The sequence below is a fragment of the Crocodylus siamensis genome, chromosome 6 (genome assembly GCF_052110815.1).
Source record: "Crocodylus siamensis isolate JL-2025a chromosome 6, ASM5211081v1, whole genome shotgun sequence".
In the NCBI taxonomy this organism is placed as follows: Eukaryota; Metazoa; Chordata; order Crocodylia; family Crocodylidae; genus Crocodylus; species Crocodylus siamensis.
The window spans coordinates 36608724-36752902 of NC_143400.1; the positions used below are offsets into that span (position 1 = coordinate 36608724).

General features: G+C 43.9%; 1 protein-coding gene across 1 annotated transcript; it reads left to right on the top strand.

Annotated features, from left to right (window-relative positions):
* Positions 1-18892: 18892 nt before the first annotated feature.
* Positions 18893-91000, top strand: KCNU1 (potassium calcium-activated channel subfamily U member 1). Its single transcript, XM_090053910.1, is given in 28 exon segments — positions 18893-19063; positions 21627-21746; positions 22606-22667; positions 25252-25342; positions 26287-26398; positions 27025-27100; positions 27960-28035; positions 28912-29082; positions 30395-30486; positions 31914-32024; positions 33650-33755; positions 34839-34921; positions 35449-35518; positions 35955-36110; positions 38386-38498; positions 38621-38689; positions 41489-41575; positions 41701-41801; positions 46832-46931; positions 61389-61488; positions 67508-67732; positions 68252-68429; positions 76789-76866; positions 81633-81775; positions 87101-87295; positions 88648-88760; positions 89611-89723; positions 90936-91000. Coding segments are annotated over 28 exon segments (3177 nt in total).
* The last annotated feature ends 53179 nt before the right edge of the window (positions 91001-144179 follow it).

The window sequence follows — 144179 nt, forward strand, 5'->3', positions numbered from 1 at the left end:
TAGGGTGAGTTTTCGGCTGGAAGCATAGTGTTGTGGTTTAGTCCATGTCTAGATAATGTAATCTGCAATATATGGGGTCACTGAAGTGCTTTATGGAGGTTGGTTTGTAGGATTACTTGGTAACAATCTCTCCCATGATATATCAATGCCAACAGTCTCAGCCATTGGACTTGTTAAAGAATCTGCAGCATTTTTCACAGCCACAAAGTTGTCATCCCTTTTAGAAAGGGCTGCAGTGCTGGAAGTTTTAAATGCCAATTGCAGGGTATAGTCCACTGAATATCACTGAGTCTGTGTGTTACTAAAAAAAAAAAAAACAACCCCAAAACAAAAACAAAAAAACCCCCACTCCATTCATGAAGGTCAGATGGACTCCTAAACCTCCAGGACCCTAACTGTCCTCTGCTTATACTGGTTTTACATGAGGTTTGCTTGAACCCCAAGTTGCATTAAAACTCTTTTGTGATGCTCTTGGACTGCAACCATCACCCTACTGAAGTCACCAAGAGCTTTGCCACTGACCTGAGTGGTTCCCATGGTTTTTCCTCAGACTTGTAAAGGGGACCATACAGTTAATAACAATATTAAAAAGTGGCATTAGTGTTGCTGCCGCTGTCAATCTGCACCGGTAGCAGAAGTTATTTCCGACTATTTGCTGTGCACGGGGAGCCATGGCATACATGTGATCCATCATTTGGTACAACTGAGGTTTGCATGCAATATGGAAAAGAGCAAGTATGTACACTGCATGGTGGAAAATACAGGGGAATAGAGAAGGCTGTGTTCTGGAGTGTGTTTGGTGTTAGCTTTCTATAGAGAATTTTTTTTTTTTTTTAAATCTGAACTTCTTATAAAGTGTATCTTTGGGTCCTGATGAAAGTTACTTGCCAAACTGCACAGGGAAAGAGGCTGGTGCACTTTCCTGACTGGTGCTACACAAATCTCAGATGAGAGGCCTACAACACAATTTTATAAGAATATTCATACACAAAATGCATGCATCAGAAACTGATGTTCCATAGTGCAAAGAAACAGATGCAACTTGGGTCACTTTCAATGACAAATTTGGAAGCAATCTCTAGAGGGCTTTGGGTGGAGCCTTATATGACCTACATCACAGAATGCAGGCATCGGATCAATATTGGCATGATCACACGTGCTTATCATCCTCTTATCAATGTGTTACACATTTACCATCGTTCTGATGGTCTGCAAGTCACAGGAAGGGAAACTGGAGACCCCCGAGCTTTCCCTGCGACTCAGCTAGAGTTGGCCTTGCAATTCTTGAAGAACTAGACTGATACAGGTATATACACCTTTGGCCTAGGGAGCTCACCAGTCATGGTCAGTAAAATGTGTATATAATGGTTCTAGATGAAGCAGATGCATTCTATAAAGAGTCCTGTTGGTATACAAAACATGTGTAGGTACAATATAGGTTTCTTGTACTATTATCTGTCAGGTTTTTAATAACATAGCCACAAGCATGGTATCTGAGGATCACCTAGACCCATCAAATCAAATGCGTGCGGAAGCGACATCTGTATAAAGCAGCCGGAACATAGTTTAAAAGTCAAATCTCACAGGCATAGGATTTTGTTTTGTTTTTTGATGCCATATCCTTATGCCATCTAGAGAGGATAACAAAAAAGCAGCCTGAGCATCTAATTAGATTTAGGAGTTAGGCTTTTGGTCCTAGTTGAAATGAGAAGCACAGATGGAGGTGCAGCTATTATCTTAATAAAAACAACCAGTTCCTTTTTAAATCTGTAATATCCCCAAGCCATTTAGTCTGTGCTTAGTATGTATGGCACTGAAGAAGGTCTAGGCTCTGGAGTACCTTGGTATCAGGATTTAGTTTCATAGTTTGTTTCATAGTTGGTCGGGTCAGAAGGGACTTGAACAGATCATCGAGTCTGACCCCCTGCCATGGCAGGAAAGAGTACTGGGGTCAAACGACCCCAGCAAGGTGTTCATCCAGCCTCCTCCTAAAGACCCCCAGGGTAGGAGCCAGCACCACTTCTCTTGGAAGCTGGTTCCAGCTCCTAGCCGCCCTGACCGTGAAGTCGCGCCTCCTGATGTCTAGCCTGAATCTCCCCTCTGCCAGCTTGTGACCATTATTCCTGGTCACTCCTGGCGGTGCTCGGGGGAACAGGGACTCCCCCAATGCCTGCTGGTCCCCCCTGACTAGTTTGTAACAGATCACTAGATCCCCCCCATAACCTTCTGTTATGGAGGCTGAACAGGTTCAGGTCCTGTCGCCTCTCCTCATAGGGCCTGCCCTGCTGCCCCCTGATCATGCGAGTGGTCCTCTGGCCCCTCTCCATGTTGTCCACATCCCTAGTAGTTCCCTGGCTGTACTGGTTTTATAACCAGGCCCTGATCCTGCAAACAGCTTTGCTTCAACAGAACTGTGTACCCACATGCAGTGCTGCTGACTGAATTATTTTTGTGAGTACTACCTTTGCTCATTGTGTGCCTCAAATTATAGGAGCTTGAGAAACTGCAGAAAAATTAAATGGCTTGCTACCTATTCTTCTGCCTTAACCAGACCTGCAAATCCTGCTCCTATTATGACAAGCTTGTGCTTACAATAGGGGACTGACAGGCAAGATCTCTGGACTCTGTTGGAGACCTGCGCTGTTTCCGACTAGACAATTCAGTCCCACGTACCACAGTTTGCTTCTGGGTACAGTGAAATAGCAAAGTGTTGCAAAGTTTAGTTTTTAATACCTAACTGAGCAACTCTTTTTGCTAATGGAGAACACTTGCATGTGGAGCCCTTAGTGGCTTCATTAATATAACTGGTACAAGTAATTGCTTACCAACATGGGTAGAGATTGAACTATCAGGACTTTATCTGTTTAGAGGTATCTAAAAATATTTTTGATATAACATGTACTTATCCTAAGCCTTTACAAAGTGCTTTGAGAGATCCTTTTACCAAGGGCCTTGAAAGGGGGGAGGTATTTTCATTAGAAATGGTATTCAGATGAATCTTGTTTGCTGGAATTGCACTGTTGTAGGGTTTCAAGGTCTACATATGTATTTCCTTGTCCCATTCGCACCCTGCCGCATGTGGGATTTCATCAGTATTCCTGCTTAGAAGAGCTAGTATCAATATGGTTCTCATTCTCTAGGCTTAAAAATCTCCCTTTCCACCGCTGACAGCTTTATGCAAGCAGCTGTAAAGTTTTTTCCAGTGCTCATTCTGTCTGCACCAGTGAACCCACATCTCCCTCTCCAGAAAGATGGATAGTGGGCTATTTTTATATTTTGAGCCAGATTTATGTATGCCTCAGAACTGTATGAAACCAGTCACGTAATAAATACATGTAACAACGACTGTAAGAAATATGGCAAATATTTTCTGAACCCCCTCCCTGTATAATACTAATAGTTCAGATTTTAAAGTTAATTTTGCAGTTGATATTAATTCCACAAATGAAGGCACAAAATAACTTCTTTCAAATGAAATGTATATACATGCATATGCATGTACACCCATGTGTAGAAGAATCTATATCTACATTCATACTTAAGTGTGTGCACATATGTACACTTTCTCGTGTACACAAATGTGTGTATGCATACACATGTAAATACACAAACATATACCTATGCATACATTTATACATTGATACAAATTGATTTTCTGAGCTTTTTCTCCCTTTCAGTCTCTCTTTCATACAAGGTGTTTGTGGAGAAAGCATTCAGCAAATATCTTACTTTTCAAAACCAGTTTAAAATGCTGTCAAGAACTGTAGCAGTGGTGCCAAATAGAAAGAGAGAAGATTGGCTCAACAATGCAGAAAAGAAAAGTTTCTCTTTCTCTTCCACTGTTCATCAGAAAAGGCTGAACTGCAGAGTATCACTTTTCTTGAATAGAAGTGACAGAATATAAATCGGTCTTAATATTGCCAGTCCTCCTATGTGCATGCACATGAGGCCATGTGCATGCACACACGCATGAGGCATAGCAGCTTCTCTCCTTTGCCTACATTTGGCATGCTCCAGAGCTGCCTGCTTTGTCTAGTGATTCTGAATAATAGACGACGCTGAGGCATGTATATGAAACCTGGATTAATGTGTGAGATGGAATCAGCATTTTGTAGGTACTAGGTAAATTTCTAGGGGAATCAAGCCTAAAAACCTCCCTCCGAGAGAGAATGGGTATCCAAGTTAACCATAATATGTTTATGGTGCATTCCTTCTTTAGGATTTTTTTAAAATTATTTGATAAACAAAATGTTGATAGAAGTCATCTGCTTGGCACTTTTGAGACCCCTAAAGATGATGGTATTAAACTTAGCAGTGGCACAAGGACGGTGTGGGTCACTGCAACTTGGCTCTAGATGGCACAGCTCGGAAGGCAAGGAGGCATTTCATTCTGTTTGCTCAGCCATACCTTTCTCTTGCATTTTCAGCTGACAGCAAAGCCCAAGGAAAAGGTATGATAAAGATGGGTATGACAACCGCAGGTGGTTAAAAGAAAAAGATGAGCAGGAGGTGAAGGACAGGTAAGCAGTGGCAAGCTTTCGGATGACTTAATAAATAAACATTTCAACAACCCTGTAGGTACTGTTGAGAGATTTGCAGGCATTATCCTGAAAGTGGACATGGAAGAGGGATTTGAAAGAGCATATCGTGTAGGGACACAATGGTTTTTTGGAGGGGGCTTCTCCTATTCCTTGTGGGTAGCCTGGATATAAAGCATGGCAGGGTCTTAAGGAAAACTGGACCAATTTGAGTGGAGTGATCTCCAGTTGTCATCACAGGCTCTTATTAGCTGAGATGAGGCATGGTAGCTCTGAAACATCCTGTAGTTAGTCCCCAGAACTAGTTGGATACCAAACTAGATGGAAAAATTAGGGGAGGAAGAAAGGACAAAACACATTTCTCCATTTTTTGAACAACTCTTCTGTAGCTTGATTTCAGGAGAGGTTTGTGAGTGTCCAAAGATGAGAAGCTTTTGGGCAAGCTTCTAGGATACAAGATGTACACTAAAAGAATAATTATCTTCAAAGTTCCCTGAAAACCAGAGTTTAAGGTGTTTAATGATTAAAAATCTGATGTCCTTGAATATAAAAGTCAGATAAAGGAACAGCCAGGGACCCTAATGCAGCTGAAATGATAAACATAAAGGGAGCAATAATGAGTCAGCCTGAGGTGATTATATTCTCTAATTAGAACACATGTATCATTTAGGCATGTTAATCTTTGTCTGTCTAATGTGGTTTGGTTAGACTAACCTACATCCAGTGTAAGCTTCCTCGATCATGGCTACAAAACACGTAGCTGGAAGAATCGTCCATTCCTCCAAACAACTCTCCTCTGAATGAAAGCCGGCACTCTCGGTGGCATAATGGATGGGATTTGTAAAGGACTTAAACAATTTAGCATCCCAGCTCCCATTTGAAATTCTATGAGCCAGGCTCTTAACAGCATAAGTCTCCTTGGAAAATTCCCACCAGGATCTCAGGAGCAGGAAAAGGGGGCTTGATTAAAATATAAGCACTGACCCAACACTTCATCCCAAACATCCAGCTGAACTTGATGAAAAACTTGAGGTTTTGTTGGGAGGGGTTTTTTTTGTTTTTTTTTAAAAGCGTTTCAGGTCACTCTTGGTAAACCATAAAGCTCGGACCACAGCTGTGCTGTAATCCATGAGACTGTATGCCCATACACTAGTATGGGTAAGGATATGCTGTACTATAACCTTACACTAGTGGAGAGATTGGCACTTAGAATTCAACCACCAGTCTAAACTTTGTAAGAAGTTGATGCAATGTTGCTAATTGAATTAGCAGCATCTATTGGACCCATTGAGTTTTGCCATCTTGCTCCTAGCAGGAAGGACTGGGTAGGCTGTAGTACTGCAAAGAGGCACCTGGAGTTTACAGTAGACCATAAGCTGAATATGAACTACTAGTGTGCTCTTCGTACAAGAGTTGGCCCTTTTTGCAGTAACATGAATGTCACTTGCAAATGGCGGGAAGCAATTCTTCTACTTGGTTCAGAACCAGTGAGGCCTCACCTGTAGTATGATGTCTAGTTTTGGGCCCCATACTTCAAGGAGGATGTGGACAAATTAGAAAGCATCCAGCTCAGGGCAGCAAAAATAAATCGGGGGGGGGCCCTGGGAGATGAGAGTTATGAAGAAAGGCTGAAAGAGCTGGGGTTACTTACTTGGAAGAAGCAAATCCTCCCCCCCACCCCAAGTCTTTTCTAACTGCTCTTCAGGTATTTGAAGACTGTTGTAGAGAAGATGGAGAAGGCCTGTTCTGTATGACCACAGGGGACTGGACTAGGAGCAACTGCAGGAGGAAGAATTTAAATTGGAGATTAAAATTGGCTGACTATGAGGGTGATCGAGCATTGGAAGAGGCCACTTAGAGAAGTTTATAGAATTTCTATTCCTGGAGCAAGTTGGATGGACAAGTGGCTGGGATGGTTTAGTTGGGAGTGATCTGCAGATCCAGATGACAGAACAGGAACAGTGGTCTCCAGTTGCAGCAAGGGGAGTTGAGGTTAGATATTAGGCAGAATTTTCTCACTAGGGGGGTAGTAAAATGCCGGAACAGGTTACCCAGAGAGGTGGTGGAAGGAGGTTTTCAAAACCCGGCTAGACAAAGCTGTGCTAGGATGATCTAGTTGAGGGTGGTCCTGGTTTGAGCAGGGGGTTGGACTAGATTGACCTCCTGAGGTCCCTGCCAAACCTCATTTTCTATGATTCCATCTTGACTTGAGCAGGGGGGCTAGATTAAATGACCCTGTGAAGTCTTTCAGCCCTGCTCAATCAATCCTGTAAGAGTGAATATCAGGCTCCAGTGTGTAAAAGGCAGGGCACTTTTGTTGGCATTCTTACATGAATCACTTTAGGGTCAGGTAAAGACATTACACTTTTACCCTTATACGTGATTGGAAACTGGTCTGTACCCATAACATAACAGAAGTTCAGTACCTGCAGACTGGTTTAAAAATGGCATAACCCAGTCTAAGGTTTCCTCCCTGCACCAAAGGGTGAATGTGTGTTTTGTTTGCTAGTAATCTAAATTATGCCACTTGCAGAAAGCTTGAATCGATTCTGCCTTGGGCTTTTTGAATATCTGTACCTAGGCTTGATAATAAAGCATTAGATAAAATAGTAGCATACCCCTTTGCACTAAAAGGGTGATACTGTGGATTTCTTGGGATAATGATTGCTTGATTGGACTTAATACCTCAGGAGGCCCTTTCCAGTTCTGTATTCCTGTACTCTTGATCATTCTTTTAATCCCTGTAGCTTCAAGGCCTTTTTACTTGAACTGCTCACCTACTTGGTTTGGAAAGGCCAGAGACTGGCTTGGGAAACTGAATGGGGATCCTGCTAATCATATTCAGTAACCCTCCAGGATACTTAGGACTTTAATTTGAATACTGGGGGAGTCTGGCATTTAACAGCACTCCTGTCAATATTACTCATCCTGTCCCTCCCCCCACCCCTTTCTTTAATGGCATTTGTTCAGTTAACTCTGATTGCTGAGAGGCTTCAATAGAAGCCAATTTGTTCTCATCTCTTTTGAGCAGTTAAATGCACATGCAAATGAATTTTCAGGAACTTTTTAAACACAGAGGGATATTGAGGGCTATGCAGCCAGTGCTGGTTTCATTCCTGCTTGCAGGACCCTTCTTCCTCTTCTTCCCGAACAGATAATTGGGTCTTATCTGCCAAGAGCTTCATCAGCATAATGATCATAATGATTGCTATAATAGGTCTTTGACAGAGTTTGAACTTTCAGCACCAAAGCTCAAGCGATAGGAAAGTATGCTAAAGGGGTAAGACTGTTACCTAGCTGCAGTAGTAGGATGCTGCCCTCTATGTGAATTAGCCATGCAAGGCACAGTACAATGCTTACTTTCCATAGTCGTCTTGCATCAGGACCCTGCTCTAAGCTTGCTTCGGATGTGCAGAAGAAGCAAAGGTTGATACAGAACTCTTCTGGAGCTGGGTGAGGGCCACAGTTTCAGAAATCTGGCTAAAGCAAAAAAAAATTGAAGCCATAATGAATAGCCTAAGATGATTCTTTGTCACTCAATGGTACCTTAATCATAAAAATGACAGTGATATTAAAATATAAATATTTCTTTACCTATGTGTTCCTGGACTGCACATATGTGAGACTCCACACATGCATGTCTGTGAAGGCAAAGTTGGTAGGGTCTAAATGAAGGCTAGATAAGTCAGGAGAAAAGAGAGTCCTTCATGGAGAGCTCCCCAGGTATAATTTTTCAGCTTCAACACCATTTAAATTAGTATCATAGGATGTGTGGCATGTAATCACAGTGCTGAGCTTCATTTGGGTCCTCACATCTCTGCCCCCCAGGCTACAGATACAGGCTGGTGTACCTTCAGGGCTTTAGGATAGCATACAACTCCTCTGGCGCTAATCTTATGACAGCCAGGAGTTGCCAGGGTACAGATACTCAGCGATCAGCCCTTCTTCCTGGAAAGCCTACACGCAGGAACGCTGCTGTGCAGATGTCACAGAAACATCATTAGCTTGAATGAGAGAGGTACGGGCAATCTCAACACAACCTTTCTTCTGGCTCTAATGTTAAAAGGGGAGTCTGCAATTACGGTGGGCAGCTTAATGCACAGATGGGCACCTTGATTCTGAGCCAAGCCACATGTATACAGCCTGAGGACCAGAAATTAGGACCTTTGGCTCCAGAAATGCAGGTCCAGAGAGAAAGGAAAATGTTTCTGCTTGAATCCTGCTGTTAAAAGTAGAGGGAGGCCGAAGGCTATATGCTAGAACCCCATAAGACTCTCTGGCCATTGCTCTGATGTATTGCACATACTTTTCCTAGCTTTCAGAGATGCTGTGCACCTGCTCACAAAGCAGTGCATCTCCCAGTCCAGTCTCTTTTTGAGAGCTCTTTGTGATGCTGTCTGCAAAGCTGCACTAATTATGTGCTGTGGCTGCTGTTGTCCTTTAGGCACTCTGTCTCCTCTTATCCCAGTATATTTTTTGTACCCTCATTAAACTTAAGAGGCCCTATCAGATAAAGCAAGATTTCCAAATCAGTGTGATTGAAACAATCAAGCATGTTGCATAAGGTGGTTAAAACCCTTCATTAGCCTCGAGTATCCCTTAGTAATGAATGCAGAAGATGAGGGAGCTTTGAAGATGAATTGAGAGGATATCTTCAAGGCCAAAGACAGTTGCGTTGAGTTTAGGTATATACAGATGTTACATTTAGATTGACCTAAACAGAGTTAGGCTGATCTAAATGGCCTATCCTGCAGGCATTCAGAGGGCTTAAATCTCTCAGAATAAGGCACACCCATCTAAGTTCACTTGAGGAGATGCATTCACTTGAATCAAGTCCAGGTTAATCTGATCTAAGAAAGGTTTAACCTGATCTTGCAAACATCTGTAAGTATTCTCGGTGCAACCCCTGGGCTAGAAAGTCCAGGCCATTGTCCCTAATCCCACACTCCCAACCCTGACTGGGCTGTTTTTAGTCCTCAACCTCCCATTCACAGCTGAGCAATGCCCCCCAAAGACTTGACAGTCTGCCAGCATCCCTGTGGACCTGCTTACCCCATCCTCTCCCCGCTCTTCCCCTATCCTGCCCACCCCTCTCCCAACCCAAGTGATTTACACCAGTTTCCCCGCATGGCCCTCAGGAAAGGCAAGCAGCTGGATGCACCACTCCTAATTTATCTTTATGCATCTTAAAGTTAGCTGCTTAAATGTAGACCAAGTACAACAAACTCCAAGTTGCAGGGTATGCAACTTTAGGATGCACATAGTGGGAGGGAGCTAGAAACGCAAAAGTGAAAGCACGACAAACAGATGGTCCTGAGACGGTCCATTAAAAACACTGGATAATTAAGCACTGGCTGAGGTGGAGGAGGTACTGCCTTCTCAGTGCGCATGTCTACACGTGCTATTAACATGAAGCAATAAACTCTGGTGCGTGTTGCCCCGGAGTTTATTGCTCATGGGTGTGCCATTTGAATGTGCACCTGGGATCGCAGCATTTTGAGCCAGGTGAGAGCAGCCCTGGCTGGTAGGGGGCTAACTTACCAGCCCAGGACTACTCCCCACCAGCAAAACGAGCTGGGAAGGGACTGGCTAGGGCTCAAGGGAGCTCCAGTGCAGGACTAGTTGGCAGGCAGCCCCCGCACTGAAGCACCCTTGTGCCCCAGGCAGTCATGGCAGCATCTTCCCATGCGCTGATATGGAGCAAAGTATTGCATTTACAAGCATTATCCTGCAGCAGGGTGAATTAGTTTACTTCATCCTAATAGCACCACACGTGTAGTGTGTTGTGTAGCCATGCCCAGTAAAGTGCAAGACTGAGATGTTCACCCCATGTTCTGACAGGAGTGCACATGGACATTTTTGCATAATTTCTGGGGATGGCTGACTGCATTCTTCCAAGGAAAACAGAAGGCTGACTTTTTCAGAGCTGTCATGGGAAGCTGAACACGATCACATTGGGAGCTGGGGACCACCATGAAGTGTTGAAAAGCTCTTGCGGCTTGCCAGTAGTCTCCTACCTCACACAGCAAGTCCCTCCAAGGCATGGTCAAGTAGGATAGAAAGCAGGTCCTGATCTGAGGCTACACCCTCTAGAAAAGACACTGATTAGCTGCTAGCTATGAAATGCACTTGACCCATTCGGATTCCTGCCAGTAGGCTGCAAGCAGCAGTTCCTGTACATGCATACCCAATCCACAATAGCATTTCTCGACTGGAAACTCTTTGTGTACAGAGGCACCTGTGTTTCCTCTGCAGATGCAGCAGTTTGGCACACTATTTTGGCTGGTGCCTGTAAAGCTGCTAAGGGACCCGGTTCCAGCAGAGAGGAAGCACCACAGCAACATGAGGGATTATTATTACCATAAAAAGAAAATGAGAAATGGCCTGGTTCATAAAGTAAAAAATATATGGCAAGGTATATTCTCTGCATGAGAACATTTGATGTTTCTGTTACATCAAAAAAGTTTCTCATGTTAGGCAAAATAATGGCCTTTTTAAAGAGATATTAGTGGGTTATTTTCCTTTTGCTGCAAGTGGCATTAAGATGAGAGACCCTGGCTATTGTGTGATCAATTTGGTTAATGATTATTAGAGGAGCAGGTGATTTCTATTAAAGGGAAGTGACAGACTGTCTATTAGATATAGATGCATGTTTATTAAATTGGAAGCCTGGAGCAAGCAGCCTGCCTCATTTGCTTCCAAATTCAAGGCTGATCCATTTTATTTTGCACCTGGAAGGTTCATAGCATGGTTAGAGCAGAAACCATTTGCCATGCAGGGATAGGAAGAACGATGCACCAGTTCACTGATGTTTCTTCTGACAGAAGAGGCAAGGGGGCTGGGGAAACTCAGCCCAACCCAGGAGTTGCCCACTTCATTTTCTAGCATCTTAACTGCAGGGATCTGGAATTAGGAGGGAGTAAAGAAGGTTTGAGGATTTTATCTTTCTGCTAAATCCTCTGTCCCAGTAGCCCAGATATGTCCTAAGCTAACAGGAGCATAGGAGTTATTTGGTCAAGCCAGTCGGTATCCCGTGCCCCTAAGCCAGCATCGGCTGCTTTGGAGGCGGCTGCAAACTCTTTCTTAACAATGCATAATTACAGAACAGCTTGCCCACACAAAACATTTCTTTGCAGCTCCTAATAGTTAGTACTAGGCTTATGCCCTGAGGCAGCTGAGTTTGCCTATTTTCTTTATTCTGTCTAATAAAAGGCTGACTTTCTCAATACCAAGATGTGGAATCCTAACCCACTGGGCAATTTTCCTTCTTTCTCTTGTTAAGCTCCTCACTTTCAGGAATACACGGTAGCAGTGGACTAGTCCTCTGAGTTAGACAGCCACAACGTATCCTGAAGGCCTGACTGAAGGAGTTAAATCTTCTCTGCTTAGCTGTATTGATTTAGATGCTAACATGATGGAGACTACCAAGGATCTACATAAAGTTTTTTCCACTAGCTCCCTTGCCTAGCAAGGGAGAAGAAGGTATTCATGCTCCTCCTATGATTTGCAGAGCTCCAGCATGAGGTTAAAAATATATATATATTCAGTCCAGGTAACAAACTGAATTTTCCTTTTTCCTCCAGAATTGTAGGGAAGGACAAGCCAAAGTTGTAGTGTTTTTTGTTTCGTGACTCCTCTGAAGTTGTCTCCGATAGTGAGTTATATACTGTGTGATATCTACTGTATGCCTCCTTTAGAAATACAGTATTGTGATGTACTTGTGTGTGATGTGTGCATATACCAGTGCCATCCCCACGGGGGGAGTAAGGTGTCTCTTCAGTAATGCAAGAAACATGGAGCTTGCTCTCCTGCTTGCAAGTAGTAAAATCGACCTGGTTGGCCTAGTGGAGACATGGTGGGATGAAACATTTGACTGGGCAGTAGACATAGAGGGCTATAGTTTGTTTAGAAGAGCTAGGAAGGGGAAAAAAGGTGGGAGGGGGTTGTGCTCTATGTTAGGGAACAGTATACCAGTTCTGCCTTCCAAATGGGACCAGAGGAAGGCTTAACTGAGACCCTGTGGGTCAAACTTCAAGGAGGGTGAGGGGAGAGGGATCTGGTGGTAGCAGTTTACTACAGGCCACCACATCAGGAGGAGGAGCTGGATCTGGGATTCTCCAGTCAGCTGGGGCAGGCCGTCCATGCAAAGGATGTTGTGGTCATGGAGGATATGAATTACCCTGACATCAACTGGGAGGAGCAGTTGGCCAGGTCTAGCCACTCACGAAGGTTCCTGACATGTGTCCAGGGCCTACACCTCATGCAGGAGGTACTCGTCCCCACTAGGGAAAACACCATACTGGATCTGGTGTTAGTCTCTGGGGGCAACCGGGTAGGGGAGGTGCTAGTACAAGGGAGGCTAGGGGACAGTGATCATGAAATGATCCAGTTTGCTATTCAGAGGAAGGTGGGGAGGGTAACTAGCACAGCACAAATGCTTGACTTTAGGAAAGTCAACTTCGCTGTGCACAGGGCAGTAGTCAGGGAAGCACTCGGAGCACAGGGGGTAGCTAGTACGGGGGTCCAGGAAAGGTCCTTCCTCAAGGAGGCTATCCTTGGGGCACAGCAGGACGCAATTCCTCTGCGTAGGAAGGCGGGAAAAGGATCCAAGAAACCTTCGTGGCTGAGCACGGATATCCAGGCCGGCCTGAGGGCGAAGGAAAAAGCATACTGGTGGTGGAAGCAGGGGGCAGGGACAAAGGAGGAGTACACCTCCCTGCCCCGAGCTTGTAGGGATTTGGTAAGGGAGGCTAAAGCAGCGCTGGAGCTTAGATTAGCTTTTGGGATTAAGGATAACAAAAAGTCCTTCTTCAAGTATATAGGTAGCAAGAAGAAGTCTCGGGGTAACATTGGACCCCTACGGGGCAGGGCAGGGCAGCTGGTGACGGACGCGCGAGAGAAGGCAGAACTCTTCAACAAGTTATTTTCCTCCGTGTTCCTGTCTGCTGACAATGGGGTGCTCTCGGGTGACAGCATAGAGAGGCCCGGGAAGGATGCGAGTCCCCCGACTGTTAGTTCAGACCTAGTTAAGGATTAGCTGGAGGGCCTAGATGTGTCCAAGTTGACGGGCCCGGATGACCTTCATCTGCAGGTGCTGAGGGAATTGGCTGGTGTCATTGCAGAGCCATTGGCTCGGCTGTTCGAGGACTCCTGGTGCTCGGGCCAAGTCCCTGAGGACTGGAAAAGGGCCAGTGTGGTCCCTATTCACAAGAAGGGGAGGAAGGAGGAGCCTGGCAACTACAGGCCAGTCAGCCTCACTTCTATCCTGGGGAAGGTCTTTTGAAAAAATGATCAAGGGCCACATTTGTGAGAGTCCTTCAGGGGAAATGATGTTGAGAGGTAACCAGCATGGGTTCATGCCAGGATGATCCTGCCTGACTAACCTGGTCTCCTTCTGTGACAAGGTAACAAAGAGCTTAGATGTGAAGGAGGAAGTCAATGTCATCTTCTTGGACTTCCAGAAGGCCTTTGACACAGTGTCTCACCCAATGCTGGCGGACAAGCCGAGGGACTGAGGCATTGCCGAATGCACGGTCACACAGGTGGCCAACTGGCTCCAGGGGTGCGCCAGAGGGTGGTGGTGGACGGGTCGATGTCGACCTGGGAGGGTGTGGGCAGCGGAGTCCCCCAGGGCTCGGTCCCGGGACCGGTGCTGTTCAACATCTTCATTAGCGACCTGGACGAGGGTGTGGAGAGCACCCTGTTCAAGTTCGCTGATGGCACCAAGCTGTGGGGTAAAGTGAATACACCGGCAGTCAGGGACCACGTCCAGACAGACCTGGCTGGGTTGGAGAAGTGGGCGGAGCTGAACAGGATGCGGCTCAACAAGGACAAGTGCAGGGTGCTGCACCTGGGGAGAGGGAACCAGCATTATGGTTATCGGTTAGGGGCTGCCCCTCTCAGCAGCACAGGGGCAGAGAGGGATCTTGGAGTCAGGATTGACTCCAGGATGAATATGAGTCGCCAATGCGACGAAGCAATAGGCAGAGCCAACCGCACCCTGTCCTGCATCAACAGGGGCATCACTAACAGGTCCAGAGAGGTCTTGCTCCCCCTCTATGCGGCGCTGGTCAGGCCGCAGCTGGAGTCCTCTGTCCAGTGCTGGGCGCCGCACTTCAAGAGGGACATGGGGAACCTGGAGAGGGTCCAGAGGAGGCCACTCGTATGGTTGAGGGTCTCCGTGGCCAGCCCTAGGAGGAGAGGCTGAAGGACCTGAATCTCTTCCATCTCTGCAAGAGGAGACTGAGGGGGGATCTTGTGGCTGCCTACAACCTTATCAGGGGCCAGCAGCAGGGACTCGGGGTAAGTCTGTTCCCCAGGGCCCCCCTTGGGGTCACCAGGAACAATGGCCACAAGCTGAGGGAGGAGAGGTTTAAGTTAGATATTAGGAAGAATTACTTCACAGTAAGGGTGGCCAGAGCCTGGAATAGGCTTCCCAGAGAGGTGGTGCTCTCACCTTCCCAGGAGATGTTCAAGAGGAGACTGGATAGGCACCTGGCTGGGGTCTTATGACCTCTGCCACCCCCAGTGCTCCTTCCTGCCCATGGCAGGGGGTTGGACTCGATCTGCTTAGGTCCCTTCCAACTCGTTGATTCTGTGATATTTGGGATAAATAGGAAGTGCTAGTGTGTGTGCGCCATACAGGTGGTTGCTAATGGTGATTAACTTTTAATTCTGTGTGTTTGAAGCAGGGAGAACTGAGGGGCTTTTTATAGATACATTTATGGGGTATTAAGGAATGAGTTCCTATGATTCCTTTGTAACTATTAAACCGACAGTCTGGGGGACTATATATTGTTGCATAATGCTACCTGTCATGTCTGATTTAGCAACACAGAGTGAAGTCCACCTGACCATGAAAAGTGTTAGAACCAGGGACTGCAGATGTTTGATCCTCACTTTCCCAACGACTCCCCAGGCAGCCTGGCTTAACTCTCTCCCTTAGTTTTCCTTTCTGCAAAACATGGCCTGTGCTGAGCAGAACATGGTTAAAGGACATATGTACATGTTTCTGTAGTGTTTTGTGCTGAACGTGGGCAGCACATAGAGTTCCCCTCCCATACATGTAATCCTGAGCATGCACAGCAGTGAGGCATAAACCACAATTTATTCAGATGAAATAAAATAAGACAAAAGTCTGCTTCTGGTGAACTCCCCGTTCTGGTTTCGGTCTGCCGTTGCAGAGACGGAGGAGTGCACGTATCACTTTCCTCCTGCAGGTCTGTCCTCTCGCTGAGTGGTTGTGATTTGTGAGTGACCCTCTCCTGCTCTGGGGACCCTTAGACTGAGAAATGAGCTGGAGCTGTTTGCTAGCCCTTGTCCAGGCTCGCCTCAAAGACATGCATGTGCTACCACCTAGAGGCGCAACGAATTTATGGCTGCACTACCTCTCAGAAACTTCAAGAGAGATTTTTGGAAGAAAGAAAGAGGCTAGTACCATTGTAGACCCCTGGATTATAAAGATGTAGACATCCCCTCTGTACTGAAATTTTGGTTCCTCTAGGATGGGAGAGAGAGAATACGACCTATCTCTGTTTTACAGATGAGGAGCTAAAGCATGTGTGATTAACTGCCTTAACCAGCATTACACAGCAAGTCTGTGCTGAAGGTAGGAACCAAACCCAGAGGAACGGAGTCCGAACCTGGGACCTTAAGCTGAACGCTGGTCTTCCCCTGAATGTCCTGAAAGGGTTTCTGCTGATGTTCCTTGAGATTTCTGATTTGCATCATGGGGTGAAATGCAGAGGATGTGCACAGTGAACCTTGTCCACTTGTTGGCTCTATTCTAGAGGTATGTTTGGAGAGTTCTGGTGATGATGGGTTCCCTGTCTGGTTATTTCAAGAAGCCCATAACTTCAGGCAATCTCTCTCTGCTTACTCGCTGCAATCCACCACCTCCATACTCCTTACAGAAAAGCCAGACGTGGAGAGAGGTTGTGAGTACACAGCAAAAGTCGTCATGGGTGAGCAAAGCACAGCGATGGCAGGAAAAGCTGGTGAAAAGTCGCCCTGCTTAGGGGAATAGTTCTTTTTTTTTTTTTCTGTCTCTCTCTGGAAACTTATTTAAAAAATTTTCAGCTTCAGCTTGAGCATTCTGGAGTCTCATATAGGGAATTGATTGTAATTGTGGTGTATCGGTCTTGGTGAAAACACAAATAACATTCTGCCAGATGACAAACTGTCCACAATCTTGTCTTCGCTATTCAAAATGTATCCCATCCGTTCCAATCATTCACAGTCCCCTCTGACACTCAGATGGGAGGAGGGTGGGTATTAAATAATGACTGTATTTAAAGGCCACAATAATACATTCTCTGCCCGCCAGCCGAAGATTTGCTGGGCTGTTATTTCCCCACTCGGTTTTCATGGGCATGCGTTTCCCCCATTCAGGCAAAATCACCACTTCCACTCTCAGCTGTCCTGATTGCATGAAGAAGAGTCTGATTGCATTATTCATCTGCAGGGTTCATAAAAGATTTAAAAAACTCTTGAAGACCTAAAGCTTTTGATGAAATTATGTTTCAATAGAGGGTGGGGGAAAAAAACACCAACCCAGTTAGCTGGTTTCGTTTCATCCCATAACTACCTCAGCAGCTGCAGATGGGGTGGCTGGGCCTGAATGGGAGGAGGTGCTTGTTTTTTTTCATGAAGCAGGCTGTTGCAGATATAGCTATTGTGCTGCCGCTTTTCCTTTGTTCTCCCCTCTGGCCAGGGCCCCACTAGGACACCAGCAGCTCCAAAATCTTTCTTACAATGAAATCCAATGGCAGGACTAGCTAATTTCCAAGGTTATGCTGCCACCTGTCAACAGAAAGGCAGAATGCTGCCTTGTCCCAAATCGCTCCTTCCCTCTTGCTATTCTTTCCTAGGGCGCTGTGAAATCTGAATTTCAGTGACATCAAAAGAAAACTTGGGGTTTTATCTTCTTCAGCTGGCTTGATGAAGACATTTGATGCCTTCAGCCTATGGCAGTGTTTACCACCTGAAACCTTATCACCCCCTCTAGTTCTAAATGAAAAATGTCACGTTCTTCACATTTCCTTTTGAACTACATATGGACCCAACCTAAAACTGCTCTCAATCCCCCAACCCCATCACCTTTAGGTGCTCAGAAATTGAAACCAATCTGCACTTGCCTCTTGATTTCATTCATCCAGGTTGTAGCCATATGGGTCTAGAGTCAGAAGGAATCCAAACTTGTGGAAGCGGTGATATCTTTTTATTAGACCAACTAGATATTTGCAACCAGTTTATTTTATTTGCAAACTTTTGGGCGTGCGCACACGCTTCATCAGGCATAGGATAGAGTAAAGATTGTAAAAGTTGTCCTAGATAGAAATGCAAATTTGTATTTCATATATTTCTACTCTTCTGTGAAATATGAAACATCATAACATGAAAGACATATACTTCTACATCCTGCTTGCCACCAGACAACTTCAAGGTCAAAAGACTTTTTCAACCTTTCTCTGTGCCTAACTGGGACAAAATGAACTATTCCAAACAGGAGACTTTCCCACACCTTCAGTTTTCCTGCAAAATATGACTTTTCATTTCTGCCTAGGAGAACTTTTACAATCTCTGCTCTCTCCTATGCCTGACGAAGGGTGTGTGTGTCCAAAAGCTTGCAAATAAATAAAATAAATTGTTTGCAAATACCTAGTTGGTCTAATAAAAGATGTCACCTCTTCCACAAGTTTTGATTCCTCTTGTCTTCATGTTCTTCCTCTGATTTTCCTAAATGCTGAAGCTGAAATCAGGGCCCTGTTGTGCAAGGTGCTGTACAAAGTGCCCTGAGAGGCTGTACTTGTCCTAAAGATAAGTAGATAAGCTGAACAAGGAGTAGAAGAAAGACAGAATTACTATCCACATTTTTAGAGGGGTATCTAAGGCTCAGAAAGCTCAAGTGATTCAAATTCATATGTAAAAAGCTGTGTAAGAGCCAGCAATTGAACCAAGCTCTCTTAAAACCTAATCTGATTGCTTAACTACAAAATGATCATTTCTGTCAGTCATAAGAATAATAATACAATATCAGAATCTATGGAAGAAGAACTGCTTGAAAAGTTTTCAGTGGAGGATTTACTAGTTCATAAAGCTCACAGCAGCATAGAAAGTTATTAAGAGAACCGCTTGATTCACAACCCATATTCTAATTACTTCCTGTTATGAGGGAGTTTGGATCCAGGTCCTGTTTTTACATTGCTGCCTGTCCTTTCTTTCTCATCCCAATGACCTCACAGTGCTGAGAGTTGATGGTGACATCATAATGACATCACAAAAGCATTAGGTACGTTAGAACATTGTAGCTGAGCAGTGGAGGTAGTCGAGGAAGAAAAGGAAGGAAAAGGCAAATGCCTTATAAACGTTTGAATGGGCCCGAGACCAGCTCTACACAGAATGTCCGGTTGCCTTTTATCATATCCTCTCTGTCAGTTTTTGTGGGAGGCCTGGTGGTCATAATAGCTGCCAGGATAGCCAAAAAAGTATACATTTTCATCTCGGAATATACTCGAAGGAGAAAGGTAATACCAAGTCTTCTTGAAGAAGCTTACACTTAAGTGCTAAATGGGGAAAACAGAAATCTTGAAAGTTTGCAGCCTTTTAAAAATTGGCTTCAGAAGAACAAAGACTACTTGTAATTATGCTCTGAACAAGAAAGTCTGTCTCTGACTAGATCCTTTTCTGTACTGTGCTGAGCACAGCGTGTGTTCAGAGCATATGTATTATGTATTGTGAGGGAGGGTATTGTGTTTGGGATTGCTGTCAAATCACAGGTGAGGAGGTGGAGGGTGATTTTTGTCAACATATGTTTCAAGGCACAAAATATATTGAAGTTTGCCCCTCCTACACACTAAAGAATATTCCCATACAGACAATGAGAATGCCCACACACATGCACACCTCCAAATACCCACAAACATACTCATGCACAAGTTGTATTCCCCTTTTCATGAATATATACAATTATCCATACACATGCACATTCACATTTACACTCGCATGCTTAAACCCAAACTCAGTATGATGGCATATATCCAGTACACACAAACATGCCTATAATGTCTGTCTCCCATACAAATATATAAACACCAGGTCAGATTTTCAAAGGAGCTCGGGGCAACTGTGTCATTCTGAGTACATTTCAGCTCTTAACTTTTTTAGACTCCTTTAGAAAACCTTCGTCTTGCATGCACAGACGCAGTTGCTCATTATTCACACAGTCACTCAAAATTCATTAACATTATGATGCTTGAAAAGCTTTTTGTTCATATTACACACCCAGGTTGCTTAATGACCTGATACCAAAAGAATTCAAATGTCTCCAGGTCATCTTCCTTAAATCATATCAAGCTCCCTCCCGCTGCTGTGGCATGCCACATCCTCCCATCACTTGCAGGAGGGGGTTTGATGTTATCACCCACTCACCTGGGTTGCGTAGGTGGAAAATGAGGGGAACACCTGTGCTGCTGGCAACCTAGTAGGCATCTCTGTTTGCCAGAGAATTAAATTAATTTCTGATCATCTGGCATCTTTTTGGCTGCTGCAGCAGAGATGGGGTTTGGTTCCTCCTTGTTGGCTCACTGGCTGCCAGTAGCACTTGGGGAACTTGGAGGAGAGAAGACATAGGGCTTGGTTTGATGTATGCTGTAAGGTACAGAGAGCTGAACTGCCAGAAGTGGATAAAAAAGGAAAGGAAATTCATGGACAATCCAGTCTAAAATGCAGGTGTCTGAATATTGTGCTTGGCAGGGGAACGTGCTTACTGATCTCTACCCACAGCATAAACCTTCATTATTTGCTTTAGCGGTTAATAGCTGTATCCACAGGACAAGAAGGGTGCAAACTGATGTTGCCAGGACATTTCTTATCCCACTGCTGGGATGCTGGGTTCACATACAAGAGGAAAAGAAGGGTGAATTCTTTAGGCCATCTTCAGACAAAGCCTGAGAAGTGGCATGTCCCAGGACACGCATGAGAGTATAGCTTAGAGATGGCCCAGAGGCCACAGGCAGGATCCTTTCCTGCTGTGAGTGGGAGCAGCATCCAAACAGGAGTCCTGCAACTTCACTCCAAATGCATTTAGCTCTCGGCATTTTTCTTCAGCCTAATGAGGCCGTTACATCAGGGTTGTTGGAATAAAATATTCATGAGAAGCTAGACTTCACCCTTTCTGTGTCAGACAGTTGCTCCAGCTAGTCCTGTGTCCCACCTCCAAGTAACCCTTACATGATGCCTTAGAGGAAGGCAAACAAAACCACTAAGAAACATAAAGGATCTGATCAGATTCATGGTACTTTGCATGAGGACAAAATGGCCTCTTTTCCTGGGAGACAACCATCTGATGCCTGGGATTGTGAAGTTTGTTTATCCCAGCATCATTGATTTAACTTGCACAGTTCTTGCAGCTTATTGATGGTGACAAAGCTTTGTGGCCTCTGTAGGAAAAAATGCCTTTTCTGTTTTCACTTTGGGCTGCTGTCACGTGTGTGTACATGGGTGTGTGTGTGCAGACGTTGTACTAAAATTGTTTGCATTTGTGGATGCCTGCATCTGTGTTTACGTACATACGAACAATTATGGGTATTTGTTGGATTATGCATGTTTGTGTATACATATGCACGTTTGTGTTCACCATGTGTGTGCATACCTGTGAATATTGGGGTGTGTGCCTACACTTACACACTGTATACTTGTCTGTGTGTACTTGTGGGTTTGTGTCTGTTTGTTTTTTGTGAAATCTTTTTTTTTCATCAGACTTCAACCACCTATTAAGAAAGTCCATTGTAAAGTTGTGGTTTCTACATGGCAGAGCAAAATGTGGTGGTAATGTGCAAGCAAGTACATGTAAAATCTGCATCTAGACCGTTCCAGTATGGTAAAGCTCAGTCTGGTTCCTGCCACGTCAGTCGAGGCAAGTCTCCCTTTTGCCTCGCTCATGAGACCTGCGGCCTATGGACCAAACCAGCGCTCTGTTTTGTCTGGCTGTGCTAATGTGGTGGGTGTATGACTTTAAAAGTCCTGTGAAGCAGTGCAACCTCAAGCAGGTCTAGGATCCCAATCTATTTGCATCTGTCCTAGGGAAAGAATAAAAAAGATGCTCACCAGCTGTACCGAAAGAAACAAAGTTCAATCCTCTGGAAAGGAGCTTTCCATGAGAGGGTGCAGATGATGCTATCCGCTCAAACTTTTGTGGGGAGAGTTCTGGTAAGTGATTGCTTGACACAAGCTTCCTACCCCGCAGGGCAGGATGAGGCATAGCTATCCAAGGACCCCTTAGCCTGGGGGTGGTGGGCAAAATGCCACCCAGGGGCCAGATGCAGCACACCAGGCCATTCTGTCTGGCCCATGGGGCCCCTAAAAATTTAGAAAATGTTTTTATCTGCCCCTGGCTGCCTATCATGTGGCCTTTGATGGCTTGCTAAAACTCAGTAAGTGACCCACTGTCCAAAATAATTGCCCATCCCTGCCATAGCTGGTCTTTTGAGGTTCTCACAGGCAAATCAAAACCCAAGTTTTGTGCACAAAGCTAAAGCAGCATCACTTTTGCAGCTCATACAACACAATTCACAGAGTGTCCTCCAATCACCTGGTAATACAGACTAGCTTGGGAGGAAGATGTGGAGCCTCCATATGCAGAGGGAGTGTAAAATGAAATGGCAGAAATGCATAAATGGGTGTTTATCTTGCTGGGATCCTTTGTCCCTAGCTGACTTCCTGCCCCTGGTGATCTTTGAGGTCCCTTCCAGCCCCAACGTCTATGAAATCTATGATAAACCCTGCTCCCTCCATATCTGGGTGGAGTCACAGGTTAGAAAGGCACAGTCTTTTGTGGATAATCAGAGGGACTCGATCCCCAGAGCTTGTTTGGTGCTTAACACTTGACTGAAACTGCCAGCAGTGGAGTCGATCATGATGGCAGTTCTCTTCCTTCCTTCCTCAATTCTCTCCTCCAAGTTGCAAACAAACAACGTGTGCAGGACACTAAGTGTGCTTTTGGATCTAAGCTAGTATCGAACAGGCAAGCAGACCTTTGTGACAGCCTCCTCCTTAACTTGTCTTTTAGGTGATACTGGTGTTCCTAATGAGCATTGGATCCCTCATTATCTACATTATCAACTGTGCCTCGTAAGTGGAATGCAGATGTTTTTATCCAAAGTGTTCTTTGCTTCCTCTTACAGAGGAAGAAGTTGGGGGGAAAATGCAAACAATTCAAAGTCAATTTTAGATGCGTCTTTCCAGTTTCATGTATAACAACATTTTGCTGTTTAGCTTGCAAAATCCAGCTGTGTTCATTCTGCTGCTTAGGTCAGCCATAGCAATAGAGGATATGGCTGATTATTTTATTGATGATGCAGTCAGCAGAATTGGTTCCTGCACAGATTCGTTTGGAATATCTAAGAAATGTCAGTCCCTCTGTGCTTCCACAAAAAACAAGTTAACATTTTAGGAAGGAAGAGTCTGTTTTTATGTGTAGCTCCTGCTTGGAGGAAAGTCATAATAAATAGGAAATTTTGGTGGTATCTCATGGTATGCTCTGGCATAGGAAAGTAGGCAGCAATTGCTATCCTGTTTGATATAGGCATACCTCGTTTTATTGCGCTTCACTTTATTGCGCTTCGCAGATATTGCGGTTTTTTACAAATTGAAGGTTTGTGGCAACCCTGCCTCGAGCAAGTCTATCAGCGCCATTTTTCCAACAGCATTTGCTCACTTCGCATTTTTAGCAATAAAGTATTTTTTTAATTAAGATATGTACATTTTTTTTTAGACATAATGCTATTGCACACTTAATAGACTACAGTATAGTGTAAACATAACTTTTATATGCACTGGGAAACCAAAAAATTTGTGTGACTCGCTTTGTTGCAATATTCGCTTTATTGCAGTGGTCTGGAACCGAACCCGCAATATCTCCAAGGTATGCCTGTATATACTATTGAAAATGGACAGTGACAAGATGGTTTGAGCTAACAGTGCCCAACATAAGGCAGTCATTTCATTTCATTTCATAGTGTGCCTGTAATTACATAGTTGTTACACTATAGTTGTTCCACTGCAACTGTTACAGTTTTTGCTTTATGTTGCCTTTAGCCAAGGGAAGCAGAAAGTTAACATTTAATATAGTTAGCACTTCCTAACTCTTTTGATTTCATGGGTACGGCACAGATTTTTATATTTAAGGAACATTGTATTTACACTGCAATCACTCACTCATTTAGTTAACCTTCCAGTTATTTAAATTTAGTAATAATTACAGACATTAAAAGCAGAACTTCGGTGTAATTACACTATAATTGCAATATAACTACATTTACTGATTATATAGTGTAATGGAAAAAGAAAACATCCTCAGAGCATTTTTTTTGCTGTACTTATTCAAGTTTCCTTAAACTATATTTCTTTTCCTTTCCTGTTCGTGGATTTAGATGCTCAAACTCACAAGTGCTCAGCAGCAAAATGAGGACCAAACTTGAAAAGTGCATTTTGGCACTTAAATGAGAACTGGTGGCTGAAGCCTGGCAGCTCCCACTGTGACATTTATATAGTTAAATTTTTAATGGAGCTCAGCACCTGCTGTACACCCAGCCACTGAGCTTTCTTTAAATCTGGCCACCTATTCTTGGTGGGAATTAAGGTCTTTTGGAAAACCTAGCCCTTGGTAAACAACTTGACTGAAATAAAATAACTAGACTGAGTACTAAAGCATGGCATGGCCCCTATCAATCTGCACTTGAATGCATATATTGTAGAGGAAGTGCCCAGGGGTAAAAAGATATTAATATGTAAAACCTTTTGATCGATTTAATATGCCACGGCATTGTTTCTCAGCATTTTATTTTGACTGGTGCATAACATCAGAAAAATAAAATGGAATGTTAAAACAAAATAAATAAAATATAAAAGCCCTGGAACAATCTGAAGTGAATTCAATCAGCAGGGGCAAACCTCAGAAGCAGAATTATACATCAAGTGCAATCCGATATTGTGTTTAATCCCAAGACATTAGAAAGCTGCCAAACAGCTCAGAGTAGCTTCAGAGGGAAAAGAGTTTCTTTTCAAGGCATAAACAAGCAGTTAAGATTATTTATGTACTCTTCACTCCATGAATAGCATTACACCCTCCAGGTTAAACTCAGTGTTTATGCTGTTTGACTTAGAGGGCAAGATTAACTGGCCAGATCTCTCCACCCAAAAATTCCCCGACCATGGGGGAGGCTTCATTTGGCTTTCAGATGCACGGCCAGCTCCTACATCGCCCCTCACTGCCAGCCAGATCCAGGTAGCATGCCAGTGATTGGGGTGTGAGAATTTAGCCTTTAATTTAATGCCCCACTGAAGTCTTGCCATTCTTTTCAGCGCAGCCAAGGTTTCACCCTGTTTGATTAAATACTGTGTATGAAATCGTCATTTTCAATTAATTTAAACAACATGTAAAGGGATCTGAATCTTGTAACTAACTCAGCAATGTTAATGGAAATGCGATATTGTTTATACACCCTCACTCTCTGAGTAAGCAGAGATTTAAGTTGCTTGATAAAATGCAGTCCTTTACCCATAGTGTGGGGGAAATTTCACATCCAAAATAAAACCTGATCCACTAAAGCTCTTAGGTGTTTTTCTTGTAGCTGCAATGGGTTTTGGATCAGGGCTTAACTGTTTAAAGCACCCTGGGAGTTCGTGCAAATAACAGTGACCTTTCCTCCCTTAGACCTATAGAATACTTCAGCTCGTTCCCAGATGAAACCCTTCCTGTAGATATGGGCTTCAACACCTTCTTCCTCTTCTATTTTGGATTACGGGTAAGGGCATTGTGCATTAAAGGTCAGTTGTAATAATTGGCCTGAATGTTGCATATTTCCACCTAGTTTTGTACCGTCAACACCTTCAAATTATTTTGCAGCTCTCATCAGGAATCATACATTCCCCTGCACTAATCCTCAAAACATTTAATCAGTTAGCTAGATTTCCCTTCTCTGCTCCCTTGCATGGCGTGGATCACAGTGTACCATCTGCTGAAATACTGTTAACTGCATTGATGCAAATTGTCTTTTCATCTTACATTTTGACACTGGAATTTTGTCCAAGTCTATAGAAAGGGAGATTTTCCTTATGACCTATTTGGGTTGCGATTGCCAGCCTCTGGATTTTTTAGTCCGTTGTCTTCTGGGATGTGGTAGCGTAGTTGTAGCTGCCGTAAAAAAATAAAAGACCATACAGGGAGACATGCAGATAAATGAGAATGAAGAGAAAAAGAGGGAGACATCAGTACTACACCTGTGAGACAATGGACCAAATTCCCCCTTCTTGTAACTGCATTCTCCACTGAAGTCGGCGCAGGTCAGCTAATTGTCACAAAGTGCATTACTTTGAAAGAAAACAAATTATTAAATGAGTACCCACAAGAGCAAAGGTTGGGCTGGGTGCTAGAGTGGTGGCTTCTGGGACATGAATTTGACACCGACTCTGGGCGTGTGAAGTCCACTTCCAAGCTGTAAATGGGCACATGGTCATTCAGGCTGGGAAGTCAAAGGCATTACTAGCCCCATTGTTCCCTGGTACATCATTCATTAGCTATCAAGAGTGGTGTGCCTCGGCTACACTAGCTTGACACAGGCTTTTTGGCCCTAGTGGGTCTCTGACTCAGAGAGGGAGTTCATAAAAAGGGCTGCGCTCTCCTTTCTGCTCTGATATGACCCACTTTTATGCCATTCTCATGCTGTCTGGCTTTCTATATGGCCTGTAGTTCTTGGCAGCTGACGACAAGCTGAAATTCTGGCTGGAGCTGAACTCCATTGTGGATTTCTTCACTATTCCTCCAGTCTGTGCCTCCTATTATTTGAAGAGGAACTGGCTTGGTAAGTTTGAGATCAGAATACAGTTTCCCATCACATTTATTTCATTTCTTATTTCAAAGCCTCTTATGTTTTCCTGTAGAGAGATGGAGGTTTTGTCCTCCATCTTGACTTCTCTTTTGTGAATGGGATCAGAACTAGGCCTGGTTGGAAAAAAATTCCCCACCTTGTCAGAGATTTGGATCAAGGCCTGTACAACCCTTCCTTCCACTCCGCTCTATCGATCTGCTTAACTTTTAATACTGTGCTTCACTGAGCATCTGAGCAGCTATATGAAATGTTACTCACTTGAGGAGTTCAGTGAAAAGAACACAGTGCTTCCAGTAAGAGTGCTTCTGTACCATCTGGGGTTAAGTCCATATGGCCTGGGTGTCACTTGAGCTTCATTTAGGCATTCAAGATGGAGCTTAAGGAACCTAATTCCTTATCTTTTTTCATAACACAAGCCTCTTCTGAGGCCTTAAGTGGAACTCAAGAGACGACTATGCTTGTGAGTAGCAGTGAATTTCACCGTCTGTAGCCAGTTGGATATGGCATCCGCTGTAGATGGAAATAGAAGTGCACACATGCACAAGATCTTGTTGTTAGATGGGTCCTTTCTCTGATTTCTTCCTTTTTTGATCCTATAGGTTTTCGATTTTTGCGAGCACTCAGGTTGCTAGAACTTCCCAAAATATTGCAGTTTCTGAAGATCACCAAGACCAGGTAAGCCAAAGTTCAATCACATGTCATCTACTCCCAGTTCCTATATTTTGGCTGGCTTAGCAGTTGGACCAAAATCATGAATGACAGCTCACGAAGTGGGAGCCTTTCCCCATGAGTGTTTCATTTTTGTTTGGTGGGTACAAGTGCCTGGGTGGACATCCAAGCCTGTGTCTTGGTTCATTAAACCTTCTGAGGCTGAATCATCACTCATTCACCACGCTGCCACTTTTCTAAAACACTGTATAGTTATTAAGCATGGTGCTGCTGATGCATCAGGCCTATAGAGCGAATGGTACCCAAATACAAATTATGGTACAAATAATTTTGTAGCAGTGCGGCTTGTCTTGTTTGGGAAATTATTTTATAATATTATCTGGGAAATGGCCAGTTACTGGGACCTTTTCTCCCCCACTACACACAAAGCAACTCTCACTAGTATCAGCAAGAGGGAACTGTGCATTTACAGAAAATCAGAGCCTCAATGAATAAGCAGCTGGGACCCCCATTAAATGATAGGGAAGATGAGTTATGAACAGAGGGCCTGATTCAGTGCAGGGACACTGATGTACACAATGGTCCAGGTGCTTTAATTAGTGTGACTGTTGGAACCTCACTAATTTAAAGCATGCCCCACCCCCCCACCACCTACCAGAGTATGTCTATAAACACCCTATGATAGTAGGAGGCTGGACTCAGTGACCTATGAAGTCCCTTAAAGTCATACACAGTATGTTTCTGTGTCATACTACACCTGATAGGACAGTATTTTGACTTGAATAAGTGACTTCGGGGTCATGCAGGAAGCTGTAATTTTTACATAGCTCATTCTCATACATGTTTTTTCCCCTCCTATCCCCAGTAATTCAATCAAGCTGGTCAAACTGTTAGCTGTATTTCTCAGCACCTGGCTCACATCTGCAGGGTTTATTCACCTGGTACGTACAATCAGCTACACATTTTCTAGGGACCACGAGTCAGTACTAAGACAGATGCTTTGAGGGTACATTTAGCAGCCTTTCACTTGGGAAAGGTAGAAAGGGAGTACTGTTTAAGTGCAAAGCCTGCTATAAAATTGCCTTCAGTGAAAAATGGGACAAAAGGGGGAAGGTGTTTTCTCTTAGCTGTAGCAGCCCCAAGGAAAATGTATACAGGTTCAGAAATTAATGGAGAAGGGCATAGGCTATCTAAGGTTCAGAGCCTATTTATAGTCAGGATATTGTCACTATCTGCATTATTATAGCAACATCATCTTAAGTGCCTGATGTAGATGTACTGCACCTGGGAAGTGGACACTGGTCCAACTTAACTTGCATATGTTACCAGACTAAAATGTACTGGTATAAGCTCCATTTTAAATTGGTGTTGTATAGGGTCATTTGTGTTTTACACCAGGTTAGCTACATTGATGTAGCTACAATTGTGCTTGTTTATTATACATAAATCTGGCTTCAGACCATAACTTCTGGCAAAGAGGCTTCACACCCTTGTTCGGGTAACAGAAGGAGGTGGTTGAGAACCCGGGTATATATTTGTGAGTTGGAACATGGCACCTGATGAATCTTCTAGCTGGTTTGTCAGCAGTGAAGGAGTACTGTAACTCCTGCTGGGCAATAAGCAGCAGGTCCATTACCAAAAGTATGACTGTTTCATCCCTGAGAGAACCAAAGTTGCATGGATCAGCAACAGAAGTGGTACTCCACCAGAACTTTCCAAGATGCACCCTTTCACGCTGGACCTAAATGTATTATTAATGGCAGATGACCTTATCTGAATTCTCCCTACTCTTTCTGTCTCAATTTTTTTCCTGCTAGGTGGAGAATTCTGGAGATCCTTGGATCAATTATGACAATTCTCAGTTCCTGAGCTATTTTGATTGTTTGTACTTGATAATGGCAACTATGTCAACTGTTGGCTATGGAGATGTTGTAGCTAAAACTTGCCTTGGTCGTGTTTCCATGATTTTCTTCATCATTGGCGGGTTGGTAAGAAATGCTTCTCTCCTTTCTGTGTCTGACCACTTCTCTGGAATTAAATGATTTGGGTGCCGGTACTCGTATTCAGGGGTGAGCTGTGAACGATGATGGCCTGAGCGGCTTTTATGACCAAACTAGATCTTAGAGGGTTGATCTTAGCACAATGCAAAAAGTATTTGGCTATAAGCTGATGCAGACATTTTTTTTTAGCAAATATTTACTACCACCACCACCAAAAATTCAATGAAGAAACCTCAGGCTTTGGAACAGAGACTCAGTGGGTGCATCTACACATGCATGAACATGTTTTAGTTGATGTGCATTAACTAAATCTAGTACCTCTATTGCAAAGTACTAGGAAAATGTGTATAAGCTTTCCTTAATGCACATTAACTAAAGAGCATGGTGTTTAAGGGCTCCTACACATGCATGGCGCCTGCTCCGATGCTCTGGAAATTTAGCAATTAATCGAGTCTGCTGGAATATGGAAATTGATGCACTCCAGCAGCGTGTCACATGTGTCAGCGTTGTCACGCAGCTCCGCACTGAAAAAATGGCAGTAGGGCTCTTTGAAATAAAACGTATCCAATGAGCTTTAGTTCAAAGCACCTGCCACCATTTTTTCAGCACTGGGATGCACGGTGATGCTGATGCATGTGACGTGCCGGTACTTTCAATTAGCGCAACTCACCAATTAAAAGCACCTGGCGCTGCATCCCAACACACACAAAAATGCCTTAAGTGACACTTGAATCTACATTAAAATCAGCTAATGTGTATTAAAGTGCATGTGTAGACCGGGCCAGCTTTAACTAACTGGAACTGGGGGAAAAAATGTTATCTGCCCACTACATTGTACTCAGCCACTGGCTCTGACCATTTTAATAGATTTTATCTTCACAACACTGAGGTCAGGAAAGTTTTTTATCCCCTTTTTACAGACAGACAGTCGATACAAAGGAAAGATTTGCTCAGAGTCCCTGATGTAGCTTCGGAGAAGTTGGAACTGAATTAAATTATCCTCCCAATATATTCCCATAGGATGACTTTCCCCTTCTTACAGGGATGCTTTCGCTTGGTTTTAAAGCTGTTAACATTGGCCAAGGTTGGAGCCTGGATACTGGTGTGGCTGGATCCCTGGGGCTAATGCATTGATTGCACTATCCGTATAGCACACTATTATACAGCGTGCATTTCACCACTTGGTACTGGTGGGGTTAGGAAGCAAATCTGAGGCTGCCATGGCTCCTAATGCTGAAATTTAGCATGGGTGGAAAAGGCAAAGGTGTCTGTAAGTATTTTGTATTTCATGACACTTTAGGTCCTGTTTGCAAATTTCATCCCTGAAATTGCAGATGTTGTTGGAAGCAACAAAAAATATGAAGGGTCCTACAAGGTGGTAAAAGGAAGAAAGTAAGTGTGACTGTTTTTATTGTCTTTGAAAAACAAATATTAGTTTAGTAGACAGGAGGCACCTCTACATATGCACTTAACTCCGGATTAGACTAACTGCGGAGTTAAGCGACACTGTCTACACATGCAACACTATTCAGCGGCAGTAAACTAATTAACACATCTGTAAGATAGTACTCCCCAACAGTACTGTCAGAGACATGACGACTTACGGAAGGGTAATTAACTGCAATTAAACACACATGTAGACGCCGACTGCAAGCATAAATTGTGTATAGTTGGCCCACCCAGCAGGGAACCAGACTGCTGCCTGCTACCTATCCACATGGCTCTGCATTTTCAGCACTCTTGTGCTCCAGCCAGCCCCTCTGTCACCCAGCGCTGCCATTTGGAGCCTGGGGCTGATCCCTTTCATGCTCCTGGCCCTGGTGTAAACTGCTGGCTGAAATTGCTGCTGTCCTGGGTGCATGTATAGTTGCTATGCCTGGGAGTAACTTACTCCAGCTCAAAATGCTCCAGAATTTATTGCTTTGAATTAATTGCACATGTAAATGCAGCCAGGGTGTAGGAAATGAAGAAACAAGGAGTAAAATAATCCTCAAAGAAGAGCTTGAACGAAATCCAAAAACTTTCTGTCTGTCAAACATGGTCCTTATCACCACATCTACCTCTAGCAGTTAACAGCTAGATAAATTAGAGCTAAGTCAGATGAAACAAGAAAACCACTCTCAGATTGAAACATGCTTTGCTAACATACTCTTCACTGCTTCATCTCTTTTCAATAGAACTGGTTGAAGTTTTTTGATCTTCTAGCCAGTGGATCTTGTTACACCTATGCGTGTTAGATTAACTAGCCCTCTGATACCTGGTATCTTCTTTCTGCAATTAACTCTCCTCTCAAACTTCTTTTATCCTAGTCCCTCCTAAATTATTCCCCCCCCCCCTTCTTACATCTAAACCATTTAAATAGCACCCTTGGGACTTTTAGTTCAAGTGCCCCCACTGCCATTTCAAAGAGTGGGGATGCTGATACAAGAGACTCAGGAGGCTGCTGGAATGGGGAATTCACTAGGCTCCAACACACTTGATTAATTGAGTCTTCTCCAACGTGCTGTAATTACAGCGTGTTGGAGCAGCCTTCATGCTCATGTACAGGCACTCCTTTTGTTTGCAAAATAAATCTTTCCATGGGCAGGATCATGATATATGGAATCACAGTCACAGTTACAGACACAAATTGGTTCCAAACCTTTGCTGTACATGACTGGGACCGCAGCCTGCCTAGAAGTTTGTACAGTATTCAGAGACATCTAAAGACTGATTAATGTACTACAAGTGAATATATCATTATAGGAGGTGCCATGTTTGTAGCGAACACTGTACAGGTTCCAAATATGACAGATGGCTCTCTGAATCTCTTTCTGCAGATATATTGTTGTCTGTGGTAATATCACTCTGGAGAGTGTGACTGCTTTCCTGCGAGACTTCCTGCCCCAGGACACGGGAGATATTTGCACTGAGATACTCTTTCTGGGAGAGTAAGTATCTCTGTATCTCAAAGACATGTCATATACACGTCCCGATCATGCTAGAAGGTTTAATTGCCAGGTGGATTGTGCTAAGGGAAGTCATACTTTATAACTAATTAATGGGAGATATGATAAAATAGGAGTCAGCTGAGGCCTTCCCACCTGGGGAAGTTCTGTGATGAAATGTTTTCTGTTATTGTTGTCTAAAGGAAATAAAATGACTCTCCTTTTTGATTCATATTTTAGACTTGCTCTGCCTGAGATTGCTTTACTTTGGCAGGACTCAGAATAGGCTGTCGGGTAGCTGTTGGTATTCTCAATTTTTCATGCATCTTTATATTTGTAGGCAAAAGTGTTTTCTTCCAGTTGCTCATAACTCATTTAGTCATATTGGGGTATGAAAAGGAAGGAGAATGGAACCATGCTGGTAGAGCTGAAGTCATGTTAGGCATTTCAGATGCATTATCCCCACAAATATCATCTTCTGTTTGGCTAAGGTCATGGAACAGGTTTCTAAAAGAAGAACCTTCAGAGGTGGAAAACTAAGTGGGAAGATGATTTTATTTTGGCAAGAGGTGTTGGAGAGATCAGTGGTGAGCCAATGATGGAGACAACACTTGTAAGAAGTTACTGGATTGGAGAAGCTGTAGGAATGAGACACAAAAATGATTCAAGGACTGCAAAATAATGCTTTAAATTGATAATTCAGTCTAAGTACCTTGTCAGATAAAAGATTAAGAATTGATTTGATTATAGTGCATAACTAACTCCATGGGGGCAATATACCAGGTAGTAAAGTCCTTTTTAATCTGGCAGAGAGAGGCATAACAAGAAGCAATGGCTGGAATTTAAAGCCAGGCGAATTCAAATGAAAAGGAAGGCACACATTGTTAACTTTGAGGGAGATTAATAATCCTACCAAGAAAACTACCAAGGGAAGTGGTAGATTCTCCATCTATTGCTGTCTTCAACTCTTAGTTAAAAAAAAAACTCCTATGGAAAATATTTTAGTCAAACATAATTTATTGTGCTCAGTAACAAATAACGTGACGATATTCTATGGCGTAGCACCTATGGAAGCTTCGAATGGATGTTTTAGAAGGTATTTCTCACCTTAAAGTCTATGAGTTTATGAGATGGGCAAAACACATTTTCATTTGGAATACTGGTTTTAAAAAAAAAAGTCTATCTGAGAAGTAAAAATATAGCAACTAGGTTTAAGAAGAGGAAGATAGGTGAAGTGTTGTATGGCGTGAAGAGAAATGATTCCAACGTCTTGCAAAGGGTGGGATTAGTCCCTGGCTTTCTATTTCACATGCTTTAGCACAAGGGGGCTAGGGTTGGTCTGTGCTCATTTTAGTAGAAAGGCTCATTTAAAAATCCTCATTGCAATTACAAAAAGAAAGAGAGAAAATCCAGGGAACATTTCCATGGTGGTTAAGCTTTACAAAGGTTTGTTTTTATTGCAGTCTAAATGATGCACCTTCACTGACCTGTCACGGTCCCATTAGGTTGATTTTTTTTTTCTTTTTTTTTTTTTAAATGGCAAATGTTATTGTTGAAAAGACTGTGAACATAAGTATTAGCACTTGAAGAGCTTTCCTCTTCTCTTCTGTATTTTCTTCAATGCATAGATCGCTTCCTAGCCTCGAGCTAGAAGCTGTATTCAATTGCTATTCACCCTACACCACTTTCTTCCATGGTTCTGCACTGAACGATGAAGATCTGAAGCGAGTTCAGGTAAGGACTCCCTTTTCTTTCTGCCCTTTTCATTTCATGACCCATAGTTTTGTGTCTCCAGCTAGAAGTTCCTTCCAGCCAAATGTTTAGATTTGGCTTGCCTACATTCGCACTAAGCAGACTACTTTGCAAGCAGCCCCATTTATTTCAGAGGAATACTTTGTAGAATTATATCCCTTTCAACGTGAGTATGATTGTAGGAATCTGTTACTAAATGTCTGCCTGCCTAGTGGAATAAGAAGTGCAAAGATGGAAAGGGAAAAATAAACGCCACAACCAAATTGCGATCTTTCTGCTTTTAAGAGGCATGAATAAAATTCCATGAAATGTAGCAGTTTTGGAAATTGGCTTTAAATTACTGGTTTTAAACCTCTGAGAATCTTGTTGATGGTTAGAAACAGCACTTAAAAAATCAGCAGTTTGAGTCATGTTTGTTTCTCATTCGGTTTGACTGGAAAATAGGAAGTGTATTTAGGAGGCACATTTTTTTTCTTAACATTGCAGCCTCTCGGTAAAATATCCTAATGAAGGAAGAGGGAAGGAATCTGGTTTATTAGTCTTTAGAAGTATATGTAAATAACTAGACTGAATCCAGGGCCAATCTTTTCTGGGTGTTGGCCTGTGTGAAATGCATTTGGTAGGCCTCCCTCCAGCTCCCGAAGGACAAATGAAATGAACCTGCGTTGGCAGTCTCACTGGCAAAGCCAGAAAGTGATCAGGTGATGGAAACTGAACTCTCCTAGTCTGCTGTAGTGTTTCAATATTTTTGGCAATTCACTGTTGGGGGAGATTTCAGTGCTGCTGCTTGTTCTAAGAATAGCAGCTGTGAATGTATCACCTTTTACCATTTTGACAGTGCAAATCTGTATCCTGCTCTATATGGGTTGCTTGAATGGAGCCTGTAGGCTCCTGAATCTTAAGGGGTGATTCAGTCTTGCATGCCAGTCCAAAACAGTACAGATAGGATGGTCCTAGGCTTGTTTTAAACCAAAGACACGTGCCATAAAATCAGCTTAGTACAGAGGACTGTTGTGCTTCATACGGAATTAAACCCCCATTCTGCTTTTCTTTCCTGGGAAATAGATGGGATCTGCAAATGCATGTCTGATCCTTGCAGACATTTGTTCTTCAGAACCTTACACTGAAGACACTTCCAATATTATGAGGTAGGGCCAAATCTCCCAATGTTTCCTTTCTTTGGCTGGCTGAAACTAACACCTGCAAGAAATGGGTTCGTCTTTCTGCTCGATCTCTTTTTTTTTTTTTCCCTGGCAGGAGAACACTAAGGCCACCTGACTGTTTTCCCGTATTTAGATGCCAGGTGTTATGCAAGACAACGGAGGCAACTGGCAGCAGTTTGGTCTCTGCAATCACAAAGACTTGTGTTCTTGCTTTCTCACATGCATGCAGGATGTTGGAGCTCTCAAAGAGTCATACTCCTTTATCTGGAGCAAACCGTGGTATGCTTTGCAAGTGTACTACCGTGTGCAGTAATTGCATGAGCTCTCGCATGCTGAGCAAGGTTGGGCTGGGTCAGTATTTGAATGGGCAACTCCTGGGGTGCATGGGGGAGCTGTATGTGGTGCTGGTGATTCAATAGGTAGGAGCTCTTCCTTTAGAAACAGTATAATTTGTATGGAGATTCAGTGACTCGGCAAATAAATCAAGAAGTATATATGTTTTTTTCTCACAGGGTGCTCTCTATCAAGAATCACTGTCCAAACACCAGAGTCATCATACAGATAATCCAGTCGCATAACAAGGTAGCACAGTAATTCCTGTGGTTTGTCTGTAAGTCTGTCAGTCATACTCAACATCCAGAGTAAGGCCATGGCCTCAGTGATGTTAGTGTTAAAGCTTCCTTTGGCTTCAACAGGACCAAGATTGAATCCTATTTATCTTGCTTCTTCAGTTACAGACCTAGAGTCTCCTTATAACTAAACAATAAATGATCAAAATGGATTTTTCTCCTACTTCCTATTGCCTGCTGTCAAATATTGATCGAAATAAAGATTCAGTTTTTTTGTACTGCCAAACTGCACATAGTAAACCATACTCTTAGAGAAACAGAAAGCCATTCTTTTCCCAAACGTATTTTGCATTGAAAACTGAAGACTGAAGAAAGTTTTATTTTTCAGGGTCGTGGTAAGCCTGCCTAACTTTATCTGCCCTTGTTCTTGCTTTCTTATCCGGAGACAGGCATACCTGCCGAACATCCCCAACTGGGACTGGAGAATAGGGGACAGCATCATCTGTTTTGCAGAACTAAAACTTGGATTTATAGCACAAAGTTGCTTGGTTCCAGGCCTGTCCACCCTCCTAACCAGTCTGTTTGTGAGGAATGAGAGTGCTAAGGTAAATGCTTTGCTTGTCCAAGTAGTGCAAATGCAGCCTTGGGGAATTTTATCTATATACATGCATCTGAAATGCTCGTTTGAGTCAAAAATCTGCATGGGTATTTTCAGTCTTGCCTTATCCATACTGTGTCTTAGATTGGCAGAGCAGATGCAGTAACTCAAGGGACTATTTTTATCGAAGGGTTTACTCAGTACAAGAGCAAACAAGGTTCTTTAGGTAAAGGTGATTTCTTTTATTAGACCAACTAAATAGTTGGAAAAATTGTTCATGCCAAGCTTTCGGGCACAAATGCCCGTCTGCAGTATTAGGGAGTGCTTGTAGACGTGTGGGGATGCGCTGCTCTGATGCACTGTAATTATGGCACCACTGGATGGTGAATCAAGTCTGCTGGAGCAAGTTAGTTAGCACATTCCCGCAGCCTCTGCACTTTGTATATTCAATGTCCCTGTGCTTCAAAAGTGGCAGCCCGGGTGCTTTTAACTAAAACTTGTCCAGTGAGCTTTAGTTAAAGTGCCACTGCCACCATTTTGAAGTGCAGGACACTGAATACACATGACTTCGTGGGCACCTTTGGATTTGAACTGATGTCAATGAGCCGAGACATGAGCAAACTTTTCCTTCTTTGGTTCCTGTGAGGTTAATAACCTGCTTTGCACACTTTAGGATCCTCTTGTACTTATTTATTTTCTGCCTGTTTTATTCTTTCAGAGCACCTTTTGGAGAGGGACATTGCAAGGCCTCTAAAGGCCTTTAAATTAGAATTTAATTGGGACTTACCTGAGTCTTGGAACTTGTGATGTCTCTCTGGAAAGGGGTCAGTCTGAATTTAGCCTCCTTCCATCTCCTATTCCTGATCTGTCCCTATTAAAGAATGAAATTGATAAGCAACATGTTAACTTTTCAATACAAAAAAATGGCTCTGCAGTTCTCGCAGCCAATGTCACAAGATGTAATAAAAAGATAAAAATAAAAAAAAAGCTGGTAGGCATTAAGTTGTCTGAGTAAGCCACATGTTTCCTAGTGCTTGAGTATGCTTTTACTATCACCTAGTGGCCAGCTGAGTTGCCTTCCCCGAGTAGACTCTGCAGGAATTTAATTTCCCGGCATTGTCAATTAAAATAGACCATTATGCTGTCCCTTCTGACTTCTGGGATTTTTCATTCATAGGATGTATTTAAGCAAAACTAAATGAATGGACTGTGAAATAAATACAGAGTTTATCTATACACCGGAGAGGTCATTTTCTAGACCCAGTCAGAATTTGGAGTAGCAGGGCTTGCTGGTCACCGCTGACCAGAACTGGGGGAAAAGAGGATACCAAATTAAAAACAAAAAACAACCCTGACTTTTTACTAAATGTCAGGCTTTTCAACACCATTCTGTTTCTCCTGAGTCTTGGAAAGCTTTAGAGCCTTTCCCTTGGGTGCAAAATGAAAACAAATTTCCAGATCCTGCAAGTTGTCATGCAACGAGTTGTCCTTCTCAGGTTAGCTTTTGTTGTTCTGCTATAACAGAATAATGTCGCTAAATAGAGTTATAGGTGTGCAGTTTTCCCACAGTGGACATGGCTACCCTGGAATCAAACCACTTGTAACAGGATAGATATTCTTTTAAGGGAGGCAGACAAAATAGACCTTGCTTAAGCATTTACTTCTATGCAAAATGACTGCAAGGTGGGTACAAAAATTCTATCTACCTACTTTGCAGAGCTGAATGGATCAAGTTGCACAACAATGGTAAGCCCAGTACTTGAGAAGATGTTCTCTAGAACAGGGAACTATTTTCACATGTTTTCCTACCCATCCTCTTGACTGCAGGGTAGGATTTTAGTTATGGTAATTTATATATGATTATAATAATTATGTACAATTAATAACAATATACTTTGAAGAAGAAAGCAGCCCTAAATAAGGCAGATAGCTAAGAAAATTGCAAAGTAAAAGACAGTTTTGCTTTCAAGTAATGAGACACTGGGGCTTTGTATTTTATCAGTACATGACTGTTGTCTTTGTTGGTTATGATGATAAACTATATTCTCTTTAATGATTACATAAGTGTGAAGCATTCAAGTGAGGTATAGATTAATCTGGCTCGTTATTTATATATGGTGTGTTTTTCTTGCTAGGGCAGCTAATTGGGGTCCTTCCATCTCTGGTAACTGCAAAGGTGGTTGTATCAGTGCCATGTGGCCAGCCCAGACTTGTGTTACACGGAGTCATCTGGTACATTTGCTTTCATAACAATGTATTCTCTCCACGGTCATTTGTTTTAGGTAAAGAGAAAAAGCATGAGGCACAGGAATGTTTTGAAAGGCAGTGCCTATCAAGTGATGACTTACAAGCTCTCCAATGATTTTGTAGGCATGTCTTTTCCAGAGGTTTGCCGGTAGGTAGAGCAGGCTTGATTATTCTTCCCCACCCCCATGTGCCTCTTAGTCTGTTTTTTACAGTGAGGACATGTCCAGGTATCTCTTTGTGACTGTAAATCTGGCCTGTTCCTTTCCTTAGGTTGTGCTTTGTGAAGCTGAACCTTGTGCTGTTTGCTGTTGAGTTCAGGTTTGGCGTTCATGGGAACAGGTGACTAGTGTTGCTGGTGGGACAATTTTTTTTTAAACAAAAACTCATCCAAGTAGTGGCTATGCCCCAGGACTTTGAAGTACACTCGCCCCTGAGCAAAGGGCTGATGCAAGTCTTATGCACCACTTACTTCCCACTTTTGCCATAGGTACCAAACTTAAGTGAGACATAGGCCTGGGGCAGTGCGGTGGAAAGGAGCAAATTTCACCCAATATAATTAGTTTCTTCCCCTTCCTGTTCCCGTAAAGATGACCAGCCAGAAAGGCAGGTGTACCTTGGTATTTACTATCTTTACTGATGTGACTGCCCTTCCCTAGAGAGCTTTTTAAGCTGTTTCTGCATGTGCAAATCCCTTCTCCATCACCCAGGAGAAGCAGACACTGAAGCAAAGGGCACATTTAACTTGCAGCTGATTTCAGGTCAGCTGAAAGTAGTCAGCTCTGGGGCTGGCCACAAATCAAGCCTTCCATTTAATGAAAAATGTCAAGGCTTGGGAATTGGTTTCATTTTACATTGGAATAATAGTGAGGACTTTTCCCCCCCAGGGAGAGAGAGAAAGCCAGACCAGAGCACCCAAGCATCCCATGGTTAGGGCTGTACTGTGTGGGATATGGGGAACCCAGCACAAGTCTCTGCTTTGCCTAATTTTGGAGCAGGGATTAAAACTTCAGATTTTCTCTACTTAGGTGTGTGCCATAATCGCTGTGCTGCATGCAGCAGCTTCACATCTCAACATTGCTTCCCAGACCTGAAAAATATTTCTAAACAAAACTGGCTTTTACCAACAGAAAACACATATTGTTAAAAAACAAAAACAAAAACCCTCCCAACCACAAGCTCCTCACAACACTCTTTGGACTCAGGCTTCAAACAACTCATAGTTTTCCCCAGATTGAGAAAATCTGCAAAACCCTTTGTATCAAAACATGATTTTTGATGCATAGCACACTTAAACAGCAATGTCTAACTTAATGGCCTGTTCTGTGCCAGTATGAGACTGTTATGCCACATAACGTGGTACCAACAATCACTGAAAGAGTCGGTGATATGAAAGCAGAAAGTTGTGGGGGGCCTTATTTCACTGTCTTAGCTGCAGTCTCACAAGCAAATTCCATATAGTTCCCCTTCATTTGGAGCGATCAAGCTCATTCTGCAACTATTTATGTCCATTCCTAATGGAAATACTTCCTTGGATTTTAACCATAGAAGGTACTAAGGTTCCTAAACTCTGTAAAACATTGTCATAAAAGTGTGATCTATCAATGCTGACAACAGAACTTGCTATGTTCTGAAGCTGATCTGGTCCAGAGCCAGATAACACTCTCTCTGTTCCAGTGATGAAATACAAGACCGCTTAATGGGAACGCTGGAACCAGTTCATAAACAGGGATTGAGCAAGCAGTGTACAACATGGAAAACCTTGTGAAATTATCCTGAGAGTGGCAGGTTGTTGCATACAATGTGTATAAATGTTTGCTTCTATAAATGAAGTAGCCCCTTTGGGAAGAAACCTCAGAATATGGAATAGAAACAGAGAAAAACAGAATAATGGGTGGTAGGACAATGAAATGGCTTGGGATTTTGGGGTTATGGTCTCCAGAGACCCTGAGCATTCATCAGGCTGAATGAAACCAAGGCATGCTAACCAATGAAAATCAGACCCTGGATGAATCTCTTGTTGTGGGTATTTTACAAGGGGGGAAATGATGAAAAGATGGAAAATAAGTAGAAGCTCCTCGGGGTAGAAGCAATCCTTCTGTTCTGCATGTGTGGTTCTTGTTCAATGACTCAAGCTTCTAAATGCTACCCCAGTGCTAATGCTACTTCTACTACTATTACTCCTACTGATGCAGTTAATAGGTGAGTGTCACTTATTTCTCCATTAGCAAATGAGTGACTAAACAGAAGGGAGCGCAAGGGAGGTCTCTTCTTTTTTTTGTAGGAGGAATAGGAAACAGTTAATATTTTTTACTAGAGTTGCCTGCTCCAATTGCACTGCCAACATCCATTAAAACTGGGCTGAAATCACTAGGATATTCAGATACAACTGATACATCTAGCAGTAGAGCAGGACTACCCAGGTGTACCTGACAAATTTAGTAACACTGCAGTGGGATTCAACCTAGTTGTACTTTAATAGCAAGAGCAGCACAGCAGGTATATTCTCAGCGAAAGTACCTGGGATGTTCATTAGAAAAACAGGTGTCTTTTCCCTAGATATAACAGGCCTGTTCAATACCACAGCAGGCGCACCGAGCCTGCACATTCCTAATACATTTAGCAGCACAGCAGGTATGCTTTAACGGGGAATATTTGGCATCTTCAGCAAAACGTTGGGTGCACCTGGTTATATCTGGAATATTCAGCAGCTGAAGACAGACAACGAATTAATCCCTTAAAATAAGCATTTTAAATAGTTTTGTAGTATGAAAAAAAGCCTGTGTTCTATCAACTTTAGAGTCATAAACAGTCATAAAAAACTGGAAGATTGCTAACATCATAAAATAGGCTAGTCTTGTGAACTGGGACCTAGGAGACTGGGGTTTGTGTTTCTACCCCTGTCGGAGCCTTCTCAAGTCAGTCCCCTGTGCCTTGGTCCTTTATGTATAAAAGAGGGCTAATAACACTTACCTGCCTCACAAATGTGTTGTGAACCTCAGCTACTTCTCTAACAGGGCCTATGAGGCAAGAAGGGGCTGTTGTGATCATTTAAGCTGACCTCACAGGTGACAAAGGTTAAACAACTTCAGCCACTAAATAGACAATAATGTGATTTTTCTGTTTGTTACTGTTTCCCAGTATCCTAATCAACCCGTCTGCAAAGATAATGCTCCATCGAAATGTAATGGGCTTTTTTATTGCCAAATCCATGGCAGAAGTTAAAAGGTAACCTTTCAAATCAAAAAGTTCTGGACAAGCAAACTTTTGGAGAGCAAAGAAATGCATTTGGAACATTTCCTTCCCTCTGCTAATTTTACTCCAATTTCTCCCTCTATTCTGTTATTATCCAGGGCGCATTTTTACTGTAAAGCCTGCCATAGTGATATTGATAATCCAAAACTGATTGAAAAATGTCACTGTAGAAGCAAACTTCGGAGGAGAAGCATCGGAGGTAATTGTCCTTTAAATTTAAGCATCAGTTATAATGAGAGGTTGGCATAGAAATCTGGGCATCAGGTATGATGTACCTACCTGCAGCAGCTCGGGTATGACTTGCCTACCTGCCCACTGCTCCCCTGGCTGCCATGGAAATATGGGCTTGAACGCAGTCTTTTATCCTTATGAAATAAAATACTGAGTTCCACGCAGTTAACTGTGTGTGGATCTTTCAGATGACTTCAGAAAACCTTGCAATCCTGTCTACTTTGACTGAATGTTACAGGCTTCTATAGCTTATATTGATGGGAGTCAAATTGCAAAAAAGAAAAAAAAAGTGTTCCCCTCTGCTGCCTCTGATTTAGCACAAGCTCAATGCCCTTTAGTCCCAGAGCTGAACTCTAAGGTACTTCCATCCCATTGGTGCTGCATGCATACAGTTTGTAAACTGCTTGGTATTCAAGGCTCTCTGGGGCCAGAGTTCATAGTTTCATATAGTTTCAAAGTTGTTAGGGGCTGGGAGGGACCATACAGATGATCGGGTCCAGCCCCCCTGCACTTGGGCGGGAAAGACCGCAGGGGTCAGATGATGCAGCAAGATGCTTTTTGAAGATCGCCAGGGTGGATGTCTGTACCAGTTCTGTGGGGAGCCTGTTTCAGAGGCAGTACAAAGGTGGTCCTTAGTTTGTAACTGATAACTACTTGGACAAAACTTCCATTAAAAACATCAGAAGCAAAGCCTTAGTAAAAGAAGCCAAATACACTGAGGGAAGGCTGTCAGGATATGGCCTAGATAATAATATCATCAGAAGGATGCAAACTAATAAACACGAGGTCAGCAAAGATGGATTTGAGTTTGTGCCAGGATATATTACAAGTGGTAAGCATTTTATGTTAAAAATGTAGAAAGTTTAGATTAAATAGGGGGAAAATGCCTAATCATAGTAACATCAACCGAAGAGTAGAATGGGTTATTCCTTCCTTGCCCCAGATTTCATTTCCTATGGCTCTTAGGTCTAAGAAGGGGCTAGATGGCCTGGCAGATCTAAATTAAGAGCTGAAATCTAACCCAGACCACAGTGAGCATCTCTGTGGTCATCCCTCATTAACACTCTTCTAGATTCATAGCATTTAAGGCTATAGGAGGTGCCGTTTTATCATTAAACCTGATGGCCTGTATGTAACTGGCTACTAAAAACCGTGCAGCTGCTTTTGCTGACCTGAATAACCTGTGAATGGCTGAAGTAGAACTTGTCATGGCAGCATGAAGTAGGAGATCAGGGAGACAGAAATGCTTTTTTTCCCTCAAAAAGTGGTTTCCTTTGAGCAATGCTGAAATCTGCTGATCAGGCAGCACACCCTGCATCCGAACAGATAGATGGAAATGTTCAAAGTCTCCTCCTAGGAGATTTGGGCCAAGCCAGTCATTAGATATAGCAGAAGATGTATTTCTAAACCTCCTCATCTGTTTTTACCTTGTCTACCACTGTACTTCTGACATATGGTACTTTGTGCAACACACAGACACACACAGACACACACACACACACACACGCACTGTGTATGTGTACATTATATAACATTTCCTTTCAACAGTAGATGGCAGCCAAGCCCCATTATTAAATACCTGACTGAAGCACCCAGGGCTCAGAGAAAGGCTAAAGCCATTCATAGAGAGTTGCACTGTCAGGCCAAGTGAACAAATGCATATGCACTGACACCTGGAGGACTCCATATAGTAATATCATTTACAACAAGAAACTATTGCCTATTTTCAGTCCTGCGTACAGATCAACATAGGCCACTCAGGCTCCCCAAAGCCAGCTACCTCCCAGAACAGAGGATCCCATAAATTGCACAGATATCTTTAAGAGTTAGCAGCCAACAGATGGCGAGACATTGATACCATAGGAGCTCTACACCTGATTGTTTTTCTTTCTCTTTAGCGTATGATCTTAGATGATCGGATTTTAAAAGGACAAGACAGGCTTATAATATAAATGTATAGTCATAAAAGGCAATTGTTTGCAAAGCTACGGCTCCACGCCAGTTATACTGCAGAGAGAACAGTTACCTTAGGCAGATGAGAAGTGTTGCCAGACATGAAACCTTGCCATCAGTTTCTCTGTAGGATTTTGGATGTATCGGAGCAAAACACTGGATAATTATAAGTGCTTCGGTTCGTGCCAGAAAAGGGAATGTCGCTTAAACAGTTTGTGTCACCCTGGCCTGGATGCCTCCAGTACCACTATGAGCCAAAATGAATTAAGGAGTGGTGGATGAGATCCCCAACTAGTGTTAAATCAGTGTGTCTCCATTGTCTTCCATTAAACCAGGCTGATTTTAAGACGGGTAGGAATCAGGTTTATTGTCATGAGTCTAAAAACTGTTTCAGGACTCGAAGAGATTTGGACTGCAGTAAAAGGAGCCAAGAGGCTTTGCCAACTACGTGCTATAAAGTGCCATCATTTAACTGGAGTATGTAAGGCAGCAAAAGGGAAAGACTTTCTGTTAAAGTAAAAGACGAGGGCTATTCCTGCTTTTGCTTCAGGATAACAGAACCTGGCCAAAAATGTTGTCTCTTGCCATCTAATGTTGCCATGATTTTGAGACATCCTGAAAGAAACCAGACTGAAGCCACTCAAGACGGGTATCTTATATTCGGGGAACAAGTACAGGGCTGAGAGCTTTGCCCGTGCTTCACCTCGCCCAAACGCTTTGGCTTTGGCCCAAAGTAACCATCTTTAGTGGTCAGAGGGGAATTCAGCCTCCCAAGTTTTTTTCCCATCTGGGCTGCTTTGCTGAGAGTGTCAACAAGAGAAGCAATCACTGCCAGCAACAAAAAAACAAAAGATGGATAAAAGGAGAAAAATGTTACTGAGAATAAGGGCAGGGGTGAGACATCCCAAGGTTTGAAGCGTTCAGCTTGTTTATAGCATTTGCTCCGGGCCTCATTCAGGTGGTGTCCTTCACCTGGATGCAAAAACCCCTGACTAGGAGTTTGCAGGTGCTTTAATCCCCCTCTAGCTGACCTAGCTTGCAGTGCGTGTTCAAGGTTTGAGGCTGTGTTACTTGGGCCGGTAATCCACCTACTTTGCTATGAGGAATGTGGGCCATATTAATGAAGTGATGATCATCCAGCTTTGACTTCCCACAATTCCTCCCAGGTGCCCAGATGCCCAAATAAATACTCCCACCACTCAGTGGGAATGACTCGCCTATTAACTCAGCTGACTGCACGTGACATTTCCTCTGAAAGTCCTAGTGACGTGTGGTGAGGGCAGGGCCAGCAAAGCCAGTCACCCAGGTAGGATTCTGCAGTATAAATACTCATACCTGTGCTAGTCTGAAGTTGGTGCTGATCTCTTGAGTTAACTCTGCAGTACAGACGTACTCAAAGTCAGTGGGACTTGGCTTGTAAGTGGAATAGGGCTGGATTTGATGTCTAGTTGCTTATAGATGCAATAAGGGCTAGTGGGATTTTCAAAACCTCTTCATTTTCAATAGCACCACATAGCTATCTGCACTGTTAGGCACCTAAATGTTTTTAAAGTCTGCCCTTTTGATGTTTTTGGAAATCCCAACCCAGATGCTCAGCAGGCAAAGATGAACATTAATGCTGTTGAAGTTAATGGAGGGCTGACCCTTTTGGAAGACCCTCTGGCCTCCTGTGCTTGAGGTGAGGCAGAAAGTTTGCAGCAGATCCAGATCTCTTGAGTTAACATTAAGTGCCTCACTATAAGATGGTCATTCCTCAAGCTCACAATGAGGTCTCAGAAGCTTAGTTGTCTCAGCTCGGGGATGTTTTTAGATTTACCCTCCGTTGCTTAGCTTACAAAACCATTACTAAACTTGACCTCTCAAAGAGATTGACAGCAACATGTCATGTCTTTGGATCATTTTCCATCCTGTACTGTGACCACCACCTTAAAATGGGATTGCAGAGGGAGCTATCTTGTTACCAGGAGTAAATGCACCTGCATTTAGCATACCTGTGTGGGTGCAATTACTGTTTGTTAAAGTCAACAAATCGCCTATTCAAAAAGATGTCTCTTCTGTGCCAGGAAACTGTGTAGGCTCATTAGATGTTTCATCTGGATGAGCATAGTTTGGAAATGGTTACAAAATGAGAAGGAAACAAAAAGCATGTGAAAGGGTTCAGCTGTCAGTCTGTGCGATGAAGAGATACGTGGGTCTGAATGCCTCTCCAGTCCAAGTTCCCCCACATGCACATTGGACCTGTTTGGGCATATGTGACGTGGAGATCTTTGCTCCTTCTCCTGTCAGACTCTTGACAGGGGTAGGGATGAGATTAAGAAGGCAGGAGACAAGGCAGACACAGGGCTGAGGAGTTTGAGAAGCTGTGAGCCACATAATGACGTCTGTACACAGGCCTCGTGTAATTAGATACAGATGGATACCAACTACTTTAGAAAAACCCACTGGGTGCCTCTGCATCTTTAGATGTATACATTTTCTTTAAAGTTGGCCCTCTTTAACTTAGGAGCAGGAAGGACTTCTGGAGTTCACCTTGGGAACTGACCCTTTTAGATGCATGGTGAATTCCAGGTACCACTTGTCTAGCAAAGAAAAGCACTTAAAGCACAGCAGAGGTCTGATGTAATTCAGTGGTAGCTGACTTGGAGTCTGGCTTAGTGTGGGATACCTGGGAGATGAGGTCATCTGTTTTGTGGGACAAATTGGCAATTTTTATTGGGTTTTACTTTGAGCATTTGGGGTCATTTGAACCTCTTAAAAAACCTGCAGAAATGTTCATGTTAATCCCCTTTCAGAATCAGTCCATGGTTGGTCTAACTGCATAATATTAGCTCTGCATGATGCTGTCAGGTTCCTACTAGGCCTAAGGTACCCACATTATAAAGCTGCACTGCCTTGCTGTGTTTGGCTCAGCAATTACTCAAGGCCCCTTTGTCAGGCATTTTTTAAGCCCCCACAAAAACCTTTTTAGCACTTGCAACCAGAATATAAATATATTTGAGGGATATACAAAAGGTAGCAAATTCCTTTTCATTGCCTTTGTTTCAGAAAAGCTGAAAGCCCGCCGAGAAACTCTGTGCGTTCCAGACCAGGACCCAGTAAAGTCAAGGTCTCTTGGGGTTCTTCCTCCTTCGAGTTATGCTGCCAGGTAAGAAATGTAAAAGAGAGAGAGAGAGCGCGTGTGTATGTGTGTGTGTGCACGCGCACACATGCACATTTTAGGGATGTCCTGGTTTTGCTGCACTGAGAATTTGGGAGATGTGGAAGGCTGGGTAAGTCTGTCTCCTTTTGAAGTGGGTTCAAAGGGCTTTTACTTCTAAGTCCCATGCCTTTGTCACTGGTTTTGTTTGCAGTGCATATTTTGTCCTGATTAAGTGAAGAGCCTTACAAAGCAATCTCTGTCTTATACATATAACTCCTTAGCCTTTCAGCCCACACCCACTGTACAGGTTTAATCCTTTAAAATGCAGAGAGCGCTTCTAAGATGCTGAGTGTTCAAATGCCTTCCAACTTCAGTGGGAATGGATGGTGCTCAGCTTCTCACAGCTGTTGAGCACTTTGCAAGCATGAGACCCTAATGTCCAGGCATAAGTACAGACTTCGCAGCATGCCTGGAAAATGAGCAAACCTGGACTTCAACAAAATATGGAGGAGGCACCATCTAAAGTTGAATAATTTTTCCCAAAGAACTCACCCCCTGACCAAAGCCTTTCCTGTTAAACCCACAGTAGCCTCAACCTGAGTCACTCTGCTGATTGCAGCAGTGGTGGTAACACAAAGGGAGATCTGCCCAGATCCTCCCATTGTTCTTGTGGGATTAGCTGGTCATCAGTCAAATTGAATCCTGGGCTCTGCAGTATAGACCTGATCTACCTATTGAATTAGCTACAATAATTGCACCTGTAGAGATGACTGGTGATACCTATACTCATAGAAATAGTCCATAACTTCCCAGGCACTTCTGCTGACCTTCACTGAGATGACTCATGATGCAAGGTACCATGCAGCACAAGAAAGGGCACCATAATACGACGAATCCATTACTGGCAGCAGTAGTAGGCTATTATATTGTGGAGAACTACCCAATGAAGGATCCTTCCAGTATGCATTGGCAACCTTGTCACACAAGAACTTTTGGGAAATGAGACAAAATCCTGACAGGGTAAGGACACTAGGAGCATTTGCAAACTTCTTCCTTTAAGGGCTGGATGGCAGTGTCTGTGAGGAGCTTGCAGACTTGGGAGATCTAAAAGAAACAAGCCCTAATTTAATAAATAAATGAATAAATAAAAGTCCCCCGCCCCCCCGCATCAACCTGTCCAATTTTGTGCATCAGCAGCAAAGGCAAATGTTGGCACAGCAAGAACTCCAGGGTCTCCTTTGGGTAGCTCTGCAACTCAGCAGCTGTCCCCAGCACTTACATGGTATCAGGACGATAAAATGTTGTTCATTGCATCTGCCCTACAACCAATTAGGTCAGCTGTAAATATTGGAACTGCATGGTAAACATATACACACGCACGGGTAGATTGTGCTGACTTGTTAAATATAAGTGAAAACATAATTAGATTTATAACACATCCCTTCCCCCTCCCCCCCCAAACCCTATAACATAATTTACCCAAAAAAAAGAGAAGGAAAAAACCTTCACAGCCTGCTGAAATATCATTATTAAAATGCGCATGAAAAGTCAATTATGCCAGAGGGAGGTATTTAAGAGAAGTGAGTTTCTATACTCTGGGATTACACCTTGGGGATTATATGTTTCTTTTTATTTTTTTTTCCCTGAGATCTTTGCTGCTGCATAACAAAAGGAAAAGAAATTTTACTAGGAGATGTTCTGTAATCCCCTGAAGACATGGCCAAATACTCACATAAATATTTCCTTTCCCCGTCAAGTTTCTACCTCACCATCATATCAAAAGGAAGGAAACTATGTTCCATCCAGCCAGGTCAGGATTGTTTCCTACAGTACATTTTCTGGTATTTAGTTTTAAATGTCACCAGAGATTGGGCTTACATTGCTTCCCATGGGAGGACATTTTACACTGTTATTATTAGTAGTAGCAGTATTTATTATTTGTATGATAGCAGTGCCCAGAGGCTTCTACTGCTATACAGCCATGTTAGGCTCGGTGCTGTCTGTACACATAGTAAAAGGCAAGTCCTGGCTCAGGGCTTACAAAGGGTGGGAAGGTCAGAGAAGTGAAATGGAGTATCCGAGGTCACCTAGCAAAGCGGCACTCATCCAGACGACAGATTTGCAATAACTACAGAGGTTTTGAAAACCCGATTGTGTTCTTCGCTGAAATCAAACCCAAGCCATATTTTGTGTAAATGGACTTAAATCAAAATGTCCACTTTCAATCAAAACCTGATGTTTTCCATGCAGGGCTTATGGGGTGGAGGAGGAACTCCTACATGCTGTAGGATACTGCCTTGATAGATACTCAAGTTGAAGTACCGATTTTGTCTGCTATGGGATGACAAACTGCTCTGAATCAGGCAGGGCAGAGCTTCTCCTACATCTCAGAGCAGAAGATAAACTGTACACATGCATGTACTCTCTCTCTTTCCTGGTGGTAGCTTCTGATTTCCAGTGGCTTTGGTGGGGAATTGGATGCCTAGCTATCATGGGTTCCTAGAAAAATTGTTAAAGCTTTACCCAATATAGTTACAAATTACTCACCCCTCTAGTATAAAAGAAGCCTTATAGGTCAATGAAGCCCCTGTTTTTAGGAAATGGTCAAGGACATGGGGGATTTGAAGGAACATAATGTGAAGCTCTCCATTCAAACATGTGCAGAGGTACCTTTCTGAGCAGCACCTTTGAAGAAGAAATAAGATGCAAAAAGAGATAGTGAAGGTGGAGTGGGCACCACAACAAGCCAGTAAGAAACAAAAAGAAAAACCCAAACCTAGCATTTTCATAGGACAAATGATTTTTCAGAACTTGAAAGTACCAAAGAATATTGATTTTTCCATAAAACATTTTCATTGGTCAAAGAATTTGGCCAGTTATATGTTTAATTGAAAAAAAATCCTGTTTTGTTCCCCTCCCAAATATACATAAAGAATTTTTATTTTATTTCTTTTTATGGGGGTAGAGGTGACTGAGTACATCTAGATTTTTTTTTTTTTAATGCAGTTAGAGATGGTTGATTTTTTCCCTCTTCCCCATCAAAACGCATTCAGAACACCCCAACCTGGTCTGTTTGGGAGGAGTGGGGCAAAGTTATAAGACTACAGTATCCCAAATTTGCTTATATTTTTAGTTGCATGCAGGGTTTTGATTAAAGCTGTCTTCCCTCCAACAGCACGCACAAAATTCATATCCATGTTATTGTCCACCTAAAAGAAATCCCCAAGAAATGAGTCTGTATATCAAGGAAAGTGACTTTATTAGCACCATTTAACAAAAGGAGTCCTATAAAATTGGTTTGAAGTGAATGAAAAGAAACCTGTTTGAGTTCTTCAACCACTTATGAGTCCTTACATCAATACACTTGCCTTGCTAGTCATGGCTTTTCCACGCGTTCTGGCCTGAGGCGTGACAAATTTAATAGTGTATATTTTGCTGAGTTGTTGACTTTTGTTTTTCATTCCTGTTAAGTTACTAGCTAAGTACAAAAGAATGTGTGTGCACCAGGCCTCATGTGGCTGCTGCACCGTGCTGTCTCATTCCCATTTTTGTCCTGGATGAGAGTTCATTTACCCAAGCAAAGGATTAATAAAAACTGAATTAGATGAAAGTGAAAGCCAGGTTAAAAAGCAAATGTTAGTTCTTTCTTTAATTGAAATTTATCTAGTATCTGGATAATTGCTCATAAATACCTGCTGGGTTGCCAAGCCTAAGTTGGGGCTTGTCAGTCTTTAATAAATCTAAGGGAATTAAAATCTCGCTCTTTGATGCTAACCATCTCATCCCAACCCAAAGGCAAGGCAAAACAAAGCAATAATGCTAAGCACTCCAGCATTCAGTTAATCTGGCAGAATGCATCGCGATCTTTATGAATGTGTGCGAGGGGCTGTGCAGGAGCTCGCGAAAAGGTCATCGGTATTTTTGGAGCGATAAATCACGGAGGGAAAGATTTGCATTTTGGCTGTATAAAATCCAGGGTCGGATTAGAGAGAGAATACTTTGCAGTAATATTTCTCTGCTGACTTGTTTTATTAGCTTCCTTTAAACATGTTACATTATTGCTTATAGAATTTCATTTACTTGGATTGGCAGCTTGATAAATATGTCTATTGGCGATGATTTGGATTGCTCTGGGCATTAATATTATTAAAACCTGTCACAAGGAAATGTCTGAAAGATGACTTACTGTAAAGATTACAGCATGAAATAAATCATACAATGGTATTTGTTACCGTTTATGGCCTCTTGGAGCCGAGTCAATCCCTTTTTATGTTGCATTATTTTTCAAGTTTTTATAGCCTTACATTATATATCGCTGTCAGAAATGAACAGATGGGGTGTCAAACACGAGCCTTCTGAATAATTCCCACCCTCGGGTTATTTGTATGAAGGACAAGTGTAAAACTGTGTTCTCAAGAAAAAGGAGATAGATAGAGGTGGAGAAAGTGTTGCTACAATAAGCAAGATCCTTTTTGTCAGCATACACATTGTGTTTTTGATCCCTACCTGGCATTTACCCTGCAGGAGTGGAGGGGTCTGGAAAGTTGAGCTGTCTCTGTTTTGGTTAGGGGAAAACCTAACTTACAAGTTAAACAAGTTTCAGTTTCCCTTTGTTTTTCTGCTGATACAATGCCAGCGGGTATTTTATTTTTCAGAGAATTTAGAAAAGCCTGGAACTTTTCCATCTCTCTTTTGTCTAGATCGTTTTGGTGGAACAAGATTTCTTTACGATATTTTTGGGGCGCTCAGGGGCACCTGGAAAAAGGAATGGCAAAGGAGCAAGGAGTAGAAAATGAAGTCAATACTTGTGATTGGCTTTATGATAAGATATTGAGAAGGTAGTTTCTCATTTTATCCACATTTTCCAATTTTGTTTAAAAAAATAATAATAATAATTGTTCCTGTGCAGATAAATGGATGGTGTTTGTGATAACAAAGGAAGAATTGCGAAGAGATAGGCAAAGTCGCATGAAATTTTTTTTTTTTTTTGTGAATATTTGTGAACTTAATCTAAAGCAAGGTGTTTCTGGGTTACAGAGGATATTGTTTTACATTCCACTCTTTGCTCCATTGCGGAGTCCTATGATTCTTGCAGTAATTTATCAAGAAGTCCTTGTCAGTGCCAAGATGACAGATTAGATGGGCTGATAGATACAGTGAACTGATAAATACATATGAAGTTAATTAGGCTTATCTAGCTTGGAAAAAGCAGATGAGAGACCTTAATCCCACAGTATTCTCCCTCTTTCTTTCTGTTGCAACATCCTCAAGTGCCTACCTTGCAAATGAATCCAACCTCAGCTCCATCCATATTACTTTGATTCCACTACTCCTTTTCTTTTATATGTGTATCTTTAGATCCACCCTAATTTATTGTTCCAGCACCTGACCATTGGGGTGAGCCTTGCTCAAAGATCCTTTTTGAACTTCAGCATAACTTGTATAACCATCTATCCTCCCTAATTTGCCTGGTTGTTACCAATATTACTTTCAACAATCAATGTAATGGTAATAAGAAGTGGTAGCATAGCATGTAAGACCTCCTGCCAAGTGCCACAGGAACAGTACAAGTTGAACCCCACCCATTTACTGGTGCCAGAGGGGGGTACACAATTATTCCATTGACAGCTAATGACAAATCTGCATTAGGTCAGGAATTCCTAAGATGTGTCAGGTAAATCCCTAGCTTCACTGAATTCAGTGGAAGCTTTGACATGGACTTAACTGGAGCCAGGATTTCAGCAATGATCTCTTTCCCAACTTAAAGCAGTGCTGATATCCATATGCTTGCCTCAGCCTTTTCCTGTTCCCTCCCTTTAGGCTACACTGTACCAACTGCAGAATGCCATGCCCCAAGAGGTGACAACCCTTGTCCTTAAATACCGTACCTTGGCTGACGTCTTCATTTGTTCCTACATTTCACTGTTCAGTTAGTTTTAAAGACACCCAGTGACATGTTCCAGCCTTGTACACTACTCCATTATGCTCTCAGCCTTTGCCTCCCTTTGCTTTTTCCCTGAGGCTGATGAGAGAGACTTCCTCTCTGTAATGTCTGCCATTCGCTGCCTTACTTTACCACGTTATATCTCATGTGAAAGCAGGTTCTTTCTCTCTTCCCTGTGTCTCTGAATTCTCACTTCTCATTCCTATTGCCAAACCTTCCAAAGGGTTTGGGGGATATACTCTTTTTGCTATGTAAAGCAAAAGTGCATTGCACAGTGCAAATGGTGTTGCACCCACCCATATGTTACTAACCCCATTACACGATACAATAATACAAGCACTGTAAGACTTTGCATGAATGCAAAGTCCAGGTGCAAAAGGATAAGCTTCGTAATAAGATTTCTCTGTGAACTTGTGCAAACTATTTATAATTTGGTCAGCTCCTGATTTTTAATGAGTGCACCGAGAATGACTGAAGCCTCTGGCAGCATGCACTTGATATTTTAATTACCCACAGTAATTCTGACAATTACACAAATGTCATAAATCGCATCATAATGACCCTTAAAAAAAAAAAAAAAGCCTATTTAATGACTGGATGGGGAATTGAGTTAAACAGGTGCACAGTGGATTATCAAGGAGGTATAAACTCTGGACTACAAGCTATTTGTCTAAATGTTGTTGGTTGGACTGATTGGAAGGCTCTTCTACAGAATTTCACCCTTTCTGCTTAGTCTTCCCTTACTTTTGTTGTCTTGAGTCCAAAGACCCATTACATTACTGGGTCCATCTTCCTAAGAGTGCACTATTTTTTTTTGTCTGGCAAACTCTCTCAGGAGCAGGTCAGCCCCAGGACTGCTGTTCTTGTGCCATTATCAGCACCCAAGCTAGCTAGCTTACAGCTAACTCATGGATGGCTATGTTAGCTGCCATTTTGTATGCAACGTAGGCATCCTCTCAGTTCCTCATCTATAAACTAGGAAATATGATCCTTCCTTTTTTGTTGAATTGTGAGTTTCTTGGAGCAGAAACTCTTTTGTGTCTGTGTGCATTTATAATGCCTGGTACACTGGGACTGATCATGGCTAGGCATGAATGTAAGAAAAATAATTACTAGCAATAAACAAAACCTGTAGGAGAGACTGGGTTTGAAGGCTTAAGTGACTTCGGACCAGATGCCCGCACGACAGTCTAAGGAAGGTTGGCTGTATCGGGAGCTATATATTGGTAACAACCAAGTGAGTACAAGGGTCCAGAGTATGGCTCAACCCAGCCAGAAAGGGACCGAGAAAGCTGAGGGTCCCCTTTTCCCACCACATCCATTGCTGGCGGTAGTTTAGTAGGGTGCTGTAGGTGAAGGCCAGTCACAGCTTGGGAGCGAAGGGTGAAAGAGTGAAAGGACATTTTGTCTGCTAGCTGTTCCTGAAGGGGAGCGCAGCTGCATGTTACCTCTTACAAAAGGCAGAGGCAAGAAGGACAATCTTGCTTTAAGAAGATTTAAGAAGAAAGGCCTTAGAGCACTAGAGATTACAGGCTAGAAAGTCAGTCTACCCAACAATATTGGGGCTGTCCCCAGCACAGCCTGCTACTCAGCTTGGTCCTGGCTCCCTGGATTTGGCCCATAGTGAGAATCACTTCTATTATCTAGGATCTCAACCATGCCAAGTTCTGGTCTTTCAATTATTTTGCTATTAATAACGTCATGATAAGTGGGTGGAAGTAGCTAATGGCTCTCAGCCATGAATGATCCCAAATGTTCCCATGCTCTATTCTCCTGTAAACCTTGACAGATTGGGAGTGCTTAGTAAAATATTGTAACGCTCAACACGCATTTACAAGAAAGCGATCTGTCCCATGACAGCTTCCAGATGTGTGAGTATGTGCAATTTCATAATTCAGGAACAGATTCTATTGCCCTCTGCAGATCCCCCATCAGCCTGTTCACAAGCACTGTTGATAATTAAATTAACCCACTAACTAGCCATGCAAATTCTGATAAGCAGTGACCAAAAAAAAAACACAGGGAACTGTCAAGAAGCTCTCAGAAAATGACAAGGTTGTCATCAGAGATTATTCGTCGTTAAGATGAAATTTGTTTTTCCTTCCCATTTGCCAAATTCTCCTTTGTCCCTTCATACATGTCAACTGTTTTCAGGTTTTAATCTGATAGCTAAGGGCCCAATTCTGCTACCTGTACTCAAGCTGCATAGTATGTTAGCCTGTGTCAACATGGCTCCAAAGTGCCAACAAAAGATAAGTCTGCCCCCCCCCCCACAGGCACTCTGTGTGACACCCAGATGTAAATTTGGCAGCAGAGGCAGTTCAAGGATGCACCTAGGAAGCTCGGATAAGCCCTGAGGATGTACCTCCAGCCAAGGAGCAGGATCTCTACTCGTGGGGAGCCTGATAGCAGTGACTCAGGACTCTTGGACATGCCATCTGTCCTCCCTAATTTGCACAGAAGAGATGAGTCAGTCTTTTGGCAGTGCCTTTGGTCTAGCTGAGCAAGCCACATAGATCTAGCTGTAGCCACTCTTTAGAATCCTCTTCTTTCGTATGGCTAGAGCAAGCAATGGCAGAGGAAGTGCGGGTTAATCAAAGTTGTGTATTGAGATTTGATAGCCAGTTGAGGACATCTGAGTTGGCGGGGTGGATTGCTTCAATTCCTCCTTGATATGCAAGTTCAGGGGAGTTTGCAACATGACTCATTGACTGCACCTCATTGCAAAAGCAGTTCAGTGAGTCCTTGATGTCCCATTTGTTCAATAAACAGGCAAACCTTCCATGTCCTGTACCAATGTGATTCAGTGTGGTCCAATATCTACACTGCAAGTGGAAACCTGGAAGCTCGATGGTCAGATTTACAACCAAATATTTGTTGCATGCTCTTTAGACTCAAATGACAGCAGGACACAGTGTGACTAGCAGCATGAAGCCATACATTTTGAAATTTAATGTTCTCCTCCTACTCCTCCTCCCCCCTAAAGTCTGACCAGTAATGACTTGGAGTCTAAAACTTTTCATTGTGAATGAGTGCATTGCACCGTTCAGTTATGTGACTTTTTTTTTTTTTACATGCTTCAGAACAGATAGACTTGGACTTTTCAGCACTTCGCACAATAACGCAAAACCAGATCCCTTTTTACAAGTGCTGTCTCAAGTCTGTCCCATGAATGGAAGGCATTTTCCTTTCTACATCTCAATGAAGTTCTTCCTAACGTCTAGAGTAGATTTAGACTAGACATTAGGAGAAACTTCTTTATGATAAAGGTTACCAGAATTTGGAATGGGCTTCCAAGGGAGGTGGTGCTCTCCCCTACCTTGGGGGTCTTTAAGAGGAGACTCGAAAAACACCTGACTGGGGTCATCTGACCCCAGCACTCTTTCCTGCCCAGGGCAGGGGGTCAGACTCAATGATCTACTGAAGTCCCTTCTGACTCTAGAAATCTTTGAAATCTATGAAAATGGTTACATTTTGCTATTGGTATTATGTCATGACTAGGAATTGGGAGCCAAGAGTGGGATCACTGAAGGTCAAAGTGGTTCTAACATATTACATATGTGCACACACACACGCACTAAATTCATGTATTGTGTGTGGCAGGAGAAGCTGCATTGTGGTTAGCCCAATAATAACCTTTGAGAACATCTTCAGAGATCTTACAATGGATGCCATTATTAATAAACTACAGTTTTCTGTACTTTGGATCGAAAAACACACATTCAGTAAGCAACAGGATGCCCAGTTTTCTTGTGATAATCCTATTATCATTAAATCTCAGAAGTGCTAGACTTGCTGCAACTGGTTTGTAACTGTGTGTGATGCATGATGTGTTCTTACCTGGGTAAGTGTTAGCATCTTTCCTAAGGAAAGCTATTAGAATGGAGGGTGAATGGGGAGGACTGTGATGACAGATGGCTGGAACAGGAGATGTCTTTGTTTTCAGGTCAAACAGCTACATTGTGCTAAAGCGGCTTAAAGTACTCATTAGACCATCTAAGCCACCTCTCAAGCCATGCAGCATTGGTTGTCCATGGTGTTGCCAACTCTCATGATTTTATCTACTGAAGTACTATGTCTTTGTGATGCACTACATGGGCAGCTTTCAGGTCCTCATTGTTGCAATAGATCCTTGTACTTATTTCTATAGCTGCATGTTATTGGTGCTCACTAAAGGTGCTGTAGTTGTAAAGCAGCTCAGACTGGGAGACTAGAGATTGGAGTCTAACCCTGACCCTTGCATCAGTCTACTGTGTGACTTTGGGCAAAACCTGTCACATTTATGTCCTTTGGCGGTTCAGGTGGTTAGCTCATCCGGCTCTTGAAACTCCGGGGCTTTGTTCATAACTGGGGACCTCAGGTAATGCTGTAATAAACATTCATTATTACTGTTATTATTGACTGTTAAAACCTTAGTGATTCCAGCGTAATCCTGTTGACTTCACTGGGGTTGCATGTATGTAGCTAAAGGGCTGATTCAGTTCAGTATATATAATTAAAAATATTTTTAAATGCGTATCGTTAGGCTTGGTTTTACTGGTTGTGTGATGTGTTTCTTAATTATTTGATAGACTACTCTAAATAATGATACTTTGTAATTATGCACAGCACCTCTACATACATTAATCAATTAAGCCTCACAGTTGCATGTGACATAGAGAAAGCACTTTTAATACATTGAAATTTAAATGATATAAATTAATCCTTGATGAACAGGTAAAGCACAGGCAAGCACAATATTCTCACACAGCGGGGAAAGACTTTGTAGGAACCTTCTCGAGTACAGGAGATTTTTGTTTTGTGCATGAAACTCCAGTCCTCCCCGAAGGGTATGTTTAACATATGTGCAGAGCTGGGAGTGATCCAGAAAACAATAAGAGGAATCCCAAATGGTCTGTCTGCTGAACAACCCACAAGACATGCATTAAATCATTCACAAGGACATAATGCAGCAAACAATGCAATGACATCAGGGTCAATTTTGCCAGTAGGCTGTGGCCTTTTTAAGCTCCAGCTGTTGAATCAACCCGGCTACTACTTTCAGGTGTCTAATTTCTTTCTTGTTTTGGAAGTCTTCTACAGTGGCAGCTCAGGGATCTGATGTATGTTGATTATTTGGGTGTAAAGGCGCAATATCTCCAGTCACCACTAGTTTAAAGAGACTGTGGTTTCTGTCCACTATCCTTTATCTGTTCCAGTTGTCATTCTGGGAGACTGGAGGGAGTGTTGTGTCCCAAGGACTTGCTAGTGCTCTTGGCTTGCAGAAGTGGAAGGAAAACAAACGAGCACTGATCTCAGTGGCACATGCTCAACCCCTGATGCTAAAACTCACTTTTAAGTGCATTCTTGTATTGCGAGGACTGAAAGATCCCAGGTCAGAATGCTGCAGACTGGGGATTCAAAAGAGATTTCAGAGCTTTGCAAAGATATTGTGAAGGATTTAAAGATAGTTTATCAGCAGGAAGTTGTTGGCAGCTGAAGATATGATAAAAGGGCTTCTGCTCCTGTCTTGTAATGCTATAGACAACTGTTAATCACTCCTCCTAGTCCGCATACAAAGTTTGAAACCTTATGGATCTGTCTAACTGTCTTCTAGCATAGCTCAGAGCTATGATACCTACCCACAATTCAATAAGACAGGACTGATGGGTTTATGTTACATTATGACTGTGAGCTTATGCCAAAAAAAAATTAATTTCACTATCATGGCATAGTTATCTGTCATTTCAACTCTAATGTACCTGTGATTGCTGTCATCTTGGTCAACAGATTAGTTTAAACAGGGACCATTTACAGGTAAACTCATGAGCATCTCTACAGTTAAACGAGAGGACCAAGGCTTGTAGTGGCAGCTATAATTGACTCATATTCTTTGTTAGTTGGAAAGAAAAGGGACGCTACCAGTGGGAGAAGCAAAGGTGTTTGGGGTTTTTTTTTGGGGGGGGGGGGGGGCGGGGGGTGCTTGGGTATCTTTATTGGACTAACTCTATAATTGGGAAAGCTATTAGGCTTTTGGGCACAAAGGGCCCTTCTTCCTCCTTTGCACCGGTGAGTTACACGCTCGCCTCTATGAAGCCAAATTTTCAAACTTTCAGCTGTAATTGGAGATGGGTTTGCAAACAGTTCCCTTTCCAAAATTAACTTTTCTGAAGTGCTCAGTACCCAGCAGTTCCTTTTCAGGCATTTAATGCCTGATTTTTCAAAACAGCTCAGCATCCAGGGTGGCCATTCTTTTGACGATCTTGGCCTAAGTTGTGGCTGCTGATCTCTGTAAAGTGTGGCCAAGGACTGTTTTGATAGGTTGATGTCCATGCACCAGAAATGTACCATTGCCTACTTCCGAGCACCCAAATTTTCAGTGAGAAGTGATCTATTACTTTCCCAAGGAACGGGGATTTCTGTAAGGATCATGTAATTTTCAGAACATATTTCAGAACAAAACCTCAGTTAAAGAGCAGTGAGCTAAATCAGACCCTGCTTTGCCTTGGCAAGGACATCAGGTGGATGCTTTTACGATGAAGTGAATTTCTCACAGTCCTTTTTTTTTCAGTTTAGGACTTGCAGGTGTTTCCTGTAAGGCATATATATTTCCTATAATATTAGAATGAAGAGAGATGTCATTCATGACAGCTGGCATATATAGATGGTAGTTTTATGATGATAGGGAAGTATACACTGATTGATTTGTAGAGCTGAGTCAAGTTTAAAGAGCTTCTGAGAAGATCATCTCCAACTTGCCAACATACCATTTAATCACTGGCTGAGATTCATTATCTGGGCAGGAAGGAGGAGGCCTTGAGTGCTGGGGAGGAGTCGCATAGTTAATGGACACAACCCATCTACATTTGGCATCAGGCTGCCTGGATAAATGGGAGAGATTTAAAAGGGCACAGGTTCATTTATCCCTCTCTATATATCAATTACTGTGGACACTGCAGTCTAGAGAGGCAGTTTAGTGTCTTACTACACAGAGACAAAGAGAAACCCAATTACACTGAAGGGTGGACTATTTTCCGGTGGTTAAAGGGAATTCTTTCTCATGCAAAATGAAGTCAGTCTGCAGAACTTGCAGCCACTGGATACAATGGAGACCAACACCCACAGGATTCTGTGAAGGAGTGGGAATTGAAAGGGCTAGCAAGGGTGTCTAAAATCACAGGAACCTTTGATTAACAAATTTTGGTAGGGACATAGAATGTTGATGTTTAAGCCAGTCTGTAGGAGACAGCTGCCATGGCAGTCAGATTTCATGCATTATCTGTCCCAGTCTGGCAAGTCCTGTGTTCCCTAACCTTGGACTAGTGATGGGAGGACAGGGTAAGAGGGACTGCTGTTTTGCAAGGAAGCCAGCTCCCTGATTTCTGATTAAAAGTAAGTCCAGCACGTGGTTTGATGTCTGGGGTGCATCACAGAGAAGGCTAAAGACCTACTCAGGGAACAGTAGTCATTACAGCTTTGCTTAGTAGCTTTAATAGACCCATTGCAGCTCTGATAGTCTGTGTTGGTCTTGTGATAGGTGAGTATTTATAAAACCTGGAAACTTGCTCATTTAAAAGAACAAGGCAACCTGTTCTAGGGTGGACAGCTTTAGGCTTTGTTAATAATTCTCTTCAGGCATGGAGAGCTAGCATCCGTCATATGGTCAGGTTTCTGGTCTGTGTCTGGATGAGTTTAACCCTGAGAAGTAAGAGAACAGATTCAGAATCTGTTTTTGTGAATATTCTCCAACACAGACTGAATCCAAGGCCTATAGATTCAATGGTTGGGGGGGGGGAGGGGGTTTAGTTGTTTTTAGGTTAAACCAGGCTTACTTTGTTGAAGAACATCCCTACTGAGGAGCCCATTGGTTAAAGTAGTCATGGGAAGTCAGCGCCAAATAAACACCATCCAAGTGAAACACCCTAAGAAATTGAAAAAATAATTTGCAGAATACTTTTTTCTTGTACTTCTCTGGTTCTGTGCAGTATTAACAGCCCCATTTATGTTCTCTGTATTACCACATCCTCACTGCAGCCACCTGGTAGCAGGGACAAAGTAAGACTATGGTATGGCTCAGCCTGCACTACAAAGTTTTGCTAGCAGAATTCAAGTCTGGGCAAAACTGTGAGTGCATCTAACTTCAAAGCTCCTTGGTGATGAACAACCCAGCCAACAGAAGGCCCTTGTAAACTGGTAACAGCTGTGGTCCTTTCCACAGGCTTCACTTTGTGCTCTGTATGCCTAGCTGCTGCAGTGGAGCCACACAGAGCCTCCAGAAGTGTATGCACATGTACGTGCTCTGGCTTCTGGCCATTGGGAGCTGCTGTCTCCTGCTTAGAGGCAGGTAAGTATAGATGCATCCCATACCACATGCCAGGTACTCTGTCTGATCTTGTGTGCCACTGTGGGACATGACAGCTGTGACTCAGACAAAGAGGGTTTCCTGCAAACCAGTCCAAAGATTATTTCAAGCTGCATGTATTGTTGCTGCCATTACTGTGCAGACATGACCTAGCCAATTGATTGCTCTATCTCTTTAGCGCATCAGATGTCATGGGGGACAAGAATAGTGATGCCATGCTTGATTCAACAGGAATGTTCCATTGGTGCCATGCTGTGTCATTGGAAAAAGCCATCCTGGTAAGTGTAATGTAATTAGCTTTGCTGTATATTACTGTTTGCAGATAGTATAGTAAAAATCTAAGGGCTTTGCCTGTCTTCAGGAACTGGAAACCATTGTGCACTGAATACTAAGGAAACATTCACACCTGGACTGTGTGCTTGTCATGCTTGTTCCCTTAAGGCCATATAGATGTACCTCTAGTTTCAAAGCAATCCCAGAACTGGGGACATATACAGGTTGCACCACCTTCACCGCTATTTGTATGACCACAGCATCAGAAGACCCCAGCCAAGACCCATCAGGCTAGGTACTGGACCCAGGTGGGGTAAGAGATGGTCCCTACATTGAAAAGGTTGTAATCAAGATAGAGAAGTCAGGCACAGAGAGTGTCCTTTCACCTGTTTTCAGATGGTGATGCGATGCTCAGAAAGATTAAATTACTTGTCCATGGTTAACAAGGGCAGCTATGGCAACTGATTGTTGGCCTCACCACCATCTTACCCTCTTGAGATCTTAGTGGCACTCTGGGAGCACACGGAGAAGGGGCTGCCCATACCATATCTCTAAGAGGCATCGAGCAAGACTATCTCTGTAGTAAACCCTGTCCTATGCACTCAGAATGATCAGGACACCTATCACACTTGAGAAGGTGGCAGATAGGAAAATAAAGACCGATTTTTTTTTTTTTTCATGTATTTTGTTTTTAAAACACATTGGCCACAGAGTTTAAGGTTCCCTGCACTCGGATTTTATCAGGTTGGGGAATGCTTAGAAGTTTTGTACTTTATTTAAGTCGTAATAAATAAATTATTTATGTAGAAGGGTTTATTCAGTTATCAGTTTTAAAGGGACAAAATCCTACCCAGACTGTCAGGCTGTACTCTGAGCTGTCATACAGCTGAGAGGAGGCAGCCAAATCTTGCACTGAGGTGATCAAAGTTCTCATCAAAAGTACAGAAGGTTTCATGCTGTTCTACCAGCTGGGAGACGTGCAGCAGGTTGGGTTTCATGCGGCTTGAAATGCAGCATCTTCCTTCTGAACAAGCAAGAGGACAGTATCTCCCAGCAACCTCCAAATAGCTTCCTCATTAGAAATGGGCAAATATCCTGAGAAGCTGGAAGCTCAGCTCAGGGAAGCATTTTGGAAGCATGTAAGGGCTTGCCTGCACAAGGGAATAGGTTGGAATGCCAGTTGTGCACTAACTCCCTATTTACCTACTCAGCATATGTATTGAGGCCTTTTGCATAATCCATCCTAATCCACTTTGGAAGCAGATTAAGCCAAACTGTACAAAGCATGAAGATAGAGTAACAGTGGTGTCCTCACCAAGCATTTGGGTACAGTCATTTCTGCACTTGAAATTTGTATCCCAGTTTATTTTACAACAACAACCTGTGCTGGTAATGTCTTAAATGTCTTAAGAGGCTAAATTGCATCTTCCAAAGTGATTTAGAACCCCAAATCCTGGAATTAAAAGTGTAGGACCAGAATTGTTAATGGATTTAGATGTATGTAGACCAGTACTGAGATTTTTACATGGGTATTTGGTGTTGGTTTGTGCCTTTATTTCTGACGCAGAGCTGGGTTTGAAACTAGAGCTTTGATTTCTAAATGAAGTGCTTCTAAAAATGTTGTCCCTAATTTAATACCTCTTGTTAGCTTTGCGGGGGAGGGGAGAAGATTATATTCATTATTGGAGGTGTGAATCTGTTGCAGAAGTGTGTCATCTCTGGGCTTCTCTAACTGGACTTCTTCTTTCTGGAAAATGAGGGAAGTCTCTGGAGCCTGAATTGCTGTATGGTCCATCCCTACCACCTGCTGAACTATAAGAGCTGCCATTTTCTGGGTCAGACCATAGGTACATCTTGCCTAATATCCTATGCCAAACAGTAGCAAAGAGTGGATGCTGAAAGGGAGAGTGAACCAGGTATGACCAGGGCTTTTTCTACTGTTCCTCTCCCACTTCCAGCCTCCAGCATTTAAGGTCTAGGAAATTCAGATTCTGGCTGTACCTCTAATTCCCATGCTCAATAGCTTATGAGGTACCTTTCCTCCAAGAATTTGTCTAATTCCTTTATGAATCTGATTAAAACTTTAGCTTCTACAACATCTTGTGGCAATGAATTATTAAGTGGATCACCCCAAACTGGAATCTCCGTAACTTTTTCCACAGTGAAGATGGATGCCTTTAGTTTCTTGGCAATGGCCCTGTCATCCTTTAGTGCCCCTTTTACACCCTGATCATCCAAAAGCTCAACCGACTCTTTGACGGGTCTTCAGCTTCTAATGTATTTAAAGAATTGTTTATTTTTTACCTTTTATGTCTCTAGCAAGTTTCTCCTTTAAATTTATTCTTAGTTTAGGATTTTACCATTGATTTGCCAGAGTTTCTGCTCTTTATTTTCCTGATAAAGATTTATTTTTTATTTTTTGAAAGAAGCCTTTTTCTGTTTATTGCTTCTGCAACTGTACCAGTAAACCATGATGGCTGTCTTTCCATCCACTTTCTATTTTTTTGGTTTTGATTTGCGGTGTGCATTTGTTCTCTGCCTCCAGTACGGTGTCCTTAAGCAATTCCCATGCTGCTTGCCATGTCTTTACCTTCTTAGGGTGCCCATTTAACTTCTGTCTAACTAGCTTCCTCATTTTGATGTGGTCTCCCTTATTAAATTTAAAGGCTGTCGTGTTAAATTTTCTTCTTATCTTGTCTCCTACATGCATGTCAAACCCCAACTGCATTGTGTTCACTATTGCGGAGCGGTTCAGTAAGGTTTACCCTTTGCACCACATTATGTGTGCTACTTAGGACTAGGTCAAGCATGCCCTTTCCTTTTGTAGGTCTAGGACTAATTGCTCCAGAAAGCAGTCTTTTATAACACCAAGAAATTTGGTCTCTGCATCCTGGCTTGACATTAGATTGACCCATTCTAGTTGCATATAATTGAAGTTGCCCATTATTTCTGTGTGTTCTTGCTTTCATAGCCTCTCTCAACTCCATTAGCATTGCTAGCTCACTGCTACCATCCTGGTCTGGGGGTCAATAATATGTCTCTAGACATACTTTTTCTCTTTTCAAACGTGGAATTTCTACCCAGAGAGATGCTATGGTACCTGTCTCATCCATTGAAAATTCTGCTGTATTTGATATGATCCACAGGGTTTTGCTCTTCTACCTGACATGCATATATATAATCTGTGTCCTGCTGCATTCAGATTCAAAAACAGCTTCTAGACTTTGGGTGAAATTCATCTCTATGCAGAGGGTGAGCAGAAGATCTATGCTGTACTGTTGTAAGGGCTCAAGCCAAAGTTAAGAAGTATCTAGGTCCTTTCTTGGTGCTCTATACAGAGGTAGACTGCCATTGTAAGAATAGCTTCCTTCCTGGTATTCCAGCTTCCTGTCTTGGTCAAGGAGGTAGTGTTACAAAAAGAAAGAAAAAATGAAAAATGCCAAATGTTCCAGGTCTTAGCTCTATTTTGGGACTAAGATTCAAGTCAACATTTAGTTTCTCCAAAATGGTTCGCCTTTTCCCTGCTGCTCACTTATTATTAGCAATCTAGCAATTCCATGTTGCCATCTGCAGGTTCTAAAAGTAATCGTTTTTCCAATTGTTCCAATAAAAACACTATAAAATAGATTGTGTTTTTAATTGTTTAGTTCCATCCAGCAGACTATTTGCTGGACTTAAGGCCTGTTACATTAAATACAGCTAAAGGTTTCATTATTCAATTTAAACTAATCTAATTAGTTAGAGAGGATCATTTAATTTCGTTATGATTCTAATCTCTCATCAGGATAGTTTCCCTGACAGGCTTTTGTTTCTCTTGGAAGAAAACCCGTTGGGGAAAGAATATTGCAAGGACTTACTAATTTGACAGTTCTTGATTGGCTAATGTGTACACACACCTTGTACTTTTCACTGATTGGCTAATGTGAACCAAAGCCACATACCGGTCCTTTAACTCTCCTTAACTAACATTTTCTTGCAAAGCATCTTGCCATGCAGGTGGGATGAAGCAGGTAATTGTCCTGCATGTCACAAGGAAACATGACATCAGACGCTCAGAAATGCAAAATCAGCATCTGCTTTGGGTCAGAAAAGAAGAAAAATTCAATAGCTTGATTGCTCTGGGGCAGAATGCCACCTCTGTCTCTCCCCAGAAACTCTACTCTGTGACAATTTGGTTAACATGGTCCCTGCTGAGGGCAGACATCCCATCCCTTTAAGTAACCTGAGTTGGATATGTTCCTGAGGGAGGAGGGAAACCTGCTCCCTCTACCTACATGACTGGCATCACATAGCTGAGCGAGGGGCTTACACTCCCTGTCGTTCTAAGCAATGCCAACCTGACTGGAAAGGGGCTAGAGACCCTGCCAGTCTACCCAGTAACCAGTGCTGCCTTTCAAATAGGTTGGCTGGCAGCCAACAGGTGCTGGTTTCCATTGGACCAGGTAAATGAAGTCATAAGGTCTATAGAAGTTAAGGACTGCCCAGGAAGAGGGGCAGTAGCCATGGTAAAAGAACTCAGAGAGAGAAACTGGACCATCTGAAACTTGCTCTCTTGAAACTCATAATCAATGAAGTGCCTACCTCCAGAGGGAACCTCCACCTGCCTCTGGATGATACTCGTGGGTAAGGTACCTGAGATCTAACTAGATCTATAGCTTGCAGTAACTCAGATGTGTGATCAAAGCCTACCCAGCCACACTGTTTGCTCCATGGGATTTCTTTGATATTGCTCTACCCTGTACCCTATTCCAAATTTACTTCTTGTAAGCAATACAGTTCTTCCTTGTACTTAGCATGGGAGACTCGTTGGGAGTGGATCTAGATAATGCCTTGGGGTCCCCTTGGTTTGGCTGACTAAGGGAGACCACTGTTTGTGCCTCAGGCTGAGAGAAGCACCCCATGTTCTTGAAGTGGCTCGAGTACCCTCAAGGGCTACTAGGCCTGTGTTTCCCAAGGGTCTCAGAGCTGGGATCATTCCAGACGCTGGGTGGTGGCAGCGTTACCCCCAGGCTAGCAGATGTGCTTCAGGAAGGGGGTCAGCTAGACGTGAGGCAACCCCAGGGGGAGGCACCCGGAGCCTGGAAGGTGATCGGGCGCAGTGAGGTGGGTGGCTCAGCGCAGGAGACCCCCCCTACTGGCCTGCCACATGCTCTGCCTTTCCCCTGCTCCTTGCAATTTAAATTAGACAGCATACTTCTTGGGTCAATGACTAACTCTGTTTCCTTGTGCATTTGTGCCTTGCCCAGCTCGGTAGGCCCCAGTGCTGAAAACAAGAAAAAGTATACTATTGAACCAATGCAAATAGCACATTAATTAGCATGTGAGTGCCTTATTGGCCTCTTCTGGAGAAATCAGAGGTGTTCAGCTGGGTTATGCCCTATGTTGCCAACACTTCACTGTGCTTTAGAACAAGATGATCACAGTTTTAAATCCACCATCTTTCTCTCTTTAAAATCCAGAGGTTCAGTCTAGGCCCCAAAGAGGAACAGATTCAGCTCGGCACGTGGGAAATGCTCACTTGTTGAAAGCAATCACTTCCTGTTTGCTGAACGGAAGTTGCAAGCTTCATAACATTTGCTGCATATACACAGAGTTGAACTCACATTTTACATATGTGGTGAGGGCAACATGCGATAGAGGAAAGGGCTTGTGACCACAACACTAATGTGAACTGTCAGTCCTTAAAAAATGTGTCCTTGTCTTTCTTATGTCCATGCACATCTCCTCAACCTTGTTACAAGGGCTCACCTTACAGACTCATATACACAACACTCGCTGGTGGTTGCTTTGTACGTGTCAGATGATTGAAGAGTTTGGAAAATGCTTCTGGGAGTTGAACCACTACTCTGCCAGGTAGTGCTTGAGACCGTGGCAATTAAATGGAATGAGTTTGGATTCCAATGGCTTCAGTTAATAGGCAGTCTAATTCTAGCCCACGGATGTTACACATTAGGGAAATGTTCCACTTCTCCCTAACGTTAAAAAAAACCCAAAAAACACCCAACCTGTTCTGCTTTAATTTAGAATCCAAAGAAGGAAGCCACCTCAGACCTGCATGATCACATTGTGGTATGTGTCTTTGGGGATGCCAACACAACACTCATTGGTTTGCGGGACTTTGTGATGCCTTTACGAGCTAGCAACTTCACTTATGAGGAGCTGAGAGACATCGTCTTTGTCGGGTCTCTGGAGTACCTGAAAAGAGAATGGGGATTTATCCAGAATTTCCCAAAGCTGTGGTTGTTCCAGGTAGGAATTTTTCTCTTCAATCATTTCCCTCTTTCACTCCTTTTACACACGCTGTTTTTAAACTTGAATGCGTTTAACATTGAACAGCCCTGGGGAATGTCAATATGTGGATGGGCATTTGTTTCCTTCAGGGGAGATGCCTTCTGCAACTGCTGTATTCTGAGCAGGGATGGTTGAATCCATTCATCCAGCAGAGACTGAATTGGTTCTTTGCTTTGATCTTGATTCTGAGCCCCCAAATTAATTTCTTCAAAGTTTGGTTTAATTCAGAGGTACATCTGCATGCTTTGGTTTCCCGCAGTTGTGTCAAGAGACTGCACCATAAATTTTGCAAGAGAAGTTCAAAGCTGGGTTTGGTTTTTTTTCCTCTTCTCTGCTTCTCAACTTTAAATTGATTAAAGGAACTTTGGAGATGTTTCCAAAATGTTTGTTCCTCTGAAGCCATCCTTGAGAGCCCTGTGTCATTCAGTCTGCTTGGACTCTCCTACCCCTAGTAAACTAACCTATACTGTTTTCCAGGGTAGTGCTCTTTCCTGTGCTGACCTGAAGGCTGTTAACATAAGACACTGCGCCATGTGTGCTATCCTGTCCTATAGCTCCAAGTCATCCACTAGTCCAATCCTGGTAGACACAGAAAGCATCCTGGCCACACTTAACATCCGAGCCATGCAGTTTAAGTGCAGCACAGTCTCTGAAGGTAAAAGCATCTTAGTTATGTAGATGAGTCTCTTGGTGTGATAAAGCATGGGAAATTAAAATGACCTCAGTTCCTCTCTGTAGCAGCAGCATTGGGAGAGGAAAAATTTAATTTATTTCTGGCTAAAACCTTGTAGAGAACAAACCAGAAATAGCCTTAGGTTTTGAATGAATGGCTAAAATATTCCCCTGCCCTATCCATGATGCTTGTAGTTCAGGCTGGCATTCATCTAACCGATGAGATAGGACACGGTGGATCTAGGAGTCCTAAAGTGACTGGAGTACACTAAAGAGACACACAGCTGAGGCCATTTGCAAAATATCATGCAGACTAGGCGGTGCCCTCTCTCCCTCTAACTTGCTTTCTCTTCCCACCCTTTTCTGACCTCTGGACATTGCCCCATCATTCATCACTATTCTGATCCTTGCTCTGTCCCTCCCAAAAGTAAATATACCACTAGCTCCTATAAATGCTGTGCAACACTTGGGGCTTCTGCCGCTGTGGGATGAGGGCAGTGGGGGCTTTTGTTATTACTGATGAAGAAGCTTCACTAATGCCACTTTTATGAGCTAAAGGGTAGCATTCAATGGAAGCTGTATTGCACACTCTCTAACCTTCAACACAAAAAATAATTTTTTATGTTTGCCCATAGGGGTTGGGAGGGTGGGCACTGCTGCTTCCAGATATGTAGAGGTTGTAGCACAGAATTGCCATGAAAGCAAAACAACTCTAGTCCAGCAGAATATTTATTGCATCTCTTGCTCCCTTAATTTGGCAAAGGAGCCAAGATTTGTCCTCCTCTCGGGAATGGAAAAGTATTAATTAACTGAGCATGGGCTGAAAAATAGATGGCTCTCCTAAGTGTTTTCCCCATACTTTATTATCATTCACAAGGCTTTTAAAACAATGGCTATTCCAAAGAAAAGATTAGAGTAAGGCAGAGACAAGATTTTTAAAAATAATATGACAAAATAATATCAATATCAGATTACAGAAGAGGAAAGAAGTGAATAGTCAGGAATATTGAAGGAAGGGGTTCATGAAATGGAAATAGTAGAATGCTCTCATTGATTTATCTATTATACATGTATATAAAGATATATAGATGTAGATCTACATGTTGATCTTGGGTCAGTGGAGATGGATATAGATAATGTATGTGTATATTATCTCTATATTTTAATCTGTAATGACAAATATAGATGCTGTACATAGATTTTTATACATCTGTATGGAGACAGATGGACTCAAACATAGATCTGCAAGAGAAGGGTTATTCTTTCCTATCCATCAGTACTTTGATCACCCTCACGTTTTTGCAGGTGTTACTCAGATTTGTGATACGGGAAGCATCAGCAGAGGAAATGGAAAAGGACGTGACCAGTCTTCTTCCATCCTACTCCAACAGGGCAGACTCAAGATGGTCTGACCTGTTATCTCTAGTTCCTTTCATGAGATCAATCTCAGAACCCTTTAGAAATATTAATGGGTTCTCCCTGGCATGTGGATTTTATCGGCATCTTGCAGCTGGGTAAACTGAGGCACAACTTTATCTTGAACTAGAAGCAGAATAGATATATGGGTACGGTACTGTGTCAAGGCTTTTTAGCTCTGCTTCCCAGGAGCTAATTAGCCCAAAGAGCCATGCCAGTGTATCTATACTTGTTCCAGGGCCTTATCTCTGCATGGCACTGCACTCTTCTGTGTGGACATACTAGGCTATTCAGAGTTAGCACAGGCTCCAGCGTTGCATCTTGTAGACGTACCTAGAGAGGTCAAGTGACTTGCCAGTGGTTGGACAGCATGTCAAGGGCAGAACTAGGAATGGACCGGATTTTCTTTTTCCTGGTTTTGGTCTGTCCTTTCTTAAACGCACATTTTTTTTCCACGAATTTCCTTGAGAGATGGACAAGTGATGAGATAACGAGCCAGAAATGGCGCATGTGGCAACACACACGTCACCCAAGAAACTGACCAAGAGGAACAGGGTAAAATTTTATTCGCAGGTGGTGGAAATGCTCAGTTAAGGTTCTGTCCCAGGATGAGAGCAGCAAGCCCACCGTGAAGAACATCAAGAAGAAATGTATCATTGTCCCACCCTCCAGTATTAAAAAGAAGCAGTGCAGTGTAGTTACTAGAGCAGAGAAGTGAAGGACAGAGGTCTCAATTCTGTTTCTGCTCTGAAAGAAGCTTGTCTACTGGTTAAAGTAGGGCTGATTAGAAGCCATGACTCATTGGATTTATTTCAGGCTTAAGGGACGGGGGAAGAAAAGGGTGGTCCAGCAGTTAAGAGCCAGGCCTGGAGAATCAGGGTTTGATCCCTGCATCTGGGGAAGAGGCAGAGGGATTGAGCTGGGGGGTCATAGAATGGCCATGGTTACTGCCCAAAGGCACAAAGAGGCTTAGACCTAATTCTGTCTTCCAGTGTATAACTTCGTAATAACCATTATCTCTCAGGCTGATTATGAAGCCAAATCGGTTAAAGACTGCTTTCTGCTTCCAGATCTTTCAGTGATAGGTACTATGGAAATGTAAGCTATTCTCATTGTTATTGCCTGTTACTTTGATTGGTTATTCCTAGAAGTGATTTAAATAAGAGGAGAGAGATTCCATCACCATGTACCCGAACGGCATTGACTTTCTGCCTGAGTGTTGTACTCCCAAACCAAAACCCAATTTGTATCTATTTTACATATCTCACTCTTAGATATTTACAAGGCACCTATTGTCTAACTCTATTTTTACTGAGTTCTGGATCCGTAAAGTGACTACAATCCCAATATAATAAATCTTTGGCTACTCAATTAAGGCCATGCCTCAGATTTACAGTGTTTTCTGGAGACAGAAATGCAGTATTCACTTACAGGATATTATCATCAATAAATGAAGATGCATTTACAAAATAAGGATAAGACACTAGCTTCTTTTTCTCCCCAAGCCAGCCATTAAATCTGTTAGTGATTCACCCTCTGTGTAAAAATTAGCCATCTTTCCTTTCTAGGATCATTAGATGTATTGTTAAAATACCAAGCCAATTTTCTTCCTTGCTGCTGTAATTATTTAGATGCATAGGGCCAAGATTTCATGTAGCAGGTGGTCCCTATGGATTGAGTTGTAAGATGAAGGCCATATTTACTCACTTGTGGAAACTATCCTCTGAAGCTCTCAAGGGATTTTACAGCCAGGTGCCCCTGGGAGGTAGGCAATGACTATTATGCTCTTTTGCAGATAGTGTTAGGGAATGGAGAAGTGACATGGTTAGCCCCCAGGTTATGGATGAAGGTGATAAAAGGGGAACTAGGCTCCATGCTGCTTTGACTACTAGAGCCCTCTTGATTATTTTACAGAAGTCCATCTAAAAAAAAGGCATGGTTCATAAAAGGCTTCTGTGGCTAAAGGCAGGCAACACTGTTGAAAGGTGTTGGTAACTTTTTCTTCTTTTGATTTTTTTTTTTTCTGTAACCATATGGAAAGAAACCAAAATGGCCAGCTGTCCTCAGTGAGAAACTCCTGTTCCTAGGAATACCTTAGTGCTGTCTACAGGACTACCTAAGGACCAGATTTTCAAAGGTTTCTAGGCACCTAAAGATTGAACACCTAATGGTATTTTCACAACATGCAGAGCAAGTTAGATGCCTAATCCTCATTCATTTCAATGGGAGTTTGGTAGCCAAGTTGCTTAGGAATGTTTTCAAACCCATTAGGCATCCATTTGCCTACTTAACTTTTGAAAATCTGACATTAAGTACAGGTTTTGATTCATTGGTCTTTCTCTACTGGCACTCTCCCAGTGGGAGCATGAACTACAGCACTGGAAGGGTTCAAGTCTCTTCCTGCACTAAAGTTCTGTTATGCGCCGCCCTGCTAATGTTGTCTCGGGTGATTCCAGCGGATGGGACTACTTCCAGGTGAAAACTGATACCTGCCAGCAGCTAAAGAGACCTCCTGAAGTGAACAGCGGGTCCAGATACAAAAGGGAAAGGGATCATTTGTCTATCCCCTTAGGGTGTGATCCGATATGAAGCAAGTAGAAGCAATATAATAGACATGAGACCTATGCAAGACCAAGGCTTTCTCTTACTTTATGGGAGAAAGAGCCCAGGGAGAGACCCAGGTGGGGGAAGACTGCAAGGGAGAAACTGCAGGAGAGCTGGCCCGGGGAAATAGGGCGCTGACAATAGGACAATGCCCACGTGAGCAGTAGGAAACCTATGGCAGTGCCAGCTGCTCTGCAGTAGGACTGTAGGCTGGAGTCCTGCGGGGGAGAAAAGGCACTGCTACAGGTAGGCTGCTACAGAGACCAGTTGGTAAGCCTAATTACAGGGTACCGCTGGTCAGCCCTGTGGAGTCACCCTACTGGAAAGGGGCAGGGCTTGGGGAGATCAGGGCCATGGCCAGGGCAGTCGGTCTGGTTTCAGAGGTTAAAGAGGGATGCCTGTTGCTGAGAGAGGGACTGTGAGCATGCTGTTCTTGAAGACAGCAAGTGAAGGGGCTGAGGTCTAGCGGCAGACTAAGGCTCATGGCTGGGTAGGAGTTTTGGTGTATAGCCAGGAGGCTAGAGGTTTAGTTATAGCCAGAGCGCTTAAGGTTTTGCTTTTTGTTTTAACTTGGTTTTAGTTTGGTTTGGGTTTGGAACTACTGGGGGAAGGCAGAGGTCCTGATAGTGCCTGGGGCATGGGAGTGTCTTGAGCCGAGCTAGGGGATCAAGGCACAGAACAGGCTTAGCCAGAGGACTGAAGCTAGGAGAAAGTGGCTGGAGCCTAGCAAGGGTGAAAGCCAGACCAGTCCAAGAGGTTCAGCTTGAGAAGGATGGGACTGGGGCCAGAGGCTCACAGCCTAGAGAGGTGAGAACCAGGGCCAGGGCCCTAGTGTCCCAGGAAGGACCAGGGGGCCAGTCCAAGAAGGGTGAAACCGGGGCTGGGAGCTCAGCACCCAGAGATACTAATGACTGTCAGGGCTGATAGCTGGATCCAAATCTCTGAGCCCAGACCTGGAAGCTTGCAGCCAGAGGAAAGGGGTGGAGGCTGAGAAGACCGAGGCAGGAATTTATCATACAGTAACTCTGTGCGGCATGGCCGTGGGTGCTGGGGAGGACAGAGCCCATGTAATAGCCAGTAAGGTTGCAGGTGCCCTCCGGGGCACAGAGCCAAGTCAAAAGGACCCACTTAGCCTGAGGGGCAGAACTGAGAAGAATGGGGGCTCACTCCAGGACCCTTAGACAGCCCCCCTTTCAATCAAACACATGCATCAAGGCATATGGCAGATGAGTGAGAAGGGGAAGGCACTGTAGAGCTGGAGCAAGGCACCCTCAAGGGGTGTCACGGCTGGTCCTACAACCCCCACCTGGCTAGACCTTGATAGGTACACTCCGCTTCCTATGTGTTTGCCTAGCCTAGGGAAAATTGTATTAACATAGCTATATCTTTGCTTGTGTAGCTACACACCCCAAATATCTCCCATCATCTGTTTCTCTCTTCTGGAAGGCTTAGAAGCCATGGAGGTATTATAGGAAGCCATTGGCGTATTTACTGGGGCGGGGAGCCAGAGCACCTACTGTTGTCCTGTAAGAGCTTTTACCTTTTCTGTCCTGATAGAAATCACTTTGTAATGCTGAAACCTGGTATGGCACCTTATTGGAGAAAATTGCACCAACAAAAGTCTCTTGTCTTACACTGAAGCAGTCCATTAACAGTCCGGGCTTGTACTAGTGCAGCTACACAAGTCGAACCCTTTCTTCCTTCCTCCTAGTACAGAAAGTGCTTAGCTGCTTATAGGGTCCAGGAAGAGGCCTGCAGACAATACCAATGATAACAAAAACTGAATCAACTCTATGAGATGCTATAAGCAGCCCAAATTATTCTACTTGTAAAAACTAGGATTGCAGCCTTCCTCAAATGCAAGACCTTTTAGAGGGTCCTATCCAGGGACCTATAACTGAGAGAGATTTTTTCCCTAGCATGATGCAGGTCCATTTTAGGGAGCAAGAGTAGGAAAAGATTGATTGGCAGGAACAGTTGAGCTGGGACAATAGGGGAGAGTATAGATTTTGAAAGGCTTCCTGCAGCTTAACATCCTGAAAGCTGCTTGTGCATAAGGGGAACATTTAAAAATACCTCCTTATCAAGGTTGTTAAGACATAAGTGTGATTGAAAAGGAAAAGATACTTCAAGCTCGTTCAATTTTGTGCAGCATTTGCCAGTCCAGATGGGCCAGTCAGTGACCCGACTTGATGTTCAGCCACTCTGTGGATCCCTTGTCCTACTACGAAACTTTTGAAGCTGTAGAGAAAGCTAGTCTTTTCATTTTCATAGCATTGGGAAAGCATATGCATTTATCTTTATTTTGATGTGACCTAGGTTTCCCCAAATGGCCCAGAAACTCTGCTGAATGTTGCAGCAACCATGGTCTGAATTTGGAAGTTGTAACGAATGCTGAATCAGTCACGTTTCTTGTAGTTTTGGATTTCATTATGAGCATTTCCTATAGTTTCCATCCAAACCTACCAGACTCCTTCCACACATTACCTGTCCCAAGGGGTACTGAATTAGAAAGCTTTGAGAGAAACAGACCCACACAGAGGTAAACATTACTTACACCCACAAGAATGAGCATTTACTAGGGTCAGCATCAATGCCAAGGACTTCTAGTCTTTCCCATGGAAAATTTTAGGTTTTCCAGTAATGCTGTAATTATCACCCTGTCATGTCACAGAGCAAACAGGTTGGCAAACCTAGGTACTGAACTAAATAATCTGTGGCATAATCTAAACATATAACGGTAATTAAGTCTGACAACTTAATATGCTACTGAAATTCAAATGTACAGTAGTAATCTACAATTAAGTAATCTTTTGTAATAGCACCCTGCCAGTGTGTAAGATTTCAGGTACAGTGCTGTGTACTGTGTTGTAGCAAAAATATTGACATAAGGAAAATGTATCCAGGCAATGATCTGACAGACATTCAAATCAGCCACTACAGTACCGGGAAAGGCAGAATAAAGACAATAATTCATTTTCAGGCATTCTGTCAATCTCCTCGGCAGATGTTCTGAGATGCCAGAATATGCCTGGGAAGAGCTTTCTGAGCTGTTGTTTGTATGCCCCACATTTCAAGTGTTTTTTTTAGCAATCCCATTGCCCCAACCCTAGGAACAGAAGAGTTGTCACAGTGGATCACAACAGTGGCCCATCTGAGGATCTGCATAGAGAAAGGACTCATTGCATTTTACCAGTGAATCCCTCTTTCATTGTCATCCTTCATTGTTCAGTCGCTTGGCACAGGATCCATTATGGATGTGATCCATTTCCCACTGTCCTCTTTCTGACTCTGAAGAGGACCTTCCAACAAGTAAAGAGCTTTTGCTATCGTGGATTCTGCAGCCTTTACCCTGCATAATATCTTGGGTGATGAGCAGTCCCTTTAGTAGTCAGTTCTTCAGATACTACTGTGATGAGCAGCAAGGTATTTATATAGATGAATGAGGCAGCAGAACAGAATCAGCATCTATCCAAACCAGGGAAGAGAAATACAGAAAATAGAGCCATGACTGACAACTGTCCTGGGAAAAAAAAAAGGGGGGGGACCTGACCCTCCTGCCACTTATACTTGCATAAATCTTAGACACATAGGACTGGAAGGGACTTTGTGGGTCAAGTCCCATTCCCAGGCATGCATTTCCCCAAGAAGTCACCCCAAATCACCCCTTCAAACCCTCATCCATAACCCCCAGGCATTAAACCTTTAGGAACCTCCTGGAGCTTGCCACAGTGGGGACAAGGACACTGGAGCCATTTCCTTAAATCACCCAGTCTGTGTATTGCAAAAGGATCATGTTCTCTGGGTAGCTTTAGTGGGTCTCTCTTAAACCACTAGCTTCCAGGCAGGTGTGTGGAGCTCCAAAACACAGGACCATTGCTTTTCCCTTCACTTTTGCTGTGCATGTCCCATCCATTTATTTACAGTCTCCTTGAAGGGAAAAGAAAAAACCCTCCAAGTGCAAATTGGCTTATTGGGGGCTTTGTGCCTAACAACACTATTACCAGCACCGCTGCTCCACAGAGGGTAATTATATTTTAGTTATGATGTCAATAAGCGGCTCCCAGGAGAGCTTTTCTTTTTTAATCCTTTGAAGCTCTGAGTGAATAAAATGCACCTTGGAAAAGCAAATGAAAGCAAGAAACTTTCCCCATATAGGGAATGCTTTGGGATTTATTTATTTATTTTTTGCATGACAGTGACTTTATTTTAGGCCTAGGTAAGTGCTTTACTGCACTTGTCAGTCTCTGAACCATTCCTCCCAACCCCTCTTTTTACCTCTCTCTCTTCTCTCCCCATGTTGTTATTGACTGTTTCTGCAGAGGCAGTTGGCAGAGTGAGAACATTGGAGAATCAATCAGCGCTATATTATAAAAGGATCCCCATCATCACAGAGCTGAGTAAGTTATTCTTTGGGAACAAATTTCGCAGAAGCAATATGCGGGCTGCATTATTTATATACCTCGGGCCCTCTTTAGAATTCACAGGCAGAAAGTGACAAGCGTTGTATGTCCAAGGGAGACTAAAAGGTTTGGCTTAGATGTTAATTCAGTGGCTTTGAGGGAGCTGGGATGGTTTATCAGGAGAATAAAAATAACAAAGTAGTACCTGGTCCCAGTGTGCTGCAAACCACTAAAGAGTCCATTTAGGAGTGAAAGACCATCCTTATGGCTTTGCTGCTGCAGTGGGACTCGGGAGATTTAATTCCCTGGGGAGTTTGGGCAAGCTATGATTTCCCAAAAAGGTGACTGGTCGCATTTCCTTCCTAGTAATTTGTATTCCAGTAGCACCCAAGGGCTCTTCCAGATATGCAACAAGAGGACAGTCCGTCTTCCAAAGAGCTAGCCATCAGGGCTGTTTTGTGTGCAAGATCATTTGGGACGTTAGTGAGGGGTTCACACACTCTGGTGATGGGGTTCCTATCTCCCCATCACCAGATAGATCGATCAAGAGTGCCAAGTGTTTTACTTTTAGACTAGTGACTTCTACACCAATAGTCATGAGTGGACCTGTGTTCTCATTGCCCCACATTGTTCAGCCACTCTAGACAGCATTCATAACAAATGCAATCCATGGAGCTCTTTCATGCTACTCTTGACTGTTTTTGTTTTTGTCTTCATCCCCTGGTGATTACATACTAAAGCCGTTAATTAGGAACATGTGCACTGATTAACTGATTACTAGTAACATAGCAGTCAGCATCACACTGGCGTGGTATGCCTTAGCTGTTGGTCTCGGGGGACACGGATGTTTAGTTCCAGTTAGAGTGCTGACACAAGAAAGTACGCATCAAATTAGCGTAGCACGTTGCTAGGCATTATGACTGGACCCTGAGTCACTCAGACACTATTTGGTTTGACACAATGCTTTAAAATGCCACGTGAACAGAGCAAACCCAGGGACACTTCTTGGAACATAGTCATAGGTGAGCTAGGATTTACAACCTTCCTTCTCGTACAGTTGTCCGATGACCTCTGAGGATTGTCCTGCATTGGAGTAGGGACAGCTGAAATGTTTTAAATAAGCAGTGTGTTTTGCTTGCTTTTGAGGTTTGGAAAAGCATTAAAACATTTCTTGTTTCTCTTCCCTCACTGTCCCTCTGTGCTTCCCAGTTCCAGCTGGGGCAGGAAGTAAAATATCAGAAAGTGGCAGGGGAGGGTGTCATGGTATTAATTCTGCCCTGGCAGCTACTGCATTAGACTAACACTTAATGAAGAATCCTGGAAAAAAAATAACAACAGAATTTCTATTAAGAGATTCTCTCCAGCTGAGCTAATTGAAATGGTATGAGTAGGAGTGAAAAGTGCAACTGTGCCTTCTTCCACAGAAAAATCATCCTCATCAGACCTGCCCCAAGGTCAAGTTACTAGCCAAACATTCCACCCACCTCAATGCTCTTCATCACCATGATATATTATTACCAAACTTCACTTACACTAATTAACTTTTCCTTCCAGTGCTCCTGTGCTGCAGGGATACCTTACTGCCACTGCATCTTAGAAGGGGAAATCTGAAGCACAGAGTGATCATATGACTTGCCAGAATCGCACAGAGTCTAGGGCAGAATCAGAAACTGAATCCAAAACTCCTGGGGTCCAGCCCAGTGCCATAGGCACAGGCCTTCCTTCTTTACAGTCTCAGATTGACAGCCTGTTGGCTGTTCATGCCATCAGGGCCTGGCAGTGCCTTCTCACGTCTTAACTCTCTGCAGATGCTGGGAAGCAGCAGAAAACATGACAACTGTTATGAAATTTCCAGCTTTTTTCCCAGGCTGAAGAGATCCTTGTTAAGTTTAGGCCCACATTATGCTAATTGTGCATCCCTCCTTGGAGCACTTGCTTTGAACCTGTAACCTCACTTCCATCCCCATTTTCATTTTGGTTGCCCCCTGAAATCAGTTGACATATACCCAATAGCACCACCCCCCATAACAAGGGGGCTAGCTGTTGCTCCACCAGTGTCAGTCCCATGTTAACCTTATACATCAAATAGGCCTGTTGGATTATGCAGACCTGTGAAGCTTCATTTTTAAATTAATTTCTTTTTAGCAGCTCATTACTAACAGGCCTCTGAATCACTTCTCAGGATGGCGCTGCCCCCTCCAAAATACTGTTGTTGTACAAGAGCAGATCCTTCCCCAGAACTATGGGGAAGCATGCCCTTGGTCCAGTGCTTGTCTCAAGAAGTTAGCTTGACTGTACATCCTTGCCTCAGCAAGGCTAGGCCACAGCAGCTGGATCAAAAATCCCTGAGATGCTGGGAGCCAAGAAAAATAAAAGCACAAGCCCTAGCACAAGAGAATATCAGAGCACGATTTTGGAAAATTCAGGAGTCAGAGTGTCCCCTTGGTTGAAGGGCTGGCACAGCAGCTATGGTTATTTTCTTCTCATTTATTATTTACACTGTAATTGGCCTTCAGCACCCCTGAGCAGGATGGGGTGTTGTACATGCACAGAACAAAGGGATGGTCACAGAGACTGGAAGCTCTGGGAATTGTCATGCCATAAATTTAATCTGTGGAACCATTTCCAAGTTATCGGTACTCAGAGAAATCAGGTGACAGCGATGTGTCATTTTAACACTCAAACCCATTCTCTTCACTTAACCCCTGTCCTCCCCAACAATGACCATTTAGCCTAGAGAGAATTTTGTCTGCACTATGAGTGTTTATACACGTGGTCCAGGTGTGTGTGGGGAGGGAGGGAAGCACGCTTTAATTACAGCGCCTCTGAGAGCTGCTCTAATTAAAGCACCTGGAGCATCATATGCATCAGCATCCCTGCACTTCAGAATAGTAGCAGGGATGCTGATACATGAGATGATTAGCCAAGTCTCCTCCAACATGCTGCATTCATGGCACATCAGAGCAGCCTCACTGCTTGTGTATAGGTGCCTTAAGCTTGTTAGCAGTCCTTTGCACAGACCCTGTTTTAACAAAACTTTTATGTTTAATCATATGATTTAGTCCCAGGCCAATTAGAGAAATCCTCACATGCTTGAAGTTGGGTCATGAATAAGTGGTTTGCTGGAGCAGGTCCCTCTATGGCTCATTTCTGATCAGGATTTTATTCATTGTCTTTTCTTAGACTAATTATTTAGTGGTGGGGCAAGGGATGACATTTATTATATGTCTGTATGGTACCTAGCATAATGGGACTCCAAATAGTTTAGCCCCTAAGAGCTTCCTCAATATATCTGTGAATACTAAAGAGTTCCTTGCAGTTCTTCAATTGCCTCTTATGAGAGGAAGTCCCTGAGGACCCCAGTCCCCCATAGAGACAGCAAGGTATCGCTGGAGCTAATCTCCATGATGAAAAGAGCCCTCCAAGGGCTCCAGTCATGTATATCGGAAGCAGCCAAGCCATTTCCTTGGGATTTTCACCAGCAATACGATAGCTCGCCTAAATTGGTGCTACCAGGCTTGGCTGACATCTGCCATAGCTACGCCATAGATACTGGGTGCTCATAATGAATGATATGTCAGTGAAGCACGAAGCTGCATGGGCCCTGAGGGGCCATCTCCTGGTACATTTTGAAGTAATGAGGCATGATAGACAGATACACAGGTTTAGTGGAACAAATACAGACACCAGGCATCCATAAAGGGGCTGTATATTGGTATAGCTACTGGGAGGGAGGCAGCTCTTCCAGCGTATGGAGAATTGTGCCATTGCCTTTAGGCCCCCAAGAGACTACTGAGTGATGGGGAGATGAGATGGCAGCCAGGAAAGGGAACAGCTAAATCCAGCCACCTCACTGCAGGCTGAGCTAAAGGCCATTGCATTTACTGCTGACGAGTCCATCTGGTATTTCCAGTGCATTTCACAGTGTGTGATTTGCTCTGCTGTAGTTGATAGACATATTAGGAGTGGATGTGCCTCTGGAATAAGGACTGCTAGAAATTCCTCAGTCCATGGAGAGAAATAGCTAAATAACCTGACGCTGCCTGCCCCTCTTCCCCCAGGGAGAGAGGAAGAATGTGAAGGAAAAAAAACCACCCAAATCTGTTGCCTTATTTCAGCCCATTCCTGGAAGCCCATGGTTTTTCTATGCAGACTCTTAAGAGACATGTAATAGAGAAATGTTGATTTCTACCAGCTATGAATCTGATTGAACCAAGACCTTAGCTTGGGAAATGTCTTCATACAGAATCCACTTCTGGATGGAGCACCTGGACCCATTAATAGCAACACAGACCTGGACAGCTTTAGTCACCTGCTTTACAGATTATCTGTTCAAATGTTTCTTAGCCCTGGGGGACATGAAATAAATTAATCATTAATCAAAGAAGGGTTACATGTGCTTTTTTAACAGAAAAAAATGGGTTCTTAATCTTAATTCCTTTGCTCACTCTGTGCCTCTCCAGCTGTGTTGCTGTCATTCATCAACATCCTCCCTAGCAACGCAGCAATACTAGGACATACCTAGTACATTCAGTGGCACAGCAGGTGCCCTCTGCTTGGATGCACGGAGACAGTTCACTGAACACAAAAGAAAGTTAAAGCAATGTCATTTGTAACTATGAGGATATTGACTTTGGTTAGTCTGTAAGGTGCACATCTACCCTGCCTTCTATGAGGATTTCTCCTGCAACTGTGTTGGCTGGCGAGGGTGGACAAGATGGAGTACTTCATTGGCCTCACGTCCCTGCCATTTTGTTCTGCAGAATCCACGTCAAATGCCCACTTTATTGATCAGAGTGCTGGAAGCAGCGGGTCTCAGATCCCAGAGCAGGAGCTGCATCTCTCCACCCCTTTTTCCAGTGGAGCTATCTTCTCAGATAGTTTTTTGGATTCTCTTCTGTCCACTGTAAGTAGATACCTCGCCTACCTCCTATATCATACCCTCTGTAGAGGGACTGCAACCATCAAGGGCCAAACACAATGCCAGTCTAGCATGCTTTTTCTACCAGCAGCCATCATGAGCCGCACCACACCACAGAGCAAGAAACCACAGAAAAAGTGGGCTAATTTAGAGACTGGCTTATCCCTTGAGTGCCATCTCTCTAAGCAGCTACCCTTTTTTGCAACTCACTAAACTCTTGACCTAAGCAATGTCTTGTGATAGTGAGCTCCACAGGCTGGAGGGAATTTAGAGAGTCGTCATTTCTCAGATATATCTTATGCAGTGCATAAAGTTACATGTACCCTCACTTCTCTGTCACGATGTATGTTATATAGATAGAACATCTGGAGTTACTTTATAAGATGTCGTTTTTGTTTTCCCCCTAAGAATGTTTGCATGCTGTAAAAGATATTTATAATCAGTGAGATCTGGTTTTTGTAGCATGATGCAGTCAGAATTAATCTATCCATGTGAGAAAATGATATGCACTCCAACCACCATTACATATGACACCAGTTTGGCCCCCTTGTTGGAGGTTCTGTTAATGATGCCAAAGACCAAACAGACTGTAGAGAGTCAAACGTCTGGCTCCTTTGTGTAGCTGGGAGCTCCTCCAAGGATGGTTTGAGATGCAGTGGTAAGATGTGGTACAAGAGAAATTTCTACTACCACCCCCCTGATCTAACTGATGGCAGGGGCGCAAACAGAAAAACTCATTCTCCAGGCAGTTAGTCCAGCAATAATACTAAAATTCACCTAAAGTGTGATGTGAAACCTATTGAACTCAATAGGAGTCATTCCATTGACTTCAGAGGAATTTATTTCAAGCTGACGGTGTGTTTTCTATAAGATATGCAGCCAAAACTATACGTTTTGCCATGATGACAGACCCTAGGTGGTCCAAAAGTTTGCAGGCCACATCAGATTAGGAACCTCTCAAATGAACAAGTCTTTAACTGACATAAATTATAGATGATGTCCCTGTAAATCATCTGAGCTATTAAGGGTGGATTTAACCTGGCACATTGCATTGAAAATGCAAGGAAAGCAGAGACAAAATAATGGCATTTCCCTCCCCCACAGCTTCAGGTTGCTGTCAGGAGTGAGTGACACCAGTGATGGAAAGCGTAGGGCAGTTGAGCCAGCATTTTGGCAGGAAGTCAGCAGCTCAATTCATATAAGCTTGCAACTCCCAAACTGGCTGCCCTTCTTTCTTAACTGGGCTGTGCCCCTTTTCTCCTCCCCCACCACCATCCATGCTGCAGTCAAGTTCCATGTGATTTGCTCTGGATTCAGGTGTAAGGGGATACTGCTTGGGTGGCAGTTTTTTACAGGAATTGAATAAATACAAAACAAATCTCTCAAAGGGATAAGCAGTCCGAAATAAGAGTGTCAAGTCCAGTTACGCTTTCCTGAGAAGGCTTCAGTGTTAGGGAAAGTATTATATTGCTGCTAGTCACTGATATGTCAATCAGCCTGACTGTAATTAATGACTGCTAGTGTCAACTGTAAAAGTAACTTGAGATGTAGCATGACTTGTCTTAAAGGATAAAATTTCACTCAGACTTAAGATCCCAGGTCTGTCGAGGAATGATGAACTCTCAGCTCAGCTTTTAGAGCACTTTTGGTTAGATGTTAGCTAGTCCGTAAGTATGGGGAAGGAGGAAAAGAGACAAGATATTGTGTAGCAGCTGCACTGTCTGGAGGGAGACTGGCAAAATAAGACTAGTGAAGGAGAATAAAGAAAAGAAGAAGGAGTTCAGCCATAAAATATCATTTCAGCTTTCTGATCATTATTAGGATCTACTGAATATCCCTGTGTTTCCTGAGGTTACCTCAGAGCCAGTCTTATCCTGTAACTAGGAAAAGATGGTGATAGAGATGCTGGTGTGGTGCAAAAGCAGTTGCTGTATGTTCTGGAAAATACTATATAGCTTACTTGGAAGTCATAAGCAGAATCAGCTCTTATTCTAGTCTGATTCTCAGTGTTTCTCTAGGCAGAAAAGAGACAATGCAAACAGAAGGACAAAACAGTCCTGTGGTCTTGAAATAGAGCCTGGGACTGAATTTGGGTCCTGTCTTGCATTTTTGGCTTGGTCAGGAGCAAGTCACAAAGGGGCCAGATTTTCACGTGCTCCACGCTTCCACTTGAGTTTTCCAAAGACACATCTCTCAACATGAAGTCAGTGGGCTTTACTGGCACAGCTGTAGAAGTATGGGGATTCACAGACTGGTCCGTTGTGTGTGCGGTGGTGTCCAGGGGAATCTCCTATTCTTCAAGCAGTAACTGAATAACACATAGCAAAGCTGGTAATATTTCTCCTGTACATTGTAAGAACCTGGCTCCTTTAAAGTGATCTTGGAGACCTATTTAATATGCATTGAAATCTTGCCTACACATGCATACACACACACACACACTCTTAGACATTTCTAGTTGTTTTTTCTCTTTCAAACTTCTGCAGTATAACTCGGCAACGAAAGTACAGAATGAGGGTGACACGCAAATCCTATTAATTCACCCAAGTATGGAAATACAATCCTTTTGATGTCAAAAAGTACAGCAATGATATGTTAAAGAGCTCAGCATGCTTCAGTTAAATATGTAAAGTGCAGATTCCCCTGGAGCAGTATCACTTCTGGATAACACCGGACTATAGCGCCTTGCTTTAAAAGGCTGAGAATTACTCTAACAGCATTATACCCTTTTGCCCGACAACGTGGTCATATGTTCTTAAGCAGATTTAAGTTTAGCTTGGATTTAGTAACACCATTCCTTCTCTACAGCTTGTTTAGTTTCTTTCCTCATGAGAATGCAGGTGACAGATTCCACAAGGTGGTTCTCTATGGAAAATGAGCTTTAAAGGAAGAATGGAAATAAGTCAGCAGAAGCATTGAGAGTATGAATAGAAGGAACAAGCTGGGATAAAAATAAGAAAAATCTTAATGTCTTTGCAACAAACTTGAACTTAAACGACAAGCATTTTTTTCCTGGGGGTTGCAAAAGTTTCAGTCACTTTTCTTCTACCTTTGTCTTTTTAATGTTTTAGGGTGTGCTTAATAGTTCCTGTAGCAAACTCCAGCTTCTTGCTTGAATTGCTTGTACCACCTGACAGTTGTGCAGAATAGGTGTCCAATGCTACCATTCTCATTTGTAAGCCTTTTTCATGCCCTCATTACTCATCAAATAACAACAGAAGTGCAGGACGGGGTAGAATCAGGCCTCCTGTATCTTACACAGATTGGACTACAGACTCATTGAATGCAGTATAATGCCAGTCTTGGGAGATATTTTAAGACCTCTGGGGCAATTCCAGCTTCATGGGTCTCCTTTCAAAGGAAATAACTCAAGTCTAAAACACTGCAGAGCTTAAAAAAAACATAGCTACCATACTAAGGCACTTGCTGTCATCCATTCTTTGCCACTGGCCTGCTGCATGACCCAGGGCAAGGTCCTCCATGTTTTAATGCCTCTGTTTCCCATCCCACCCTGTGTCTGGCCTGTCCATTTAGGTGATAAGCAATTTGGGGCAGAAGCTGTCACTCACTATTGGTCTGCCCAGAGGCCAACTGAGGCCTTTACAGTGTACTACAGTAATTAGATTTATTTGCAGTTGCTGGACAGCAAAGAGGAAGCAAGGTTGTTTAGGATAGTATAAGGAGGCATAACTAGAGTGGAAGGATAAAACTGAGTGACAAAAAAGACTGGCTCCGTTTGAGAAAAAGTGGTGTAGCCTACTAGACTGACGAGAAGAGACTTACAGGAGGAGATTTTCAAAGTCCCAAATGGCATCTAGTAACAAACAAAGGGTGTGTCTACATGAGGCATTTTACTGCACAATAAATTAGTCTACTGCACAGTAAAGCATCACCATCTACACATGCTCACATTTACTGTGCAGTAAATTAGTCTACTGTGCATTTAGTGACTACCTATAAATACAGGTAGTAACCTAACTGTGCAGTAGATACTGCTCTGTAAAATGTGAGGATGCTGGCTGGGAGCAAATTTGCTCCTGGTCAGCCTAGCGAGCAGGGAGCCCCAGGGGACAGGGAGCTCTCTGTCCATGGTTCTGGTGCTGCTCATCTTCCTGGTTCCCTCCAGGAGCTGGGAACTGATCAGGGCAAGGAGTGGAGAGCTCTCTGCCCCCTGTTCCTGCTCCCCATGCAGAACTGGCTGCTCTGGGGAGTGAGTGGGGGCTGGAAATCCAGCTCCATGCTGCACAGAGCTAGTTGCTGTGGGGGGACAGGCGAAGGCTGGATTCCCAGACCCAACTCATTCCCTAGAGCAGCCAGCTCCACCCAGCATGGAGATTCCCAGTCCCTGCTTACTCCCCAGAGCAGCCAGCTCTATGCAGTACAGAGCTGGCTGCTGCAAGGGACAGGGAGGGCTGGATTCCCAGATCTCCTCCTGTCCTCCCCAGACCAGTCAGCTCCATGCCAAGCAGGGCAGCTGCCTACCAGCCCTGTGCCCCGTGGCTGGCAGAAGGCTTGCCCACAGCTGCTTCATACCCTGGACAGCTCCCGGTAAACCCCATGTCCAGCAGAGGGCTTGCTGACAGCTGTGTGTCCAGATGTGCACAGGACCAGGATACAGTTGCCACTTCAGCTGGCAGAGCTATTCTGGCCCTGTGCCCATCAGAACCACTCCATACCCCTTGCCAGCCCCTGATGGGGGTGAGGGGAGGGGGAGGAGTAGAGCCTGAAGCTCCCCCCAGCTGCTGCAGGAGGGGCAGAGCCAGGCAGGAGCAGCCCTGTACCAGGCTGTTCCCATTGGGAGCAAATCTGCTTCCAAGAGGGAGCATGTATAGATGTGCTCCCCTGTGGGCTTACTGCCCAGTAAGGCTACTTTGAATCAATAGCATGTATAGACATGCCCAAAGGCTTCTGAGGAAAGTAATAGAAACCCTATTACATGAACCCCTTAGAGCTGGGATGGACAAAGGTAGAGATGGTCAAAAACGTGCTGTCAGAAAATTTTTAAATGAAAAAAACAGTTATTTTGTGTAAATAAAATCTGTGAGAAATGTCCGTTTCTGATGTACTTCTGATGTATAGGAAAATATAGAACAACATTTGAGAATATATCTGTGTTGCAATTGCAATGTTTTTGTGGGTAACCAATTGTAGTCACAGAATTGAAGCATGCATTGCAGAGAGACCCTCCCTAGCTTCAGTAAGTGCCATAGTTGTGACCCCATGGTTCCTTTTCAGATTGCGTGAATTGACTTTTGCAGGCGCCTCTTCACCTGCAGATTTTCTTACTTGTGCATGCCCTTTTCTTTCCAGACCTACTGTAACCACCATGTCTTAGCTTTACTCCAGACCCTGGTGACGGGTGGGACAAGCCCAGAGCTGGAGGAGCAGCTTGCAGAGAAGAATGAACTGAGTGCCAGTGACAACAGCATATCATATGTCGCACCTAGGGTGAGGTGCAAGCTGGCTCTTTTGCCACTGTGGAAGGGACTTGCAGCAGTTTCCCCGGTGAGTTATATCATAGTGTTTGTAGAGCTGTGTTTTATAGGATGGGTTCTTATCTCACTAACATTGGTGTAAGCCAGGAGTAATTCCCCTAAAGTCACTAGAGTCCCACTTAACTTATTGCATGTTGAGAGCATAGCCAGGCCACATGTTACTGTTCCATCAGTGGGTAAGATCAGTCAGCAGTGAGTGTTATCAGCCTAATCTTTGTGTTATGGGTCCTATACCTGAAAGTTTCATGGGATAAGAGATCTCATGGGCTCACATTGACTAGGGAAATTATTACTAAGTGCAGCCAGTCAATAGCTCCTCTCTGCCTTGACAGTCTAATGCCAACTTCTATCATCAGCTGGCAACAATGGGTCAGCTCTTCGGCTATCGGCAAACTGGCCAGCTTACCCAGTGACAACCCCAGATGTCACTAAAATGCAAAATACCCTTGACTTGGATCACACTGGTATCGCAGGGCATAATGCCCTACTGCTTCAGACCCTCGTGTTACGCCACTTGCTCTGAAGTGATATTGCATGCTGGTGTAGGCTGGCTTGACGGTTACATGGCAATACGCTGCAAAAAGTGCCATTTATTTCCACCCCGTGAAAAAAAAAATCAATAACTTATGGAGTCACCAAAGCAAACAATACAGCTGGATGAAGCATGGGAATGAATGAAATTCAGGTATTTGTGGGACCTTGCCCATACATAGTCCTTAACTGAGCAGTGGTGACTGATCCCACATTGTCTTGTATGCACTGAAACTTCCTTCCTTTTTTATAAAACACTTTGGAAGCGTAATACGGATATAGCAGTGTGCCCACATATCCCTGGAGCCACTTGTTCCCTAGCAGAGGTGCTGGCTCTTTTAATCCCATATTGAAGTTCTGGCTCCCTGCAAGTCCCAGAGTACATAACCCATGATCAACTTTCAGTGCTTTTGCTGACTGACAGCCTAATTTTTTTGGCTTTGCCTTTTTACTGGCTGCTGATTGTGAAACACAATCACTGACATGCACACTAGTGGAGATGTAAGCTGATCTGATCAGTATAAAATGCAAAGTCCTTACACTGGATCTGAATCTGTGCCTGAAATGGTTTTCTGCAAATGGCTACAAGTGTCAGGTATCCTTACTTCATATTAACTTGCCTCTTAGCTCCTCAAGCTCTTTGACCTTAGCTTGTAAAATGCCAAAAACGGTGGGTTCTTGGTCCATAAGTGGAACACCTATGTGTTACCATCAGACAAATACTAAATCATGACAGTTCAAAAGTACTTCTTGAGCAATCTCACTAGTGGGTTGCAAAGGAGCCTATTGCCTCTAAATTTGGTTGGGTTTTTTGTTGTTGTATAATTGCAGGAGGGCTGTTTCGGAGATGTTTTCTGCAAAGCATTAGATTTGTTTGGAATCCTTTGCTTTGGCCTCTACCGTCTCATAGAAGAGCCTAATCCGTACAAGAACAGGGGAGTATAGTTCAGATAAAACTTATGTACATCAATAATATTCATAGTGCATTTTTTTTTTTTAGTTGCGGACAAGGAGGTGCAGTAAATTTTGAAGCACTCCTGCAAATGGAAGAGTAAAAGCATGCCCATGGCAGGTGGCTGTTCAGCAAGCTTCTCCCACCCAAGTTACAGGTGGAACCTCTACAAGGCTCTGTCATAACCCCTTCATCTTGACCTACAACTATAATTGTACTTTAACCTCAAATGTGAGCATCCCCTGCCAGTCCAGCAACATGCCTCCCTGAAAACTCACTGACCACACTTACTGATATCCCAGACCCCTTCCCAAGGTTAAATCATGATGAGCATCCTTGCTATTGCTTGGGATAGCTCCTGAAAAGGGAGTGTTTGAAGTGCCTAACTCCGGTGGTGGTTACAACTGATGTAAGTTCTTTTAATGGGTCTTTCATGTGAACCATGGTCCTTAGAAAAGAGCCTGTGGGGTACTGTTAGTGCTGTTGCCTGTGTCCATGCATTTCATATTTTTTTTTACAAATAAACACACCTGACCTTTTCCGCTTTCTGATTCTTGCAATAGCTTGAGAACTTGTGGTTGAACTGGAGCAAAACTCTTAGACACTAAGTCCTTAGATTTAAAGACTCCAAGCAGTGAAAAAAAATGTGATCTGTTCCAATGGTTAGTGAACCCAGGTCCTATAAATGGTATCTTATAATACACACCCTCTAATTGTTCAAAGTATTTTCTCGTGTGCACTTAAACCTTGCAAAAAATTGCCATTCCTTTGCCATCTTGTGTGTCCCTTAAACAAGGGACCCAACAAAATGTTTAGGTTCTTATTTTCTGGTGTTTTTTCAGGTGTGTGATTGCTCGGCCTCCGAACAATTTCAAGATGTTGCCTACAGATCTGCTCTTTTGTGTTGTCCCATTCAACATCTCAACAACCAGTTGCCTGTCTGACTGGACAGAGGGTCTGCCCCCAAGCAAGCAGCCAAGCCCAACAGACTACTCCCGGGCTGAGATGGAAGTGAATGCATGAGCTTTCTCTGCAAATAAAGCAGAATGTGTTGGTTACTAGGACTCCAGAATGATGTTTCCTGGTAGCTATTTCTTATGGATGTAAGAGGCAATTTGCAATATATAAATATTGACACAAGCCAGCTACATAGGCACAAAGTTTGAGATTCTCAAGGGACTTTGGGGGACTTAGGCATACACATCTCACTCTAACTCCCTTGTCACTGGCCCCCTGGCTTCTCATGTGCCTTTAAAAATATCTCACCAATATTATTGTCTTGCAAGTGACAAGTGGACAGATGCTTCCCTGTAGTTATCGGGGCACTCATGGTATCACAGAAAAGCTAAGGCAGGTGAGAGTTTCCATCCCTAGCCAGAGCTAAGGACACAGAGGAAATCCAGGAAAGTACTGCTGTCTGTCCCCACTGTGTAAGATGAGTGTGAAGATCTGGACCTGTAAGTCAGTGGTAAAACTCTTTTTGATATCAGTGATATAGGATTGGACCCAGAGGGACTGATACACTATTAATTGCAGAGAAAAAATTGGGAAGGAGATGGGGACTTGAAATCAAAACATTCCCAAATTGTTTCAAAATCTAAACCATCAGAACATGATTTTTTTAAATTGAAAGTTAACAATTTAACCTGGCAAGCAGCTCTACAGTTAAAATGTTTAGAGGGAATTTTGCCTTCTCTTTTTTGGGGGGATGAGAGAGGGATGTCTTACCATTGAAAAATTACTGAAATTTCAAGACTTGAAAGCATTGTTGACTAACTGTATTGACAACACCCCCTACCATGGCTAGAAGAAAGTCTGCTCTGTGCTTGGAAGGTTTCCAGCTCTCAGCTGAGCAATGTGTGGAATTAACTATATCCTATTTTATTATAAACATACAAACTCTAATAGATCTAAGGAAATGAGTGCTTCTTTACTATGCAGAAGACGAAAGAACAATGCAGTTCAAAGACTGGCACACTAAGCTGTGCGTTTCTTGCAAGCACAACGGAAGACATTGGTATGCTACATAAAAACCCAAAATGAACTTGCACCATAAATCAGGCCCTGTCCTTACACTGCAAACATTACAAAGTCAGTAGAGGAAAGGAGGAGGAAGGTTTTCTTTCTTTTTTTTTCCCCCCCTTCTTCTTCCCCTAACACTAATTAGGTTTGAAAGACTGCAGCTTGAGTCCAGCCACCGCATGCCGAGAAGAAAGGAACCCGAACAGCTGACGCAGAGTTCAGACTAAACTAACTGCAAGCTCCCTAGGGACATCACAAGGTAAACCTGATAGTCTCTGTCATTTACAATCATTATCAGGCAGCTGATTCTCTGTAATTTTACTGGGGAGCCAATTAACAGATCCCTGAAGCTCAGGAAGAAGGTCCTGGTCCTTTTTCTATTTTAAAGGGGAAAACAAGTCTTCACTTAAATAATGCAGCAGACTTTTTTCGCCTGGGGATCAGGCAGATCTGAACTTGCACTATCATCAAGGAGGAGGTTGCTGAATGAGGACTGGGCAATCTGGCCTCAATTCCCAGTTCTGCCACAAGCTTGCATGTGACCTTGAGCAAGTCATTTCATGGGTCAGTCTCTCAGCTCCCCCTCTATAAAGTGAGGAAACGACCCATCCTCTCAGGATTTAGGTGCCTGGCTCTTGGGTTGTGACTCTCGTACCATGTGTGCACTGCCTAGGACAATGAATATGTAAGTGTTACAATAATATGAATGATGGTGATGAAGACAAGTACTTAGACTGAGGCTTGACTGGCGCCTCCCTGGATTTGGGTTCTGGGGAAGTTTTGGGGGTTTAGTGTAAGATCTCAGACTTGTTGCCTTGGACTTCTCTCCCTTGGAGCAAACTAATTCCGCATTTTCGATTCAGGATGCATTGCAAAGATTGATGGTTGAACTCTTCTTAGAGAAACCAAAATACCATAAGGAAGTATGCTTTCCTTTTGCCAGCCCTTTCTAGATCTGTGTGGGCCAAGAGGTAGGCTGCTTTCTTGATGGGATTCTACCCTGCCCAAGAAACACCAGTTGCAGCTACAAACTCATACACTGGATCCTGCATGTAACCCTGAAGGATATGGGAGCCGCTACACTACAGCTCTTCTGTCAGCATGCAGTCCAAGATCTTACATGCCACAAACCACATTGGTGGCTGATAGAGAGAAAGCAGAAGCGAAAGGGAGCTGCGTTCCCTTGGAATATGGAAGCAGAGACCTAAGGCTCATCATCAAACATTATCAATGGTTGCTCTTGTTATCTAAAAACACAAGACAACCAAGAGGAAGAGGTTGTTCTCCCACTTTCACAGGTGGAGGAATGAAGTAGAGAGATACTAATCAACTTGTTCACGGTCACACAGTGAATCTGTGAAGGAAACAAGAGGAAAACCCAATTTTCCTCTGTCTCAGAGCCTCAACTACAAGATCCTGCTTCTGCAAGATTCCTCCAGCCATTTCTGTGCTGTCTTCACTACTGGTAGTTGGCCCCTTGGTTTAAATAATAGCTCCTTCAGCCTGAAACATCAGGTGCTGTCTCTGGAGCTGCTGTGTCTCACGTTGGCCTCAAATCCTTTGGAGAGGTGCAGAGTTGGGAGGGGAAGTTATACCAATGAAAGCAAAAATTCAATGCAATTGCAGTAGGTGCTGTGCAAATGGCAGACTGGTGGAGTCTCGCTTAGGACAGGTGAAACCAAAGCGCTGACACGACTGAAATATAATAGGGGTTTTTTTGCTTGTCTTGTGCCTGATCATCACAGATCTGATTTGAAGCAGTGGAAGGGAGAAGGGGTTTACTGACGAGCACAGATAAACTGTACTTAAGGGATTGCAGCGCAGTGTTTCCACAACATAGTCTGGGAGCTTCCAGCCCTGTTTTTCTTCTAAGTAGGTGGTTTATAATGTTTGCTTAATAAGCTGGGGTTTTCTTCAGTATGTGTATTGCTTGATCTCTTCATAAATGTTTAGACCATGAGGGAAAACAGTGATTGTCTTGTCTTGCACAGACCAGGTGATTCCTACAATGACACGAATAACTCGGCTCTCTGCAGATCCTCTTTCCTCAGCCCCAAATTTATGTGGCTTCAGTGGGGTAGAACAGAGCTTACCTGAATGAGACTGAAGCTCCCCTAAACTTTTGCCTGGATTTGGAAGATTCAGTTAGCTCTGAGAAGCCTTGTTTTTTGAGCACGTAACTAAAATGCTCGACGTAATTGCACTTCAAAAATAAATTCATTCTAGCCCTATAACTCAAAGAAGGATTTTGCAACCCTGTCACTGAATAGGAGGGCCCCTTTGATGGAAATAGGAATGGATGGCAACTTGTTATACAGAGAAAATAAGCAAATGCATTAAACTGGCATAGATTATGCTTTCTACCCTGGCCACCTAGCACAACCCAATTATTTTCAAGTATAAAAGGTGATTGTGCTTTAGTTATTCTCAAACATGTTCAGTTGATTTCACATTGATTTCAGCTGTGGTTCATGTTGATGCCGGAGGGAGTAAGGATTCAAACAACCCAAACTGTGGGACCCGGATGGTTCAAGGGAGCTGTTCCTCAGTTACCCAGGGGCTGCAGGCCCTTTGACTTGCTAGAGTTGCTACCTATCTGCTGGCTGTTCACTGGCCCATTTGAATAAAACTGTGAGCTGCACTGGTTTTTTTGGAAGGTGTATGGATCTCAGAGGCAAAACCAGCAGCAGCAGAAAGGAGGAGTCTGAAGGAGGAAGAGGTAGGGAGGCTGGGGCAGAACAGCAGGCCCTGTAGCAGCTCTGTAAGAAACTGCTATAATAAAGACACTGTTGATATTAAGTAGGGAGCTGTTCCTCCATTACCCAGACAGGCTCACATGAAGCATGGTGGCAGCAGAAAGCCTGTGGGGAAGCCCAAGAGAAGAGAGAGACTTGGGCCCCAGCAGTGATTCGGACAGATTGCGGGAAGCATGGAGGGACTGAAGCCCCCAGGACAGCTGGATTTCAACACAAAGAGCCTGGCACAGCCATGGACACAATGGAAGCAAGCATTCAGTTTGAATGCAGAGTTAACCATGGCTAATAAGAGCAAGTGAAGGTAAAGCTGTTTTACTATCTAGCTGGGGGGAAAAAGGCTATGAAGTAAGTGCAACGCTGATGCCAGGGAAGCCAGACCCACTAGAGCAGTTAATAGAAGCGTTTGATGCCTCCTTTGACCCCAGGAAAAATGAGACTGTAGAGCGATTATCAGTTTTTCACCAGAAATCAAGAGGAAGAGGAAGGAATAGAGGCCTGTATCACAGCACTGAAAACTCTGGCATTCTCATGTAACTTTGGAGACATAAAGGACTCCCTAATCAGGGACAGGATTGCGTGTGACACACGGGACTCAGCCCTGAGGGGGAGAGATGACTTGGCCTGTGCGAAGCGGCTAGTATTCCCTTTGGATTCGGATCCAGCTGATTCGGGGGACACTGATTCGAATCACTGCCCCAATTCAATTCGGCCAAATCTGATTCAGAGATTTGGCAGCAGCGAATCAGGCCGGCCGGGCCAGGCCCGTGCCCTGCCCCTCTCCCAGCCCAGCAATGGCTGCCCCAGCTCCTGGCACTCATTTAAAAACAAAAAAAAACAACCAAAAAAAAAAAACCCTGACTCACCAGATGCTGCCAGACGGGGCGATCCTTGCTACTCTCCACTGCCCCATGCTGCCTGGGGGGCTTTCCCCTCCTCACTCCCCTAGTCCCCTCACAGGTGCCCTGCCTGGGACAGCTCTGGCCCTTTAAAAAACAAAACAAAACAAAAAAGCCCCCAGACTCACCGCTTCTGCTGGTGGGGGGGATCCCTGCTGTCCCCCGCTGCCTTGCACCATGTGGAGGGCTCTACACAAGCCCCCGAGGCCACCACAGGAGTGGTGAGTCCCAGGGTTTTCCTCAGCTATTTTTTTTCTTAAAGGGCCAGAGCTGGCCTGGGTGGGGCACCCACGGGGGAAGCAAGGGGGGGCTCATGGCAGAGCCCCGCCATGCAGTATGGGGCAGTGGGGGGCTGGCAAAGCAGAAATAGAATTGAGCAAAAGAGCCCAGGATCAGGACCAAGACAACTTTGAAAACTGGTCAGTCATCAGTGAGCCCCAGGCAGGGGAGAAGGACCCCAAGGACTCCACAAAGGAAAGAGAGAGATGAGCAGAGTCCAGCCCGCAAACCAAAGACACGGGCAGAACAGAAGCAGGTGTAGCACCCAGAAAAATCAACCAAACAAGACGCAGGAGACTGGTATGACCATCAAACCAGGATGACTATGAGCCCTAAAGAACCCAGCAGTAAAGGCTCGGTCTCCATGGTGGGCTATGTGTTAGCAACCTCTGGCCCAGCCAGGGGAATAAGTTCATGGTCAGTTTTGAACTGTTGAAAGGAAAGGTGCAACAATACATATGGATCTCGGAGGCAAAACCAGCAGCAGCAGAAAGGAAGAGTCTAAAGGAGGAAGAGAGGTAGAGAGGCTGGGGGAGAACAGCAGGCCCTGTAGCAGCTCTGTAAGAAACTGCTATAATAAAGACACTGCTGATATTAAGTAGGGAGCTGTTCCTCCATTACCCAGAAAGGCTCACATGAAACAGAAGGGGCTAAACAAGCCTTATATTGGATAGTGCAAGAAGAGGTTAGTGGTCTTATGTGGAGAACAGGGCCTGTAGCTAGCCCTAGGCCTTTCACAAAACACCTGCATGAGGCCTTCACCTTGGAAGGGAAGAGAAAAGGAGGTAGATAGCAATTCTCAGAGCTGAGCTGGCTCGTGTCTTGCAATGCCCAGGCCCCTAGATGGAAACCTTATTTCCGTTCTCTTGTTTACCCCAGACTCCCTTTGGCAACTCATTTAGCTGAGCTGCTCTCTGCCTCAGTTCCCCCTGGGCAAAATTTGGGAAATAGCACAGCTCTATATCACAGGGCTGCTGCAAAGACGAATCGTTTGGAGATGTGCAAGGCTCCAATACAGTGGTAGGAGGTGTCATCTAAGCATCTGAAATCAACTGAAGCTGAAGCAAGTGAGACCTTGAGGAGAAGACAGACCTTCCTGAGCTGAGACTCCTCAGAGCAACCCGGACCAGGGGGAAGACCTGGGCAGAACCATGCATTGTCTTTGTTAACAAAATCAAGCCCTAAATGGGGAGAATTTGCCCCCTGTTTGCAGCCTATGGTCTCCATGCATGAGGCTTGCTTCTACATGTCTGTCTTGCTCTTGTTTGGAATTGTTTTCAATCTTAGCTGCAGGGTCACACAAGCAAACCTTGGCAGCAGCAAAGGGAAACGCCACCAATTTCTCATCCCTTTTTTTTTTTTCCTGTTGCTTTATAAAAGACCCACACTTGGGTAATGGATCCTCAAATGGATGCTGCACGCAGAAAAGAGATTTTAATCAGGAGGACTATTAGGAACATGAAAATCTGTTTACTCGGGGATTTCCTGAGCTCAGAGCCCACTAGAGAAATTTAGGCGGTATCTTGACAGCAGACTTTCCCCTCTCCTTCTGTTCCAAATCATTAGCCATCCCCAGAATGGATGAAGGGTTTCCCTGTTACTGAGCTTCAGAAGACCGGCTAGTCCAGCTCCAGGACAAATGAAACATTCAAGGCCAGGACATGCGCTACACTTGGGTTATTCTACTGGGCATAAAACTGCAGTAACCCCATGCTGAATCCAGTCCTTGTTTCTTTCCAACTAATAGAAAATGCCTGAAGCAACGGGGGGTGTTTTTGCATCTGGTTTCCAAGGGCTCCTTAGGTGCTGGACTGCCAGAAGCATTCCAGTGACTGTCAGTCATAGACATGGCTGATGATTGATGACAGATGCTCTCCCTTCAAACATTCATAATGTCTCTCAAAGGTGGAGGGATGATTAGGGTAGGAAGAGAAGCAAGCCGGTCTCCAGTCATGGCACTTTTCCTGCTTGACTTATTTCTAGCTCCCCAACGTGATGGTTGCTAGTTCTTATCCATGGTATTCCTCCCCACCACCCCCACTTTTTTTAATTTTAGAGGGAGGACTTGGGAGCTTTCCCATTGCTTATTCCATCATGGTGTTTGGTTGTCATTTATGTGCAAATATATTTCTGCTTTGGAGGATCGAAAGAAGGGGGGGAGAAAAATCCCAAGAAAAGTAAAAGCGTTAATGGGTCAAGGCCTCTTTTGCATAATTCTATTATCACCAGGAAGATTCTGCAATAATCATGTTAGGCATGTGCTGTGGAGCATCAAAGTGACTTGTCTTACCTTACTTTTTGATGTTAGACAGGTTTAAATGCTTTGTAGGAACGAGGCACCTTAGACACCTGATCAAGACGGCTTGTGCTGTTCAAGCAAAGCACAGGACTTTTTTTTAATGTCAACAATGCTGCTTTTTTTTCCAGCAAGGAATAATTTTTGTTGTCATAAGCTGAAAAGCAAAGGGGTAGGAGAGGATCTCTAGATAAGCGTATGTGTACACACAGATGTATGTGGCTGTGCACACTGTAGGTACCAATTTTGAACCTTCAGCTAGCATATCTTCTAATTTATTGCCTGCCTGCCTGCTTTCCTGCCTTTCTTTTGTTAAAGTAAATATAAGGCCCCAGTGAGCAAAATCCACAATACAGATGCAGGACAGGCCACAGATAGGCAGAGTAGTGTGGGGAGATTGCTAATCTATCTCTATTCTAAACTGCCACAGTCACCCCTGGGTCTGCAAGAGAGGGAATTATTAGTATTTATGCTTAGTTTAGTAGCCTCCAGTTGAGGCTGGAGTCTGACTGTGCTAGATACTGAGCAAATAGAGTGGGAGATGATCCTGCTTGTAGCCTAAATAAGAGACAAAGGTTGGGAAGGGAAACGGATGTCATGAATTGCACAGGGTGGCCCAGCACATCACTGGCAGAGCTGAAGATAGGAGCCAGCCCTCCGAAGTCCTACCTTAGTGCACTGCTCGCTAGCCCGAGTTTGCACTCCCACTGTACCTTCCATTCAGCCTGCTGCTTTTGCGTGGCATGGTTTGCACAGGAGTAATCCTTCTGTCAGAAAGTGTGTCTGTGAATTTGATGGAGTCTGTCACTGAGGCTGCATCAGGGCTATTGAAGTATCTAGTCCTTCACGGAGGCTCGTTCTTCTGTCTGCCACACATTCTTCTGCAAGAAAACAGTTGCTAAGATGGCTGTACCAGAATGCTCTTTAGTGCTGGCCGGCAGCATAACAGCCACTCTCGCGTAAGGTGTCAAACCCATTGACAAAAGTGAGGTAATAATCTTTGCCCCCTTTGAGGTAGGAGGTGAAGCTGAGGCACAGAGAAGGGAGGTGACTTGTTTAAGATCACAGAGTAGGGCAGCGATAGAAACCAGGTCTTCTGGCTCCCAGATGACTGACATCTCTACTGGACCATGCTGCAGAAGAGCTGAGGGAAATGTGTCGAACCAGCCGGTGAAGACAAAGCAGTTAGCTGTGCCGCTTGTGCTTGAGCCCTCCTCTTGTATTTACTTGGACACATATGGAATATACATGCATCCACACATGCATAAACGCGTGCTGTACATGCACATGCATGTGCACATATGCATGCAGTTCTTGCTATGTGTCCTGGTCTGTAACTTATTTGCTCCCCGCCTGCCCCATTACCTGTAATCCAGCACAGGGAGCGGTGAGGGATGTCACTGCAGTTCAATGGGTTTTGCAGTGCAGCATGTGGCAGGTGGTGACTGACAGATAGTCAATGAGATCTGATGAGAATCCCAGACTCTATAAATGTTAGATGAGGCTGGCCGGGCATTGACAAAAACAGGAGGTGGCTGCTAACACCGAGTTTCATTATTCTCCGAACAGGGATGGTGAGAACCTCAGGAACTTCCCATGGAGATGAGCCACTTCACAGCAGGTATGAAGAGCCATCTTGTGATATGACCAAGCGGCTCTTCACCCCTCTGAATGCACTTGGACTGCAATTGTATATGGCAGCAGGAGCAGCTCTTTTGAACGCACACAAGCTCTTCCACCCAGAACACATGTCTGGCCTGAGAGCTGCAAGAGATTTTAGTCTCCCCAGGTAAATTCTGATTAACTGGCGCCTCCAAGTAATGCTGGGGCAGGCAAAATATTCCTTGTGATCACTTCCCCAACCATCCATGCTGTTCTCTGTCCTCTCTGGCGAGGAGATCTGTTCACGGTTGCACTTGTCTCACAGTCGCAACCATCGCCTGTCCCACTAGGGAAAGAAAGCCCCTTCTGCCTTCCTGCCATCTAGGACCAAACTCTAGGAGACTGGACAGAGGTGGTGATCCAGACTGAAAGGCTGTGGCCAGTGAGAAGCAGACACCCAGTTGGTGACCGTAACCTGGAAATGGTAGCCTGCTAGATTTCCCAGTAAAGGACTGTGGATCTACTGTGTTCATTCCCGGTCATTCAAATTTGGGGGGTTTCAGTTTTTCCCCATAGGGGTCCTTTTCTAGCAGATGTACACTACTGGAGGCATAGTTTTAAAATGTGCCACTTTGACTCAGTGCTGTGACTGTTTAGAAATTAATCCTTTTTGAGTAATGAACATTTCTCTCCCTGCGTCACAGTCCCTTTGACAGGAGCTCCTGGTCTGAGATTATTGAAACTTTTGGGGGTTTTGTTTTGTTTTTGTTTTTTTCCAAGGGCACAAGGGGTTGTGAGTTTCAGAATCAGATGCATAAAATTAAGTTCCTTGAGGATGACTCTTTTTTTTATAGTGATTAATACATTTTTGTGCCTTGTGGTTTGTGTACTGAGTACCACCCTCTGAGAATCGGTTCGTTTTGCAGGTGTCTCAAGCTAGGAATCAAAACTCACTTGTATCTTTGGAAAGCCTGGGTCTGAAGTGCATAGTGAGTAACCTTTGCTTAAATAAATGGCCTGGCTTTCAGAAGTGCTGCTCAGCCAGCGGTTCCTTTTGTAACAGGGGCTACTGACTACTCGGCACTTTTGAAATTGAAGCCGCTTATGTAGGAGCCTGAGTATGGACTTAGAGGCCTAAGTTTATGCCCACTTTCAAAAACCTTGGTCCTTGATTTACTCCCAGCATCTCCCATACAGACCCACATGCACACACACACGCCCATGCCTCCATATGCCCACACACCCACAGGCACGCTCCAGAAAGAAGCTGCAGTCTTAAAACGCCAGACTAATACATCAATCATAATTCCTGAGCTGCCAGCAGTCATGTAACTGTTTAAAGACCTCAACAGCCCTCTGGCACTTAAAGAAAAAAAATCATCTAATTAATCACAGGTGAAACAGCTTGGACCTGCTCCAAAAGCCCCGGAATTTACTGCCAAGCTTTGATGCTAATTTTCTTCCTAAGTAACCCCCTAAAGAAATTTACGATCAGGTAATTAAAGTGATGAATAAAGAGATACTTAGAAGAAGGAGGGGAAAAGGGAGAAAAAACCCTTGAGTCAAAAGCTTTATATCTCCCTGCCTCTTGAAGAGAAATATGAGTTATTTTTGTGTGCATATTGTCTATGAAAACCAGATTGGATTCCCACAAGCGGCTCGGAAAGTATTTTTTAAATCAACGTTTGTATAACCAAATAAACCAGAAAAGATAGATCATAATGTCAGGGTGGCTGAGATGAAGGACTTATGCCTTCTCTTTTCAAGTGTTGTATGCTTTTGAACTTTTGCATTAGGGAAGCCCCTTTTCTCCTTTCTTCTTGGTCTCTCTCTCTCTTTGTCTGCCTATCTTGCTGATATCTCAGACCCAGAGCTTTAAAGGTATTTTGGCACCTAAAGATGCAAAGGTGTACATAGGCACTTTTGCAAATTCCTCTCAGCACTTATTATTACCTAATACCGATAGGTACACAGATATCTTTAGAAATATGACAGGACCCAGATACTGGAATGTAGTCAGTGTTCATCTCATTATCTGTTTCCTCATACTTCTGTCCCTCCTCCCAAGGAAAGAACTTTTGCTTTGTTTCCCCTTTTCAGATGAGATGTAGATATGAAACCTAACCACTTTACATCATTAATGATCCCACAGTACACTTTGTACTGATTTTTAAAACCACTTCCCCTTGCAAGGAGGAGAGTATGTTGGATCTTTTTGGAAATGGAGAAAAGGTCAACACTTGCTTTCTGGTCCTGAACCACATTCAAGGTCAGGCATGTTGAGTGCCTTTTCTAATGCATCATCACAGTTTGCAAGTCCAGACCCTGATGAACGTTTCCCCAAACTAAGAACCCATTTTGGGGGCCAGTGGAGCCTCTTATAGGCCAATGAAGCCTGTTCTTATGGGCTGCAGAAGGAAAAATTTTGAGAGCTGCTGTTTCCCAAGGAAAATCCCTATCTTGGCTTGGCATGATGCTTGCCTCCTAGGACCTGAAGCCCTTAACTTAACTTAACTCCCAATTAAGCTCAGGCCCACAATGGGGGGTCAGTAGCCACAAAACACTAACCAGGCTCCATCTCCTCTCTACCTTGGGAATTCACCTGGGAGTCTTTTCAGGGCTCTGTGGCACACCTCAGCTTTCTTTGCTAATAAATTACGACTGACCCCATTGCTCAGCCCCATTTTGCTCTGCTTGGCACTGAGGGGAGAGTTACTGGCTGATTATAGAGGGGACTGGATAGGATAAAAAATGAGAAAATGGCTGATTAGATCTGAGGTGACAGAGATGAGAAATAAAAGCCATTAGAGTCCATTTGCAATGTGCCCTCATTGAGTCAAGTTTCAAGGTGTTTCTTCAGATTATTAATAGCCTGACAGTGTGTTTTGTACAGGAATCTGATACATGAACTAACACTCATGTATACACACTGTAGAGTAGAAGGGAAAAGCAGGCTCCCTTCATTTATTTACTTGTAGAAGTTTGAAATACTGTGAATCAGCCAGCTGGGTTACCGACAAAATAAACTTTTTCCATTATAATCTCAGTGTGCCTTCAGCCACTCATCTCCATAATCACACAGTGGCATGAAAGGATCTCTAATAGGATCCTATAGCTAAACTCTAACCTCTGTTAGCATGGAGGAAAACTGGAGTGACTCTGTTGAGGTCCTGGTGCAGCCACGTGCAGGGTACAGTGCTACAGAGTAAGAGCAAGCCCTGCATTCAACAAGAGAGATCGTGTCTTCCTGAGCATGGCTACTTTATAGTCCTCCAGAAATGGCAAGGAATCTGATCATGATCGGTCACTGGGGCAGAAATCTGTCATTATAAACACGGGGGAAGAATTTGATCGTTGAACTGCTGTAACCCTTTGCCAACACCCTTCCACTGGATGCTTCTCTCAGCTCTCCTTTACCACATCGTTTTCCCTGAGAAGGCCAAATGCAGCAGCAGGTCGGACTGACAAGGAAACCAGGGCAATGGGAGTGAGACATTAAAATACATAGCTGTGATAGCAATTAGAGGAGTAAAATGCAAGATGTGCTCCCTAGGGCTAAACAGGACTGATTTTTAAAGATACTGAGCAATTTCAATTCCTTTTATAATCAATGATGGCCAGTCAAATTCAGGCCAGTACATCTGGTAATGCATTGAGGCAAATAGGTATGCACATAGGTGAATGGAGCTCCTTCACATGGCTTTAAATGACAGCTTCTGCTTTTTCTATGACTGCTGATTTCTGCTAAGCTCTTCTTTCTGTTACCTTTTCCTCTCACTCTCAACCACAGCCATTCATCTGCTTTTCCAGGCAGATTGCAACTAAGCTCTTCTCTTCCCTGCTACTTCTTTGAACATCACCTAGCAAAGACCCTTGTCTGTGATTTTTTTCTAAGCCCTACCAAAACACAAAAGAATAAATGCAATAGCAATAACATTGCAACGCTTTCTAGAAATATGCTAATTGTGCAATTTAAAACTAAAATACAAAGTTGTTCCTACCAGGGCTTCTCATGCCACGTGACTTTTCAATTCTCTTCCTAACAAAAGGCAGATGCTCATTGTCAGTGGGAAGGAGCTGCTGAGGTTATGAAACTGGGACAGCAAAGTGGAGAACTGAATTTACAATGAGAGTATTTCTACATATGGAGAGAGAGAGAGAGATTATTTATTGGCTTGTCTGCAAGATGGGGGAAAGCAGCCCCCCAGTTGGGTCATTCTGGAGGATTACGTGATCTGAAATCCCTGCAGGGGCATTGAGACAAGATTGGAAGAGCAAAGGTTTACTAAATCTTTTTCCCACCAGCCCCCTTCCTGGTTTTAATGGTCTCACAGTTTATAGTTTTAATAACAGGACTTGCAGTTGGAATGCCCGCAGCCTTGGTCAGTTCTGGGCACTGAATAATGTTTCTTCCCAGCAGAAGACAAGAGATGAACTTAAAACGCTTGGTTGCTTTCTAATGAAGCAATACCCCCCACCATCAGGGCTCTGGTGGGAGATGGATGAGACAGACCACAAACCCACTCCTTCATCAGGGTCAATGACCTCCCAGTAGAGCTGCATCACCTAAGGGGATGATTTAGATAATGTAAGGACTTCATTTTTAATTCCCAGGCAAACCCTGCTGTGCTGCTCCATGCGCAGGCCTTTCTGTTTCTTCCCTCGCCCTGCACCTCCGCACCTGTGTTTTTTCAAGATGCAAAGTCCCCGTGGTTCCTGCTGAGTCTGACAGCACTGGTGGGTGCCCAACCCTTGCCAAGCATGTGGCCACATATTGGCGTGGAGACGAAGCACCACAGTGCACAAGAAAACTTGAGTCCTCTTGGTGCTCCAGGAGATCAGGTCATAGAGAGTAATGGAGTATGAACTGGGGGGGGCCAAATAATTGAGTGGAGAAAATTGGAATTGCACTAGTCAAGTGTGATTAGAAGAGCTTCAGTGGCTTATAGCAGAATATTGGCTTGCACCTCCTCAGCCCCTTTGTCCTCATCAGGAGCTTTGCCTGCGTCGGTGTTTAGAACTAGTGTCTCACCCAACCCTGAGAGTTGCTGAGTGGTTCCTGGGAGGTGCTGGATATCCTCAATGCCCACTTGCTCAGCACTTCCTGGGATCTTGGCCCAAGGACCAGGTGTGAAATAGTTTAGACTCCCTGGAGCTATATGTTCACCTCCTAGCAGGGCTTCCCAAAGAGATAAATTAGGGACTGTGCTGTTTGTCCCCTGGGATTCCTTTTGGACAAGTTCTTAACACCCCAAGATCCTGTTTGCAGACACCGCAAAGAGCTGATGTCACTTTTCATAAAGCTAAGAGGTCTCCTCCCCCTGAGTTTAAGCAGTGCTTCCCTACCTTGCACTGCTGAACTGTGTCACTGGTCCCCACTCTCCCATTTTGCAGGCTGCTCCTTATACATGCCTAGGTGCTTAGGTGCCTCCCAGTATTCAAGTATCTTATGAGCTATCCTACAGGCCTTGAGCTGTCCTGTACCCTGCATTTACTTGTTCAACTTCTATTGGGATGCTGAGCACGTGCAACTTTATCCTTGCTTGACAATATCATTCATTACATCTGTAAGTGACTCAGGGACTTAACCTGGATTTTCTGGCTCCTGCTCTGGGTGTTCACAGAACTGCCCTCCCCACCTTCCCCTGCAACAACTTCAAAAGCTCTCACTTTTCATGAATTCTTTTGCAATCCTTTTTGCTAAACCACCTTCTCATTTGCCAAAAGCTGAATTGGTAATGAGAAATGAGTCCATTTCCAGCCCTGCCACAAGGAAACAATTTGAAAATGTTGATGATTTTTTCACAACATTGAAAGTAAAATTAGGCCAGCCCTAGTGTTTAGATCTGTGGCCTGTAACTTACTTTGCCAACCTTGAGGATGAAAGGCACCAATAGGACAGTTAAATCCTATTATACTTCCTTTACTGTTTTCCTGCCTGTTTTACTAACCAGCCTAGGTCCTAGTGGAATTTTTCTTTTATGTCCTTTCTCCAGCTTCAGTTGTGGTTGTTAGTTGGCTCTGCTGCACCAGACTCATTATGATGCTGCTGGCAGCGCTCACAGTGACTAAACGTTTTCTTCCGGTACAATCCTAACTAGTTTGAATGAATCTTCAAACACACATACATCCATTTCTTCTTTGGTAAATTATCAAAAGGGAATTCTTTCAACCCAGTGAAGTGCAGAATAGAAAGAAAAAAAAAGAAAACGCCTGTTTATATAGGTCAGGTAAACCACTAATTGTACATTTAGCTCATAATTAAAAGCCACATCTAATAGAAGAAAATCCTCTCTGGAAGTCAAATATAGTGGAAGATGAAAGTCCCAACAAAGATGCATTCAGCAGTCCAGCTACAGGGCTGTACATGCCTCTTTCCTATTCTGAGAATCACTCAGTCTGAAACCTCTTTTGACATGTGGCTCCTATAATGACAGATGCTCCCTGCAGCCTCCGCAGACTGCAAACAAACGCATTGTTCTCGCTGTCAACTCCCCATTGAAAGGTGATTCCAGTAAGCAACAATTGGCCTCATTTGTTAACATAAGTCAGCAAGTGCATGGCATATATTTGCTACCAAGAGAAAGGGGAAAGCAGGTTTGAGTCAGTGAAACTGGAGGACAGAATCAAGAATCTGTCAGCATGATGTGAGGTAGGTTCACAGTCACGTCTCTGGATGAGAGTCAAGGACACGTTGGTACTCCTCACCTCGTCTCGCTTCCACGACCTAGAACTGGACTGATTTATGGCGTGGTTCAGGTAAAACAGTCGCATTCAAAGGTTCTGCCTGCCCATTCACTTCATCTGCTGCAACAAGAAGGAGGATAGCAGGCAAAGCATCTGCTCTGGAAAATCACGGGGCCACATAGTATGATAGACGGACTATTGGCCTGCCCCAGTGCATGACTAAGGAGGCACTTGGCTGACTAGTGTAACTGGAGATGGCGTGAACTAGAAGAGCCATTATCTGTCCTGACAAGCAGCAAAACAGACCGCAGGAGCCATTGTTCTTGTCCAGTCTGGCACCATTCCTGTGCTTGGTCTTCCAACAAAGACGATGAACAGGAGCCATGCTGAATGCTGCTCCGGGACAGGTTTAGACTGCAGTAGTCACTGGAGAATTTCATCGCTTACGATCACTTTGGACAAACCCCAAGAGATTTATATGCTCGTCTCGGTGATGCATCATGTGTGAAGTGAGCAAGAAGGCTTCGCCAAACGCATAAATGCAAGATTTCCTTTCATCTCATCATTCTCATCTTTGCTTTACTTTGACTCCATCTCCACGCTCTTGTGTTCCTAAGTATGCATTTGGTTTACTAACTTTTGCCCTTCTAATTACAAGGAGATACTGCTGCATTTCTGCAATGATTCAATAATGAGAGATGTGACCAAACTTTGCTGATAATATCCATTAGCTGTGAGCATCTGCCTCCAAGTCCAATTCTGTGATGTGCTGGCCTCAGCATAAAAATCCTCAGAGCTTTTTTTGGCCACGTGTTCCCAGAGTTCTTGATAGTCTAGAAGTCCCAAACCCAGGATTATGGCTATGACACCAAAGTTTATATGAAGCATGCCTCTCTGATGCATCAGAAGTTGAGTTAGAGCAGCTCTGTCCATGGCATTTTGCTTTTCCAGTTCCAGCTGAAACAAAGAAATGGAAAGATTTCCTCTACTCCTTTAAACCACAATCAAAATTAAAAGATCAGGGGCAGACTTCTGTCCTCATTTCTACTCAAGCAACCCACTAGCGTCAGTAAGCTTGTTGTGATATAACAAGATGTGATTTATGTGCTTGACTCTAAATCTGATTTAGAAAGGTTCAAACAATTAGGTACTTCGCAACTACTTTCCCATTCAGTAGCTAGATGACCTGAATGTCGATTGGTTTTCTGTGTCCCTGACTCCAGGTAAGCAAAAGCTTTTTATGGCACTGGCTAAATGTAATACAGGCTTGCCTGTAATACTGCTTTGCTTCATGGGAGCCACAGAGATGGAGCAGACATTTAGAGCTGAGCGAACAGGCTGCTTCCCTGGAGCTGGAACTTTGTTTATATATTTTTTTAATTTTAAATTTAGCTTGGCACTTCTCCTACACCCCTACCCCAGACCCATGCTGAGAGGATGTTTCATTGGTGTGCGTGCTTGATGCCATTACAGTGCAGCCTAAGTCACAGCTCACTTTGCTTCTGGGACTGAATGCCTATGAGTGGTCCAGACACAGGCCAGTATTTTCAGATGTGACTCGTGATTTAGGAAGGCTCACGTGCTCAACTTTTTAAGACCTCTTCAATGGATCTAATTTTCAGAAAATGCTGAATCTCTACCTGTGAAGTTCAGTCTCCTTTAAAGCATCTTTAAGCTCACCATCCAGAAATAGAGGCACCCCACCAAGTTCATTAATCTCTCCTGAAAATCTGGCCCATAGAGCCTCATTCTGCTTTGTGGTCTGTCCTGTCTGCTCCCTTAAAGCCTGCTGTCCCTTGTGCAGATGTAAAGGATAAGACAAAGTGCAGAACCAGGGAGAGTCAAACCTATAGAGCTCAGGGAGTTTTCATATGAGCTACCTGCTTCCCACAGCTCTACCCTTGTACCTCAGTTGTGACCTGCAGCATCCCTTACTAATGTAATCTGCTTCCTTGTCCATTTTTGCCAATACGCTTCACTCCCAATCCACATCCTTGCTGCTATTGCAGTTCCAGACTCCTAAACCCCACACTGCCAATGCACCATAATCTTGACCCTTCCTCTGCTCATCTCCACCTGGGCCCGTTCTTTAGAAGGGCTGCCAGCCATACATAGATGGCTTGAGGTACAGACAGACATCCATTCCCACGAAGGATGGAAATACCAAGCATAGTTTCCTTTAAGTCACCTTTAAGCTCTGCTTCCTCCAATTGGAGAAGCCTGTAGAGTGATCAGGGGAAAATTTAGGTTTTTACCTATCTGGGGGGCAAATGGGAATTAGCACCTGTAGCTCAAAGTCAGTGCTGACTTGAACAAAGTCAAGTTGCAAGTGCCCAGCATCCTTCGGGATCTTGCCTTACTTTTTTTTTTTTTTAATTAAAAACTCAAAAAGTTAAGCCTGTGCAGTTGCATCTGATGTTTGGCCAGAGTAACATCTGTGACTGCATCATGTCATTTGCAAAGTAGAACCACTCTAATCCCTTGAGCACATTGCTCTGCAATGACATTTCCAGGACATTCACACTCCAAAAGGCATGCAGTAGCCATGGATTAAAGTTTAAAATAGAAACATGTTTGTTTCAGCGCGCAGGACAAGTTTGTTAAGGAGAAATAGCAGCAGAAGCATGTTGCGGGATGGCACAGCAGCACTCGGGAGGGCTGTAAGGGGTGTGCTGGAATATGTGGCAGGAGTTGTTCTGTTCTTCACAACAGGGTGATAGTCAAAGTAAGGCTTCCCTGGGACCGGCAGGGAAGCCTCGGTCATTGATTTCAGTACAGTGAGACCTCATTAACCCAAGGAGAGAATCTGGCTGAGGATGCTTAGCTTGGAGGAGCCAATCACTGTGTCTACTGGAAGGTTCAAAAATAGACTGAGATTTTAGTTTAAAAAATAGCACTATATCTGATGAGCTTTGTGTGGTTCTCCCTGAGAAGCCCATGCACAAGGCAGTGAAAGGCATGTCATAACTCTCCCTGCCTGCAAAATCAGGACTAGCACAAGCCTCCCTTCCTCGCAAAGGTGTTAGAAGCAAAAGCCTTCAAGCTAGCTCCCGCTTCTCACCAAAGCCAGGTTTCAGCCTGGCTGAGGGGGATTGGTTTGGGGGTACCACAACAAGTTTAACCATGTTGTTAGTGACTCATAGCTGCTAAGGGTCCATGGTACTTTTTTGTAAAAGTTTCCTAACCAAATTCCTCCTAGTTGATTGCATTATGCCTTGCTTGCAAAAGTTTCCTTTGGATATGGTATTGTTCTTAACCAGTCACTGGAAAATCTTGTGTAATTTTACTGTACGATACTAAACAGCAGCTGATGCATTTCACGCCATACATGGCAGGATTTCAGTGCCCAGTAGTATGATCACAGCATATGCCTTATATCCAACTCAACAGAGGTGGTGTGGTTTACTGCAAGTCAGCAAAGCACTTTGGGCCAGACCTTCAAAGTATTTAAGTGCCCGAAAATGCAGGTAAGTCATGTCCCCGAGATTTCCAAAAATGTCTAAACGAGATTAGGTGCCTAAATCCTGCTGATAGAGATGGGGAGGTTTTTCAAAAAGCAGCTGGACACTGAACCCCTGTCAACCTTCTCTGGGAGTGGACTATTGTACATGCACTCAATGTTCGAAATGGAGAGGGATGCCAGATGTCTTGGTTTTGGAGCGTCTCAATTAAGACACTTTTTAAAGGGGCCTGATTGTTTCAGAGATGGTTAAACAGCCACTTCCCTCTCTCGGTAGATGGCCAGTTCCCACCGGAAGCCAGTGGGAGCTTTTGGTGCCCAGCCCGCTTGCAAACCTAGCCCTGCATATTTTTCCATCCAATTCCGCCGTGACGTTTTCCGCTGGTTCGTAGCGAGTATCCAACTGATTTATTGCTCCCCATGTCTCTTAGTTTGTAATAAAGTTTTCAGCAGCTCTGTCGAGCCCGCTCCCTGCCCCCACGCGCACGCACACATCCCTGCGCTTGCTTTGTTCTTCTCGCTCGTAATGTCAACTCATAAACCTTTCATCAAGTCAACCAGGTGGAAAAAACCCATTACTGAAAGAAGTGTTCATTCAGGTTCGGGGGGGAAATGGAGGGGAAGAAGGAGGAGGAGAAAGTTTCCCAACGGGGGGGTGGGGGAGGAAAAAAAAAAGCTGTGTGTGCTCTTAGCTGAAAAGCCGGCTTTGCTCCGCACCCCAGGTGCCAGGCCTCTGCGAAGCCTGACAAATCTGTCATCCTGGTGACAGGATATGGAATGCGCTGTGTACATATTCAAAGAGGCAGCGCTTTGGGCCTAATACCCACTGATGAAAGGGAGGCTTCAGCACAGCCGGGCTCTGCCAGCTCGAACAAAAACACTTGTGCTTTTGTCGGCAGCATCTCGGGCAGGAGGCGCCCCCTATCCTCGCCTCTCTCCTCACCCCCAAAGAGAAGCATTCGTGTCACACGGGCGCACGCCGATGTGCTGAAAGACGATATTGGCTACACCGTACCATGGGAGGCGTGCTGTGCGGGGAAGGTGCTGAAAAATGAATGCGGGGGAAGGGACATGCGAGGTGTGGACAGCGGAGAGTAGCCGCTGGATCTCTTTGTGTTAAGACCACGTCTGAGGGAGCAAGTGCTGGTAACAGTGTGCACGCCGAGTCTGGGCAACGCAGACTCCTGCGCCAAGTATGCCCTGGTGAGCTGCCAAGCACAAGAGCCTGTTGTACTTTCCGTGCAAGTCCTGGAAGGGCTCAGCACTACCAGGTCCTCTGCTCCCTCCACTCCCACCAATATCAGTGAGGAGCTGGTCAGTCACACCACCCTGCTGGATTGGGTCCCAACATAGCTGCCTCTCTACCCTTGTGGGTAAGGCAATTTATGGAGACTTGGAAGACCTGGTTTCATAGTTCCCCCCATTGACTTTGTGCATCCTTTAATTTCTCAGGGCCTCAACTCCCATGTGTAAAATGAAGATGACAACATGCTTCCTTTCCCATCCTGTCTGTCCAGTCTATTTAGACTGTAAATTCTTCTAGATACGCTGCCTTACGGTGAGTATGCATGGTACTTGGCAAAATGGGATACAAGTCTCAACTAGGGCCTGTAGACACTACTGGAAGGCAAAGACCAAAATACACCCCCAGAATGCATGTGTGCTAGGGGATGCGACTAGAGCTGGTAAAATCAAAGCAATAGGAACAAATTTCTAGGAATTACTTAATTTTTATTTTTATTTTTTTTCATCAGTACTTCTTGGCTGGTGGAAAATTTCACCCAGCTCCTACAGCTGATTGAAATATTACCATATTGTTTTAATAAAAATGTCCATTAGAAACTTGTATATGCTTTTACTTAAAAAAAATTGGTTGGAACTGAAAATTTGGTAAACTCCAACCAGTTATGAGTGAAAACAGAATGCCTGATCCCCTCGCCAGCTTTTCTTTCCATGGTACAGGATGCATCATGCTTTGAAACAGCTGGTCACCACTTTGTTTCATTGCTGTACTCCACCCTCAAAGGAACTTTAGGAACCTTTTTTCCTTTTTTTTAAGTGTCCATTTTGGTAATTCCTCAAATCTGGAGAATGAGAGGCAGTTATTGAGTGGAAGAAAGTGAAAACTTGATTCCCAGCCTCTTCCACCCTTTCACGTACACACACTTTTCTGTGTTTCAAACCTAGGAAGCCAGCTGCGAGACTGTTATGGGTAAGTATGACGTGCAAATGTCATACTTATTTTCCTTAATACTATCTCAACTGATAAGAATACAATATTTGTCCTTCCAGCACCCTCATTCTTAATATCTCAAGGAACTTTCTGGAGAATAATTTAATCTATTAAATACCTCATTAATCCATTAAATACCTCATGAGGTATGTCATTACCTCATTTTACAAATAAGATACTGAGATGCAAATTCTTTAACTACAGCCCAGAGGTTCTGATGTCTGGAGCTGGTCAAATGATTTATCATCCAATTGGGTCACTTTTTAAATAAAATTAGATTATGTTTTTTTGGGGGGAAATATAATGAGATTAATGTTCTCTTTAAAACCGGAGATGGGGGAGAGGGTGTTCACTGAAATCCCAGTGTTTTCCAGTTTTTGTCTTTTGAGCTTTAGTATTTTTTTTCCAGAAAAAAGAATCTTTAAAAAATTCAACAAGCCTGAAACAAATACATTTTTTAAAGCTTCTATTTATCATTATTCTCTAAAATTAAATATTCCTACAGAAATTATCCTGGGAAGTGATAGTGTGGGACCAGTGAGTGACAAAAGGTTGGAGAGCAACCACACAACATAGAAGCTGAGGTTTGTCTCCATTATTTTAGGTAAAAAATTTAACGTTCATGATTGCCACCCTGTCTGCTACTCTGGTTTCAACAATAACAGAATTGTCACGATTTCTACATAAATTAATTCAAGTCTGTAGTTTACATCATATGGGATAAGCAGGAGGCCATCTGGTTCATGTTCTAGGTGTCAGGACCGCTCGTACAAACGCACTCTATTAGTGCAAGATGTAACTTGACTGCACGTATTAATGTCTCCGTACTCTCTGCCTCCCAGAGACCTGATGCTGTCGTCCCATTTATAGTGCTGCCATTTACATTGTCAATAGCAATAATAATGTGGTGCTTGCTATTTACATAGTACCTTTCATCATAATACTTTTCAAACATGGATAAGGATTAGTAGCTTACCATTATAAAACAGAACTGCCCTTATACATTATTATTATTATTATTATTATTATTATTATTATTATTATTTCTCTTCCTTGGAATGTAACACCTAGGGGATCTACAAGTATTGATTGAGAAGGGGGCTTCTTAAATCCTATTTTTTCAGGTAAAACTTGCAAAATGCCTAAGGTGCTTAGGGGCCTAAATCATTGTATTTTATAGTAATATTATTTTATACATGGTATTATTTATAATAACAATTGACATGTCATAGTGCCTTCCATTCATAGTTTTAAATGAAAAAGCATGAATTTCTGAAACCTCACAGTGTTCTTCTACATAGTGTACTATTTGTGACTCCTCAATAATTCATAACGAAAAATCAGCTGAAGGAATTTGACATCTTTTTTTGTATTTTTTGCTCTGAAATTATCTGTAAGCACACTGAAAGTGCTTAGTATTTACTCAGTGGACTGTAATTGTAAGGATTTCCCTCCATTTCTAACTTGGTTGCAAGCATTTCCCAGTGGATGATATTTGATCCCACAAAGTATTAGTGTTGTTCGTTCATTGTGTCTAGTGATGGTTTCTTTGCTCGGATAGAGGGAAACAAGTTATATCTGCCAGAGAAAATCTTGAAGAAAGCAGTAGGGGCCAAAACTCATCTGGAGCAGACTGACATCCTAAGGTCCTCCACTCAGATAAATATGCTGAGTTAGGAAGTGAGGTTTAGTATGTGATTACCCTGGGATGGAGCTTGATGTAAATGAAGCATAAACTTGCTATTAAGGGCAAGCACATGCTTAGGTGCTCTCCTGCACTGGGGGTCAAAAGGACTTCTGACTCTGAGACTCTGGAAATCTGAAGGTAGAAGAAGCAGAATAATCAGTTCTAGAGAATTTCAAAATGTGCCATCCCATTTCTTTCCTGAGCTGGCCAGTGCTTTCCAAAAGAACATGTCCAGCAATGTTATAGTTTCACAATTGATAGGGTTGGAAAGGGACCTAAGTAGATCATCAAGTCCAACCTCCTGCCCTGGGAAGGAATGAATACTGGGCTCACATGACCCCTGGTAGCTCATGTGACCCCAGCTAGCTAATTATCAGGCTTTGTCTTAAAGACCGCCCCTCCGCCCAAGCTAGGAGCCAGCACTACTTAGTTTCATAGTTTCTAGGGTCGGAAGGGGCCTGAGCAGATCAAGTCCGACCCCCTGCCATGGCGGGAAAGAGTACTGGGGTCAAGCGACCCCAGCAAGATGTACATCCAGCCTCCTCATAAAGCCCCCCAGGGTAGGAGTCTGCACCACTTCTCTTGGAAGTTGGTTCCAGATCCTAGCCGCCCTGACCGTGAAGTCACGCCTCCTGATATCTAGTCTGAATCTACCCTCTGCCAGCTTCTGACCGTTATTCCTGGTCGCTCCTGATGGTGCTCGGGGGAACAGGGACTCTCCCAATGCCTGCTGGTCCCCTCTGACAGGTTTGTAACAGGCCACTAGATCCCCCTCAGCCTTCTCTTTTGGAGGCCGAACAGGTTCAGGTCCCTGAGCCTCTCCTCGTAGGGCCTGCCCTGCTGCCCCCTGACCATGTGAGCAGCCTCCTCTGGACCCTCTCCATGTTGCCCACATCCCTCCTGAAGTGCGGCGCCCAGAACTGGACGCAGTACTCCAGCTGCGGCCTGACCAGTGCCGCATAGAGGGGGAGGATCACCTCCCTGGACCTGCTCGAGATGCATCTGTGGATGCATGACAAGGTGCGGTTCGCCTTCCTGACCGTGTCCACACACTGCCGGCCCATGTTCATCTTGGAGTCAATGATAACTCCAAGATCCCTTTCTGCCTGTGTACTGATGAGAAGGCAGCTCCCCAGCCTGTAGGTATGGTGTTGGTTCTTCCTTTCCAGGTGCATCACTTTGCACTTGTCAGTGTTGAATCCCATCCTATTCTCATCTGCCCAGCCTTGTAACTTGTCTAGGTCTGATTGCAGCCTATTCGTCCTTTCTAGCGTGCCCACATCCCCCCCACATCTTAGTGTCATCAGCAGATTTGAACAGGGTGCTTTTTACCCCCTCGTCCAAGTCACTGATGAAGATGTTGAACAGTGCAGGCCCAAGGACTGAGCCCTGGGGGACCCCACTGCCCACATCCCTCCGGGTTGAGAAGGACCCATCCACCACCACCCTCTGGGTGTGGCCTTCCAGCCAGTTGGTGACACATCTGACTGTGTGGGTGTCGACACCACAGCCCCCAGTTTCTTAATGAGAACGGGGTGAGAGACAGTGTCGAAGGCCTTCCAAAAGTCTAGGAAGACTATGTCCACTGCTACCCGTGTCCAAGGATTTGGTGACCTGGTCATGGAAGGTCACCAGGTTGGTCTGACAGGACCTGCCGCTAATGAACCCGTGTTGGTTGCCCCTAAGCATAATCTCCCCTACTGGCCCCTCGTGGATATGCTCTTGTAAAATGCACTGTAGCAATACAAATCAAGGTAATGGGATAAGGTACATAAATCCAGGCTCAGTGGAGAGGGGTAAGGGATGCTGAGAGGCCCAAAGCCCTACAAGAAACCTTCTGGGTCTAATTACCTTGTTGGAGTTTGCCAAGTCTGACTGTTTGCAGCATTTTTTTTTTTTTTCCAGACAGAAAACAGCTTTGGGGGTGCAAGGTGGTGAGGAGTTGCTGCCAAGATGCCAAAGTTACAGCATGGTCCAGATGCAGCTCAGAATCCTTCTCTTTGCTTTGCATACACCCTCCCACTTCATAATAGAAACACAACTGCTATAGCAAGCCCTGCAATTTCTGCTTGCTTCTAGTCCCAGTCCACGACCCAGGTCTGCACCGTGGCAGTTAGAAAAGTAGAATGTCATGACAATCTCAGGTTTCACTCCATGTCATTGGGTGGTTTTGGTTTACTGTATGATGCAATGTAAAGTGACCCCCTTTGAGACCAATCGAGTGTAATGTGGATTGTTGGTCTTAGAGGGTGAAGGGGCTTGTCAGAGGGAAATTGAAGAATTGCAGCAGACTCGAGTTTCCTGCAGCTAAAGTTCCCCTGAAGACAGAGTTAATCAATTTCTGAAAGTTTTTTATTTGGAAGGAAGGTAAAAAATAAAAAAAGGTCACAGTCCCAACTTTTCCTATAAACCCCCACCAGAAGTCTCAGAAGGTTTCTGGGAGAGGATTTTCATCAAGATGGGTTTAACCAAAGGTTGGTTTATTCATATGTTGCAGTCGTGCAAGAGCTCAGGCTCTAGGAAGTATAATGGGTACCGCCAGAATGAAAAGGGGCGAGCAAGGGGAGGTGTATTTTAAATGCTATTCCCAGTTACCTTTCCTTGTATATTAGTCACCTAATAGGGCCCTTTTCCTGCTTAGCTAAAGAAAAAAGAGGAGTTCAGACGCATGGAACAGAACAAGGGCTGCCTGGGAACAGAAGGGGATATTAGAAAATGCCAAAAACAAAACCCATGGGATTCTTTAGTGGTATTCAAAGGTGCTTAAGCACAAGTTCAGCTTAATGCCAGAGTAAATGACAATCCTAGTCACAGTCCTTATAGCATAAAGACTAGGTGTAATATATGGATGGGGCAGGAATGGGCCTGTGTGGGGTAGGGAGAGACAAAGTAATGACAATAATACCTGCAAGTCCTGTTGTAGCTCTATTTCCAACCTTGGAACAGCAAGTTTAACTGACCCCCGCTGCCTGCAACCAAAAAAACCCCCTAAAAACCTCATAATTGATTTTAGTTGATTAAATGATTGCATGTATTAAAAACAATTTTTGTTATTTTTTTAAGCCAACTTTTGCAGAATTTTGGATTTTAACTGCTTGACAGTTTGATAAAGTTGTTGCACTGCATTTGGGAAGGGGAAATGTAAGCACCCAGTTGGATCACAGAAGGACAAACTGGAACGGCATGGTGCCTCCCAGGTAGCCAGAAAGCTAGAAAAAAAATCAAACCAGCCCATTTTTAAAGAGCTGATTATGCTTCTCTGAAGATGCTCCCCTCTGTTCCATTCATCTGCCCTAATTAGTTGCAGGAGTCCATTTCTCTTTACTGGCCAAAGGCTGAAATTAAAAAACATGCTGCAAAAAACAGGGGTGAGGGACTCTTTGAGTAATGGGTAAGTGGATTCCCCATGTGCATTTCTGGTGAGGATATTTGAACTCTGAGGCCAGAGCTGACTTGCAAATACAGATTTTAGCAAATGTATTTAAATGAAAAATATCAGCACAACACTGCAGCTTTGCAGATTCCCAACTCATGCAAGCAGTTCAGAAGGAAGGAAGGGTGTGAATTATTGGAAACCGGCAATTCAAACTACTTCCCCCTTATTTTACAACCCCAATTTCAGCTACTAGAATGCAGCTCAGGGTCTATTAAGCCTTTGATCTCAGACTCAAATCCTGGATACTTTCAAATGCTAAGAGCAACCTTGCCAACTTCTGTCTTTTTTATTGTGGGTCCCTCAATATTTGGTGATTTTTCTTAAAGCCTCCAGACCCAGAGACACAGGAGTAGGTGCGAATCTCAGTTTTCTTTTTAAATCAAAGAAGTTTCTAGCTCTCATGGCTATCATCAGCCCCAAAGGTTCACAACCCAGAAGGCGAATAAATTAACCCCAAAAGTATTTTCTAGATTTTCATGATTCTGAAACCAGTCTCGTAATTTGGAGCAGGGGAAACATAACTCATGATTTTTGAATACTTACGATTCATGGTGCTTCAGAAAGACTCTTTCATGGTGAGGCCTTGGCTTAGAAACACTGTTGGATGCATGTGAGTAGTCACAGAACAATCAGGGCAATTACTCAAATGTTTAAATTTATGAATGGGCTTAAGTGCTTTCCTGGATCTGTGACTAAGACCTCTATTCAGCCTAAGTCTGAGTAGCAGAATTAGGGCCTTGATAATGGGCCCAAGTAAACCTGCAAGTCAGATATCACTGAACTTTGAAATCCAGCCCCATGTTGTATCTATGCGACCTAGCTTGAGTCTACCTTGCCAGTAAATTCACTTTGCTGTGCTGAGATTTACTTTTCCCTCAGAAAGAGTTTGATTTACAAGTCCCATTTTACATGTGCAATTACTATTGCAACAGGAGGGAGAGCAATAAAGCAGCAGCCACAGCCATACGGGGATAGGGTGCAAATCAGACACCACATCTAGAAGGAAAGGATGGGAGCACCTTTTCCCTACAAAGGAAAAAAAGCACTTTCATAACCTCCTCCGTGAATCATGGCTTTCAGCCCTTCACTTTTTTGGCAGCGTAGGAGGTTGACAAGGAAAAAGAAACATGCGAATGAGTGAGACTGGCCAATCTTGTCAGGTTTCTACATGCTTCATTAGCTCTGGCAGGCAATAGAAATGCAGATTACACTGTGCAAAAAGATCATAAATCACTTCTAGAGATTGTGGGGGGGGACTGGGAAGGAAGAAAGGGGCAGTTCATTTCTGAGAACATTGTCTAGGTGAGGCCAAATCAATGCACGCATCAGCAGGGTCCTTTGGAGAAGGGGTTTTGCAATGACAGATTTTTAGGTAAAAAAGAGCACATTCCACTAAATGACTCAAGAAAATATCTGCGGTCCCTACCCTGCAAACCAGTACGCCTGAGCTTAACTTTGCATTGATGAGTAGTCCCAGTGACACCAGTAGGATGACTCAATTGGACAAAGTAAAGCAGTCTATAACCATTTGCAGGAGGAAGGACTAGGGGTCTACCATGGGCTTCTGCACCCCTATAAGCTAGTTTGTATGCAGCCAAGGTCAAAAGGAAGAGACTGTGGGGAATGTGACTAAAAGCAGAGGGTGCTAGTGGTGCATTGTGCTGCAAGGTGCCAGCAGTAGTGGAGAAGTGCTGCTCTGTGAGGGCTCTGGCTGCAGTGACTACGTGATCTCACCTTGTTCCCCGAGATGCACCTGAAGCTACACTAAGCAAAGCAGGGTGAATTTCCTGTTCTTCAGTCAGCCAGCACAAAGCCTAAGGCACCTCCTCTAGCTTGAGCCAAAGCTTGTTGAATGCAAGCTTTAATATGCACTTCACTGGGGTTTGGAGCAACCCTTGGTCCCACTGAGGTGGTGAGCAGATCTGGCACGGACTCTCGCCATAGGGTTGATTGCTGAAACAGCAGAGAGTATTTCTGGAACATAATGTCAAGAAGACCTGTGTTCAAATTTTTCTGCTTATTATGATGAGTATTTGCTTACTCCCTAAGGTAGAACCTAGAGGCCAAGTCAGGGCCCTGGTGGGCTAAGTGCAGTACAAACAAGTAACAAGAACAAGGGCTTTGCCTCAATTCAAAGTATCAAAAGTGTAACTGAGGTAGGTCAGGGCTTTTACTTCTTTCCTTCCTTTGCTGTGACCACGTGTTACTCTGGGTACTTCTACACATGCACATTTACTACACAGTAATGGAAATTACTGTGTAGTATGGGTGTACACGTGCACACCCATACTACACAGTAAATATGGTGACTTACACCACCTTGAGCATAAATTTGATACCTGATTAGTTATTGGGCAGTACTGCACGTGTAGATGCCTTACTGAGCAGTAACACCGTGTGCGTGGACAGACTTGGGACTAACTTTGGTACAAAGACCACACACAGCAATAATGTGCTTTAATACCTGCATGTGTAGGTACCTGCCTACATAATACCTGCCTATTCCCACTTACTGCACAGTAACTTACTGCGCAGTAAATGTAAGCTGACGTAAATGCTCATGTAGACACGACCAGTGTGTATGGTGTATTAGGCCAAAAGAAAATTAAAGCAAGATTTCAGTTGGATTTTCTTTCTTTTTTTTAATAAAAAGTAGTAACCTCCACTGGGAGAACTTGGAGCAGATCATTTGGATGAGGCAGGATGTTCATATTTTGCATATTTTTCTGAGCTATCCAAGAACACTTGGATAATCCAGAGCCATCATTTTTTGCATCTAGTAGGGGGGGTGGAAATGGTGTTATAATTTAAGTGAGTTTTTGGCCTGAAAGCGTGCCTGTGCTACATGTTGACCCCTTGCCCAAGGTTTAGTTGCACATCTTCGGAGTATCAAAGATAGAGATCAGAAGGATGATTTCACCTTCTAAGTGGGTCAGCGTGTGCTGTGGTTTATAACTGCCACTGCATAGGGCAGAGTCAGTTATCCCCAGTGTGAATCAAAGTCTGCAAAGATTTACATAAATGTGTCATATTTGATATGTAGCTCTTACGCAGGGTTTTCCATCTATTGATCTCCAAGTGCTTTACAAAGGAGATCAGTAGCATTACTCCTGTTTCACTGTTGGGGAATTGAGGCATATATACATAGTCACTCATTTTTCTTTTGGGGCAAACATGGTGCTTGTGTAAGCAGATGCAACTGCTCTGTGAAGCCAGTGGAGCTACTCACACTTGCATCATTGATAGTAATGAGAACGTGGTTAGGATACTAATAACAAGAACATATATATCATACATCTTGTTATTAGTATCCTAACCATGCTCCCTCCCATTACTATCAATGATGTAAGCATGAGCAGCTCCATTGACTTCACAGAGCAGATCCATCTGCTTACACAAACACAGAGTTGGCCCCAGAAGAAAAATGAGTGAATTGATTTAAAAGAACTGTCCTGGACACGTCGATGTTTAGGCCTTTGCCTACTGCCCAGCTTTTCATCGCAGCACTGCTTCCTGCTCACAGCCTGGGAAAAGCCTTGGATGCAGACTGAGAAACTCCAAGAAATTAACAGATCGGATTAGCAGAGACCAATCCCCTGATCCCTGCTTAATGACAATTGGGAAAAGGATGCAGCCAAACCGTGGCAACAGTTGGAAGCAGTGGTAGGCTATTATCCTTGGACGTGGACCAGCCCCTAGAGGAAGGCGCATGATAAACACTGAACTGGTTCCTTAATCTTCCATCCCTGCCATGTTAAGGAAGCTCACTCTTACTGAGTTTAATTTCCAGATGTTAGAATGTCAGTTAAGTTTTGAATAAACTTTTGGATGGTTGTTAAAAATGAAGACGCCGATCAGCACGATGTTTGGAACAGGGCTTGGCTTTCCCTGTCTTCACAGTATTCTATGGGGTGGTTCACACACAACTCTGTTAACATGGGTCTGGAATATCTCAGCACACATAATTATTTATCCTTCAATAAAACAAAGAAAACCATGTCTGAATCTGACTAATATCCTCTTTGCAGGCTGCCAAGAGGGGCCTGGTGTTTTCAGTACTGAAAACCCAGCCTGACTCTCTGCATATTTTGTGTTACCATGGTTTATTTCCAAATGCAGGGATTTAATTTTGTCCAGAATCAAGCCACGATTTCCATCTGACACTGATGCATTCCTTCCCCCTGCCTGCTCTGACAGATGACAGGATCAGATTCAACTTTCTAAGTACTGCCCTTCAAAGTAAGAGCCCGAGTTTCATGGACTTGGGCACGTTCACAGCTTGAACAAGTTCTTTTCAGTGGAGCTATGACACTTTACCCCACATGAGAGTTTACACCAGTTGAGGATCTACCCCGAGTGACACAAAGTTCAGCAGGCAATCCAGAGAAGTCAGATTTAATGAAACACAAAAGTGTGATCAACTGCCAGAAGACTTTGGTAGGGCTAGAGGTGTTGAGCATCTGCTCTAGCCATGGCCACTGACATAGCTACTCTCTCTCGTTCTCATTCCCACATTGTCCCCGCCTCATTTAATGTCTGGCAGACCTCTCTACTCTGGATTATTATTGTATTTTCATGTTTAACTTTCACTTAGTAGCCCAACTTCTGTTCCCAGCCAGGAGGAAGCCCCTCACCCGCCATGACTTCTTGTGCCAGTCACAGCCTGTGCTTGGTGCTGGCCCACTTCTTCTACTGAAGATCAGAGAAAAGTTTATCATTTGTGAGTTTTCTTGAAAGGTGGATGGAAAAATAGGCAACTCCTCCAAGAATAAAGGCTGTCAAAGTAGCCTAAAATAATTAGGTGACCATTTTTCATTCATTGCCATTTGAACACTGGAAGAACTGAACCATCCTTCAATGCACAGCCTCAGCACACCAGAGGAGGCAGCTGATTAGCTGGAGTATGCAAGATGTTTTTGTTTTTGGAGTATTTTTCCAGATGAGGTCAGCCCCCAGTTTCGGGCCTCCTCATGACCCCTGTCTTGTTCCGAGCACCAGCAGGGAAATTCAGGGTATTTTTAATAGCCTTGGTTACTGATGGCTTCCATGCCTGTTTCTCACGATCTAACACTCAGTCTGCAAGCTGGAAATATGTTGTCACACCTGAGAGCTGTAACAAGACAGGATGGAAAATCCCAGCAGATAAGGAGAAGGGAGCTGTTCCATAAATGTGTTATTCTCTGCAAGGAAAAAGGCTCTAACAGGCTGATGATAACCAGCTAGTTAGACCTGCAAGCCTGCACTCTGGCTGGACCAATTACCAAATGATGGCAGTTTGTGTCTGCCTGGTATTTTGCTGTGGGATGTACAGTCTTACAAACGGACATTGTCATGGCTGCAAGGGATGTTCTCGTCACTGCAGTAAGGAAGTCAGTGGTCTGGGATGGGGAACCAGCATGGACTCAAAGATGAAACAAGTTTGTATTAATTAAAAGCAAATGCTGTGTGTTGGCTGGCAGGTTCCAAAGCAGATGTTAGTAGAAGTAGCCAAGGGCTGGGTCATTTAAAAGCAAAAGTTATAAATAATGAAAGTTATATGTATATAGATGGGGGGAGGGTGCTCACATGGCAGTAGCTATATCTATCTATATAGATATATCTATGTATCTCCGTTATTTCATGTTTTCCCAGATCAGTCGTGTGATGTCCAGTGGAAAATATCCTGGAGTGAGGCTTGTCATATTCACACAGATCAACCTGCTGTGCTTTACTGCACATGCTAGAGTAGTAGGTGTTATATCCTGTGGCTCCACAGTGATGGGCAGGTTAAACTAGCCCAAGGGGGGGGAAGACAGAGACACAGAGCTTACATGGTTGGTAACTTTATTTTTCTGAGCAGGGGTCCAAAAAAAAAACCAAGCATGGAACTTGGGGAGAGGCACATAAAGTTACAACATTTAAAGAAACAATTCTGAAGCTTTCTTAGTGGATGTTAAAAATCGTAGTTAGAATCATAGAAAATTAGGGTTGGAAGGGACTTCAGGAAGTCATCTAGTCCAACCTCAAAGCAGGACTTTCCCCAACTAGATCATCCATGCCGAAGCTTTGTCTAGCTGGATTTTAAATGCCTTCAAGGATGGAGAATCCACAGCCTCTCCATTGCTTTACTACCCTCAATGAGAAAGTGTTTCCTATTATTTAACCTAAACATCCCTTGCTGCAGCTTGAGGCCATTGCTCCTCATTCTGTCATCTGCCATCACTGAGACCAGCCTAGCTTCATCCTCTTTGTAAACACCCTTCAGGTAGTTGCAGGCTGCTACTAAATCCCCTCTGTCTTGCATGGGATTGTTCCATCCTAAGTGCAGGAATTTTCTTGATGTACCTTGGGAATAACTCAAAAATACATTAGATAAGAGTATAAAAGGTGCCATACTGGGTCAGACCAATGGTCCATCTTGCTCAACACCACATCTCTCATAGTTCCCTTAGCCTTTTCTCAGGAGCCATGTGCCCCAGCCCCCTATTTCCATGGCTCTCCGCTGGACTTGGTCTGCATTTTTTTCTGTATCGGGGGCTCCAAAACTGGACGCACTACTCCAGATGTGGCCTCACCAGTGCCAGATACAGGGGAAGAATCACTTCCCTTGATCTGCTGGTAACACTCCTACTAATACAGCCCAGTATGCCATTAGCCTTCTTCGCAACAGGAGCACACTATTGGTTCATATTCAGCTTATCGTTCACTGGAGTCCTTTTTTGGTCCCCAGCCTGTACTGTTTTATCTTAAGTGCACAATTCTGTAGTTGTCCTCATTGAACTTCATGAGATTTCTTTTGGCCCAATCCTCCAATTTGCTTAGGTCATTCTGAATCCTAGCCCCACCCCTCCAGCATGTATATTACTCTCCCCAGCTTGGTGCCATCCACAAACTTGCCAAGGGTGCGCTCCATCCTGTCTTCCAGGTTGTTGATGAAGATACTGGAAAAAAAAAAAAAATCAGCCCTGGGATTGACCCTTGGGGCATGCCACTTAGCACTGCCTGCCAACTAGACATCAAGCCATTGATTACTACCCTTGGATCCTGATGGTCCAGCTAGTTTCCTGTGCACTGTATAGTCCATGCCATACTTCCCCATACTTCCTTATCTTGCTTGCATGTAGTTATTTGCATGGCTTTGGCTAATGAAAAAAAAACACACCACAGTGGGGGCCAAAGTTTTTGGCAGGTATACAACAGATTAGCCTTGTACCCTCCCCGAGTGCCACTCCAATCCCTTTCCCCTACAGATCTGCTTCCTGCTCCGTCTCCTCCCCAATTTTTCATGGTTGCCTCTTCCAGTGCTAGGGAAGGCCACATTTCTTCATCTCTGTACAACCTAACCCAGTCACTCACACCAATGCCCATCAGGAGCCTCAGACACTTTCTTCATTCCCCAAAGCATCCGTGTACCTCTGTGCCTGGCACACATGTACCTAATGTCCTACTGCACAGACCCTTGAACTTGAGTGTTTCCCTTGCTTTGTTTCCTCTATCTAACTTACTTACACTATCAGCACATAGGGCTGGTCTTAGTACCTTTGCAAACTTGCGTTCTCATAGCTTCACAGAATTCAGGCAATTCCTGCAGTCTATATCAGAAGGAGATGAAGAATGAGATCCAGACTTATCTGTGGTCTAGCCTTGTTGAAAAAAGTGAGCAAGGCCATAGAAAAGCTGAACTCCTACTTTTAATTAGGCCATCTTGAAAATGTTCTCTGTGCCTGGGATTTTTCGTAGGAGATGGAGGGTATTAGGCAAATCTTGCTTGCATGTAGTTATTTGGCTGAATCAAGTCGGCTTTCGGTGGGTTATAGATGCCTAACTGCCTTTGGCCTTTGCCAAATCCCCTCTCTTCACTCCATACAAAGAAGGGTGGTCTTTGGAAACCTCTTTCTGCCATCACTGTGACATGAAACTACAAAAACTACATATGCCCGTCTCTCCACTTGCACCACTTGTTGATCTTATTGCTATGTATACAAGGAGTGCAATGTAACAGGGGGCCTACTGGGGCCGATCTCTGCGTGGCCCGCCCACCTGTTCTTGGGCAAGCTGCCTGCCTTCTCATCTGCCATGCCTTGGTCTTAATTGATTAATTAATAGATGCAATTAGGCAGGAGGCTGCCCATTTACTGCCCCGCTGCTAGGGGGTGCTATCTGTGGCTCTATTCCTCCCCTACACCGCAGCCCAAGCCTCGCTGATGACATCATGATGTTCTCATACATGCCAGTTCCCCATGATGGGGCCCAGAATCCTACTGTAGGACCCCACCTGGGCTCCTCTGTCCAGGTGGACTCTGCCACCATCATACCGGGCCATATATTGCCCTGCCATCGGTTCCCCTTCGGGTGTGGTCCCCTCACTGGGACCTTGGGCTCACACTAACCCCGGCCCACCTCCAGGCCAGTCAGGACCCCAGGCCCCTGGCTCTTGGGCATGCCTCTCGGTGGGCCTCCTTGCCTTTCTGACCCTCCTGGTCCTGACCCCGACCTGGGCCAGTCAGGGGAAGCTCTGGCAGGCCCTGATGTATGACCCATACTCTTATCCCGGGATCCCTCTCTCTGGGTCCTCCTTTACGGATGTGGAGAGCTGGAGTACCTCACACCATGACTGGTGCCTCAGGGTCTCACAGGGGACTCTCACTCTCCCCCAGGCAGCAGGTCGTGGTGCTGCAACTGGTGTTATCTTTGACCCACACTGCCCCCCAACAGTGGAGGACTTATTGGGGTCAGGGCTCAGCTCTCACTCTCTCTGGCTGAGCCCCCTCTCCCTTCACAGGGCTCCACATCGCCCTCTCTCTGGGGCTTCTGATCATGGCCCCCTCTCAACTGGGGCCAGGTCAGATGTTATACTTGACCCAAACTCTGCCTCCTAGCATTGGAGGACTCACTGGGGTCAGGAGTTAGGTCTCTCGCCCTCTGGCTGAGCCCCTCTCCCCCTCACACTGGGGGCTCCACACTGCTCGTAATGCCCCCTTTACTCAGGGTCTCAGGGCTTACCTCCACAGGTGGGCTCAGGTGGCCGTAGCCATGCCTGGCCCCAACTCTCCTCCTCGGGGTCTCAAACCCCCACAGCTACCTCTGGTGTACCACAACCCACCCTAAGGTGTGAGCTAGGGGTTAAGGCACTCCAGCCCACCTTTCACCACTGGGAGCCCCACCAGGCCACCCACTCCTGGCAGGATGTAGTTTCCAGTCATACCGAGGACCAGGACCAGGACCAGGACCCTCCTACCATCCCCTACAGCTCCTCCAGATGAAACTCAGCAGCTCTCAGGTCAAGCAATGTTGTTGCCTGCCACCAGCAACCAAACTGCCTTGTTTATATAGGCAGCCCTGAGCCTAAAATGGCTGCCCTCATTAGGCACCCCTGCCAGTTCCAGGGCCTTAAAGCGGCAGGCACACCTAGTGCCCTGCCACAAGTTAGAAAGTGTCTCTTTTCTTTTCTTTCTTTCCTCTTTTTTTTTTTTTTTATTTGCCGGACTGCTTGATTCTGATTAATGGTGCTGTCAGGGTGGGATTCCGCCTGCCCGGATAATGAGTCAGGAATGTATTCCCTGTCACAAACACAGCAGATGTCAGGGGCAGAAGGGCCCGGGAATGCCAGAAACAATATACAGTTTCTTCCTAGTCCCCTGACAGGCCAATATGCTGCACAAGGTCTAATTTATGTAGACAAAATGTAGGCAAGGGGCTGCAGCAGGAGAGAAACTGTGCTGGAAAGCCTGCACTACAATGCAGCAAAGGCAAGAACTGAAGGGAGGTAATGAACACTAGCAGTGGGACTCAATAGCACTGCATCAAACAGCCTTAACAAGAATGGCCCAGGACCACTTTGACTTCATTAAACTGCACTTTACATCATTATGGAAAGAAATCAAACAGGGCAGAGGGCTTCTGTTTCTTTTAATGGCTTGATTAGGTTATTCACTGATCAGCGTTTGCAACTGTCATACTCGTGCAGCGAGTCCTTGGAGAGGTACAATAACACTAGTGGCAGTGCAGTGCTGAGCTTCCCTCTTTATGTGTAGCACATTGATTTGATCTCTGAGTTCCCTGTACAGATGCAAGAGCTGAGGCAAACAAGCAAGGGTGGGTGAGCTGTTGAGGGCTGCACACCCACTCACACACACACTCACTCTCTCTCCCTGGCCCCAGGGCACCAAGCAGAGGCAGAGCCACTGCCCACCAGCAGAGGCAGGGGCCCCAGCATGGCTCACCCAGGGCGTGCCACCACCGTACGATGCCACCACCTGTGCCACCTGCCCACAGGCCGGATAAAATCAACTGGTGGGCCAGATCCAGCCTGCAGGCTGTATTCTGCCCACCCACGGGCTAACGGGATCTGTTTTCTGAAATATGGACCCTAGGCTGGACAACACAAAATTAGAGTAACCTGCATTCACTTAAACAAAATCTTGACCCCCTTGGTTGAAAAAAATGAAGCCTCAAGTTTCTTGTAGCACACTGGCTCAAAATATATGGACATAATGCACTAGTTTGCTTTTCATTAGTCATGCCATTTGAAAAGGATAACAATAAATTTCCACTTTGGACCACTAGGAAATGAAACTGCACTGCTTAGTGGCATTGTCTGTTCATCTCTTTGGGATTTCAGTCTGTGTTTGTACAGAATCTAGTACAGTGGGGGGCCTAGGCCAGAGGTACAGATCCTAGATGCAATTCAGAATATAAATAGTATGTAGTAATACTTGTGCTTAGTTTCACAAGCTTTGGTATTTGGGTAATATTGAACCTACTTCCAAGGCCCCTCTATCTCCTGTAGAATGTCCTTTGAAAATGTTAATCGGATGAAAAAAATGGCATCACAGATGCAGGGTTTGATTCAAAGTCTATGGAAATCGGTGATTTAAAGCCTTTTTGCATTGATCATAGTGAGCTTTAGATCATGCCATTTGGATATCAGGAGCAGCATTGGTTTAACATTCTGCTAAAAGAATTACTTCTGGCTGGCCCTGATGCCCCCACCACTTTAACTTAATCTGACTACTGAACCATGAAAGGTTTTGGAAACGCCTTCCCGAGAAACAGGAGCCTGACTCTGACATGATTTTGGCACTGCATGGCAGAGGACCTTGAGTATCTAGGATCTGTGGGGGGAGGAGGTATGGGATGAGGTGAAATGAAGAGGGACAAAGAAATAAAAACGAAGGAAATAAAGTTCAGCTACCCCAAGTCACCAGAGCAGACCGGAGTTGCTTCTTTCAGTGGGGAAGTGCATTCAGGACCTGTCTCATTTCAAGCCCAATTTAAAACATTGTTTTGTCTTCCCCAGATGCAGCCATGACATGGTGCATGGTACCATGAAGCTGGATGTGCCTTGTACCTTGTACATATACAAAAGTTACATGCTACAGCAGGGGCAGGCAATTATTTTGGGTGGAGGGCCACTTACTGAGTTTTGGCAAGCCATCAAGGGCCGGATGACAGGCAGTCAGGGCAGATAAATATTAATTTTCTAAATTTTTTAGGGGCCCCGTGGGCTGGATAGAATGGCCTGGCAGACTGCATTTTGCCCACCCCTGTGCTACAGTGTATAGGCCAGATATTTAGCTGATCTAAACTGACCCAGGTCTACTAGGGCCAAGTCATGCCAGCTGAGGATGTAGGGCAGAAAGATCCAATTTTCCAGCTAGTTATTTTAGTTCAATCTCATAGAAGTCCATAGCATTGTACTGATGGGCCATGTGACTTCGGTGGTATTTATGTTTGTAACCTTGCAATAAAAGATTTCTTTGGGACACAATGTCTTGCATTGCCTTTGCATTGTGGGACAAATTTAGAAGTGAATGCATCTATATGTTGGCAAGCGCCTGCAAACTGGTATGCTAGTGTGCAAGCTGCACACAGAAATGGCTTGCCAAAAGTATACCTGCTTTCTCGTGTCCCTTTTTGAGCTTGTTTGCTCTCAGGCATAGCCCAGACTTAGCGACCGGTGCTGATCCCTAAGAGTCGGCAAAGAAAAGTCAGGGTTTACACTGACTGCACTAAAAGAGTCATGCTAAGCCTCTGGTCTTTTCTGCCCTGAAGCTTCAGCATAGGCACAGCTACTCCCATTGCTGGCCACCAATTCATGAGCCACAGTCATTTCTGAGTTTAAATATAACACTAGATATTTTCCCATTCCACCTCTCTTTTCCACCCTTGGATTTGTAAATTGTGACAACCAAGGATCAGTTTAGATCCAGTGGGACAAATTCAGAGGTGTAAGGGAATGTGTAGATTAGTGGAAATTATTCTAAGCCGAGTACATGGGAAACGAAGTTGGTGCAACTTGCGCACTAATGGCTTGACTCTATTCGCACTTAAAGTGCAGAGACATTGGATCAGATTTTTCTTTCATTTTCAGCTATGTAAATCTATGCAGTGCATGGTCTATAGCCTCCATGGGTATAAATTAGCATCACTCCATTGACTTCAATAGTTACATCACATGGGGTTGTGGCCTCATGAAGTGACTTTGTATTTCTGCTGCTGTAATGAGTAGGGACCTACTAAATCTACAATTATGTGATTACCACGGAAACTGCAAAGTTAGTGGGTCCCCTGCGAAAAAGCTTGGTCCCTGCGAAAAAGCGTGGGAACCGGGGTGTGGGTGTTGCGCCAGATGCCACACCAGGACTGCGAAATAATGGAGGCAGCTTCCATGAATTAGGCAGGTGGCTAGTAATGAGCACAGTGTTTCCCACTTAGATTCAGATTCACTGGTCTAGGGGAGAGCACTGTTTGGTTTTGAGGAGCTCAGAGCAGGTGTAAGTCGCATCAACAGTTTTTTGCATTTATGCATCAACAGTGTTTTGAAATCCTTCTGGAGTCTGGGAGAGTTTTGTCATTGACTTCAGCAAGGCCAGGATGTCACCCTACCTTTTATCGTACCATACAGCAAACTAACTTTACCCACAAATGCAGTCGTCTTGGCCTTCTCTAAAGCAAGCAGCACCTACAGGAAAAAAAAGCAAGGTTGCAAGTTACCTGGCTTAACACCGCTTTTTCCATTAACAGCGAGGCTACTAACTTTATTGACAACGACTTTTCCTCCAAATTGTTAAGGGTTGTTGTTGGTTTTTTCCCAAAGCAAAACATGGTTTTTATTTAAAATTGCTTTATTCCTGCTCAGAAGATCCCTAATCAGAACCAGCACCTAGCAGTTAGCCTGAAAATAGAGGAAATAAAATTAAATATTGCAATTGCTTTGGTTTTACAAGCCTGGGGCCTGGTGAGGTTTGTTTAGGAAGAGGGGAGGGGAGGCAAGGGGCTTGTTTTTGTAAGATTAGTTTTGCTTGTATTCCACTGATCAAAGAAGCATACTGTTAAGTAGGAACAAGCACAAATGCAGAAAGGCAGCATATTAAAATAACTCTGAATGATGCTATATTACAGGAGCACTGGTTCTCGGAGTGGGGAGAGTGGCGTGGGAGCTCCTGCAATGCTGCTGGGTAGGTCTGACCTCAGGGGAGCAAAGCACAGGGTGAGAAGGGGGTCAGGGCAGCCCCTCTGATGCTGCAGGGCAGCATGGAAACGGACAACGGAGAGCAGGGTATTAAGGGCTAGGACTGCTTCTGAGCTGCTGCATGTCAGGTGGGATGAGAGCTAGGAAAGCAGAGGAGCTCCTGTGGTGCAGCGGGGCAGGGCTAGAGTGGGGAGCACAGGGCAAGAGAAGTGTCTGTTTTCAAAGGAGATCTGGGCATGTATCCTTCCCTTCCCTGCTCCCTTCTAGTTCACCCTTCCAGCTTTTGCATCCTTTTTCTTTTTCTTAAATGAAACAACATGAAACTTTCCTCCTGCTCCCACTCTCCCTTTATCATTGAAAGAAAGAACCTGGTCTTGCATCCTGCTGTGAGGAAACACACTTGGATCTCAGCTCCTGACTCCTCTTGCACATGGAGAGTATAATGCACACAACATATAATGGAAATCCAATGAAAGCAGTTATGACATGAACATTAATAACAATACCACAGGCACTCCTCAGGCCTGGCTGTGTTATATTACCAGAGACGCTGAAAAGAATTAACATTATTTAACAGTATAACCTTGTCTGTGCAGTGTTTGATAGTCTGTCCAAGGGATGGGAAGGGGCGATTCTAAATTGATGTAACTTATACCTTCTTATGGCTTCCTCAGATTATGCTGTGTGTACCAGTGTAGATCCAAAGTAGCTCGGCTGGGTCAGATCTTCAGCTGATACCAGTCGTAACAGCATTGAAGTCAAAAGTGCAGAGAGAGGGTGGAGTACAAAGGTGAAACACGAGGGGGGTCCATCCTGCAATCAGAAGATTATGGGGCAACAGCAGCACATTGAATTATTTAAGCCTGAATTTTACAGACAGTTGCAGCATGAAAGCTGTTTGCTCAACACTGTCAGCTTAGGACCCAAAGCAACCCACTTGCTTGCAGGACTGGTTCAAAACTTGGTCAGTTTTCAGCCATGCCCTCACCTCCCTCCTGAGAGGAAGGATTGGATTTCAAGCACTCTCTGCGGGTCGTCTTGAAAAGACGTAATGCAAACATGTGGCACCCGAGGACCAGGCGTCGGTATCAAGTGGGGAGCAAAGCACATCTGATCAAAGGTGCCCCTGGCTGCTTCACTGAGGCACATCCCTCAGGAGGGAAGCTAAGACGACCAATTTTCACAGATCTTAGCACCAGGAAATAAGCATTTCATCATGAGATGAATCGTGGAGAGGAGGATTCGGCCAAGCTGCTGCTGCTGAGGCAGAGACAAATGTAATTTATTACTTTGAGGCCTGCTGAGGCTTGGAGAACTCACAAGGAATATAGGACATTAAGGAGGCCAGAGCTCTGAGGAGGCTTTTTAGAGAACGATGAATCGGGAAGGAAATCTCAAGTGTTGGAGCACAGCTCACCTTTTTCACACACCCGTGTCATGACATAAGTGGTGTTCAGGTATCAGAGGAAGGGGATGGCTTTGTGATTAAGAGAGCTTAAGAGATCCTGCTTCTGCTCCTGCCTCTGTTGCAGTCTCAGCGTAACCTTGGGCAAGTCACCCCATCTAACCTGTACATGCAGTCCCTGTCTGCCAGAAGGGGACCTCACAAGGTTGTTTCAGACATGGTGCTTTGACAAGAGTCCCTAGGCGCAGTATGCTAGAAAGGCCCCACAGGGTACCAGTAGGTGTCTTCCTTTGGATGGGATGTGGAGACAATGTACTGGCAACTTGTGGCCATTAAAGAAGCCATGGTGCTCTTGGAAAGGAAAGGGGTATAATTTGATGTGTCCTAGAGTAGACCACTCGCCCATTTGATTTGGAGAAGATTCATCCCGATTCAGAGGCTGAATCACCGAATCTGAATCAAATTGGGAAACCAAAAAAACCCCTCCAAATCGATTCGGAAAAGATTTGGAAAAAGTTTTGGAGGTTTGGAAGGCAGTCTTTGAGGGGAAGAGAAACTGAGAAAAGGGAAGGGCAGCAAGGGGGGAAAGACTGACATCTGTAGCTGGCTAGTGACTTTGATTTTTCCCTGAGTCCCCTTCCAATTTCAGTGCTCTCAGGGAGTGATGTAGAAACATCCCTGCATTTTTCATCCCGCTGTGCCTTAACATACGCACAAAGTCACACGTCACAAGTTTTGCTTTCAGAAGCTTGAGGTGCAGTTTCCCAGAAACCCCTGCACCTGTCTCCTTGAAACTCAGCAGGCTTCGTGCCCTCAGAAGGGACTACCACCCCTGCTGCTTTCATCCACATCTGCCAAAAAATGACAAAGTTATAGGTATTTCAGTGATTCCCCGTTATAGTCTATGGCTGAACCACCGAATCTGTCCGAACCAGCTCCGGATCTTCCCAAGCCGATTCAGCCAAATCAATTTGGGACGCTGATCTGAATCTCCCAATCGAATCACTGTCCTCTGAATCAGCCAAATCCAAATCCAAATCGAATACTTGCCTATTTGCCCAGGCCTACTAACTACCCTGCACCCCTACATTGATCCTGCCAAAGATGGTTCATCTTCTTTGTGAGTTGTAAATGCATGCAGACTTTCTGAAAACTGTAGACAGGTGATTATGTTGAAGGGGCTTTATAAAAGACTGGTTTGGCTCTACATTTGTTTAAACTGTATGTTGTGAAGCAGTGACACCTCTTCTACCTTAGCTCAATGTGTCTGTGTATTGCATCTTCCACACAGGCCTCTTAATCTCTGTCTGTTTTTATGTTGCGTCCATCAATAGGGTACTCACCTCTGATATTTGGGATCTGCCCTGACCCCATTCCACACTTGCAGTGTGACCTTGGAAACACAGTTTTACCTCCGCATAATTCATTTTACCCATTGCTAATGTTAGTTTTAATAATACCTCCAAGCTAAGGATGTTGTGAGGATTCATTAATATTTGTGAAATATTTGAGACCCATCAGGTGAAAGGTACTACATGAGATGGTAAGGTGTTGCTATTTCATCCAAGTGGTGATTAAAAAATATTACTAAATGCTAAAGCCCACCACTTCCCATATGTGCAAGCTTGTGTTTGTGTAGCAAGGCCAGGCAAATGACTAATGCGAACCTGAAGAGCGACAGCGGAGCATATTGTAAAGATCAACCCTATTTCAGCTTATGTTCAAATCGGAAATGCCAGAGATTGTTTCATAGTCTTTTGCAATGTTCATTATAAAAGTCCCCAGATGGCAGATGGCTATTAGCTCACTGTGACCTATATAAATGTCAAACGTAAAGCTATTGCCCCAGCGAGAATCTCAAAATAAATAACAACAGGAGGAATGCGGTTTTTCTGCCATCAGGATTTATGGATTATGAATTCATGCTAATTCATCCCAAAGCCAGCAAAGGAATGAATCTTGTCCTTTTGGAGGGATTCACTTAACACCTGCTTACAGATATATTCAAGTCCTAAGTAACTAACTCTTCTCCCCATCTCTTCTTGGCTGTCTGCCTCACCAGCCCTGCACTGATACACCTGGAGGGACAGCTGGAAAGAACGGGATGCTTGCAGGGCAGTATCGATCGGAGCGAGACAATGCTAGTGTCGCTCACTGCTGACAGTGGACACCTTCCTTTGTTTGCTGGTATCAAGTAACAGCAACTCCAGCAATTATTTCAAATTGTCTTTTGTTGCCTTCATTGGCCATTATTATCCCCATAAATTATGCCAAGCTTGTGTTTCTTCTCTGGCTGTATTAGGGATGGTGTATCTTCAAAGGCCAAGTTCTCCTGTCGGAGACATTTGATTTAAATCATTTGTCAGGTTTTTTTGGTTGCTGTCTTGCTTGTACAATTCATCTATTAAATTCTTTTCTAGTAAATAATAGAATAAATATTAGAAAGTCATTAACACAAGCAATAAATGGGAAGCTACTGGCAAAATGACACTAGATTTGAGAGCAAAGCTTTCCTCTCCCAACTCACTCCTATCAGAAAAGGATAAGACTGAATAGATGCACTTTGCAGCATGTGGAGGTCACCCAGCAGAATTCATTCTGACCTCTTTCAACACAAACTCCATTGAAGTCAATAGTCTTACAGACATAAACGGGATCAAAATCAGGCTCTCCGGTTCTGTCAGACTGAGGAAACTAAACACTTGAGTTTTACATGGTTAATGCACCACAGCTGAGACGCACAACTAAAGACGGTGTCGTTCTGGGCCTCTTAGGTGGTCTCAAAGGCTGCATTCAGATGATATGTTCTCATTGAACTGAGGTTGTACACGCATCTACACGAGGAGGTAAAACGAGTGAACGAAAAGAGTAAAGTCAGCGTGCGTAGGTTAATTCTCATGCAGATGCTGTCTTTCAGAAGCAAAGTGCCCTTAGTATGCTGTAGCGTCATCCCTGTCTGGAACTTTAACATATGCTCATTCTCTTCATACCTTTAGTTCATTCATCTTAACTTGCCTAAGTGTCACCCTGAAGACTAGACTTTTGAAAGAGAAACAATTCAATTGACAGGTTCCAGGAAATGTAGCTTAGATGGCAAGTTTAAATGATTGGCTGGACAGTTTGCTCAGTTATCATTAGTACATTCATTTATATTTGTATTGCCGTCAGCCCAAACTCCCCAGACAGCATGAGGGTACCATTGTGCCAAGCACTGGACAAACACGCAGAAAATAGAGCTTCCTGCTGAATTTTTATAAAAGTGGTTTTTATCCAAAAAAAAAAAAAAAGCCTTTTCCCTAAAAATAACCATCTTACCAAATAAAGTAAATGTTTGCACAGTCAAAAATATTTCAGGTTTCACAAAAACTGCATTTTTTCCCAATATTTTTGTCGAATTTTTCATTGAACTCATTAGAGAAACACTTACTTCCCCCAAAACATGGAATTTAGCAAAAAAAAAAGAAGTCATTACATATGGGTCATCATTTTTATATTTGCTTTAAAAGTCTATTTGTAGCATGCAATTAATGTATGGGACTTCCAATGACACTAAAGTTATCAAAATAAATGGAAAAGAAAATTCAGTCAATTTTTGATCTGCAAGTCAATTTATTACAAAAATGGGATTTTGGGTTTTTTTCTAGCTGTAAGACATGGTGTCTTTTGTAAGGAACATAAATAAGCTTCATGCATTGCATGCAGTTAGGCAGTAAGTACAGCTTCTGGTAATATGAATTAGCAATAATTACGTGGAACAAAAATAGAACTGTCATGTAACTAAACTGTAATTATAGCCCAGCTATACTGTAATTAATGTGTGCATATTATGAAGTCTATAAAAAATACATACTAGTTTACAGTGTTTGCCATTAAAAATCAGTATTGGAAACAGATAGCCTGCAGTTACTATAATTACTTTGTATCTGAGGCCCTGAACCAGCCAAAAGCAGATTTTAAAAGTTTACCCTTCAACTTCAATGGTACTGAGATGTGTTCAAAGTCCAGGGGAAACTTCTAATGCAACAGGGTAACTGTTGGCAAGAGATGACCCTTTTTATGGTGGTCTTAGTAGGACTTCCATAATTTAGAGCATCCCATTTTTTCTGTCTTAACTCACTTGTCCAGACAGATTCCTCATCAACATAGAAGGCCCAGTCAGTTGAGAATCTGGCCCAGCACATGAAAAATAAATTATACCTACTGAGTAGGGCCCTGCAAAATTTCCACGGGTGTTTCGTTCTGAAGCTGCTTTGACACGTTTTGAGCTTGTGACAGCGAAATCGAAACGAAATCAATGGCTTTGAAACAGCTTCGAAACAAAACGAGGGCACTCAAAACGTTTTGAAAGTTTTGAAAAATTTCAAGTTTCAAAGCTGGCCACAGAGCGGGCTGAGCAGGGCAGGATCAGGTGCTGGCACTGGCCCCAGCTGGCAGCAGCAGCCTGCTGTCATCCTGCACGCAGATCTGGGGCCTGCACCCCTCAGGAGGAGTCTGACACAGACACACAGCCCTTCTGGGGGGTACAGGCCCCTGGATCTGTGTGCAGGATGACAGCAGGCTGCCGCTGCCAGCAAGTGATACTAGTTTTGCTTGGAACAGTTTGCGGTGCAGTTTCCCAGTAACCCCTGCACCTATCTCCTTGAAACTTGGCAGGCTTCATGCCCTCAGAAGGCATCCTTGCAATTTTCATCTGAATCAGGCAAGAAATGACAAAGCTGTAGGCATTTTCATGATTACCCATTATAGTCTTTGGGTGAAACATCGAAACATGTCAAAACAGTGTCGAAACAGGTAAACAAAATGGAACAGAGCTTCGAAACAGTGAAATGAAACTCTGTCCATTCAAAACAGCGAAATGGAAGTCAAAATGAAACTGCTGTTTCGCACAGCCCTACTACTGGGCACGTCTACACAAGACGCTACGTCACCAGAGCTCATCACTTTGGCAAAGTAGCATTAGTAAGTACAAACCATGATGCACAGTAGCTCGTTGTTACTGTGCAATAGGGTCAGAAACGATGTCAGAACTGCTCAGTAATGGCTGTTACTGCACAGTCATTTAATACTTACTCTAGCAAGTATTAAATGACTGTGCAATAACAACTGTGCAGCTGGGGACACATATAGACATGCCCGCTGATTCACAAAGTTCATTTGTTAGGTATATTTTTTATCTTACGGCAGACTGGATATGTACCATAAATAACACACAATAAAGGATTATATAGGCCCACTTCCCATTTGCTCCATTTCCATTGTTCCTCAGCTTTAAATCAACTGGCTACTGAAATTGCACTTGAAAATTAATTTCCTGAAAAGCTTTTGTTGACAGCTGACAGCTGACAGATTGCTGCATGGTTGTAGATATATTGTTTGTGCCCTAATGTGAAATGGAGGTCTTTGAACAAAGTTTTTTTGTTAGTTTTTCTTTCTTTTATTAAGCCTGTAATTCCACAATGACAAAAATTACAACCCAAGGCTAGCACCATGGTCGATGATGTTATGTCTGTAAATGTCTTTGGGGCTAAGGACAGACATTCAAAATGCCTGAGCCTGAATTGATTCAATCTTTGCAGGTTAGTCTAACCTGGCTAGGCTGAACTGGTTTGTAACTGGACAGACATTAAGCTGGGCTGAGGAAATTCAGGCACATGCCTACAGTGACTCAGGCTAGAAGCCGGAGGGCATTGTCGCACCTCTGGTTTCCCTTACACAGTGCTGAGCTGAGGGGGGTGTGGCCAGTCCCCTGCAGGACCTCTGATTAGGAAGGTCTGCCTGCACCAGCCCAGGCTTTTGCCCCCTGGATGCTTAAGGGGCAGGAGTGTTGCCAGCACCCAGCCCTGGGCTAGGGGGGGTGGGGGGGTGCAGTGCATGCATCTGTTGATGATACAGAGCTTTTCAATCTCCCTCTCCCTGGTTTTTTATACTGTCTGGAGCAAACTGACAGGTGAGCAAGCTAGCAGGGGGATGATAACAGTAATTATCACCTCATCAGCAAAACAATAGCCCCTCTCCATTAGTTCAAACTCTTCTTAAACAGCTTACTGGCCGACCTGTTAATTAGCTTCAAACAGCTCTAAGTAGTCACTGTTCTGTCTATCTGTCCCAGTGAAATTGGAGAGAGACACACACAGAGACACCTCTCAGCATTCACAAGCGACGGCTGAGGGGGGACCTGGTGACAGTCTATAAACTCACTAGGGGGGACCAGAAGGGTTTGGGAGAGACCTTGTTTCCCCCAGCGCCCCCCTGGCATAACAAGGAATAATGGCCACAAGTTGTTGGAGAGTATGTTTAGATTAGACATCTGTAAGAACTACTTCACAGTTAGGGCGGCTAGGAGCTGGAACCAACTTCCAAGGGAAGTGGTGCTGGCTCCTACCCCGGGGGGCTTTAAGAGGAGGCTTGATGCCTACCTAGCTGGGATCATCTGAGCCCAGTTTTTTTTCTCCTGCCCTGGCAGGGGGTCAGACTTGAAGATCTATAAGGTCCCTTCTGCCCCTACTTCTATGATTCTATGATTAGCTAGCATACCACGCATGGGTGATTGGTCCCTCCTGAGTCGGGGGGGCACATGCCCCCCCGCAGCAGCCAGTCAGAGAAGTGCCAGCGGCATGCCCAGAAAGGCCAGGTGCATGCCCAGAAGTGCCAGAGGCACTTCTCCTGGTGCCCCCACTTCCCGGCTGGCACTCTCGGGGTTGTGGGGCGGGGCACCAGTGAATTGGGAGGGGAAAACTTTGCTCTCAAATTCAGTGTCATTTTGCCAGTAGCTTCCCATTTATTGCTTGTGTTAGTGATTTTCTAATATTTATTCTATTATTTATTAGAAAGGAATTTAATAGATGAATCCCCCGCTCCCTCCCTCCCATCTCCCACAGCACAAACCCCAGTCCCATGGACCCTAGGCACATGATATCAGTAGCAACGTGTAGGGGGTGCACCTCTCTGTACTCCTGCTTCTACTCCAACCTTTGGTGCTCTTGCCAATTTTAAATGTAAGTTCTTCAGGCCAAGGCTATTACCTTTACCAAATGTTTATATAGTGCTTAAGATCATGATGCCCCATTCATACATCTCTAGACTCGACTGCTGAACAAATTATAGTTATAAAAACATGAACATACAGGTGTGGCTAATGAAGACTGCATATCCCAGCATGCACCTTGTTACTGTGACCTGCATTGTACGCCTCTCAGATCAAGACAGAAGACTGCATGCTGAAGCCTGTACTCTTTGTGCCTTGCAACTCACATTAAGATGAAAAGTGTATGATCAGCTTGATTTAGGCAGCCCTAACATGTCAGTTGAGCGAAATCTGGATGCCCCTGTTCAGCTTATTTTTTAGATCCAATATAGCCTATTAAATTTCTAGGCCTATCATTTACCCTGTATGAGTGTTATTAAAGAGAGGAGTGACGCATTTCTACTCATTTTTGAGTGCACATATGGCATAACTGCATAAACAATCCAAATACACACACATGCATACAACAGGCAAGCTCATTTTTTCCCCTTTTGTTTAATCATTTCTTCAGAGAAACGCAGAAAATCTATTGTTATAGAACTGGGCAAGACTTAAAGTTTTCTTTCCAAAGGTGCTGAGTATGTGTGATATCAGCTGAAATCAGTGGAAGTTTCAGATGCTTAGCACCTCTGAAAATTCAGGCCTTTTGCTTTCTAAGGAAAAATATTATGATTTATATTATGATTTTGCCTAGATAGCTTAGGTGCAGTTAGGGTCCTATCACTGCATGGGACTTGGCTACGGTTATATGGCATATCTCATAGTAAGAGCAGAACCCAGGTCTCTGTGTATATGCCAGTCCTGTGCACAGAAACACGCAGGCGACATCTTCAAAGCATTGTAATGGCTGACTCTTTAATTAATGGTAATAGGCATGTGATAGGCAGATTATTACACTGTAATTAAATTGCTACAGTATATCTTAATGAGACAAAGGCATCACCACTTTTTTCTCAACTGCAGTGCAGGTTAAATGACAATTGCTCTTGAATTTGTTATAGACAGTTGCATAATAATCTGTTGAAACTCTGAATTCTTTCCTCATATTATGGTTTTTACCAAGAAAAGCGAATAAGCTAAGATGTATTGGGCCAGGTCTGAGTTGGTGTAAACAGGCATAGATCCACTGGAATAGACAGTGTTGTACCCTTTTAGATTAGGTATGGAAGGATCTCTCCTGCCCAAGGAGCTGTTGTGCAAGGCACAGTATACCCGTACAGCAAAGTGGTAGTCCCTGCCTTGGACAGCTTATAGGCTTAGTGTAAATTAATAGCTAACTAGGTGCTTGTAGGCTAAGGCTTTCATGAGAATGTACCAGTTTGAACAAATTTCTGTTAGAGGAGGCTTTTTGGGTCCATGGTGGAAGTCCTGGTCCAAATAAAAGCATGAGAAACTTCAGGAGACCTAATATCTGATGGGGAAGAACAGCCAGGTTCAAGTCCCTGTTCTGTGATGCTATTGTGTCTCCCACATCCCATGCAACTTCCTAGCCACCTGGCTAATGGCTGTAGTGGGATGGGTTTCTCTGGAGTATCAGGTATATAACTCGATGCAGAATGGGAAGTGTTTTGAGATCTCACAAAACTTTGTAGGACGAGAACAACTATTCTCTGCCTTGCTCTGCAATACACCATTAAAGGATGTCCCTGTTGCTGTCTCTCCAGGTATTTTAATTCAGACTGGGGGAAAAAACAATAGAAATGATACTTGTATGGAAGTGCAGCCATCAGATTACCAAAGCTGGAGGTCAGAACTACTAGGTCTTAACTAGGTCTTTATTTATGATTCACTGCACATGGAGACCCAGTTTCTCACTGCATTAACATTAGTACAAAACTGGAGTAACAGTACTGACAGCAACAGATGACTTGCTCCAGATTTCAAAAGGGGTACCAGAACAGACTCTGGCCTAAAATATTAGTTTTCCAGCTTGATTCACCTCTCACATACACTGATGCACATCAGGAGTGACTCCACTAATGTCAGTACAGCTGTGTCCATGTGGAAAGGATACAAATGAAAGAAGAAGGAAGTCTGATTTGACACGGTACCATCAGAGAGAGGCCTGCTGCAGCACACCTTTTTCCAAGAGGCCCAGCTCCAGTTGCCCACTGAGGTCAAGTTAATCTGTGCGTAGACTACATTTTTCCAGGAATTGCCATTCCTAAATACCAGGGTGGAAGGGAAAAGGTGGAAACACGGATACACTTTGTTCCTTTGCAAGCCAGCAAGAACAGAGTTAAAATGACCTAGAAGCAGAAACAAAGAAGGCTTTCCTTTTTCATTTTCTGGCATGCCTGTTTCTCGCTTCTAGGAGTATTTGCACGACCATAAATTCTGAACTCTGGAGGATAGTTCTAGCCAAAGTCTACATGTGCAGGATACCATAATGTAAACTGCATATGTTGTGAGAAGTTGTTAAATGGAACCAGTGGATGATAATGTGCCCAGCATTGCTGTTAACATCACTTGATTTCCTCCCATCATCCATAAAACAAGACCTCCTCTCAATCAATTTTAACTTTGTGACAGGCCTATAAATTGAAAGAAAAAAAATAAAAAGAGAGAGAGCATGTTTTGGCTACTGGAGCCCCACCAGAGACCAAGGAACTGGCCTTGGTTTCTGACTGAGACTCGGGCTCTGTGCATGCTCAAGATTGCAAATGGGCTTCATCTGTTCATTCCCAATTTTGCTTATTAACTAGCAGACAATGACATTCTTTGGAAAAATTTGCCATGATCCAATACATCTGCTGCTTTTGCCAGACTCCTTCCCACTCTCCTCCCAATGAAAAGGCTGCTCCCTTTAGAGTGAAATTAGGGATAAGAGGAACTGCAACATGTCTTCTTGCTCTAGGGCATGCAGCAGTTACGCTGCACAGTATATAAGCCAAATCCAGTGGGCCCTGGATCTTTGTGTTTGACAAGAGCTAGATTAAGAGCCTGATTCTCCATTGCTTTCTGCCTTCTGTAGCCACGCACACTTGTGCAAAGTGAGTGCCAAGCACTAACGCATTAGAACACTTTATTTGCTTACTTTCATGTTAAATTTGCTTTGCACGAATACAAGTGACTACACAGGATTCAAGGCAGTGGAGAATCAGGGTTTAAATGCAGGGGTATCAGAAAAATACGAACTTTGTGACTTCATCTTACTCCCTTCTTGTAACGTGCATGTTCTGCAATGCCCTCAGGGAGTCAGGCAGTTTCCCATAACCTCCAAGGTCAGAGGGCACTGTTGTGACAGCTCACTTATGGCCTGTTTCCATTGCTGACAATCTTTGGCTAAGTAAAGGAGCTCTGTTATGGTCTTTCCTGCCTTTTCAGTAATGTTGCCTACCCACACACTCCTTAGTTGGCCTCTTGTTCTCTTTCTGTTTACTTTTCCTTGAAGTGCTGTGTTGGTCAAACTAGGATGTCTCAGAATGTGGCCAGCCCAGCTCAGTTTTCACTTATTAACAATGTCAGGGAAGATGTCTTCTCTTCTGAATAGTAAATCAGTGCCACTCACACTGCTTTACTACTTACTCCCAGGGGCACTCATTTCTGAACTATTTATACCTGAGGCATAATTGTGATTGACCGCAACCACAAGAACCTCAGTGGCGTTGAGCTGAACGTTAATGTCCGTCAGGTCAGAGGTTAGGTCAAGGAACCAAATTCTTCCCCGGAGACTTGAGTTACACAAGGGTTGACTTTGGGACCCTTGTCTCCATGATAACGCAAGCTCTATTTGATCTGCATTATGGTATGCTTGATGCATACCCAGTAACACATTTGGCCCTTTGGGGTTGTGATGTAGTCTGTAGCAGAGCAAAGGGACATTTGAGAACCCAGGAGTGTCTACACAAGATGCTAACTGTGCAGTAGCCTAATAACACTGCCGGGCAAAAACCGTGCTAATACACGACAGTGCAGTAGTAGTAGGCTACTGCCCAGTAAGCGTCACTAAAAACCTGTGCGCTAGCACTGCTGCATAGTAGCTGGAGTTACTGCGCATTGATTTAGTACTCGGTTAACCAAGCACTAAACTTAATGCGCTGTAACTACAGCGCATTAATGAATGGATAGACATGCCCCCCCTTCCAATATTAAACATGAGATTAATTTTTCAATATTGTCTTTTCTTTGCTTACAAATATAGGTACATAATGGATAAATAAGAAGCCATTATTGGCATCTCTGCTTTTCAATTAGAAAAAAAGGCAACACAGCCCTCACTGAATTAGAAAGGCAACTAATGTGAGAGTACCATCTCACTGTAAAATCCTAGTGGAGACAAGGCACCGTAGTTTTTATTCTGACACAGCTTGCTGAGAAAACCCCTATTTGAGGGGCAGATGTATGACTGACTGGCTTGACTACGTCAGATTTTAGAGTTGTTATAATGCAGCGCAGACCTTTTTTTAGTCAATCTTTTTTTTAGTTAACTGGACATAAGGAAGAATTTCTTTACTGTCCGAGCCCCCGAGGTCTGGAATAGCCTCCCAGTACCTGCTTTGAATGCCTTAAGGAGAAAATTGGATGCTTATCTTGCTGGGAACCTATGACCCCAGCTGACTTCCTGCCCCAGGGCAGGGGGCTGGACTCGATGGTCGTCCGAGGTCCCCTCCAGCCCTAGTATCTATGAAGTCTATGAAACAGTCAATCTTATTTATCAAGAGGACAGTGATTACTGGCCATGCTCTCTCAAAGCATTCTGGGAGAGTATCCTGCCTCCAGCCTTGGCCTTTTGCTACAAAGGAAGGCAAAAATTTCCATAACTAAGTTAGCAAGCTGTGTAGTGGGAGAAATAAAATTATTTCATGGCCCTTCTGTTGATAAGCTTATGTGATTTTAAAATAATACCTGGTTACTATCCCTATCATGCTGAGTAACAAACAACACTTACGATGATAAGCCTAGCTTCCTCTTTAAATCTTGGAATAGTTTCTGATAGGACTTTCTTTGTCAATGAGCAATATCTGAGGTGGTATATAAGCATAAGGATGAAGAGAAGTTGTGTGATTCAATGTGATGCCTGCTCTCTAGGAGACAGAAAGCTCTTGGTTCTAGCCTAGGTCCTGGCACCTCAATGGGAAAGAGCTTTCTCTATTGCACTGCTTTCTATCCATTTTATCCAATGACTTGAAAACAAAGGGAGTGGCTCAGCTTCACAAGAACCACCAGACAGGGATCCTGGAAAATGACTGAGCCGAGCCCTCAACTCAACCAATGTGGTGAGACAGAAGTAATCAAAGGGGTATTGAATGCCGGTATGGACTACAGGCATATCTGAGTTTACAGCACTTACTGATAAGCAAAGGCATGTTGGAAGAGAAATAAGACCTCATGTTTAAGGGCTAAAGACCACCTTTAACTGTAAGTGATTGATTAGGAAGAGACCTTCATGTGAGGCAGATTATCCAGTTATAAGTGTTTCTTGCATCTTCCTGTGAAGTACCTGATGCTGGCTGCTGTCAGAAGCAGGATAAACTAGATGGACCATGGGTTTGCGCTGGTCTGAAATTTCTCTGCTTCTTGGCATAGATCTGAGAGAAGAACTGAAGGAAAAATGTGGTTAGAAACCCAAACTATAGAAAAGGAAAGCCTTTGTACATGCCACAAAATTGGTCTTTAAAGCAGCTTAAATGCCCTTTTGCACCGCTTTAATGGCTGCTTGCATGTTCAGAGGTGTATTCGGCTTTAATGGCATTGCTGTTTGCATGCTCGGTGGCGTACTCTGCTTTAAATGACTTTGGTGTGTAGCATGATAAAACATCTCCAAGGTGTTTTAGTTTGCTGCCTAATGAAGTGCAACGGTGCACGGGGTGCTGGAAGCCAGCGTGCTCAGGGCTTGGTGGGCCCCGTGCAGCTCAGGGGCTGCGGGACCTGACAGCAGGCAGGCTCCGTGGAACAAAAAAAAATGGGGGGTGACCCTGATCTTTTTTTCTTTTTCCCCCCTGGAGCCTGCCTGAACTGTGCAGGGTCCTGGTGCTTCCCTCCATGGCCACGGCACCCCCGGGATGCTGGTAGCAGCAGGCAGGTGCTGCCTGGGGGCCCCTGCACAGCTCAGAAACTGGTCCACCTGCCGGGAGCTCGCCCCCCCCCCCCAACCGCCGAAGGGGCAGGTAAGGATCGGGCCCCCACCTTTGAGTTCATGCCACAGGGGGTTAGCTCAGTTTAATTCTCCCTA